We start from the raw sequence: 144,179 nt of genomic DNA, 5'->3' as shown, positions 1-144,179 counted from the left end.
TGAGTGTCATGTCCTTTGCCTCTTCTGGCTTCATTGGAATTTCTTACTCCATCAGGATACTGCTGAAAGCTCTCCAGCCTGATGTTCAATTTCTTGGGGTCAGTTTATCCCATATAAGCTCAAAGGCAACACAGGAAACCTAAAGCTCCAGGCCTTCCTCCTCCTGACCTTGGTTCATTCTCAGGTTGGAATATGACCGCCCACGTGTTTGCTTCCTCAGAAACACAGATGGAGAGTAGAGAGTGAAAGTGAACCTCTCCACTCTTGGTGTTCCTCTCACTTAAAGAATGCTCAGATCTAGGCCAGAGCCACAACCCAGAGAGGGGAAAATGTGGAGAATCCTCTCTCTTTACTCTCTTACTCTTCTCTTCTTCCCATAATTAACCTTCATTTGAAAGTGGTGAATTTTACCCTAGAGAGGGCCTGGCTGTTGTCACAGGTAGAAGGGGTAAGATCTCTCCATCACTGATGAACTGCTAAGCTGAGTCCTACAAGTTTATAAGGCTGTCATCCTATTACATGATCAAATGTGTATGTCAGAAGCAGAATTTTAATTTATTCTATTTGTATTCCTCATATAATAAACTTTAGATTCAGCCTTCACAGATGGAAACTCTCAATACCAAGGTAAAATCATGAATTCAGAAAAGTCAAAAAGAAAATTATATTATTTATTTTTAAAAGTACTCAAAATAGATTTATTATCTAATTTAACCAATCCTCACATCAACCTTCTAAGATTGATACTCTTCTTGATCCTATTTAGAAAAGAGATAACTCATGCTCACCAAGATTATGTAACACAAATTATAAAATGACCTCATTGGGATTTCAACCAATTCTATCTACCAAGGTCAAACTAAAATTCCTTTTCTTGAAATTTTTGTGGGTTAATCCTTGCAAAGAGAAGAAAATGAAAGAATTAAAGTTAAGGATTCCAACACAATATGTAATACAGATGCATGCTTAGTACATGCTTAGTCACGTCAGTGGTGTCTGACTTTCTGCGACCCTATGGACCATGGCCTGCCAGGCTCCTCTATCTGTGGGATTCTCCAGGCAAGAATACTGGAGTGGGTTTCCATTTCCTTATCCAGGGGTCTTCCTGATGTGTAATACAGATGAGTACAGATCAACTCAAAATCTAAGTTGATTAGATTTAGAGGCCCTGAAAAGAGCCCCAAAGGTAAATAATCTGAAATGGATTGAAGTCATGTATTGGTTAGGAATGATGTAAGAGAGCAGAAAATATTTGCTGAAAGCTGAAATCATCTGGGCATGTGCTCAAAGGTGATGATAAACCCCGAAATCTGAGTTAAACACAGGTTTATTTTTTATCCACACTACATCTCCCATATGAGTTGGCTGACTTTCTGTGCCACACGATCATTCAGAGACACAAGCCAGAGGAGCTGCCGCCCTTCTGTAGCTGCTCCAGCTTGAGCATGCAAATTCCTCAGGTGTTCTGTTAGGGGAGAAGGGAAATAAGCCACTTGCAAAGGCATTTCAAATAATACATTTACATCAATTAGTATTTTGCTGGTCAGAACTAGTTCTTTGGACTCAACTACCCAAAGTGACCAAATAGGAAAAGGAGTCCGTCAAGGCTGTATATTGTCACCCTGCTTATTTAACTTATATGCCGAGTACATCATGAGAAACACTGGACTGGAAGAACACAAGCTGGAATCAAGATTGCCTGGAGAAATGTCAATAACCTCAGATATGCAGATGACACCACCCTTATGGCAGAAAGTGAAGAGGAGCTAAAAAGCCTCTTGAAAGTGAAAGTGGAGAGTGAAAAAGTTGGCTTAAAGCTCAACATTCAGAAAATGAAGATCATGGCACCTGGTCCCGTCACTTCATGGGAAATAGATGGGGAAACAGTGGAAACAGTGTCAGACTTTATTTTTCTGGGCTCCCAAATCACTGCAGATGGTGACTGCAGCCATGAAATTAAAAGACGCTTACTCCTTGGAAGGAAAGTTATGACCAACCTAGATAGCATATTCAAAAGTAGAGACATTACTTTGCCAACTAAGGTCCATCTAATCAAGGCTATGGTTTTTCCAGTGGTCATGTATGGATGTGAGAGCTGGACTGTGAAGAAGGCTGGGCATCGAAGAATTGATGGTTTTGAACTGTGGTGTTGGAGAAGACTCTTGAGAATCCCTTGGACTGCAAGGAGATCCAACCAGTCCATTCTACAGGAGATCAGCCCTGGGATTTCTTTGGAGGGAATGATGCTAAAGCTGAAACTCCAGTACTTTGGCCACCTCATGCGAAGAGTTGACTCATTGGAAAAGACTCTGATGCTGTGAGGGATTGGGGGCAGGAGGAGAAGGGGACTACCGAGAATGAGATGGCTGGATGGCATCACGGACTCGATGGACGTGAGTCTGAGTGAACTCCGGGAGTTGGTCATGGACAGGGAGGCCTGGCATGCTGCGATTCATGGGGTCGCAAAGAGTCAGACACGACTGAGCGACTGAACTGACTGAACTGAACCCAAAGTGACCAGGAAATGCAGGAGAGCAAGTAGATGTGATCTGCTTCCTCCTTTGAGCATAATTCAGATATCCAGCATCCGGCCTCCTCCTAACTTCAGCTCCTTCATTTCCAGAGTTGCCTTTACATTCAGGATTATTACCCTTGTTTTAGAGACTGCTTTACATATTGTGGTCAAGGAAGAATGCTTCAAGATTTTTAGAAGTTTATTAAAGGCTAAGTTATATTCTAAGATCATTGTAGGAAATATCATGTGTGTTTTATAATGAAGCAGTGTTTATGGAAGGAGAAGACATCTGCTCTTACACCTGTCAGGAATAAGGCACCACCCAAGTAGAAGAGTGGAGTCTGCTGGTTGCGTGGATTCTATCCCCACAGCTTGCCCTTAAACTTTGGCCTTACTTCTGGTTGAAATATACAAGAGTGACTTCAAAGTTAAATATCTGAATGTTTAAAGTTAAACCACATTTTCAATGACAACTGGGTTCCATTTACAAAATTTCTTATTTCATTATAAGTCTTGAATAACAAGTTTGGAAATTTGAATATTAACACAGAGAATTGAACCTACTGTAAAAAGTTAATTCAGAAATTGAGTCTTTAGGAAATGTAGGTGGCATCACCTGGTGGGTAAGAATGACAGGAGAATTTGGAGATTTATTTATTAGGAAATGCATAGTTGTGGAAATTTTTTTTAAATTATGATAATTGCTATAGATATATTCAGACTTCCAAATAAAAGCTTCTAAGAGCTTTGAAATTGAGGCCTGAGGAATAAAATCCACTTCTTAGAAAACAGGGACAAATAGAGGGTGTATGACCTTTTTTAAAAACTTTTCACCTTATTATTTCTGATTGATAGCTGCTCACGAGAACCTGAGGAATCTGTGGTAATGATGAGAGGGTAGTTTACAACCAAACTGACACTATTACTATCAAAGAGCCCAGTGTCTTGGTAAGTTTAAAAAATTTGCTGGCCTACGGCCCTAAATACAGGCCCGCAATTCACTTAGTACTTAATAGTAAAGAGTCAGCAGAGGTCCCTTCTTCACATCTATTTGTGGTCAGTATCAGAAACTAATGGTGAGATTTTTTCGACAAAAGAAGAACAACAAATTTGTTTTCAGTTTTCAAATATCTGTGCCCCGTTTATATAGCTGACATTTTCTCACAGCTTGACGATTGCTTTGTTAACCTGAAATAAATTATTTCTGCCAGGTATTTCTTCAGTGAAGATAGGCTTGTTGGGGATCAGTAAGAATACGAATTCAGAGTCTGCAACCAGGTCAAGCCAATAGAGGGGAAAAGGAAGTTGGAAGAGCTCTAGTAAACAGAGTCCATGGCTTTTAATTGTCTGAGTCCATGCCAGGAAACAAGAGGAGTCTTCTTTTACCCAAAGGCTGTGTTATCTCTGCAGGGTGTGAGAGCTCCTTTCTGGTCTCCCAACTCTATTTAATTGATGTTTCTATTTATTAATTTTTTAGCTTCTTGAGAAATAAAGTTTGGAGTCCTAGTTGACCACCTCGTTGATAGGTGAAATTAGTTAAACAGAACAATGTAATGAACCTGTTCTGGAATACCCTACTCTGATGCTTCAATCCCTTCTTTCTCTGTGATGTTCAGTAGCAACAGAACAGTGGTAGACCTGATCTACAGTAAGGGAAGATACAAGAATAGTGAAAGCAAATAGATGTTGAAACTTTATACGACATGTCACACATCCATTTATAATTGAGACTCATGGAGCTAGTTTCCTTGAAGGGACTATTTTCACCTCACTTTCCCACCCCTGTGCATATCAAAACTAAATGTATTTTAAACTATTCAAGTATACAGAGCAAGAAGTTCTAGATAGCAAGTTTTGGGGGGGTCAAGAAATATAGCTTAGACCAGGAGCTGAAAGTTCAAATCTTGAACCAGATTTTTTTTGAAATTTGTTACTCATTAGCTTTACTTTCCCCACCTCACATCTACTTCGCATTACACTCACCCAAAGCAACCACTGATCAACTCTCTATCTCTGCAATTTTGCCTATTTGTGACATTTTATGTGAATGGAATTATATCACATGCAGTCTGTTATTGGCTTCTTTCAATTAGCAAAGTGTTTTCAAAGTATGTCCATCAGTTCATTTCAGTCACTCAGTCATGTCCAACCCTTTGCGACCCCATGGACTGCAGCAAGCCAGGCCCCCCTGTCCATCACCGACTCCCAGAGTTTACTTAAACTCATGTCCTTTGAGTCAGTGATGCCATCCAACCATCTCATCCTCTGTCATCCCCTTCTCCTCCTGCCTTCAATCTTTCCCAACATCAGGGTCTTTTCAAATAAGTCAGTTCTTTGCATCAGGTGGCCAAAGTATTGGAGTTTCAGCTTCAATACCAGTCCTTCCAATAAACACTCAGGGCTATCTCCTTTAGAATGGACTGGTTGGATCTCCTTGAAGTCCAAGGGACTCTCAAGAGTCTTCTCCAGCTTTCTTTATAGTCCAACTCTCGCATCCATACAAGACCACTGGAAAAACCATAGCCTTGACTAGAGATGGACCTTTGTTGACAAAGTAATGTCTCTGCTTTTAAATATGCTGTCTAGGCTTGTCATAACTTTCCTTCCAAGGAGTAAGCGTCTTTTAATTTCATGGCTGCAATCGCCATCTGCGGTGATTTTGGAGCCCAGAAAAATAAAGTCAGCCACTGTTTCCCTATCTTTTGCCATGAAGTGAAGGGACCAGATGCCATGACCTTAGTTTTCTGAATGTTGAGCTTTAAGCCAACTTTTTCACTCTCCTCTTTCACATTCAACAAGAGGCTCTTTAGTTCTTCTTTGCTTTCTTCCATAAGGGTGGTGTCATCTGCATATCTGAGATTATTGATATTTCTCCAGGCAATCTTGATTCCAGCTTGTGCTTCTTCCAGCCCAGTGTTTCTCATGATGTACTCTGCATATAAGTTAAATAAGCAGGGTGACAATATACAGCCTTGACGGACTCCTTTTCCTATTTGGAACTAGTCTGTTGTTTCATGTCCAGTTCTAACTGTTGCTTCTTGACCTGCATACAGGTTTCTCAAGAGGCAGGTCAGGTGGTCTGGTAGTCCCATTTCTTTCAGAATTTTCCACAGTTTATTGTGATTCACACAGTCAAAGGCTTTGGCATAGTCAAAAAGCAGAAATAAATGTTTTTCTGGAACTCTTGCTTTTTCCATGATCCATCGTATGTTAGTAATTTGATCTCTGGTTCCTCTGCCTTTTCTAAAACCAGTTTGAACATCTGAAAGTTCACGGTTCGTGTATTGCTGAAGCCTGGCTTGGAGAATTTTGAGCATTACTTTACTAGCATGTGAGATGAGTGCAACTGTGCGGTAGTTTGAACATTCTTTGGCATTGCCTTTGTCCATATTGTAGTATATATCAGTCCTTTCCTTTTTGCAGTTGAATAATATTTCATTCCTTATATGTAGAAATCACATTTTTTTCTCCATTTGTCCCCCAATGGGCATTTGGTTTTTTTCCACATTTTGGCTGAATAATACTGCCTTGAACTTTTGTATATATATATTTTTTATGTGAACATATGCTCTCATTTGAATTCAAATGAAATTACCGTAACCTAGAAATGGAATTTTAGGTTATAGGATACTTATATTTAATAATGATGACTTGATTTTTAATTCTGCCTCTTTTCTTACCCTGTGTTTTTAAGCAAACTTTTCCTCAGTTACTTTTTGTGTAGAATGGAGCCAACAGTACTTCACATGCTTGTTTCAAAGCAAGTAACTATGTAAAAGGCTTATAACTATAAACATCACACAAGTGTTTTTTAAATCAATTTTAAGTTCTTCTTCTCTAAAGATTTTGTGAGAATCCTAATCCTTTTGTAATAAAAGGAACAGTCTCAGGTTTCATCAGACCGGGACACCTTTTCCAGTACTAATCATTGTTTTTTTTCCAAGAATGTCTAAAGCCGTATTTTTCTGTGCTTAAATTGAGACTTTTCTTTGGTGCCATGGGATTTTTTCAGGCAAGAATATTAAAGTGGGTTGCTGATTCCTTCTCCAACAGGTATTAATAAATAGTGCTTATTCTTTACATTGGCAAAAGATCAAAGTTCACCTAAATATAAACTTTATAGAGGCTTCATTTCCCTGCAACGTAGCTTCCAAACACTTTACTTCCTACCTTATTTGTAAGTTCTGGGGAAGAGTTTTAATGATTTTCTTGGCCCTACACTCTTAACTCTATAGTGTCTTACCCTATATATCTCTGTCACATGGCACTCAAGGAGCCAGTTTTGTTCTGCTCCATTTTTTGGTATGAATTTCTTGCTTGCTGGGGTACAGCATGAAATGGCTCTTACCATGGTGTAATACCATGACTTTCCCTGGTAATTTATTGTACATTCCACTAGTTGTGTTTCTGACTAAGCCAGTTAAGCTGACAACCACATAGACTACATTGATAGTAAGATCCCAAGTCCTGGGGAGCTCTATTTTAACAATATGACCCAGAGGACTTTGGGTCTCAGATTTTATTACTATAAAAGCAGTTTGCTTGGTATAAAGATAAAATATGATTTATAGTCAACTGTCTGGCAAATACATCAAATTGTTCTTAAGCAAAGAAGATAGAAAGGGACTTCTATTTACTGAGATCTTACTGTGTGGAAGATGCTAGTTGCTTGAAGGGATATTTTGGACCAGGTCAAGGTTGAAGCATGATATGAGGTCCTCTATTTGTGCCTAATAGCACAGCTTCTTGTTGCAAAATGTCCCAGGGACTTTGTGACCATCACAGAGTGCTCCTAAGGACTGACATAGACATCTTGACACACATCTTGTTTTGCACGGGTCCAGGATATCTGTAGGTGAGAATTTAAACCTGATCCACATATTGTATTCAGACATCCACAAACAATCGGAGGGGCCTAGGATTCTTTGAAGGAGGCTGGCCTGGAAAAAGGGATCTTAGAAGTTCTGAGAAGATATAGAAGAACAGCTCTAAGCTGGTAGCTTGTCTGAATGTCAAAGAGAGGCATGGATGTGGCAGCAGGAGGCTGCACATGACCTTCCCTGACATTGCTTCTCACCAGGTATGAGTGTGCTACAGCTGGGACCTACCTGCAAATCTGGTTCTAGGGAACTAACTTGAAATATGTCTCATCATGAGACCTGACAGGAAATTTTCTACTGCTCAGAAAGGGAGAGAAACATGAGAACAGCAGCCTGAGGCTAAGAGTAGGGACAGGAGAAAAAATGACCGAAGGCAAACCTCACCCACAGGGCCTCCCAGACACAATTAAATTAGTGGGAAATGCTGTGCTGTGCTTAGTCACTCAATCTTATCCAACTCTTTGCGACCCCATGAACTGTAGCCCACCAGGCTCCTCCGTCCATGGGGATTCTCCAGGCAAGAATACTAGAGTGGGTTGCCATGCCCTCCTCTGTGGATTCCCAACCCAGGCATCAAACCCAGGTCTCCCACGTTGCAGGCAGATTCTTTACCATCTGAGCCACCAGGAAGGGCTGCCATCAAAAACCTGATTTTTTATTGTTGAGGAGATGGTCTCAAAGCCTTGAGAGTTAGAAACATTATTATAAATGTGAAATATAATACATTTATTTATTAGTCAGTTATTTTTTGGCTGTGCTGGGCCTCCATTGCTGCATGGACTTTTCTTTAGTTGCAGCGAGCAAGGGCAGCTCTCTAGTTGTTGTGGGAAGCTTCTCATTGAGATGACTGCTATTGTTGTGGAGCACAGGCTTTAGGGCCTGCGGGCTTCAGTAGTGTGGTGCAAGAGCCTCAGGAGTTATGGTTCCTAAGCACAGACTCAGTAGTTGTGGTGCACAAATTTACCTGCTCCAGAGCATGTGGGATTTTCCAGGGCCAGGGATTGAACCCTTGTCTCCTGCTTCAACAGGTGGATTCTTCATCACTGAGCCACTAGAGAAGCCCTCAATGTGAAATCCTTATGTGTCTTGTCAGCTGAAGCCTAAGGCTGTAGGTTATGTGCATTTAACCAGCACAATTAATTTTACAGAAGAGAAACTGAGGCTGAGTGATATAAGTCACTAACTGCACAAAGATACTAAACAGCAGACTCAGGAGTCAACACCTGATCTGTGTGACTGCAAAAGCCAGGATCATTGCCCCGAACCCTTTGCTTCCCGAGATACAGACGGTTCAATGGGTCATAATCAATGTGCACTTACAGTTTTCCAAGTAACTTGATAAAAAAGAACATATGTTGAGCAATTATTCTATGCTGAGTGATTTGCCTGTGCATCAATGTAATTTATTGATAAATTAATTAATATTTTGATTTTTTTCTATTGTGTTTTCACCAAGGAATAATACCAGGGCCCTACACCTTTATATTGTCACCCTGCTCATTTAACTTATATACAGAGTACATCATGAGAAATGCTGGGCTGGAGGAAGCACAAGCTGGAATCACAAGCCAGGAGAAATATCAATAACCTCAGATATGACATAACATGACACTTATGGCAGAAAGTAAAGAAGAACTAAACAGCCTCTTGATGAAAGTGAAAGAAGAGAGTGAAAAAGTTGGCTTAAAGCTCAACATTCAGAAAACTAAGGTCATGGCATCTGGTCCCATCACTTCATGGGAAATAGATGGAGAAACAGTGGAAACAGTGTCAGACTTTATTATTCTAGGCTCCAAGATTGCTTCAGATGGTGACTGCTGCCATGAAACTAAAAGACGCTTACTCCTTGGAAGGAAAGTTATGACCAGCCTAGATAGTATATTTAAAAGCAGAGACATTACTTTGCCAACAACGGTCCATCTAGTCAAGGCTATTGTTTTTCCAGTGGTCATGTATGGATGTGAGAGTTGGACTATCAAGAAAGTTGCACACTGAAGAATTGATGCTTTTGAACTGTGGTGTTGGAGAAAACTCTTGAGAGTCCCTTGGACTGCAAAGAGATCCAACTAGTCCATTCTAAAGGAGATCAGTACTGGTTGTTCTTTGGAAGGACTGGTATTGAAGCTGAAACTCCAATACTTTGGTCACTTGATTCAAAGAGCTGACTCATTTGAAAAGACCCTGATGCTGGGAAAGATTGAGGGCAGGAGGAGAAGGGAATGGCAGAGGATGAGATGGTGGGATGGCAGAGGATGAGATGGTTGGATGACATCACCGACTCGATGGACATGGGTTTGGGTAGACTCCGGGAGTTGGTGATGGACAGGGAGGCCTGGCGTGTTACAGTTCATGGGATCACAAAGAGGTGGACATGACTGAGCAACTGAATTGAACTGAACACCTTTGAATTTTAGATTTCTTTGACCTCAGAGTGAGTTTCAGGACTCATTTCAAAGCCCACTGCCAATACAGGGAAACTGCATGTTCCCAAAGGGACAAAAATGAAGGCTTTAGAAGAGTGACCCAACCCTGGAGGTTGTTCTCCAATTGAAACATGGGGAAGATTGTAGAATCTTCGAGTGCTTGACTCAGCATTCTGGAGATAACAAGCGCTGGTGGCTTAAACGATGAAGAATTGCCTGCAATGAGGGAGACCTGGATTCTATCCCTGGGTTAGGAAGACCCCTGGAAGAAGACATGGCAACCCACTCCAGTATTCTTGCCTGGAGAATCCCCATGGACAGAAGAGCCTGGGTGGGCTACAGTTCATGGGGTTGCAAAGAGTCAGACATGACTGAGACACTAAGCACAGCACAGCACATATGAGAATGGATGTTTGAATACCTGTGATAATTATCCTTAAATGCTGCATGTTAAGCACCTGGAGTAAACTGTTTTTGACCAAGGAGTTGCTAGATAGAAACACTGCAATTATATATTGGTCAGGCCACCCAAGGAGGCCCTCTCCAGTATGCAGCATAGAAGCAGGGCCCAACTATTGCTGAGAACCAGAGATGGATAGTAGCCATCCCTGTTGACCAAGAGCCAGGCTCTTCTAGATTTTCCTAGGAATATGTAAGCCTCAGGGATTTTGTAAGCTACTGTGAGGGTAACCTCCATTAATCACTTATACTGGACTTCATATATTGACTTTGATAAGGTGTGATAGGGCCTAGAGGAGCTATCCCATGTTGAAAGTCAGGAACGGCAGCAGTAAGGAGATACCCCTCATCCAAGGTAAGGAGCAGCAGCTGTGCTTTGCTGGAGCAGCCATGAAGAGATACCCCACGCCCAAGGTAAGAGAAACCCAAGTAAGATGGTAGGTGTTACAAGAGGGCATCAGAGGGCAGACACACTGAAACCATACTCACAGAAAACTAGTCATTCTAATCACAATAGGACCACAGCCTTGTCTAACTCAGTGAAACCAAGCCATGCCTGCGGGGCAACCCAAGACGAGCGGGTCATGGCGGAGAGGTCTGACAGAATGTGGTCCACTGGAGAAGGGAATGCAAGACACTTCAGTACTCTTGCCTTGAGAACCCCACGAACAGTATGAAAAGGCAAAATGATAGGATACCAAGAGAAGAACCCTTCAGGTCATTAGGTGCCCAATATGCTACTAGAGATCAGTGGAGAAATAACTCAAGGATGAATGAAGGGATGGAGCCAAAGCAAAAACAATACCCAGGTGTGGATGTGACTGGTGATAGAAGCAAGGTCCGATGCTGTAAAGAGCAATATTGCATAGGAACCTGGAGTGTAAGGTCCATGAATCAAGGCAAATTGAAAGTGGTCAAACAAGAGATGGCAAGGGTGAATGTCAACATTCTAGGAATCAGCAAACTAAAATGGACTGGAATGGGTGAATTTAACTCAGATGACCATTATATCTACTACTGCGGGCAGAAATTCCTCAGAAGAAATGGAGTAGCCATCATGGTCAACAAAAGAGTCCGAAATGCAGTACTTGGATGCAGTCTCAAAAATGACAGAATGATCTCTGTTTGTCTCCAAGGCAAACCATTCAATATCACAGTTATCCAAGTCTATGCCCCAACCAGTAATGCTGAAGAAACTGAAGTTGAACAGTTTTATGAAGACCTACAAGACCTTTTAGAACTAACACCCAAAAAAGATGTCCTTTCATTATAGGGGACTAGAATGCAAAAGTAGGAGGTCAAGAAACACCTGGAGTAACAGGCAAATTTGGCCTTGGAATGCAGAATGAGCAAGGGCAAAGACTAATAGAGTTTTGCCAAGAAAACGCACTGGTCATAGCAAACACCCTCTTTCAACAACACAAGAGAAGACACTACACATGGACATCACCAGATGGTCAACACCGAAATCAGATTGATTATATTCTTTGCAGCCAAAGATGGAGAAGCTCTATACAGTCAATAAGAACAAGACCAGTAGCTGACTGTGGCTCAGATCATGAATTCCTTATTATCAAATTCAGACTCAAATTGAAGAAAGTAGGGAAAACCGCTAGACCATTCAGGTATGACCTAAATCAAATCCCTTATGATTATACAGTGGAAGTGAGAAATAGATTTAAGGGCCTAGATCTGATAGATAGAGTGCCTGATGAACTATGGAATGAGGTTCGTGACATTGTACAGGAGACAGGGATCAAGACCATCCCCATGGAAAAGAAATGCAAAAAAGCAAAATGGCTGTCTGGGGAGGCCTTACAAATAGCTGAGAAAAGATGAGAGGTGAAAAACAAAGGAGAAAAGGAAAAATATAGGCATCTGAATGCAGAGTTCCAAAGAATAGCAAGAAGAGATAAGAAAGCCTTCTTCACTGATCAATGCAAAGAAATAGAGGAAAACAACAGAATGGGAAAGACTAGAGATCTCTTCAAGAAAATTAGAGCTACCAAGGGAACATTTCATGCAAAGATGGGCTTGATAAAGGACAGAAATGGTCTGGACCTAACAGAAGCAGAAGATATTAAGAAGAGGTGGCAAGAATACACAGAAGAACTGCACAAAAAAGATCTTCACGACCCAGATAATCATGATGATGTGATCACTAATCTAGAGCCAGACATCTTGGAATGTGAAGTCAAGTGGGCCTTAAAAAGCATCACTACGAACAAAGCTAGTGGAGGTGATGGAATTCCAGTTGAGCTGTTTCACATCCTGAAAGATAACACTGTGAAAGTGCTGCACGCAATATGCCAGCAAATTTGGAAAACTCAGCAGTGGCCACAGGACTGGAAAAGGTCAGTTTTCATTCCAATCCCAAAGAAAGGTAATGCCAAAGAATGCTCAAACTACCACACAATTGCACTCATCTCACACTCTAGTAAAGTAATGCCCAAAATTCTCCAAGCCAGGCTTCAGCAATACGTGAACCGTGAACTCCCTGGTGTTCAAGCTGGTTTTAGAAAAGGCAGAGGAACCAGAGATCAAATTGCCAACATCCGCTGGATCATGGAAAAAGCAAGAGAGTTCCAGAAAAACATCTATTTCTGCTTTATTGCCTATGCCAAATCCTTTGACTGTGAGAATCACAATAAACTGTGGAAAATTCTGAAAGAGATGGGAATACCAGACCACCTAACTTGCCTCTTGACAAATCTGTATGCAGATCAAGAAGCAACAGTTAGAACTCGACACGGAACAACAGAGTGGTTCCAAATAGAAAAAGGAGTACGTCAAGGCTGTCAGTGTCACCCTGCTTATTTAACTTCTATGCAGAGTACATCATGAGAAACGCTGGACTGGAAGAAACACAAGCTGGAATCAAAATTGCCGGAAGAAATATCAATAACCTCAGATATACGGATGACACCACCCTTATGGCAGAAAGTGAATAGGAACTTAAAAGCCTCTTGATGAAAGTGAAAGAGGAAAGCGAAAAAGTTGGCTTAAAGCTCAACATTCAGAACAGGAAGATCATGGCATCCAGTCCCATCACTTCATGGGAAATAGATGGGGAAACAGTGGAAACAGTGTCAGACTTTATTTTTTGGGGCTCCAAAATCACTGCAGATGGTGACTGCAGCCATGAAATTAAAAGACGCTTACTCCTTGGAAGAAAAGTTATGACCAACCTAGATAGTATATTCAAAAGCAGAGACATTACTTTGCCAACTAAGGTCCGTCTAGTCAAGTCTATGGTTTTTCCAGTGGTCATGTATGGATGTGAGTGTTGGACTGTGAAGAAGGCTGAGCGCCGAAGAATTGATGCTTTTGAACTGTGGTGTTGAAAAAGACTCTTGAGAGTCCCTTGGACTGCAAGGAGATCCAACCAGTCCATTCTGAAGGAGATCAGCCCTGGGATTTCTTTGGAAGGAATGATGCTAAAGCTGAAACTCCAGTACTTTGGGCACCACATGCGAAGAGTTGACTCATTGGAAAAGACTCTGATGTTGGAAGGGATTGGAGGCAGGAGGAGAAGGGGACGACCGAGGATGAGATGGCTGGATGGCATCACAGACTCAATGGACATGAGTCTGAGTGAACTCCGGGAGATGGTGATGGACAGGGAGGCCTGGTGTGCTGCGATTCATGGGGTCACAAAGAGTCGGACACGACTGAGCGACTGAACTGAACTGAACTGATATTTAGAAAATAAAGAACCATGACAACTCTTGTACCTTGAGTTATATGGAGCTATTCATACCTATTATACATGTAGTAACACACTTTCAATTCACACAATACATTTCTGAGGTTCTGGTATCATTTTCATTTTTACAAATAAAGAAATCAGTTCTTGGAGAAGCTAAGCAACTTGCCCATGTTCACAGGACTCATAAGCTTTACTTAAAAAAAAAATTTTTTTTTAACTGGAGGATAACTGCTTTACATTATTGTGTTAGTTTCTGCCATATATCAACATGAATCGGCCATAGGTATATGTATGTCTCCTGTCTCATGAACCTCTCCCCCATCTCTCACCCCATTCCACCCCTCCAGGTGTCGCAGAGTGGAGAATTTGGACTTCCCTGGGGGCTCAGTGGTAAAGAATCTGCCTGCAATGCAGGAGATGTGCGTTCATTCCCTTGATCAGGAAGATCCCCTGGAAAATGGCATGGCAACCCACTCCAGTATTCTTGCCTGGAGAATCCATGGACTGAGGAGCCTGGTGGGCTACAGTCCATGAGGTCGCAAAGAGCTGGACACGGCCAAAGCAACTTAGCACAGCACAGTACACAATATGGAGAATTTAGGCTTTTCAGACTTGCTAGCCAAGCGACTTCACTTTCACTTTTTACTTTCATGCATTGGAGAAGGAAATGGCAACCCAGTCCAGTGTTCTTGCCTGGAGAATCCCAGGGATGGGGGAGCCTGATGGGCTGCCGTTTGTGGGGTTGCACAGAGTCGGATACAACTGAAGCGACTTAGCAGCAGCAGCAGCCTTATAAAATCACTGCAACAAGTTTTTTCCACATGCCTTGAAAACTAATCCAAGGAGTCTGTCACCATAAGCTATATAAACAAATTGTTATTTAGCATAAATAGGATTTGTAGCAGAATTCACTCTTATAAAACATTTATTGATATTCAATTATATATAGGACACAACAGAGTTGTCTGTAAAAAAGGTACATCTTCGAATTTAGTTGGAGAGATAGAATTGTCAACAGATTGTTACAGAAAATAAATGTTATAGGAAATTGGATTGGATCACTAGTAGAAAGTGCAATGGAAAGATTAGATGAGTCATAAGACATCAGTTCCATTCTGATACCAACTGTGCCACTTCTAGCTCCTTTAAGATTCTGAATTTCTCTGGGCCTCAGATTTGTCATTTAGAAACTTCTGATAGCCATATGTTCCCTTCTTTCCTCACAGGGTTTTTAACCTTATATGTACAAAAATGTTTGCAAAACTGTGATGAACCACAAACAAAGACTGTTTATCCCTTTCCATTACTGCCATGTTTCATGATTCATGGTAACTATGATGATCACTTTCCTGTGGCAACTTGATTAAGCTATAGTACCCAGTTGTTTCATCAAACATTAGTCTAGATGTTGCTGTGAAAATATATTTTTACATTTTTGACATTATTCTTTAAATCATGTAAAGCATATTATACTTCATAATGCAGATGGGCTTCATCCAAATAGTTGAAGACCTTGAGAGAAGAAATGGAAGTTCCCTGAAGAAAGGAATTCTGTCCCTAGGCTGACTTCAGACTCAAGACTACCACAGCAACTCCTGCTAAAGTATCCAGCTTATCGACCAGCCCTCTCAATATCAGATTTGCCAGCTCCTACAGTCGTATGAGACAACTCTTTAAAATAACAGTCTCTCTAGAATAAATATGAAAGGTATATATAGGTATATATGCATAGACATACATAAAAAGTCAGTCCTTATTATCTATGGAGGTTTGATTGCCGAAGTCCTCATGGATTCCAAAATTCATGGATACTCAAATCCTTTAAATAAAATGATTTAGTACAATGAATACAGTTGGCCCGCCTTATCTGTGGATATGGAGAGCAGACCATCTGTGTATGTACAGATATATGTATATCTGTATACATGTACATGTACACACATATTTACACACATACACATACACACACATTCTATTGGTTCTGCTTCTCGAGAATTCTCTCTAATAAATAGCTCTTCTGAACGAAGAACTTACTTTGACGAGAAAAATGTGAAAAGCAATCAAAGAAAACTCAGAAAGTAGTATTTATTCTTGACATATATTCTCTAGGTCAATTTTGAATATATAGTTTTTATAGAGTATGTTTCATGATAATGTCTTCTATTATTCTAGTGAAAAGTACAGGCTGAATATACCCAAGTAGGAAGACTGATGAAATATGAATGTTTGCTATTGTTTGCAGGAGCAGATTTTCTTGTTGAGGCCTGAGAGTGTGCCTTTGCTCAAGGCACTCCTTGCATTTGGAATACCTTCTCTCCTAGTCATCCTTTGTGTGAATGGTATGCAACCCATTTTCTAAGGCACAGTTCAGTGGCTCTCCTGAGGGGAAATGCCCAGTTCCTCTAGCTGAAAGTTGTCACTACCCCTTTCGACTCTGTTCCTCTTACAGTATTCATCACCTTATGTCCTGAAGTAGTTATTTGCATTTGTGTTGTTCCCACACCTGGAAACAGCAATCCTACATCTGGAAATAACACTGATCAATCAGAGCTGTCATCAGGGCCTGCAGTAGCTCCTTGCCTAAGATATCTTGATAAATACATACTGCATAAATAAACCTTTGTGGGTCATTTTGGTCTTTCGAGTTTAAGTTCTTTTCTCTAATTTGTCTATAACAAGTCCCATAAGGAGTTTCTATCAGAGTGACTGTGATCACTCACATGTGACAGAGCTCCAGTGGTGAATATTTATTAGGTAGTGAAAGAATGAGGAGAGGGCAATGGCAACCCACTCCAGCACTCTTGACTGGAAAATCCCATGGAGGAGCCTGGTAGGTTGCAGTCCATGGGGTTGTGAAGAGTCGGACACAACTGAGCGACTTCACTTTCACTTTTCACTTTCATGCATTGGAGAAGGAAATGGCAACCCACTCCAGTGTTCTTGCCTGGAGAATCCCAGGGATGGGGGAGCCTGTTGGGCTGCCGTCTATGGGGTCGCACAGAGTTGGATACGACTGAAGTGACTTAGCAGTAGCAGAAAAGCAGCAGCATGGGGCTTTAGCTACAAGGTTGAAAGTTGGCTTTAAATTACATTTTAAATGAGGGAATTTTATGAACAGAGGTAGTGAAATCACACAGGCTTTGAAGTGAACTCTGGTGACTTCATAGTAACCAAGGTACTACCTTGTTCTCTCATGAAATGTTCTTGATATTTATCAGTGACATAAATTCACTGCTAAATATGTAACAAAAGCAAAGTACAAGTATCTGTGTACAGCATCAAATATTTCACTTTCAAAGATATTTTTATGCCTTCAATGAACAGTGTGTACTTTTCATCTAAATTCAGAGCACTTTACTAACTTAGCATTTTGTGAATAGACACAGTGGCACAAGAAGATAAAATGATTTTTTCTGGAGTAAAAAACAGAGCTGAAATCTATTTTAGGTCCCAGAATACTTAAAATCCAATTTACATGTTTGACAAGCAATATTCCTTGTATCTCAGAAGGAAAATTCATTGAAATGGTATGGTTGGAGAGCAAAAATATTTTTCTGAGTTCTATTCAACTAGCTTTAATGCACCTAAAAATTCTTAAAGCCAGCATTACTCTGAAAGTAATCTATAACCATCTATAATACACTCAATCCATGGATCCAATATTTATTGATTGATAACATATAATGAAACTATATTGAGTGTTGAGGACCTATCCATGAGGAAAACATAGCTCCCACCCTCAGGAAGACCACTGGTTATTGGGAGAGTGTGGACATACACACTAATTCAACTGCTAAATCTTGATTGGTGCTTAATGTTACTTTTAGTTTTCCCTTCTGTCTATTCACTGTGGTAAAATAGATGATCCCCTTTACTATCTTGCAGCTGAAAAGGTAAGGTCTTTCTCCCTTTATATTGCGATTGCCCCTTCCTTGCTCAAAAACGCAAACAGAATTCTTTAGAAATGAAGTTTAACTTTTCTGGATTCAGGCCCACTGAGGAAGATAATACTGGATTATCACAGAAAGGGCATGGATAGAGGTCTATTATTTGGAATTGAAGAAGGGGGGTGATTGAGACCTAGAGGTGATTTCCTGAGGTGCATGGGGACTTGAATTTTATGCCCACTCAGAATCTCAGTAGGCAGAAGGACCCCTGACAGGGGATGGATGTAGGAGACGACCGACTCAATTTCTATCTCTGTGGTCCTCTGCGTCTCGGAGATTGCTTCTGGGGCTGAGACGATCATGGAGGTAGGGTACTACATAGCAAGAAAGTAGCCTAACTTAAACTAGGTCGCATGGGCTTGACCAACGGGCAGGACAACTAGGCAACTAGAATGAACTCAACTCAAGAATCTTTTCCTCCTTGATGACACAGGATACTATACAATGTCCCCTGGGAATCATGAACCATCTCAAGGAAGAGCTCTCTAGTATCAGTCAGTATGAAACATGCTAGCAAGAGGGTTCGGAGCAAGGTTTATTTTGATTTTTCAACATAAGGCAATATGATTTTTGCTTCATGTGAGTCTCATGGGACAAATTCATATTCCTTACAGTCAGATGGATAGAGAAATACTAAAGAGAGAGTATACTGTGTGCCTGAAATGCTCCTAAGAGATAGCAATTACCCCACTCCCCAGATTTTAAAACTTGTTTGATCACTTTAGTGTTTTGCTATTGGAACATATCTTAAAACTGATACATATATTTAACATTTTATTTGCTTTGCTTTGATTTTCAAAAAAAAAGTTGCTGTTTTAGAATCAAGAAAATATTATAATTCCCTGTAGAGAACTAAGGGGGACAGGAAGGTATAATAGAGGAACTGATTAGTTTTAATGTACTCAAAAGATGAGTAGTGAACAAAGTGGAGTAAAGACAACATATTTGTAGATGGAAATACATGGGAAAAGCATCACAAATGCAAGAAAATCTGAGCATCATTGGCAGGAAAATGGTTTGGCACCTCTTTTAACCAATATACAAAAATACTTGTTGAGGATGTATTCAAAGAGTGTGGAAAATTATAGCAACAAAAAATTTTGCATAAAGCAAATTCCTTTACTGGTTGACTTCCACTGGTCAAAGCATAGTCAATGCTCTGGAAAAAAAAATGTTACCACTTAGTGGCATGCTTATTCATAGATTAAAAATTTTAAATAAAAAGATGAATCATATCCCCATTATGCAGCATTGTGACCTACGCCCTGGACCTTGGCATTTTGGTTATTTGTTACTGCTTATTTGCAAGAAAGTTCAGTATAGAGAGCTAATTCTAGCAAGGAGAGCTTTGTTTTGTATTTTTATATCTGCTCAAAGACTTGCCTCTTTTGGCAGAAGTGGGATAAAAACTTTACATTTTGCTGAGGACAGCAGGTCAAAGCCTCCATCATGTGGCAACATATTTTCAATGTAGTTCAGGGCTGTGCAGTACTATTAGAAGTTGGCACTGGGCTGGGGCTGTCCATGTGGCCCACACCTTAATCTAGCTCTGAGTTCAAGGAACTCAGAGCAGCAAAACTGTGTTTATGGCAGGGATGGAAAATGAGGCAGAATAGTAAATTACTGTTTTAATGAAATACTTTGGCAATACACTATCTCTCTTGATCCCTACATCATTGTGCTACAGGTATCATCACTTCCATTTGAAAGATGATAAAACTGAAACTGAGAAACTTAAACTACCTTAGAGGAGACTAAGCAAACAATAAATAAGTAGAAAACGGAGTACAGGTTCTCTGAAGCTCAATTCATGTCCAGCCCAGTACCCCCCTTTATAGGCACTATGATTCTCTAATCCCAGTGAAAGATTCTTTTGTTTGTTCAAAGAAATCATTGTATTTAATTTTTCAATAATTTTTTTATGCCACAGGTATCAAAGCAAATTAGAGAATGAAATTAGAGAATCACAGCAAATTAAAGAAGACTCTTTAGAGTTCCTTGAACAGCAAGGAGATCAAACCAGTCAATCTTAAAGGATATCAGTCCTGAATACTCACTGGAAGGACTGAAACTGAAGCTCCAATACTTTGGCCTCCTGATGTGAAGAGCCGACTCATTGGAAAAGACCCTGATGCTGGGAAGGACTGAGGGCAGGAGGAGAAGGGGATGACAGAGGATGAGATGGTTGGATGGCATCACCCATTCAATGGACATGAAATTGGGCAAACTCCAGGAGGTGGCGAGAGACAGGGCGTGCTGCAGTCCATGAGGCTGCAAAGAGTCAGATACAACTTGTCAACTGAACAACAACAGAGAATGAAAGTAAATTATCAGACTGGTTTCGATTAGAAGAACACCGTTTCCCTTTTTGACACTCAGTGTAGAGGTGCCTGTGTGCTCAGTCACTTAGTCATGTCAGACTCTTTCAGACGCCATGGACTGTAGCCCACCAGGCTCCTCTGTCCATGGGATTCTCCAGGCAATAGTACTGGAGTGGGTAGCCATGCCCTCTTGCAGAGAATCTTCCCAATCAAGGGGTGGAACCCACATCTGTGTCTTTGGCATTGCAAGAGGATTCTTTAGGCACTGAACCACCTGGGAACCCCTCAGTGTAAGGGGTTGTGCTTCCCTGGTGGCTCAGGTGGTAGAGCGTTTGTCTACAATGCGGGAGACCTGGGTTCAATCCCTGGGTCGGGAAGATGACCTGGAGAAGAAAATGGCAAACCACTCCAGTACTGTTGCCTGGAAAATCTCATGGATAGAGGAGCCTGGTAGGCTAAAGTCCATGGGGTCGCAAAGAGTCGGACACGACTGAGCACATTTCCACTTCCCACACAATTATCAGGCTCCCAGTTGTTAATGGTAGAAGCTGCACCTCATTATGTGACTTCTTCTAAAATGTGAACCATAACAAAAGGGACAGCCACATAATTGGGCGCTGGGACTACCAGGGCCCCTCCCACATCCTGGAAGGCTCCTGTTTTCCAATGGAGTTGGTAGCTGTTGTGAAAACTGGCAAATTCAAACCCAAGCAGTTGTGGTTTGTAAAGTTCTGACAGAGTTAAGGTAAGCAAATTTATTTGTAGCAAAATACATGCAGTGACAGTCCTTTGGGATAAACATTCCTAAATAAGTTGCTGAAACACTGTGGATTTTTAACCACAAAGTAATTCCCTGGTAATCAGTTTTGAATGCTGACAGGCTTGTTTTCTTCCTGGTTTCTTATTTCTGACCTTTTTAATTCCTTTCTTTAGCAACAGTTAGAATATTCCAACATAACTCTTTCCAAGGACTCTTTGTCAGCAGCTGTGAAATCTCTAAACTTCTGTTTCTATTTGGCTAATCGTTAAGTGAGGCCAGTGTGGGGCTGGTGTCACACTTTCTAGTGGAATTAAGCAACTTCTCAACTGTTGGAAAACAAAGATTCTTGATTCCAAACATCCCAGTAGTTTCTAAAACCTACTGTCACACTGCTATTACGGAGCATACTAAAAGTCTGTGCTTAATTTAGAACATGCTGAAACCACTCATCTTATCTTTTTATTGTGTATGTGTGTTTTCAGTTTATCCTTGCCATCTTATTTTAGTAAATAGACTGCAATTAAAAAATTTGAAAAAGATAAAAACTAGAAACACCTTAATATACTAGGATAATTATTTATTATCTAAAAAACATTCAAACTAAATGACATTCAAACTGCTGAATAAAGCCCCCTTTTACATATATACAATGCCATCATATGCCTATGCTTGTGTGTGCGCACATACACACAAGCACACAGCACCAGCAATGGCAGCAACCATGTACCTTCTAGAGGAAGTCCTTGCCAAAATAATAAGATGAGATACAAACACAGTATGATTATTATGTTATTGAAGGGGAGTGACTAAATGCTGTTACACACAGTGGTGATTCAGTATACTGTATTTTTTGGGTAGAGTTTTAACATGCCTATGAAAGTTGCTCTTCAGGATCTTCAAAACAGATGGCTGAATACAGATGAGTACTCAGCCAGGTCATAAAGTCATAGTAATGAGAAGCATAGGTATTTCTCAAGATTTCTTCAAGAGCCTTAAATACTGTTTAAAGAGCCTATATAGGTGGTTCACAATTATCTTCTCAAACTTATATTTGTCCCCAACACACCTAATCTACTCCCATCAGCGTGAGACAAACTTTTCTGGCATTGCTTCTTTGTACAAATAATTCTCTTGCCTGTAAATACTTCTACTCCTTCTGTGTCTGTCAATATTTTAATGTTCTCTTCTCCCACAGAGCAGCCTGCTGGGCTCCATGGATCTCAGAAGAGTCAGACATGACTTAGTGATTAAACAACAACTCACATAGCACCTCCTCAGTGAAGTACTTTTCAATGACCCTGGGGACGGTTGAGCAGTTACCCTCTCTGTTTTGCTAACACTGTTTATACCTGTCTTAAAGCACCTAACATGATAATATGTGGTCTACCACTAAACTTCATAACATTTCCAGAGTTTTAGACAAGAACAAGAAATATAATTAGAAAACAGAACTAACCAACCAAAAGTTGGGGAAAAGTCCCTGCAGAGGAGGCAAATCTATCCGTGTAATTCTATTCAAACTGAAGATAATGATCATGGCCTAATTCTTCTTTAAATTATCAGCACTAGGCCGGGGTTTGATGTATAAAAGGCACACAGTGAATATTTACTTAAGTGAATTAGGATTTCAGTGTTGGATTTCCTGATCATAAATAAAAGACATTTCCTTAAACAAGTATCTGTTCACATCACTGCTACACTTTAGAAAAAAGGTAGAGGTTTATTATATAAATACTTTATATTTATTTACATAGTGATAAAAATAATTGCAACTATTAGTCAAAAATCTGGCCTTGAAAAATTCTAAGTATGGTTAAATCAGTTTTAAGTATGTTCTTGGGATATTAATGCTTCCCAGGTGGTTCAGTGGTAAATAATCCATCTATCAATATAGGAGACTCAGGAGACGTGGGATTGATCCCTGGGTCAGGAAGATTCCCTGGGGGAAGAAATGGCAACCCACTCCTGTATTCTTGCCTGGACATGGACTGAGGAAACTGGTGGGCTACAGTCCACAGAATTTTTGCATAGAATTGGCACAATTCAGCATGCATGCATCTTAGGGAATATGTATTCCAGGAAAGAAGGAATTCCACAATCAAGTAAATTTAGGAAACAATGAGTTAAATGAAATTAAACAAGTTACTTTATTGTATGACTTATCAAATCCCGGTATGTGTTGTAAATTTCTAAAAGGAGGGTGGAGTATGATTCATTTCCCAAACTTATTTCACAAAACAATCTTTTCATCAGAGAAGATCGGGTGGCCATATAGTTTATTGCTCAAACTGGGACACTTTTGAATGCATGAGCGTTAATATTTGTATCAGAACAATAGGTATAAATTGAGATTATGCCAGGAAAACCAGGATGTATGATCACCCTAATTCTACAGGATTAGTTTTCTTTTGGAATACACTTTGAGAAAAGCTAAACTAGCAAGTCAAAGCTGAAAACTATTTGTATATTAATACACATCCAATATTAGTATTTGAGTGGATGGTAACAGCACATGAAAATTTCAAAACTATTAAGCAAATGTTATATTTCAATTTTTCCAGCACAACCATCCTCACCATTTTTACAACTTCTCCTTTGAAAGTCTATAATATGAATGATGGAAGTGATGATAGAATTGGGGAAGAACAGAACACAATGTAATTCCTCACTCAACAGCTAGGATTGGCCATATTGTAAATGATTTTAACTTTCAGGAAGGTAGCAGTATTTCACACTTTTGAACAAGGATACAAAAAGCTCCATAAGCGTGACGCCACTTAGAAGTAACCCAAGTTCCAGACTAGCACTGTCCCCAAAACACAAGAGCCATTATGTAATTTTAAACACTCCAATAGTCACCTTAGAAAATTACTTAAAAATAACAAGTGGAGCTAACTTTAATATTTTTAACTCAACATAGCTATAGTAATTCAAGAATGTGAATGAGATATTTTCTTTTTCACTCTAAATCTTTGAATGTGTGTATTACACATGTGTGTATCACTTACAGCCTAACTCAATTATCAACCACACTTAAGTGCTCAGTAGCCACATGTGGCTAGTGGTTACCATATTGGAGAGCAACTTCTAGAACTTCTGACATATTTTGTATTTGGCTGTCCAGATGATTTCTGGGTGAAAATAAAATACATCATTGTGTTTAATAGTCTTCTGATTTTCCTGTCACTGTTGTCAACACAAATACTTATTGAAGCTAGGTAATGAGAATAATAGTAGTCAGCGTTTCTTATTTTCCTACATGCTAGCCACGTGTATCAAGTGTTTTACATGTATTATCTAATGTAATCCCTGTGCATGTGAGGTAGTTACTATTTAAATTCCTATTTTATGAGAGATAAAACTAAGGCTGAGAGAGAATAAATAACTTGCTCATGGCAGTCACTGATAAGACAAGGCCATGCAGTGGAGGATAAAACCAGGATGCTGATCCAGCTGATCCATGCCCCAGCTTCAAATTTCTACTTAGTCTCTTACCAAATGTGATCATCTGGCAAGTTATTTACAAAACAAAAGTTATTTCTGATTTTGTTGAAAAGATTCAGTGAATATACTAATGTAAAGATTTAGCACAAAACCTGTCACATATTAAGCTCATTTAATGTTGGCCTCATTAGTACGTTATTTCTGTTAGTGTTATGTTATTATAAATATTATAAAGTAGCAGACCCAGGAATCAAACTCAGATCTATCTGATTTTTTGATAATATATACTGTGTTACAGCTAATTCCAAAAATTCAATACTATTGCTTTCCATTGTATGAGCTTTTGATGTGTATTCAATTATCTGTTTTTATTTTGCAAATTTCCCTAACATGTTGCAAAGGTCAAAGAAACAGATAATGAGTGTTCATGTTGTAAAAACCAGTCAAGGTAAATCAGTTTTAACTTTTTAGAAGAAAGGTATTTACATATATCCAAAAAACTGTAACTTATATGCATTAAATTATTATGACATTTCAAACAATTAGGCTTTATTCTTGTCTAAGACTATAACATTAAAATGTTTATGTAGAGATGAAACATTTGAAATAAATTTGAAAATTTTCAAACATACTCAAAATAGAATTTTATAGTGAATCCATAAGTACCAATCACACAGTTTCAACAACTGAAAGCACAATTTCATTTCATCTGTACACTTACCACCACCACCACTGTATTAAAGAAATTTCAGACATCACATTATTTCACCTCTCATTATATTATATACTTCCAAAAGGTAAGAATTTCCTGTAGAAAATCTCAGGCTTATACTGAGTATACCATTGTTCTGTGCTGTTGGAGAAGACTCTTAAGAGCCCCTTGGACTGCAAGGAGATCAAACCAGTCAATCTTAAAAGAAATCAACCTTGAATACTCATTGGAAGACTGATGGTGAACCTCCAATACTTTTGGCCACCTGATATGAAGAGCTGATTCACTGGAAAAGACCCTGATGCCGGGAAAGAGTGAAGGCAGGAGGGGAAGGGGTTGTCAGAGGACAATATGGTTGGATGGCATCACAGACTCAATGGACATGAATTTGAGCAAGCTCCAGGAGATGGTGAAGGACAGGGAAGCCTGGCATGCTGCAGTCCATGGGGTCGTAAAGTGAGTGAACATCAGCCATTGTTCAAAAGATATATTTAATTTAAGAATCTCAGCTTTAATTCTGCCCTCACTGCCACTTTCCTAAGAAATTTCCAGGTTATAGCAGCAGTGTCAGCATTTCATTTGGTCTTGGACAATGGCTCTTAAACTTTTTGTTCTCAAAGCCCCTTTACAGGGACTTCCCTGGCAGTCCAGTGGTTGAGACTTCACCTTCCAGTGCAGGGGGTATGAGTTCAATCCCTGGATGGGAGCTAAGAGTCTACAAGCCTTAAAGCCAAAAAATCAAAACATAAAAAAGAAGCAATATTGTAACAAATTCAATAAGTACTCTAAAAATGTGCTGTGCTCTATCACTTCAGGTGTGTCCAACTCTTTGCGACCCCATGGACTTTAGTCCACCAGGCTCCTCTATCCATTCCATTTCCTTTTCCAGGGGACCTTGCCGACCCAGGGATTGAACCCCGATCCCTGGATTTATGAAGTACACTTCATTAAAAACATACAGTTTTTCAAGCGCAATTGTAACTTTACTGTGGAGAAACCTAGTAGACACCACCTTTATGGAGCTGACATCACCAAAATGGGAAACCAACATCATGTTCTCTTGATGTGAGGCCTGAGGCTATCACAGGATCGCTTTTATTATACATGTTTCAAAATATTCATAATCTGCTTCTAATCACTAGGAAACGCACATCAAAAAACACAGTATAAAACAATTGTCCCAGACTCTTAAAAAATTACTGTCATGAAAGCCCATATGGGAAGAAAAGGGTGGGGAACTTGTTCTAATTTAAAGCACCTGAAAAAGACATGGTAATCACACGCAAAGCATACTCTTGAATTAGACCCTGGATCGGGCAATGATAGGGGGTGGACGGTGGAGATATAACATAAATTGGAGTAAAGAAGTATGTCTGTGTCTCTCTCTCAAATGGTTCATGAAAACATTAATAATATTGATAGATGGCAAAACATAGAATAATAAAGCAAATGTGGCAAATATAAATAATTGATAAATCTGATTGAAGGGTACACAGGAGTTTCTTATGTTATTTATGTATCTTCTATAGGAAAATTATTTCAAAATAAGTAGTTAAAAAGAAATATACTAATTTGGAATTTTAGAAATTCAGCTAAAATTTCTCCCAATTATACTAAGTTATCAAAAGGTTTATAGAAAATAAACAAACACATTGATGAATAAAACTGCTCTAAGACCTTTCTTAACTTGCATTTTAAAAATATAAAGCAAGAAAATGGAAAATGGAAAAAGCTCACAATTGAATTAAAATAATTGTTACTTATTAACACATATTCTGAACTGAATATTTTTTACAATACAAAGGTCTGTTTATACACTTTTCTAGGCCACAGTCTAAAAGTACTTCACAGTTTTATAGAAATAAACAAATAGTCTTATTATATCAATTCAAATTAGCAAGCATGCAGTAAAATCTATTACATGTTATCAGTGGGACAAGTACCTGGAAAAACGAAAAACGGAAACACAGAACTTATCCTTAAGGAGTCTGTAATTTTATTAACCAAAAAATTTTTGCACCCATAATTTAAAAACTCAAATAAATGCCATATGATTTAGGGCTCAAATGTTAATTATCAGTCAGCCTTGTCCAATGGAAATAAAATACAGGTCACTTATGTGTTGATAGTTTTTAATTTTCTAGAGCCATATTTTAAAAAGTAAAAAGAAATGAAGTTAATTTTGAGAATATGCTTTATTCAACCCAACATATCCAAAATATTACTTCTACATACAATCAATATTAAATTTATTAAAATATTAAGATATTTTACATTCTTTTGTTAATATCAAGTCTCAGAAATCAGTATTTTATATTTACAGCACATTTACATTCAGATGAGCCACAATTCAAGTACTCAACAGACCAATATGACCAGTGGCTACAGTTCTGCACACATCAAGAGTGATAGGAGAATTTCTTCTATTAAAAAATAAACAAACAAAAGACACAAAGATCAATGGAACAGGATAGACAGCCCAGAAATAAACTCACCCACTTATGGTTAATTAATCTATGACAAAGGAAGCAAGAATATACAATGGAGAAAAGACAGTCTTGTTAATAAATGGACCTGGGAAAACTGGACAGCTACATGTAAAAGAATGAAATTAGAACATTCTCTAACATCACACACAAAAATAAATTCAAGATGGATTGAAGACCTAAATGTAAGACCAGATACTATGAAATTCCTAGAGGAAAATAAGCAGAACACTCTTTGACATAAATTGAAGTAATATTTTTTTGGGTCCCTTTCCTAAAGTAAAGGAAATAAAAGCAAAAATAAACAAATGAGATCTAATTAAACTGAAAAGGAATAACAAAGGAAACCATGGGCAGAAAGGACAATCTACTGAATGGGAGGAAATATTTACAAATGGTATGACCAATAAGGAATTAATATCCAATATACATAAATAGCTCATACAACTCAACATCAAAGAAACAAACAACCCAACTGAAAAATAGAAGAACTGAATAGACATTTTTTCCAAAGAGGAAATGCGGATGGAAACGGCTACATGAAAAGATGCTCAACATTACGAGTCATCAGGGAAATGCAAATCAAAACCAAAATGAGATTTGATCTCACACTTGGGAGAATGACTATCATCAGTTCAGTTCAGTTCAGTTCAGTTGCTCAGTCGTGTCCAACTCTTTACGACCCCATGAATCGCAGCACGCCAGGCCTCCCTGTCTATTACCAACTACCAGAGTTCACTCAGACTCAGTCCATCGAGTCAGTGATGCCATCCAGCCATCTCATCCTCTGTCGTCCCCTTCTCCTCCTGCCTCCGATCCCTCCCAGCATCAGAGTCTTTTCCAATGAGTCAACTCTTTGCATGAGGTGGCCAAAGTACTGGAGTTTCAGCTTCAGCATCATTCCCTCCAAAGAAATCCCAGGGCTGATCTCCTTTGGAATGGACTCGTTGGATCTCCTTGAAGAACACAAATAACAAATGTTGGGGAAAATATGGAGAAAAGGGAACCTTCACACACAGTTGATGGGAATGTAACATGGGATAGCCACTGTGCAAAACAGTTTGGAGATTTCTCAAAAACTAAGGCTAGAACTACCATTTGCTGTTGTTGTTCAGTCTTCAAGTTGCTGTGCACTACTCTTTGTGACCCCATAGACTGCAGCACAGCAGGCTTTCCTGCCATTCATTATCTGCCAGAGTTTGCTCAAATTCATGTCCATTGAGTCAGTGATGCTATCTCCTTTTGCCTTCAGTCTTTCCCAGCATCGGGGTCTTTTCCAATGAATCAGGTTTTCATATCAGGTTGCCAAACTACTGGAACTTCAGCTTCAGCATCAGTCCTTCCAATGAATATTCAGGGTTGATTTCCTTTAGAATTGACTGGTTTAATCTCCTTGCAGTACAAGGGACTCTCAAGAGTCTTCTCCAACACCACAATTTGAACGCATCAATTCTTCAGCACTCAGCCTTCTTTATGGTCCAAATTTCATATCCATACATGACTACTGGAAAAACCACAGCTTTGACTATATGGATCTTTGTCGGCAAAATGATGTCAAAATGATGTCACTGTCTAGGTTTCTCATAGGGCTTCCCTAGTGACTCAGACAGTAAAAAATCTGCCTGCAATGTGGAAGATTTGGGTTCAATCCCTAGGTTGGGAAGATCTCCTGGAGAAAGAAATGGCAACCCACTCCAGTATTCTTGCTTTGAGAATTCCATGGACAGAGGAGCCTGGAGAGCTACAGTCCATGGGACTGCAGAGTCAGATATGACTGAGTGACTAACACACACACATTAGGTTTGTCATAGATTTCCTTCCAAAGAGCAAGCATCTTTTAATTTCATGGCTGCAATCACCATTCACAGTGATTTTGGAGCTCAAAAAAATAAAATCTGTCACTGTTTCTAGTTTTTCCCCTTCTATTCACCGTGAAGTGATGAGACCAGATGCCATGATCTTAGATTTTGAATGTTGAGTTTTAAGCCAGCTTTTTCGCTCTCCTTTTTCACCCTCATCAAGAGGCTCTTTAGTTCCTCTTTACTTTCTGCCATTAGGGCGGTATCATCTGCATATCTGAAGTTGTTGATATTTCTCCCAGCGATCTTGATTTCAGCTTGTGATTCACCCAGCCACCATTTCACATGATGTACTCTGAATAGAAATTAAATAAGCAGGGTGACAATATGCAGCCTTGTTGTATTTCTTTCCGAATTTTGAACCAGTAAGTTGTTCCATATTTGGTTCTAACTCTTGCTCCTTAACCCACATACAGATTTCTCAAGAGACCCATAAAGTGTTCTGGTACTCCCATCTCTTTAAGAATGTTCCACAGTGTGTTATGATCCACACAGTCAAAGGCTTTAGCGTAGTCAATGAAGCAGAAGTAGATGCTTTTTTCTGGAACTTCCTTGCTTTCTCCATGATACAAAAAATCTTAGCAGTTTGATCTCTGGTTCCTTGGCCTCCTTGAAACACAGTTTATACAATGGGAAGTTCTTCATATACTGTTGAAGCCTGTTGAAGCTTGAAGGATTTTGAGTATAACCTTGCTAGCATCTGAAATAAGAGCAGCTGTACAGTAGCTTTAGCATTCTTTAGGACTGGAATGAAAACTAATCTTTTCCAGTCCTGTGGCCACTGCTGAGTTTTCCAAATTTGCTGACATATTGCATGCAACACTTTAACAGCATCGTCTTTTAGGATTTGAAACAGCTCAGCTGGAATTCCATCTACTACTCAGCTGTAAAAAAGAATGAAATTTTGCCATTTACAGCAACATGCATGGATTTGGAGGACATTATGCTAAGTGAATTAAGTCAAAGAGAGAAAGAAAATACTGTATGATGTCATATATATTATCATGATATAGTTTACAACAGACTAGTGAATAACAGAAAGAAGCAGACTCAAGCCTATAGAGAACAAGCTAGTGCTTACCAGTGGGGAGAGGGAAAAATAAAGGGACAATACAGGGGTAGGGGAATAAGAAGTACAAACTATTATATATACAATACGCTATAATACAGAGAAGATGACCAATAGTGCATAATAACTACGAATGAAATAACTTATAAAAACTGTGAATCACAACATTATACATCTGTAACACATAATACACAGAGGAACTGTACTAGAATAAAAAAGTAAAATAAACAAAAATTTAAAAATAGCCCAATGGCAGTGTATGCCTTAGAAACTGTATTCATATGACCCTTTCGAAAATTTAATCCAAGTTTCCCCTGGTGTCATCATCCTAAGGGATATAAAATAATTTTTATTGATAGCAATTACTCAAATTTGGTGAGCTTATTGTTCTCTGCCTTCCACAGAAGAATTTGTTCAGTTGCTCTTTCCTACCCATGGACTGTAGCCCACCAGGTTCCTCTATCCATGGGATTACCCAAGCAAGAATACTAGTGTGGGTTGCCATTTCCTTCTCCAGGGGATCTTCCTGACCCTGCGATGAAACCCACATCTCTTCCATTGGCAGGTGGATTTTCTACCACTGAGTCACCCAGAAGCCCTTGCATAACAATAGTCTGTTGCAATATTCCTTCATCACGGTATTTTTTTCAGTTTCCAGGGATATATTGCCTATGTTCACAGACAATCACCATGCCTACTTCAGTTGAGAAACGGCCTGAAGGAATGCATCATCACTGTCAAAGGCTGTGTCTCCCAGTGCATTCTAAATCTGCAGTTGAAGGATAAGAAATGGAACCACATTCCATTGTGTTCTAATGGAACCATATTAGTCATAATTTATTGTCTCAGAGAAGCAATGTTGTGTTCCAAAATGTAGAAAATGTCCCTCTCCCAAATCTCATCTTCTGTCATTAAAAGTTCCTTCAGCTTCCCCACCCAAAGCATTTATTCCCAAGAGGCTCTCATTTAATTGATCAGGAAAGAGACATGATGCCCTCCACAGAATTTGTTTCTACTGCCCAGGCATAACTCAATGAACCTATAAGCCTGGTCATTCAGGGCCACACAAATTAGATGAGACATAGAGAAGAGCTCTGATAAAACGTGGTCCACTGGAAGAGAAAACAGCAAGCAACTTCAGTATTGTTACCTAGAGAACCCCAAAGACAGTATGAAAAGTCAAAAAGATATGATACCAGAAGATGAGACCCCCAGGTCAAAAGGTGTCCAATATGGTACTGGAGAAGAGTTGAGGGCAATTACTAAAAGCTCCAGAAAGAATGAAGTGGATGGGCCAAAGGGGAAATGACACTAGGTTGTGGAATGTCTGTTGGTGAAAATGAAGTCATATGCTATAAAGAACAATATTGCATAGGAGCCTGGGATGTTAGGTCCTTGAATCAAGGTAAATGATATGGTCAAGCAAGAGATGACAGGATTGAATATAGATATCTTAGAAATCAGTGAATTAAAATAGATAGGAATGGGTGAATTTAATTCAAATGACCATCATATTTATTATTGTGGGCAAGAATCCTTTAGAAGAAATGGAGTAGCCTTCATAGTCAACAAGAGTCCAAAATGCAGCACTCAGGTGCAGTCTCAAAAATGACAGAATTATCTTGGTTAGTTTCAAACACAAATCATTCAACATCACAATAATCTAAGTTTATGCCCCAACCACTAATGCCAAAGAAGTTGCAGTTGACCAGCTCTATGAAGATTTACAACACCTTCTAGAACTAACACCAAAAAAGGATGTCCTTTTCATCTTTTGGGGACTGGAATGGAAAAGTATGAAATCAAGAGATACCTGGAATAACAGGCAGGTTTGTCCTTGGAGTACAGAATGAAGCATGGCAAAAGCTAAAGAGTTTTGTCAAGAGAACACATTGGTCATAGCAAACACCCTCTTCCAACAACACAAGAGATGACTCTACATATAGACATCACCAGATGGTCAATACTCATCAGATTGATTATGTTCTTTGTAGCCAAAGACAGAGAAACTCTATACAGTCAATAAAAACAAGACCTGAAGCTGAAGGTCGCTCAGATCATGAACTCTTATTGTATAATTCAGGCTTAAATTGAAGAAAATAGGAAAAATCTCTAGGCCATCAGGTATGACCTAAATAAAGCCCCTTATGATTATACAGTGGAGGTGATGAAGAGATTCAAGGGATTAGATCTGGTAGACAGAGTGACTGAAGAACTAGGGATGGATGTTTATAACACTGTTCAGGAGGCAGTGACCAAAACCATCCCAAACAAAAAGAAATGCAAGAAGGTGAATTGGTTGTCTGAGGAGGCTTTATAAATAGCTGAGAAAAGAAGAAAAGTGAAAGACAAGGGAGAAAGGGAAAGATATATACAACTGAATGCAAAGTTTCAGAGAACAGCAAGGAGAGATAAGAAAGCCTCCTTAAATGAATAATGCAAGGAAAATAGAAGAAAACAATAGACTGGGAAAGATTAGAAAGATTAGAATGGGTAAGATTAGAAAGATTCTCTTCAGTGAAATGGGAAATATCAAGGGAACATTTCATGCAAGGATGGGCAAGATAAGTGACTGAAATGGTAAGGAACTAGCAGAAGCAGAAGAAATGAAGAAGAGGTGGCAAGAAAACACAGCAGAACTATGCGAAAAAGTCTTAAAAACTTGGCTAACCACAATACTGTGGTCACTCACCTAGAGTCAGACATCCTGGAGTGTGAAGTCAAGTGGGCCTTAGGAAGCATTACTACAAACAAAGCTAGTGGAAGTGATGGAATTCCAGCTGAGCTATTTAAAATCCTAAAAGACAATTGCTCTTAAAGTGCTCCACTCAATATGTCAGCAGATTCGGAAAATTCAGCAGTGGCCACAGCAGTGGAAAACGTCAATTTTCATTCCAATCCCAAAGAAGAGTAATGCCAAAGAATGTTCAAACTATCGTACAATTTTGCTCATGTCACATGCTAGCAAAGTGAAAGTGAAAGTCACACAGTCATGTCTGACTCTTTGCGACTTCATGGACTATACAGTCCATGGGATTCTCCAGGCCAGAATACTGGAGTGGGTAGCCTTTTTTTTCTCCAAGGGATCTTCCCAGCCCAGGGATCAAACCCAGGTCCCCTGCATTGCAGGTGGATTCTTCACCAACTGAGGACCAGGGAAGTCCAAGAATACTGGAATGGGTAGCCTATCCTTTCTCCAGTGGATCTTCCCAACCTAGGAATCGAACCAGGGTCTCCTGCATTGCAGGTGGATTCTTTACCAGCTGAGCTACCAGGGAAATCTAACAGGTAATGTTCAAAATCTTTCAAGTTAGGCTTCAGCAGTATGTGAACAGAGAAATTCCAGTTGTACAAGCTGGGTTTCAAAGAGGCAGAGGAACCAGAGTTCAAATTGCTAAAATTTGTTGTATCATGAAGAAAGCAAGGAAGTTCCAGGAAAAAAAAAAAAAAAAAAAAAACTACTTCATTGACTATGTCAAAGTCTTTGACTGTGTAGATCCCAACAAACTATGGAATATTCTCAAAGAGATGGGAGTACCAGAACACTTTATGTGTCTCCTGAGAAATCTGTATGAGGGTTAAGAAGCAACAATTAGAACCAGATATGGAACAACTTACTGGTTCAAAATTCAGAAAGGAGTATGACAAGCCTGTATATTGTCACCCTGTTTATTTAACTTCTACATTGTCACCCTGTTTATTTAACTTCTACACAGAGTGTAGCATAGGAAACGCCAGGCTGAAGGAATCATAAGCTAGAATCAAGATTGGCAGGAGAAATATCAACAAACTCAGATATGCAAAGATGATACCATCCTAATGGCAGAAAGTAAGAGGAACAAAAGAGCCTCTTGATGAAGGTGAAAGAGGAGAGTGAAAAACCTGGCCTGAAACTCAACATTCAAAAAACTAAGATCATTGCATCTGGTCCCATCAGTTCATGGCAAATAGAAGGGGAAAAAGTGGAAACAGTGACAGATTTTTATTTTCCAGGGCTCCAAAATCAGTGCAGATGGTGAATGCAGCCATGGAATTAAAAGATACTTGTTCCTAGGGAAGAAAAGCCAAGACAAACCTAGATAGCATATTAAAAAGCAGAGACATCACTTTGCCAGCAAATGTTCATGTATTCAAAGCTATGGTTTTTCCAGTAGTCTTGTTTGGATGTGAGATTTAGACCATAAAGAAAGCTGAGCACCAAAGCATTGATGCTTCTGAACTGCAGTGCTGGAGGAGACTTGAGAGTCCCTTGGACTGCAAGGAGATCAAACCACTCGATCCTAAAAGAAATCGGTCCTGAATAATCATGGAAGGACTGATGCTGAAGCAGAAGCACCAGTATTTTGGCCACTTGATAAGAGCAAGTGAAGAATAAACTCATTGGAAAAGACTCTGATGCTGGGAAAGTTTCAAGGCAAAAATAGACGGGGGCAGCAGAGGACGGGATGGTTAGACAGCACCGCTGACTCAATGAACATGAATTTGAGCAAACTCCGGGAGATAGTGAAGGACACAGGAGCCTGGTGTGCTACAGTCCATGACATTGCAAAGATTCAGATACAACTTATGTGACTAAACAATAACAACTACAGGAAGGAACATGGTGCCCTCCACAGCATTTGTTTCTAGTGAGCAAGTCTCCATGCACTAAACTTCCTCAGACTTTCCGTAGCCCCCAAACAATTCCCTCATGACAATCAACTCATGAAAAGCAGACTCTTTTTAGGTCTGTCCTACCAGTTTTCAAGAAATCCTTAGTCATCCCTAAATCCTGGCAGTGGGCTCAGTCCACTTTGAAGTTGAGATTCCCGTCACGTAAGAATTTACATGCAGTTAAGGTAATTTAAATGCAGAGATCTATAGAAATATACCTTTATTTTATGTAGTAGATGTTTTCCTGCAACTTCTATATCAATTCAAAATTTGTAAATTAATCCCTATTTAAAATTGAATATAGAATAGTAAGTATTGGATTGACCAAAAAATTCATTCTGGTTTTTCTATAACATCTTACGGATAAACGCAAATGAATTTTTTGGCTATCTCAATATTTGGTTTCTCTGGGAAAGCCTCTTCTAATCCAATTCTTTTAATTTTCCAGATGGAAAAAGTGGCCCAACCAGTTTAAGCCTCCATTTGAGAGAAACGTAGTCTGTCCCATTTTTCCTAATTGCTGTCGGTCTTCTACTTCTGGCTCAGTGAGCATTCCATTATAACGGTTGCCTAGAAAGTTTGCTATTTTAAGGATTCATATGGAGAATGATAACAAAAAAGTGTGTGTGTTTGTGGGGGCACTCTTTCTGTGTATTAGTTAATGGGAGGGGGGAAGAAATCCAGAGATTAAAATGAAGAAATCTAAATCTAAGTCCCTGTTGAATCTGGCTGCACCTAGCATTTTATACATGACACAAAGCAAAGTGGTTCTTTTCCTACACTTATTTATTTTTTTCTTATTCCAGATATGGCCAAAAGCTAACAAAGTCGTTGGTTATTTTCTATTTACAATCCTAGTATGGAGTATGGGACAGGGCATATTTTAAGACTTGGAGGGTGTTTTTTTTTAATATTTGAGATAGTTTATGAGTTGTTCTGTTGTTCAATCATTTGTTCATTCAACAAGTACTTTTTTAACACCTGTAATGTAACAACTACTAAGCTAGATTCCAGGTAAAAAGAATGGAAAATACATTTCCCTTGTTTCTTATAAAGACAAGAAGAGACGTAAAAACAAGATAAGGGTATGTAGAACACGATAAGAAGAGAAGAAATTTCAATATGGTCTATGGTAAATGTACCCATAGAAGAGATACCTAAAAAGCGGCACTGGTATCAATTCCACCTCCTTCCCCCCTAAAAAACCTGCAGGATGCTGCAAAGAAGAAGAGTTTATTTGGGGTCTTAAGGCAATTCAGAGACACAGATTCAGGTAACTCTAAAAGAGTATTTCAAGGAAGGCAAAGAATCAGGGGCTTATAAAAGACAAAAAAGCCACAGGTTGTTAAAAGCTGCCTGGTGAGAATTCTGATTAACTCTAACTTGAGTCAGAAAATATTTCTCCTTATGGAATTACAAGTTATTTTAAGGTAGGGGTCTGATGAGTAGATAACCCGTCTTGAGTTATTTTAGGGTAAGGGTTTGATAAGTGTCTTGAATTTCTGGCTGGTGTTCTGGATGATTTCAGGTCAAAAGTCAGATTCCATCCAAGCTGAGATGTGCATTTAAGCCACACTTTCTTAACGTTGTATTGGCTCCATTGTAGAGAGCTCTTTTAGCAATATCAACTCCATTTTTATTCTCCTTTCACACTGGAAGTAGTGATATCAAAGTTGAGACATTAAATATGAATTGGAATTATCCGGGAAAAGGGTGGTGAAGGAGGTGAAAAGATCAAGACTGTGGAGGTGAAGAGTCAAAATGGAAAGCTCTTTAGATGACCCAGAGGTGAGACAGTACATGTTCTAGTTCCTAAAGCATTTCAGGGAGGAAATATCAAGAGATAAGGCAGGTGAGACATACTTGAGTTGGATCAGTAAAAGCCTTGAAGAACGTTCATGATATCAACTTCATTGTAGGAGACTAGGAGATATAGAAGGGCTTATGAGTAGCTGATTTGCTTTTCAGGAAGATCCTATGACTACAGAGTTGAATAAGAAGCAAAGAAAGAGAGATTCATCAGTTGTAGTTTATCCTGATGACAAAACATAGACTTATGTGAAAGTGAAAGTGAAGTCACTCAGTCATGTCCAACTCTTTGCGACCCCATCGACTGTAGCCCACCACGCTTCTCCGTCCATGGGATTTTCCAGGCAAGAGTACTGGAGTGGGTTGCCATGTACTCAAAGACAAAACACAGATTTATGACTGCAGTAACAGAGACAGGTAGGCATACAGACAGAGTTAGTAAGAAAGAGGCAGAATTGACAGGATTTGCTCACTAATTGAAGGGCGCAGGACAGGGGAGCATACCTCACAGGTAAGCAAAGCATAGAAGCAAGACTCCAGCTTATGAAGCAAAGTTCATTCACCCTTGATTCTCCACTGCCTAGCCAGCTGTCATGCAGAACATAGCATGAAGCAAATATATGATGAATGGATGGATAAACATGAATTCACTGATTGACTGACTACATACATTTATTAGTTAAGAAAAGCAGAGAACTTGAGGGGAAAGATTAAAACAAAGAATGAACATTGCTAAAGAAAAAGACAGCTCAATTTGAACAACTCAAAATTTCCCATCTAGGTTGAGACTTCTGTGATATCTTGTGAGATCTGAATCATAAAGCTTAAGGGATTTAAGTAAAGCAAATAGTAAAGATTTGACTCAAACAATGCACTGGTTGATGTAAAGAAAACACACACACACACTAAAGTAAAACTGGGAAAGAAAGCTAACACTATGTGAGAAATGCAGGCTAAGTGAAAACATTCTATGTGATGAACATATAAACACACTGTAGTTATACTTCTCGGTTGCTGCTGCTGCTAAGTTGCTTCAATTGTGTCCGACTCTGTGTGACACCATAGACAGCAGCCCACCAGGCTCCACCGCCCCTGGGATTCTCTAGGCAAGAACACTGGCGTGGGTTCCCATTTCCTTCTCCAATGCATGAAAGTGAAAAGTGAAAGTCTAAACCAGTGTAAAACTGAACTAGTACAATTTAACATAAAATTTAAAAACCAATAAGGTAGTGATCAATTTATATGTATCTTAACTTTACATAGAAAAGAGGGAAACTAAAAAGTACAACAAAACAAACTTTATGTTATTTCTTTATATACTATTCCTAATTAGAATTATTAAATAACTAAAATAGCAAATGTCTAATTTTTTAAAAAAATGTAGAACTAGGCTCAAACCTGATAAACTACAGCTTGTGCAATTCTGTCCCATACAAGGGCACAAACAGAAACTCATACAAGAAGAGCATGTACCAGAACTACTGAATTGACTGCCAAATATGAACAAGGAAACAATCAATCTGAACAAGAATCAAGAAAAAGGTTAAAGACTGCCAGTAGCTTCCCTAGATAACAATAGATTTAAACCATTATAAAAATATTCTACTAAGGGAATAAAGGTTCCAGTGACACAGGAAAAAGAAAATCAAATCAAGACAACCAATAAATCTTAGGAGACATCATATTGTGTCATCAATAGCTGATGCTATGAATCTTTTTTCATGGGTGTGGTACAGCCTGCTAACAAATCTAGTATTCTAACTGGAACATCGATTATTAGCTTCCACTGCCCATCAGTGAAAAGATAGCTCTCTGGGCTCTTTCACTTTTGACTTGAGGCAGAAAGTGCCCGAGTAGGCACTTTCATCAGGTAAAGTTTAATTATTACCTGATTTTTCTCTTTCTGTGACAATTTCTATGACAATTCTATTACCCCGCTTACCACTGGTTTCACTTAACTATTCCATAAGTCAGTCATGATTTCTATACCACGTAGTTGAATTAATGGGACCTCTGTGTTATCCAGAATTCTCAGTTTCTATTCTAATTTCTTGCCTACTTGATCATTCCCACCACTCAGATAAGGGGCCATCTATCTTTTAAAATTGCAGCCTCTGGGTTTGAATTTGTGTACCAGAAACATCATTTTAATGGTTAGAAACACTGTTATTTATACACCAGTGCCTCAGACAGCAATTGCATCTAGATGCCAGAGTATTAAGTGCCTGATGATGCTCTTTCCACCCACTGTAAATTTTGGTGCCCACTTCATTTGAACTGTTACTGAACATGCAGTTACCCATGGATTCTATCCACTAACCACTCACTTCTAGTCTTAGTGACTTCTCTTCAAATCCAAGTAATTGAATCATGTACAAACTACCCATAACAAAAATGCCAAAAATATTATAACTAAAAGGTTCTAAGTTGCAACCAATATACTAGCAGGAAGGTATAATGCTATAGTATAGCTCAACTATAAGAACACATACAGAGGAAAAATACAGAATTACAAACGTATGTGGGTGATGGGCTGAAAACAAGAAAAATTTGGATGGACTGAAATAAAATACAATTTCACATGTAAGTAATGGCCATAGAATTATGTGTGACAGCAGCAACTGACAGATTCCTCTGACATGCACTAGAGGTGGTTTCTGTAATTTGGAGTGCAAATAATTATGAATCCATGAGGTAAAGATACAGAAGCACAAGTAATAAATTCAATAAATTTTATCAGTGACTTTCCTAGTAGCTCAGCTGGTAAAAATCTGCCTGCAGTGCAGGAGACCCTGGTTTGATCCCTGGGTTGGGAAGATCTGCTGGAGAAGGGATAGGCTACCCACTCCAATATTCTTGGGCTTTCCTGGTGTGTCAGCTGGTAAAGAATCTGCCTGCAACGTGGGAGACCTGGGTTCAGTCCCTAGGTTGGGAAGATCCTGTGGAGAAGGGAACGGCTACCCACTCCAGTATTCTGGCCTGGAGAATTCCATGGACTGTATAGTCCATGGGGTTGCAAAGAGTCAGACATAGCTGAGCTACTTTCACTTTCATACAACAAAGGGTAGTCTTAATGTAGATGTAAAAAGGAAGGAAATATTGGTCATGGAGCGGTTATAATACCACCAATAGCATTTTACCATTAATCACAAACCATTAATCATGAGGCTCATTTCTAACTATAAGTGTCATTATATTTGTATATCAATATCTATATACAGTGCACTGGTTCTCAAGTGGGGCAACTTTTCCTCCCCAGTTGAGAAGAGGGAGAATTTGGCAATATCTGGAAACATTTTGGGGCCATTAAAATGAAGAATGCTACTGGCATCTACTGGGTAGAGCCCAATTCAGTTCAGTCACTCAGTCATGTCAGACTCTTGGCAACCCCATGAACTGCAGTATGCCAGGCCTCCCTGTCCATCACCAACTCCCAGAGTCTACCCAAACCCATGTCCATCGAGCCGGTGATTCCATCCAGCCATCTCATCCTCTGTCGTCCCCTTCTTCTCCTGCCCCCAATCCTTCCCAGCATTAAGGTCTTTTCCAATGAGTCAGCTCTTCACATGAGGGGCCAAAGTACTGGAGCTTCAGCTTCAACATCAGTCCTTCCAATGAACACACAGGACTGATCTCCTTTAGGATTGACTGGTTGGATCTTCTTGCAGCCAAAGGGACTCTCAAGAGTCCTCTCCAACACCACAGTTCAAAAGCATCAATTCTTCAGCGCTCAGCTTTCTTTATAGTCCAACTCTCACATCCATACATGACCACTGGAAAAACCATAGCCTTGACTAGACAGGCCTTTGTTGGCAAAGTAATGTCTCTGCTTTTCAATATGCTATCTAGGTTGGTCATAACTTTCCTTCAAGGAGTAAGCGTCTTTTAATTTCATGGCTGCAATCACCATCCCCAGTGATTTTGGAGTGCCCCAAAATAAAGTCTGACACTGTTTCCACTGTTTCCCCATCTATTTCCCATGAAGTGATGGGACCAGTTTTCTGAATGTTGAGCTTTAAGCCAACTTTTTCACTCTCCTCCTTCAGTTTCATCAAGAGGCTTTTTAGTTTCTCTTCACTTTCTGCCATAAGGGTGGTGTTATCTGCATATCTGAGGTTATTGATGTTGGTAGAGCCCAGAGATGTTATTAAGTGTCCTATACTGCACAGACATTGTTAAACATGCCTGCATTTATTTAAACAGCTATCCTTGGAGGTGGGAAAGTGACAAACCGGGAGACTGGGACTAGCGTATACACACTGCTGCTGCTGCTAAGTCGCTTCAGTCGTGTCCGACTCTGTACGACCCCATAGATGGCAGCCCACTAGGCTCTCCCATCCCTGGGATTCTCCAGGCAAGAACACTTGAGTAGGTTACCATTTCCTTCTCCAGCGCATGAAAGTGAAAAATGAAAGTGAAGTAGCTCAGTCGTGTCCGACTCTATGCGACCCCATGGACTGCAGCCTACCAGGCTCCTCTGTCCATGGGATTTTCCAGCAAGAGTACTGGAGTGGGGTGCCATCGCCTTCTCCAGTATACACACTACGATATATAAAATAGATAATAGGGACCTACTGTATAGCACAGGGAACTCTGTTCAGTACTCTGTAATAGCCTATATGGGAAAAGAATCTAAAAAGGAGTATGTGTGTAAATATATATATTTATATAATATATGTATAGCTGATTGCCATATAGCAGAAACTAAACAACACTGTAAATCAAGTATATGCCAACAAAAATTTTTTTTAATAAAACTAAAGATATTTTAAAAACTAAACAAAAAATGAAGGGGCTGTCTTTGACTCTGATATTATGATCAGTCTGTTAGTTTAAAATACCCTCCAAAGCAAAGAATTTTCTAGTTCAAAATATCCATAGTGTTGAGGCACAGCGGCCCTATATATAGTTGTTGAAATCACCCTGACGACCAAATTACCTCCAATAGGCACCACCTCCTGATAGAATCACATTGTGGGGGTTAAGATTCCAATACATAGAAAGATTCTTTAAGAGAATTTCTTTTGGAATTTTTATCTCCTTTCTCCTTATCTCTCAAAAATTCCAATGAGAAAATGTACCAATACTTCTGGAGAGCTTATTCTCTGTAACTAAATTCCAAAAGAAATTTCTCTTAAATTTATGATTTCAATACATAGGAGGAAAGGAGATAAAAACATTTAGTCTATTACAGCTGGTAACCATGCCCCTCTTTTACTTTAGAAACTATCTACCTTAGGATTCTTATATATGGTGTGGACAGAGCTGACCCATCTGCCCCAGGCACATGATGCAAATTTACTAGTCAGAACACTGCAAAACTCCATGCCACAGTGATTAGTTAAGTAACATGATGCTTTTCAGGGTGATGAGAACTAGATGTAAGACTTTTGCTTTAGTTGCAGGAAAAGAGGAGCTTGCTTGTGTGTTTTCCCCTGGAACTATTGCTAAACTGGTAGATGATAAGCCCAGTTGCTGCAGGGAGTTAGCACATTGAGGGAGACTGCCCAAGGATCATGGCTACACCGAACAAAGCTGAAAGGTAGAGAATAAAGGACTGAGACCTACTGACATCAATGAAGATAGATCCAGCTAAGCCTTTAGAGATCTATCTCAAACTTGTCAGTTAATAGACCCAGTTCTCCCTCTCCTTTTTTTCTTTACATAAGCTAGTTGCACTTAGCTTCTGACACCTGCAGGAAAGAGTCCCTTTTAGCAAAGACATTTTGAGGCAACAAAAGGCATACACAATAGAATTATTTAAAAGAAAATCAGAACCAGATATAGGAGGGCAAAATAAGCCAATCCTAAGTTAATACAGTCCAGTATTTTCCAATGTCTGATATATGTACTACTGATAATATGTGAGAAGATTTTAAACATTATACAATTCATTTATTCTGACACCTTAACAATATTTTGAAGTAGATTAAAAATATAGTGAGCATGCCAAATCCAAGTATCCTATTAAAATACATCTCTAAAAGTAAAAACTTGGCTTGATTAAGATTAGAATATAAATTCTTCTGGAGCTATGAGAATATTGCATAAAGGTGTTATGCAAATATCTGAAATTTTGAAAGCATTGACAGAGTTGACATGATAGCATTAAATTTTGCTCTGAATATCTGAGCAGACTGAGGTAAGGCAAGTGGGGTTTGGGGGGGTGGGATGTGGAAAGAAACATTATTTTACAAGTAGCATCAGAAAAGAGAAAATGTACCAATGCTTCTGGAGAACTGATTCTCTGTAAAATCCAAAAGAAATTTCTCTTAGCAATCTTACAGAAAGACTATTAACTTTTATAACTTAAGTAAAATATTCTGGACAATAGTCTTATCATCAACATAAAAGTAAATCCATAATACTTTTTCTTACAACAATCTTCCATTAAAGTCAAGAGTTTTTACGTTATAACTTAGCGCATTTGGTTCTATAGGAGGCTTAAGTTAATGCAGTATAACCATGCAGCCTCCCAGGAATCTAATTTAATGCAAAAATAAAAATTAAGTTACTTAGGGGTTTCAATAGAGAGCACTTCCTTTGAAAACTTTTCAAAATCCCACATTTTTCACTGGGTATTGAGAGTAACTGAATAGCAAAAAATAATGGTTTAATGCTTTCTTAAGTGGTTTTGAAGGACTGGTGTTCTACATTTCTAATTGAGGACAGACTCTGAGGCTTTCAAAATCAAGAGAACAAAAGACAACTATTATTGATGGCAAAAAAGAAAAGGCTTGTTTGTAATTCAAAGACTTTTTTATCAACTACAATTAGGAACCTTCTCATAATAGGTAAGATATCAACATAATGTCCCATAGGAGAGATTATGTTATTAGAAATTCATTTTTAGCAGATCTTTTCAGTTAGGAACTACAGGAATACAAATTGAAGAGTGGGAAACCTAACAATTTATTGAAGAAAGAAAAATAAGGAACAATTATAATGGAATGAGTAGTCATTCCCTTCTCCAGGGGATCTTCCTGAGGTAAGAATAAAACCTGGATCTCCAGCATTGCAGGCAGATTCTTTAACATCTGCACCACCAGGGAAGCCCAATGGAACAACAACAATAAGCAAATGAGAGAAACATCAGGAATTGATGTTGGAAAGCATACTTTGGGAAACAAATGAAACAGGAAAAGCAAAGTGTTAAAAAATAAAACCTGATCTAACAGAAGCGTGATAGAACATACCCAAAGAATAAAGCTCCTTGAGACATTGCTTTGAACTTGGGACAATGCTTTGCTATACTTAGAAAGCAAAAAGAGTACACTGTTTTCTATTTTATGTATGAAACAATTTTAATCATAGCCTTGGTTTAAACAAATATGAAAACTAGTCATCGTTCAGTCATGTCCGACTCTTTGCAACACCATGGACTATAGCCTGCTAGGCTCCTCTATTGATGGAATTCTCCAGGCAAGAATACTGGAGTGGGTAGCCATTCCCTCTCCAGGGAATCTTCCTGACCTAGGAATCGAACCCAGGTCTCTAGCACTGAAGACAGATTCTTTACTGTCTGAGACACCAGAAGGTAAGACAAAGACCTGAACTGTTTTTGTAGTGAATTAGTTGAAGAAATGCAGACTCTAGAAAGATGTACTACAAAAGCACTTATTCCTTTAAACCTTCATTTCTGATAATTTAAAGATTTGTTACTTTTCTTTTACTTGCATACATATTTGCAAGAAAAACTGCCTTATTAGCATATATTACTTCTTAGAAATTTATGGAAATTAAGAAGGGAATTAAAGGTAAAATATTAAATATTAGAGTAAAAGATCTTAAGTTTCCGTCTCACCATATTTCCCATAGAATTAACAGATAACCAATATTGTCTTTAGAGCAGTGATTTTTCCACTAATGATTACACTTCAAACAATTAACTTGCAAAAATCCATAACATATTATAACCCAAACAACTGTATACTGTCAATCTCTCTCTTCATTTATACTGACATGACATCCCTCTTTGCTGCTGCTTCTGCTGCTAAGTCACTTCAGTCGTGTCCAACTCTGTGCAACCTCATAGACGGCAGCCCACCAGGCTCCCCCGTCCCTGGGATTCTCCAGGCAAGAACACTGGAGTGGGTTGCCTTTTCCTTCTCCAATGCATGAAAGTGAAAAGTGAAAGTGAAGTCACTCAGTCGTGTCAGACCCTCAGCAACCCTAGGGACTGCAGCCTTCCAGGCTCCTCTGTCCATGGGATTTTCCAGGCAAGAGTACTGGAGTGGGGTGCCATAGCCTTCTCCGCCCTCTTTTCTACTCCTGCCTAACTTGCTTAGAAAAAAAGAAGGTTATTCCATACAGGCAACATCACCACTTGATTATCACCTTTCTTCACTCTCAATGTGACAATTCATTATCTTTACTTATCACTTGTAGTTTTGTTAATTCAAAAGAAATAAAAGACAAGAGCTTCCAGAAAGATGTTCATTTTTCTATGAGAAATTGACAAGCTTTTTGATTAATATATACTTTGAATAGTGAATAAAATGCTCAAAATAATAAGTTCTAAACCCTTACTATTGCATTTTTACAGCAGAAAGATATTCAGACAGATTACTTAAATATAATACATAATTCCTGGGCAATCCATCACTACTCTTGAATGTATTTTATCATTCAGATTCATTACCACATTCAAAACAAATGTTTGGTTTCTTCGTTTATGAGATGTTATATATATCAAGAGTGTCAGAGAAAAGTAAATAAGATTAGAGAGGAAGTTGGTACATGGCAGAAGATTTTCCAATGAAAATAGGAGAATTTTGAAGGAACTTAGCTGGCTGCAGAGGGTAGTTACTGCATTTACATCCTGATGAGTGAGAACAGAAGTTTCAGCCATGGTTCAGAAATTTTGCATTGGGAGAGCCAAGATTATTTAGAAGAAAAGGAGATTGAGACATACAAAGATCTGAAGTAGTTTCTTAGAACTCTGAACAGTCCTCCTTAGTTGTTCCCTCTCTTTCTTTCCTTCCTCCCTTCCCTTTTATGTTTCTACAATTCTTAGTCAACAAATATTTATCGAGAATCTGTGCTAGGCAGCAGGGGATCAGGTACCTGAAAAATACAAATATATGGGATTGCATGCACATAAAAATACAAGGTCTATCACCTTAGAGTCAAGTGAGGAAACATAAATATAAATAAGTTTGATTTGCTTTAAGCTGTAGTGGAATTACATGCAAGATTCCATGTGGGCACAGAGGAGAAAGGAGCATCTTACCTGGGAAATTCAGAAAAGGCTTCACAAAAGTGATAAATACTTGAACTGATTGTTGAAGTACAAACTTGCCACAGAGACAACCTTAAGGAAACAGGAGAGAAGACATTCCAAGCAGAGGGAATAAGGTGTGAAAAATGTGGCCTGTTGAGGCAACTCCAAGACTGATGGAGTGTGAAGACTGAGGGGTTGGGTGCAGGGGGCGGAGTTACCAGAGCAAGAGGTTGAATAAGTTGGTAGGGACAGATATCGAAAGGCTGTTTTGAGGCATGGGCAGAAGAGATGAAAAATAGGTGATGGTAGATAGTGAATAGGAGGTACAATTAATAAGCTATAGTAGCTGGAGATGAGAGGACAGAGGTAGTGTAAGGGATAGGAGGATAGGATGGTTATGAGGTTTTTGACTGGAAAAGAGTACATATCAGTGTTATTCACTAAGACAAGATCAAGCACCTGAAGAAGAAAGATTTGTAACAGAGATCACGCGTTTGAACTTGTGCATGATGGCTTTATGGAGCTTCCCAGTTGGAGCTGTAGATCTAGAGTAAATCCAATGGTGCTTGGAGAGCCTGAGGAACATAACACTGAGATGCGTATGAACTTGCATCAAAACAGGAAACCATGATAGGAGGACACATTCCCCTCATGTGTGTCAGACCTTATAATGTGGGTGCACATAGACGCTGGGTTCCCCAGGTGGCTCAATTGTAAAGAATCTGCCTGCCAAGTAGGAAATGTGGGTTCAGTCACTGGGTCAGGAAGATCCCCTGAAGAAGGAAATGGCAATTCACTCCAGTATTCTTGCCTGGGGAATTCCATGGACAGAGGAGCCTGGCAGGCTACAGCGCATGAGGCAGACACGACTTACTGGCTAAATAGCAACAACATAGATGCCATTATTACGTAGGAGTTGAGTCATCACATCAAGTCAGTTTTCCTGCTTATTACAGTTTTCCTCTTTCATCGATTCAGACCCTTAGTCTAACTGAATATAAAGTAAACATACAAGATTCAGTGCCAAGGGTGTCCAGGTGATAAAAGAAGTACCAGTATTCCACTGTGTTTATCTTCCTAACGCTCTTAAAGGCAGAAAGATGGAAATGTGAGAAAAAAAAATGTAACTTCAGTTTTTCAAATTAAAGTAGTATCTTAGTCAAGGATCTGTAGAACTGGTCATCAACCTAAGTCTCTTTGACTGTAACGTCTGCAGTATTTTCATTATATTATACTGCCTCTCAATAAAACTTTTAGACACATTTAACTGACAGCTGTGGCTAAATAATAAACCAAAGATATGCAGTGTATACTCTTATACTTTTTTGCTTTTTCCATTTTTAAGCATTAGTGAATGAAGAGTTTGAACTAATAATTGCTAAGGTCCCTTGACACCAAAACAAAGAAGGAACTTATTCAAACATGACCACTGATGCTGGCTAAATTATTTGAGCGTTCAAATACTTAAGTACTTTAAAAAAATGACAGTAACTTCCAGCAAAGGGGAATTGAGAGGCATGACTGATTTAAAATTATCAAGTAGTATAGAATATATGGTTGTTTTTTTTTTAGCCATGCCAAGAAGCATGTGCAATCTTAGTTCCTGAACCAGGGATGAACCCATGTCCATCTCACTGAAGGGTGGAGTCTCAAAAACTAGACAACTAGAGAAGTATCTACAATCTAGTTTTGAATATGAATTATACATATTAGAGCAATAAGTCCATGAATCATAGTCACCAGTTACCTATTATATTCTACTGAGGTAATTAAAAGTAGGAATTTTATGCTCATAGGATTATAATTCTTATCGTGCCCCTCTAAGATGCAGGGGCACAATGCAGACTAATAAACAGGCTTAAATATTCATTTTTAAGCCAGAACAGATTATTTGTAATAATGAAAAGAATAATATAGGTTTATCTCCTTTTTTGCACTATCTTACTGTTGTTGTTCAGTTGCTAAGTTGTGAATAACTGTGACCTCATGAATTTAGCATGCCAGGCTTCCCTGATCTTCACTATATCCTGGAGTTCAATCAAACTCATATCCATTAAGTTGATGATGCCATCCAACCATCTTTTCCTATGTTGCCCTCTCCTAACAATCTTTTCAAGCATCAGGGTCTTTTCCAGTGAGTTGGCTCTTGGCATCAAGTAGCCAAAGTATTGGAGCAATGGTCCTTTCATTGAATATTCAGTGTTGATTAGGGTTGGCTGGTTTAATGTCCTTGCTGTCCAAGGGACTCACAAAAGTCTTTTCCAGCACCACAGTTCGAAAGCACCAATTATTTGGTACTCAGCTTTCTTTATGGTCAAAATCTCATATCAGTATACGACTACTGGAAAAACCATAGCTTTGAATATATGGACCTTTGTTGGCAAAGTGATATTTCTGCTTTTTAATATGGAGTATAGGTTTGTCATAGTTTTCCTAAGGAGCAAGCATCTTTTAATTTCATGACTGCAATCACCATCTGCAGTGATTTTGGAGTCCAAGACAATAAAATTTGTCACTGTTTCCACTTTTGCCAAGTCTCTTTCCCCATCTATTCGCATTCTAGCCAGACATCCTGGAATGAAAAGTCAAGTGGGCCTTAGGAAGCATCACTACGAACAAAGCTAGTGGAGGTGATGGAATTACAGTTGAGCTAACTCAAATCCTAAAAGATGATGCTGTGAAAGTGCTGCACTCAATATACCAGCAAATTTGGAAAACTCAGCAGTGGCCACAGGACTGGAAAAGGTCAGTTTTCATTCCAATCCCAAAGAAAGGCAATGCCAAAGAATGCTCAAACTACTGCACAACTGTACTCATCTCACATGCTAGCAAAGTAATGTTCAAAATTCTCCAAGCTAGGCTTCAACAGTACATGAACCGAGAACTTCCCAGATGTTCAAGCTGGATTTAGATAAGGCAGAGGAACCAGAGATCAAATTGCCAACATCCATTGGATCATCAAAAAAGCAAGAGTTCCAGAAAAACATCTAAATCTGGTTTATTGACTACACCAAAGCCTTTGACTGTGTGGATCACAACAAACTGTGGAAAATTCTGAAAGAGATGGGAATACCAGACCACCTGACCTGCCTCCTAAGAAATCTGTATGCAGGTCAAGAAGCAAGTTAGAACTGGACATGGAACAACAGACTGGTTCCAAATAGGGAAAGGAGTACATCAAGGATGTATATTGTCACCTTGCTTATTTAACTAAAATGCAAAGTACATCATGCAAAATGTCGGGCTGGATGAAGCACAAGTTGGAATCAAGATTGCCAGGAGAAATATCAATAACCTCAGATATGCAGATGATACCACCCTTATGGCAGAAAGTGAAGAAGAACTAAAGAACCTCTTGATGAAAGTGAAAGAAGAGAGTAAAAAAGCTGGTTTAAACCTCAACATTCAGAAAGCTAAGATTGCGGCATCTGGTCCCATCACTTCATGGCAAACAGATGGGGAAGCATTGAAAACAGTGACAGACTTTATTTTGGGAGGGGGGCACTCCATATCACTGCAGATGGTGACTGCAACCATGAAATTGAAAGACACCTGCTGCTTGGAAGAGAATCTATGAGGAGAAGGGGACAATGGAGGATGAGATGTTTGGATGGCATGACCGACTCAATGGACATGAGTTTTCATAAACTCCGGTAGTTGGTGATGGACAGGGATGCCTGGAGTGCTGCAGTCCATGGCGTCGCAGAGTCCGACGTGACTGAGCAACTAAACTGAACTGAACTGAACCTAGACAGCATATTAAAAAGCAGAGACATTACTTTGCCAAGAAAGGCCCATCTAGTCAAAGCTATGGGTTTTCTAGTAGTCACATACGGATGTGAGAGTTGGACTGTAAAGGAAGCTGAGCACCAAAGAATTGGTGCTTTTGAACTGTGGTGTTGGAGAAGACTCTTGAGAGTCCCTTGGACTGAAAGGAGTTCAATCCAGTCCATCCTAAAGGATATCAGTCCTGAATATTCATTGGAAAGACTGATGCTGAAGCTGAAACTCTGATACTTCGGCCACCTGATTTGAAGAACTGACTCATTAGAAAAGACCCTGACACTGGGAAAGACTGAAGGTGGGAGGAGACAGGGATGACAGAGGATGAGATAGTTGGATGGCATCACTGACTCAATGGACATGAGTTTGAGCAGGAGTTGGTGATGAATAGGGAAGCCTGGTGTGCTTAAGTGCACGGGGTCTCAAAGAGCTGGACATGACTGAGTAACTGAACTTAACTGATTTGCCAAGAAGTGATGAGACCAGATGCCCTGATTTTAGTTTTTTGAATGTTGAGTTTTACAGTGGCTTTTTCACTTTGCTCTGTCACCTTCATCAAGAGGCTCTTTATTTCCTCTTTACTTTCTGCCATTAGAGTGGTATTATCTGTATATCTGAGGTTGTTGATATTACTCTCAGCAATCTTGATTCCAGCTTGTGATTCATCCAGCCTGGCATTTCTCATTATGTACTCTGCAAGGAAGTTAAATAAGCAGGATAACAATATACAGCCTTGATGTACTCCTTGCTCAATTTTGAACCAGTGTGTCGTTCCATATTTGGTTCTAACTGTTGCTTCTTGACCTACATACAAGTTTCTCAGAAGACAGGTAAGGTGGTCTGGTATACTCATCTCTTTAAGAATGTTCCAGTTTGTTGTGATCCACACAATCAAAAGCTTTTGTGTAATCCATGACGCAGTTGTTTTTCTGGAACTCCCTTGCTTTTTCTATAATATGACAGTTGTTGGTAATTTGATCTCTGGTTCCTCTACTTTTTATAAACCCTCCAGCTTATAAATCTCTGTTCATTTATTGCTAAATCTTAGCTTGAAGGATTTTGAGAAGTAGTTTGCTAGCATGAGAAAACAGCACAATGGTACAGTAGTTTGAACATTCTTCGGTATTTCCCTTCTTGAAGATTGAAATGAAAACTGACCTTTTCCAGTCCTGTGGCCACTGCTGAGTTTTCCAAATTTGTTGACATATTGAGTGCAGCACATTAACAGCATCTTTTAGGATTTTAAATATCTCAACTGGAACTCCATCACCTTCACTGCCTTTGTTCCTAGTAATGCTTCCTAAGGCCCACTTGATGTCACACTCCAGGATGTCTGGCTCTAAGTAAGTGACCACACCGTCATGGTTATCTGGGTCAGTAAGACCTTTTTGTTTAGTGCTTTTGTGCATTCTTGCCACCTCTTCTTAATCTCCTCTGGTTCTGTTAGATACTTGCTGTTTCTATCCTTTATCATCCTCATCTTTGCATGAAATGTTCCCCTGGCTTCTCCAATTTTAAGAGATCTCTAATCTTTCCTATTCTATAGTTTTCTTCTATTTCTTTGCATTGTTCACTTAAGAAGGCTTTCTAATCTTTCCTTGCTATTCTCTGGAACTCTGCATTCAGTTGGGTACATCTTTCCCTTTTCTCCCTTGCCTTTCACTTCTCTTCTTTTCTCAACTATTTGTAAAGACTCCTCAGCTTTGCCTTTTTGCATTTCCTCTTGGGAATGGTTTTGGTCACTGCCTCATGTATAATGTTATGGACCTCTGTCCATAGTTTGAGGGACTCTATCAGATCTAATCCCTTGAATCTATTCATCAGTTTCACTGTATAATCATAAGGGGTTTGATTTAGGTCATACCTGAATGGCCTAGTGGTTTCCCCTACTTTCTTAAAGCCTGAATTTTGCAATAAGGAGCTGAGAATCTGAGCCACAGTCAGCGCCAGGTCTTCTTTTTACTGACTGCTAGAGCTTATCCATCTAGGGCTGCAAAGTATATAATCAATCTGATTTCAGTATTGACCATCTGCTGATGTCCATGTGTAGAATTTTCTCTTGTGTTGCTGGAAGAGGGTGTTTGCTATGACCAGTGTGTTCTCTTGACAAAACTCTTTAGCTTTTGCCCTGCTTCATTTTGTACACCAAGGCCAAACCTGCCTGTTATTCCAGATATCTCCTGACTTCCTACTTTTGTATTCCAATCCCCTATGATGAAAAGGACATCTTTTTTTTGGTGTAAGTCCTAGAAGGTCTTGTAGGTCTTCATATAACTGTTCAGCTTCCTTAGCATTAGTGGTTGGCACATAGACTTGGATTACTGTGATGTTGAATGGTTTGCCTTGGACACAAATAGAGATCATTTTGTCATTTTTGAAGGTGCACCCAAGTAATGCACTTCAGATTCTTTTTTTAACTATGAGGGCTACTCCATTTCTTCTAGTCTCAGTAAAGTTACTCAACTTCTCTGTGCTTCCGTTTACTTCTCTGTGAAATGAAAGGAATTGATTAACGATTGCTAAAGAGGAGAAGGCAGTGGCAACCCACTCCAGTACACTTGCCTGGAGAATCCCATGGACGGAGGAGCCTGGTAGGCTGCAGTCCATGGGGTTGTGAAGAATCAGACACGACTGAACGACTTCATTTTCACTTTTCACTTTCATGCATTGGAGAAGGAAATGGCAACCCAATCCAGTGTTCTTGCCTGGAGAATCCCAGGGACGGCAGAACCTGGTGGGCTGTTGTCTATGGAGTCACACAGAGTCAGACACAACTGAAGCGACTTGGCAAAGTCCTTTTCATCTTAAAATTGTATAATAAGTTCCATGGGGAAGACATTCAGCTTTTTTAAAAGAAATGGACTGTGCCCTTGTGGCACAGTGATAAAGAATCTGCCTGCAACTAGGAGACCTGAGTTCAATCCCTGGGTCCCCTGAAGAAGGAAATAGCAACCAACTCCTGTGTTCTATGTTGGGAGAGGAGGAGGTGGTTGTTGGTGGAGGTAAATTTAATCCTCTGGATACCTCATGAAGGTCCACACATCATAATCACCAGGATGGTTCTTTTTAAACAGACTGATGAGGCCTACCCTCAGCATTTGATTCAGTTTCTGATTCAACGTGGTGCTTGAGGTTTTACAGTTCTAACAAGTTCCCAAGTGAGGTTACCAGGAGGGGAAAACACATTTTGAGAACTACTGGTCTATCTCCTTAAGTCCCTAGAGATGGCCAGTGTATTGTATGTTGTTCTGGTTCTTGTTCTCACTACAGTATTTCATTCCAAAGTTGCTTTCCAGACCAAGTCAACCTTGGTTTACTGTTCTGGCAACTGAATCGAGCTAAAAATGATTATTCCCAGAAGCCCCTAACAATATGCTCTGTATTTCTCCTCTCAGACGGGGCCCCTGGATACCTAAGACTGCTCAGGAAAACAAAAAACAAAAATGAAAACACAGCATTTCATACACTGGACGTGCATTAGTTTGCTGGGCAACTAAGGTTGAGGCCATTCCTGTTCATTGTTGTTAGCCACAACCCCCCTCCCTGCTCCCATTAGGTTGTGTGCGGATTTCTGCAGATTGTATTTTCTCTCCAAGGGCTCTTGGAATATCACATGCTTAGTAGTGTATGGCAGAGTTTGGAGAAGATGTGAAGTTTTCTTGACTTGATTTCAGAGCCTGTATAGCTATTTTGTAACTCATGAAAAATACTCAAATGTTGTGCTGTGGATCAAAAATGATCATTTGATTTACATTATTATTATTATTATTAATATTATATAGGTTCAATATTATACAATATAATATACAATATTAAATGTATACTTGTAAATCAATTAGAGCTTCCCAGGTGGTTCATCAGTAAAGACTCTGCCTGCAATGCAGGAGATGCAGGAGACACTGAGTTTGATCTCTGGGTCAGGAAGATGCCCTGGAAGAGGAAATGGCAACCCACTCCAGTATTCTTGCTGGGAAAATCCATGGACAGAGGAGCCTAGTAGGCCACAGTCCATAGGGTCACAAAAAGTTGGACAAAACTGAAGTGACTGTAATGACAATGCATGCAGGTTCAATATAAAGAATTAAAAAGATATTGTATCAAGATGAGTAAGTCATGGTCTGAGCTCTGAGAGAGACTTAAGACTAATAATGGAGGAGATAGACATTTAAAAAGTAATGATATACAATGGAAAGTTACTCAGCCATAGAAAGGAACAAAACTGAGTCATTTGTAGAGAACTGGATGGACCCAGAGTTTATCATAGAGTGAAGTAAGCCAGAAAGAGAAAAACAAATATATTAATGCATATGTATAGAATCTAGAAAAAGTGTACAGATAAACCTATTTGAAGGGCAGGAATAGAGACACAGATGTAGAGAATGGGCACAGGGACACTGGGCGGGGGGAATGGGATATGATAAATTGAGAGATTGGGACTGACATATATACACTACCATGTGTAAAACAGATAGCTAGTGGGAACCTGCTGTATAGCGCAGGGAGCTCAGCTCAGTGCTCTGTGCTGACATAGATGGGTGAGACTAGGGTGAGGGATGATATGGAGGTCCAGGATGGAGGGGCTATATGTATACATATAGCTGATTCACTTCATTGTATTGCAGAAACTAACACTGTAAAACAACCATACTCGTTTAAAAAAAAAAAAGTAATGATAATTTCCAAATAGAAAAGCTATATATCACTGGCTTTGACAACATAGTATACTATTATATATATTATATATTATAATGTTGTTTAATGGATTAGCTAAATAGCTATTCATAGATGACATCAAGATATATTATCTTATGGTTCCAATCCATTCAACCATTACTAACTTTCCAAGGGCAGTTCAGTTCAGTTGCTCAGTTGTGTTTGACCCTTTTTGACCTCATGCACTGCAGCATGCCAGGCATCCCTGTCCATCACCAACTCCTGGAGCTTACTCAAACTAATGTCCATCAAGTCAGTGATGCCATCCAACCATCTCATCCTCTGTCATCTCCTTCTCCTCCTGCCTTCAATCATTCCAAGCTTCAGTGTCTTTTCAAATGAGTCAGTTCTTCGCATCAGGTGACCAGAGTATTGGAGTTTCAGCTCCAGCATCAGTCCTTCCGATGAATATTCAGGACTGGTTTCCTTTAGGATGGACTGGTTGATCTCCTTGCAGTCTTAGGAGTCTTCTCCAACACCACAGTTCAAAAGGATCAATTCTTCAGTACTCAGCTTTCTTTATACCATATTTTTGACTAGATGGACCTTTGTTGGTAAAGTAATATCTCTGCTTTTTAATATGTTGTCTAGGTTGGTCATAACTTTTCTTCCAAGGAGTAAGCATCTTTTAATTTCATGGCTGCAGTCACCATCTGCAGTGATTTTGAAGTCCCCCCAAAATAAAGTCTGTTACTGTTTTGTTTCCCCATCTATTTGCCATGAAGTAATGGAACCGGATGCCATGATCTTAGTTTTCTGAATGTTGAGTTTTAAGCCAACTTTTTCACTCTCTTCTTTCACATTCAACAAGAGGCTCTTAAGTTCTTCTTCACTTTCTTCCATAAGGGTGGTGTCATCTGCATATCTGAGGTTATTGATATTTCACCCAGCAATCTTGATTCCAGCTTATCCTTCATTCAGCACGGCATTTAGCACGATGTATTCTGCATATAAGTTAAATAAGCAGGATAACAATATACAGCCTTTACATACTCCTTTCCTGATTTGGAACCATTCTGTTTTGCCCTGTCTGGTTCTAACTGTTGCTTCTTGACCTGCATACAGATTTCTCAGGAGGCAGGTCAGCTGGTCTGGTATCCCCATTTCTTTCAGAATTTCCCACAGTTTGTTGTGATCCACACAGTCAAAGACTTTGGCATAGTCAATAAAGCAGAAATAGATGTTTTTCTGAACTCTCTTGCTTTTTCCATGATCCAGTGGATGTTGGCAATTTGATCTCTGGTTCCTCTGCCTTATCTAAATCCAGCATGAATATCTGGAAGTTCATGGTTCATGTACTATTGAAGCCTGGCTTGGAGAATTTTGAGCATTACTTTACTAGCGTGTGAGATGAGCGCAATTGTGCAGTAGTTTGAGCATTCTTTGGCATTGCCTTTCTTTGGGATTGGAATGAAAACTGACCTTTTCCAGTCCTGCGGCCACTGCTGAGTTTTCCAAATTTGCTGGCATATTGAGTGCAGCACTTTCACAGCATCCTCTTTCAGGATTTGAAATAGTTCAACTGGAATTCCATCACCTCCACTAGCTTTGTTTGTAGTGATGCTTCCTAAGGCCCACTTGACTTCACATTCCAGGATGTCTGGCTCTAGGTGAGTGATCACATCATTGTGATTATCCGGGTCATGAAGATCTTTTTTGTACAGCTCTTCTGTGTATTCTTGCCACCTCTTCTTAATATCTTCTGTTAGGGTCATACCATTTCTGTCCTTTATTGTGCCCATCTTTGCATGAAATGTTCCCTCGGTAGCTCTAATTTTCTTGATGAGATCTCTAGACTTCCCCATTCTATTGTTTTCCTCTATTTCTTTGCACTGATCACTGAGGAAGGCTTTCTTATCTTTGCTTGCTCTTCTTTAGAACTCTGCATTCAAATGGGTGTATTTTTCCTTTTCTCTTTTGCTTCTCTTCTTTTCACAGTTATTTGTCAGGCCTCCTCAGAGAGCCATTTTGCTTTTTTGCATTTCTTTTTCTTGAGGATAGTCTTGATCCCTGTTTCCTATACAATGTCCCAAACCTCTGTCCATAGTTCTTCAGGCACTCTGTCTATCAGATCTAATCCCTTGAATCTAAGAGAGATAAATCCTCAGCAAATATAATATAAAGTTGATAAATAATTCTTTCAGTTGATCAATCAATATATAGTAGCTTAGATATTATTTAGAAATACATATATAAGTGCCAAAAGAAACAGTTCAGACTGGATGACTCTTGGGGGAGCAAAGGGGATAGCAAATGAAGCACAGAGTTTCTGGGTTTCCCTGTTGTTATAACCTTTGCAGTATCATTTTATTTTTTAATTCATATGAATGTACCACTTTTAATAAAGCTAAAAATTGATTTTCTAAAAGCTATATGTATTTTTAGTATGTACATACATTGAATTGTATTGCATAACTGAAACTGTTTTATGTTAATTATATCTCAATTAAAATAAATACAATAAACTTAGATTTCAGCTCTGAAATGGAAAATGAGCTACTAATAAACCCAAAGCATGAAAAGAGTAATAAAAAATGAACCCCAAAATTACTGAAATAGAAACTACAAACTTCATCAATATAACACCAAGAAAGTTATATGATAGATGAGTTCATATATTTTATTTTGATAGTTTCAGTGAGGTATTCATGGGAATGCATGGTATCTTCAAATCATCAATATTATCCAAACTGCTTACTCATCCATATGTAGATTGACTGTGAGTATATTATAATAAAGAGGTCAATGTTTTCCCCTTTTATTTGGAATAATTCAACTGAGACACTGAATATTCATTAAAGTAAAAGAGCAGTGGGGGAAAAAAAGAACAGTAAGTAGCATATTGGGGACTATACCATACATAGGTCTTGAAATCATTTCTTGAATAAAGGTTATGTTTTAGGTATCTGGAGACCAGCGGTAGTAACTATCACCAATAATTTATTAGCACAATTTAGAATTCAGTTTTCCACAAAGATCAATAAAAAATCTGAATGAGTTGTATATAAGCTATTTCTTAAAAAGTAAGCCCCAGAAAGGCTTGTACTCAAAATGAATTTAAAAAGGAAGGGAGAGGAAAATCATTTGCCAGCTTACTTATCAAGATTTTAGTTGAGGAAAAATGAAACATTTAACTTGGGAGAACAAGAACAAATTCTCTTAAACACTGCTATATGCAACATTCACATAAATGTGCAGAGATACTTTATGTGAAATCCTAAAGCCATGGCACTTGGAGGTTGCATGGGGGAAATGATATTCATCACCTCTGCAGTATTCAAGTTTACTGCTATTCTGTCACTATAACTGGGACTCTGCCATAGGAAAGCAGAACCCTCGACTGGTAATTAAGACCACAATGGCTGCTGAATGCCACAGATCCCTGTGTGCAGCTACCTGGACAGTCCTTTACAAGGAAGGGTGTCACTACATCTTTAAATAATTAACATTAGCAAAGGGAACAGGGTGTTTCAGAAGACTTGTAACAGTACATCAACAATGACATTTATAAAGAAGAGGATTAACAGAGCAGCAGGACAGGAGAAACTGGCAAAGTATAAAGATAATGAAATGGAAAAAATGCCCTCATTTTCATAAGTAAGCTACCCTAACGTTTTCTGTTAAAATGAAGAGTTAATCTTAAAGGATCTTAGCAAGGCAAGCTGAAAATAAAATTTAAAATAGATACTAATTGAGTCAATGAGAGCCAAATAGGAAATGTTAAACAAAACTGCCTATTCTTAGTGATATTCATCGACATTTTAAGAGAGCTTATGCATTTTATACATACAAGAAGATAAAATCCCCAGTCTTCTTAACCTAGCTTACAAACTTCAAGACACTTAGTTGAAGGGAAATAGAATCCTTATTTCCTGGATCAAATCCAGTCTCTCAAACTGGGTAAAAAGAATCTGAGATAAGAAAATAACTTGCCAAATAAAACAGAGAGAAAGGTGTTTTGTGTTCTGCCAAAAAGAGGATACATTATCAAGAATGAAAAAAAGGGGACTTGCTAAAACTGTTGAAACAAATATAGCTGGTACTGCTTGGTCTGAGGGTGAACAGGGAAAAACAGAATCCTTGTATGCATGCTAAAGGAGGAAAATTCAAATATTGCTTGTTCACCTGTTCATGAGAATAAGGAAGTCCTATTTCCAATGCAGTGTTCACCCTTATGTATCTCACATTTTAAGAACAAAGAGTTGGAAAAAGCCTAGAGGCAAGCAAAAATAACAATGCAAGGGTAGAAAATACTTAAATCGCAATTTTGTTGACAAAACATACTTATAATTAGGAAGAAAAGCTAAAGAAATGTTTTGGGCTTGAGACAAAAGCCTATGGTCATTATAATTTACCATTCTCATTTCTAAGGAAAAAAAGAAGGGCAAATAGAAAATTAATTTAGAAATAAGATGTCAAAAATTTTCTGAAAGGAAAAAAACCAAACAATTAAAACATGAATAGTCTAGGGTAAGGAGACTGAAAAGATCAGAGCCCACAGTTCTCACCATGGGATAGATTCCACAACTCACAGCTACTGTGGAATCATTTATTCTCTCCTGTCTATCTTCTCTTTTCACAGTCCTTTTCCACATCTTTCTCCTGTATTCAAAAGGTTGATAATCTACAAGTTTTAGAAGCTGGTAGGCAGGCATAAAAATTTCTATCCTTCAGTTTTTATTATTTAGAAACTAATATGATCCTGTCTCTTGATTTATCGTTTTTTACAGTTTTATAATTTCAGCTGATTGGGACATATATAACCTATGTGGCACAATATATAGCCTAACCAGAAATTCTGCTAACAAAGAAATTACGTCCCAAATTCACCACTATGTATTTGCAGAATTACACAGAGTTCCAAATATGAAGGGCAGTTTTCCAAGCATTAGGCCTAGCTACAACAAAGGTAAAAATATACACTTCAACTCAGTGCTAGTTCTCTTAAGCTAAGGGAAGGCAGAGCAGACCACAGGCAACGATGATCAATGAGAGGACAAATAGTATTCGACTAACCACTCTGTATCAGGTTCTTTACACATGCTATGTTGGTAAATTTTATCACTCTGAAATAAGTTTAATTATGTTTATCCTACACCTTTATTAAATAAAAATTATTTTCACTTTATGGATGAGGAAACAAACTCAGGATAGCAACTTGGCCAAAGTCCGTAAAGCTGTAATGGCTGCACAAGAACTCCAATTTAGGACTATCTGAAGCCTATACTTTTGTTACTATCCTGGTTCATAGGTCTGAAAATATTAGGGCTCTACTCTCTACTTCTCAGTAATTTATCCTGCTTTCCACCGTCACTGTGGCTTTAATTTATAGGAATCTCACTTTTGATACGAGACAAACTGATTCAGCTTCTAAGTTTGTTAGTTAAGTTCAACGGCAACTCCTTGTTTATATTTTTACTGACTTTCCAAACCTAATTATTTTACAAAAAGTCTGCCTGCTTTCTCAAAATCACTTTTTTTCCTAACACTGTAAACCAAGGTAACTTTGACGTATCCATATTTTATGCGAGGACTCATAGAACTATGATTACATTTTCCTTTTAGATTTATTTCCACTCAGTTAATTTCGTTAAGGCAGCCTTCATTTTTTAATAATTTTTTAAAAGAGTATTGATAATGGCTTAACAGTCTGTTTAGTACACCCAAGATTTGTACTGGGAGCTTTCAGAAATATTAAAATCAAATAGTTTTACCAGCTTTCATTTGTCAAAGGATAGATGTTTTGAGTTTAACATGTTTTTTGTTTAAAAATAAGCAAACACGATGGTAAGTAACGATTATACAATAAATGCTAATTTGTTTACAGTGGAGATGCTTATTCTATAATTCAGAGCAGTGTGTATTATTTATCATCTCCATATTACCAAACTTCGTTTTAAGCCAGCTGTCTAGTGTTTAACCTACTGAGCAAAGGGAGTTACTCGTTTCCAATATTGAATATAAATTTTAAAAAGATTCCTGAGATCTCGGATTAAGTTAGATGTATTTTTCTGAGTGACATCTCTAAATGGGTACATTCATTTTGGATAAAAAGAAAACAAGGCCTTTGGTGTTTGAGAAGAAGAAAAACACGAGGAGGGGAAAAAGAAATATTTTTCAATTCATAAAACATCAGGGAAATGTGTGGAGGACCCATAGAGAAACGAACCCAAACTGCAATATTACAAATACATGTATCCTTTTGAGAAATACCAGCGGGCAGTAGAAACCTTTTCTAAGTGCCTTTGCTTTTTAGGAACGTCCATCAGCAAGGTCTCTTCCACAATCCTGGCAGAGGCCTGTTCATCCATTTCCACTGTTGAAGTTGGGACAAAGTCTAAGAAACCGCAGGCACCTGCGGCTCTGAGCGAACTGGCGAGGAACACAGGGAAGGACATCCCTTCTCTCATTTTCCGTCTCCAGCTTCCAGAATTTTCTGACAGGAGCTCGAAAATCTTTTTTCTCGTGTCTCAGAAAAAAGCTATTTCGGGGACGGAGACCTGGGTCTGCACTGACGCTCCACAAAGGTGTGCGTCTCAGAAGAGGGGATGACAGCTCGCTGGCGGAGACGAGCCACCTCCTCTGTTCAAGCCTCTGTAGAGGACGACTATCCGAGGAACCAGTTCGGACGCCAAAGGCTGCGACGGACCTACAACCCCGCGTCAGACCGCAGAGCGCCCGTAGCCCGCGCCTCAGCCGGAAGTGGGCGTGGTCTCGGGCCGGCTAGGCGAAGCCAGGCGCGGCGTGGGGAGGTGGGGTTCCTCCCGGGCCCGGCCCGCAGCCGCGCGTTTCCGGCGCGCTCCCCCGCGTCTCGCGTCCTGTGGTCTCGCCCGTACCCCGCTGCCATGTTGGATTGTGAGGCCGTTGCCGCCGCCGCCGCCACTGCCGCCGAAGGAAGGTTGGGGGAGGAGTTGGGAGTTTAGCGCAGTCGCCGGAGTGCGAGGACAACGACCATCCGGCCAGAGCCTACCCCGGCGGGAACGGGGAGCTTCCCTTTCTCACAGCGGCCCGCCGTCGGCTCCTCCTTCCGTGGCCTCCTCCCTGCGCCGGAGGAGCTGCGAGATGCTACGCCTCTGATTCCCTTCCTCCCGCCCCTGTCACCCAGAAGGGGAACGAGCGCTCGCCCACTCGCCGGAGGAGACGGCCCTGGCCTCCCTACCCCGCCGGCGAAACCATGAGCTCCGGCCAGCAGCAGCCGCCGCCGCCGCGGAGGGTCACCAACGTGGGGTCCCTGCTGCTCACCCCGCAGGAGAACGAGTCCCTCTTCACCTTCCTCGGCAAGAAATGTGTGGTCAGTGGCTGAGACCCGCATCGCCGCCCCCGACCTTAGCCTCCCGGGCCCGGGAGGGAGCGCCGGGAGGTGGGAGTGGAGAAGGAGGCGGGAGCGGCGCGGGGAGAATCGGACTGCTGGCCAGGCCTTTCTCTGACCCGGCTCCCTGGGTGCGGGCAGTGTGGGCCGGAGGCCGCCTCTCGGACCTGCCCGGGGAGCAGGGAAGTGTCAGGTCCCCAGGCCTGTCCTGGAGCCCTGCTCGCTTGGACCCGGGTCCGTGCCTCTGCTGCTGGTTCAGACTTTACTGTCAGGCCTTGCGGGGATCTTTTTATAGGAGCTGCTTGATCGTAGTAACTGGGCTCCTGGACTGGCTCTCGCTTCTCCTCCTACGACCCCGATGTGGGGGTACTTTCCTTCACAATGCCATTGGTTTCAGGAGTGGGTGTGGGTCGGGGACCGAAACTCAGATATGAATGAATCGGGCCGTAAGGTCGTCTTTTATTCTCCCTTGAGGATCTCAGGAAGGAATGAAGTCGAGTCCATCGGTTTAGAACGGGGAGCAGGTAATGCTGCTGGCTCCCCACTGCAGAGAAACGAGGTTTTATTTCTCCAGCAGTCTCGCTCAGGCCTGGTTTCTCTCCTCTCCACTGTTTTTGTTGTTGTTTGTTTGCATTGGTCGGAGATGCTGCTCTCCCAGAACCAAGCTCAGGGGAACCGCGATCTCCAGCAGTTCTTGGCCTTTTGGGATCTGAGAATGGGTCTTAGGTCGGTGCTGTGCGGCCTGTTCCAACTCCAGATGGCTGGTTGGAGCCAGCAGCTCTGCTGTGGGAAGGGGAATGTGTTGTTGACGGAAGCATTCATTACATTGGCTGCTGGCGCTTCTGGGGGTGGGGAGGTTGTGCTCTGTGGGGTAGGCCTTGTCAGCCTGCATCTTACTGGGGTGGCCGAGTTGAGCTGTGGTTGAGATTGTTGAAACGCTGTTCAGTTCGCTTTCTCCCCACTTTACTGGTTAACACCTGCAGAGTCTGTGCCACTGGCACCCCGGAACCACGGAGGGAAATGTCAACAGAGCTGTACCTTTTACAGCTTTCCTTCTAATGTTAAATGTGTCACCCAGACTGCACCTGCTTGTTTAAGAAGTTAGGATTAGACAAGTTCTGGGAAGTTACTAGATTAATTGTTAACTTTCTAGGAGTTTACCCTTTGTATCCTGTTCCACCTGGTAGGAGATTGAATCATTACGTTACGTGCAGATGTGTTTCATATTTCAAAAGTTAGACCTGATTAGAATAAAAAAGGTGCCTTAGAATCAGGATTTGGGAAAACAGCTTTGAAGACAATCAAGCCCCCTCTTCACTCTCCCCACACACTTTTTAAACAAACAAGATAACTGAGCCGGTGAGCCCTCTGTCTCACAGCAATTTAGTAATGTAACCGGAACTAGAAAAGCAGGACTCCTGATGCCTGTTGTGTTGTACTTTCCACTACATCATGTTGTTTTAAAAGTTTTTTTCTCACTTGTTATTTATTTAAAAGTAGTGTTAAAGAAATAATCACTTTTTTTTTTTTCACCAGAAGCTGATACAATTAAGGTGTAAGATTCTTAAAGCAGCCCTAATTTGTGCATATTTTCAATTTAGGAAAATCTCCAGCCATTTGAATGTGACATTATCTGCAAATGAAAAGTTTTTTAAAAAAATTTTCTGGTACACTACTTATGTTATATAATCTGTCTCAGAAAAGGAAGTAGTTGTACTATGTGTTACATACCAGACACATTAGGCAGGGAGGGACATTACATTTATACACAAGCATACTGACTAATTGCTCTGCATTTCCTATAATGTTTACTGGTGTCAAAGAAATGACAGACATGTAAGAATACAGCGATAGATAAAGAATGGATTTCTGTCATTTAGAACCACACTGTTGGACTTACCTGCTCTTGTTGTATGAAATGGTTGCAAAGATTAATATTTGAAGTCTCCAATTATTAGACAGTAAAGAATGAGATCTTAATTTCTGGAACAGTTCCCCCCCCCCCCCCCCCCCTTGCTGACCATGCAGTATTTTGTACATTATTGAAATATTTTATCTCATTAAAAAAAAAAATCATGCAATGAGATTTACAGATCAGACCAAATTTGTTAAGCAAGAAGTGCATTCAGAGCTCTAAGAATTATCAAGAAAATGAAGCTGGAGTAGTTATAGTCGTAGCTCTCAAGGAGTTTCATTCCTTCTTCCACTCAGCAAATTAGTATTGAGTAGCAAAGAGTCGGACACAACTGGGCGACTTCACTTCCTTTCTCTAGTTCCTTTTGGAGAAGGAAATGGCAACCCACTCCAGTGTTCTTGCCTAGAGAGCCCTATGGACAGAGGGGCCTGGTGGCTACAGTCTATGGGGTTGCAAAGAGTCAGACACGACTAAGCAACTATCACACACACACAGCTAATTGTCGAGGTCAAAATCAGAGTTGATGTGTCCCCTCAGCTTACTGAATCTAGAGAAAGAAACTAATGTGTAAACTGCTAAGTATATCAGTACTTCACAGTTACTGGTAAGACACTGCATGTTACAATGGAAAATATCCTGGGTTTGTAATCAGCAGTCCGGGGTTTAAATTCGTAGTGTCAATTTGGATAAGTTTCTTAAGCCCCCTGTCCTAGAATTGGTTTTCTCATTTCTAGAATAGGGGTACATCTCATTGGGCGGTTGTGTGTATCAGAAGGACTGTGCGTAAATGTGTGGATGTTGTTATTTTTATAAAGGTTTAGGAGATCACAAGAGAGGATGAGTAAAAGCATTTTAGAATGGTCAGTACTTGAATATTTAAGACTAGAAAGTATAGTCGTCATTGAATGCTCAAGTCCCTGTCAGTCAGTCCTTCATATCTAGCAATTTGGAGGGTCAGCTGCTCCCCCCAGTTTGTGAGAAGTATGAAACAGCTTGGGAAGTCAGGGGACCTACTGATAGTATGTTATGGAGCAAGAAGGGTTCTCAGGTTTACATATGTGTTGGAATCATTGGGAGATTATTACAAATGTGTATGGCTAGGTCAGATTCCTAAATAATATTCAGATTCATTGGTCTGAGGTGGAACTTGGGCATTTCTGTTTTTAGCAAGCTTAATAGAGACTAAGTTACATCACAGTTTGAGAATCACTGCTGAAATTCACAGTTTTCTGATAGGGTGATCCTGAAGCACGTTGGAAATGTTAATAGGTTTTCCCTCAATTTTTGGCCCATATTCTCTGAGTTATGATTAAATTAAGTTGAGCTCTTTCAGGATGTCATTTCTCTATCCCCTTAAAATAACAATGCATATTTCATAGATGTGGATGTAAGAGAGATGCAGTTGAGGAAGTATTGCACTGATTAGTGGTATACCACAAGATCAGATTTGACTTTTAAAGTTCGAGGAGGAAGGTGGAGTCACTATAGAAGGATTGGAGGCAAAGGAGGTCAGATACATGTTTACAGTAAGCTCCATGAAATATGATGAGGGTATGAATTAAACCAGTGCTGGTGGGGTCAAGGACAAAAAGACTCCCAATAGAATTTCATCCCCCTTAGAGGGCATGAGAGGAGGAAACTGGGGAAGAGGCACGTATGAAACAATCAGCAGAAAAAGTATGTAGAAACATGCGTATGTCACTGTGTAAATATGCCTAGATGTTAGTGAAACTCTTAAGTCGGTGATTGTTTTCATGGAGGATGTGACTCTTCAGTAAATCTGTAGTTTTACCACAGTTTTTAAAAATAGATTTTGAGAAAGCTGAGGTTTCATTTAAAGCCATGTGTAAATATATAAATATATGTTAATATACTTTTACATAAAGTTAATAGTTCTGGTGCAGTTCATAGCTGTTAGTATTTTCTTAGAACAATTAAGAAGGGTTAAACACAAGATCATTAGGTCTTGTTTTGTTAGTTCTTTTGCCTTTCATGTCATGTGATTCATTATTTTCTATAAAGAGTATAGCCATCTTGCCAAGAAGAGGTAAATATGTATATATGTTCCTTATTCAAGGACGATATTAAGAATTGGGGAAAAAACAAAACCTATACTATCTCTCAGCAACCATCTCCCATTTGGATTGGGGTTAGAAATGTTATTGACTGCTCCCATTCCCTCCATATTCACTTGGTTTGTTTTCAAGGTTTAGTGATATTTAAGAAATTTTAATTAACTAATTTTAATGTTTATTTATGTATTTATTTTTAGTTCCTTAGCACTTGCTTTAACTTGCTTATTATAGTCTTTTAATTTTTGTGTATTTTTTTCTCACCCTGTATGTAATTCTGTGAGATTAGACTTTACATCTACAGTCTTACATAATTTTGATAATAACCAGCATATAGATCACTGCATACTTCTTGATTGCAAAATTAAAATAGTTAGCTTGTATACTCCTTAGTTCATTCAGTATTTCTCATTGCTTGATCAGGTTGTTAAAACCTTCAGTTTCTAATGCGCATGGTATCTGGACTTTGGTCTTCATTTATTAGGAGAATAAAGCAGTTTAATTCTTCTGCTTAACTAGTATGGTTGGTAGCAGTAGCTGTCCAACAGTTAACTTTGTTTCTGTTCTAAATTCGTAAATAGGTTTAGAGGGAGAGGTGCCTAGAGAGATCATTGTCTTGATGAAGGCCTAAATTGAGGCAGTCCCGGAGGGAAGTTAGTTCTGGGACTATATTTCACCTTGAGTTTTTTGTTAGGAGGGAAAAGGTTAAAATTCATGGGATTTGGATTTGGAAGAGACAAAGACAGGAAGACAACCTAAGCTAATGAAGAGGAAAAAAGGTGAATACAAAAGTGAATTTCATACAGGATAGGCTGTAAGCACAGGAGATTTAGAAGAATCCAGCAGATCTGGGTTTATCTTAGCTCTGTAGTATAGGCAGACTTCTTCACAAATATAAGCCTTGGTGTCTATATTTGTAAAATGAACTTAGCCAACGATTATCAGAGATTTCAATGATGTGTGTAAAGCAGTTAGAATGCATGCCACTTATAAAGTGTTTTGGGAGTTTAGAGAAGCATGTGAAAGAATGTTGTCATTAATACAGTTGACTACTTGATTTAGATTTCTTGTTACTGGCAGGGTGGTTTTAAAGTAAAATCTTGAACTGTATATTACTTTTGTTTTGATTTAGGTAAGTTAATACTAACATTTTGGCTGAAAGTCAGTACATTATAGAGTATGTAAATAAGAGTTAAGCAGCAGCTGGAACAAATCTATTTGGCGAATTTCTGGGTAACCTTAGCCCTCCTGGTTGCTGACGGGAAAGGGAAGAGGGGATACTTGTATAAGAGGAGTTCCTGGGTTTTAGTCCACACTCTGCCACTGATTAGTTATGAATGTGAACAAGAATCTCCATCTTCCTAACTTTTCTGACCACTTTCCTGATCTGAAACTGAGTGGTTGGACAGAACACACCACAGTCTTTCCACCTTTAATGTTCTACCACTCTAAATATTCTAGTTGCCAGGGACTCTAGCAGAGAAAGATCAGCCCTTCTGTTAACCTTGGCATATTTCTGTTTTGCACAGTGGAGACAAAGATAATATATATCTAAGTGCAAGGTAGATTATCTAAGTGCAAGGTAGATCATCCATTTCATTGCAGATTCCCATTTCTAACTCACTTTTCCTTTAGCATCACAATTTAATAGGCATTTTACCTCAGAAAGACCAGGGTTAACAGAATTAATCAGCATTAGTAATGGAATAATCAGCTCTTAACTTTGAATTATTATTATTTATTTTAAGTGCAAGGCATTTTTATATTAGTATAAGTATGCCTTTTAATTAAGATGGAGTTACCAATTCCAATATTTTGTCAACCAATTCCATCTAGAACCTTATTACTTATATGACACTGTATTAGTGATATGTTAGTTTGATATTACCCTTTATTGCTTATTATCTAAGGTTAAAAATAATTTGCTTTTTTTTCCTTTCAGTTTTTAGTTTTTAAGTGTTAGATGCAATAGTTATAGTGAACTGACTTGATTATTTTAGGGAGACTAAAAGTTGAGGTTTATAAGAGCAGGTAAGAGTTCAGTTTCATTGTAAATATTCTGAGAGTCATAGCTTTGATCTAACAGATTAGAACTCAGCATTATTAATATCACTGTAAAGATTCTAGAAGCAAAACAAGTTCATACAGTCTTGTCCAGACTAATATATATTGCTAACATAAATAAAATTCTTACTGCCATGTGACTGAATGATCTGCTATTTTTTAAGTGTTAAATGTTGTTTACTAATTAGAAAATGTTTGGAGTATTTGACTATATTCATAAACCTAGTGTAACAAAAATGTATTCTGTTTTTATTTATTGTATCTACATCAGTCTCTTGGAAGTAATAGAGGGTTACATCGTTCTAGTGTTAATAGAGTAAAATTATTAGAAAACACCAGTTTCACTTTATGATGTGTTATAAAGGAATTTATGACTTTTTTTTTCTTTAAGAGACCAAATAACTGGTGTAATGTGGAGGAGGTGGATCTAAAAAAGTTCTCTTTAGAAAATAGAATCCAATGAAAGTTTTGGAGTAACTTCATATTTCAGTATGGTATGACTGTCTGTTATAATAGTTTAATTGTTTTCAGTGTCCTTGGCTCCTCAGTTTGTCTGCCATGGTGATTTTGCTTTTTAACTTATTTTTTACTTGACCTGAAGATTGCTATAGAAATCTATCTCTGTAAAAGGAGTACTCATTAAAGACCAGGTAAATTGAAACAAAGAGAAATACAGAAGACATCTGGAAAAATAAAATGCCTTAAAAAAATTATCATCAAACAGATATACAGTAACTTTAGGACAATGAAGTGTTTTAAAGTTAAAACTTTTATGTTAAACTTGGAGAAGCTAAAAGTATCTAGTATTTTTAAGTGTTAAAGTAGAAGCGAGGTTGTTTATCATTTGTTTGGTTCCAAAATAAATTTAAGTTAAATTCTCTCTCTGTACTGAAATACCTCAGAAATTTCATAGTAGTAAAGGAGCTGATTGATTCATATGCAGTGCATGAAGCTAATCAAATGATTTCCTCTATTTTTATTAATAAAATAGCATCATGATCAAGAATCAAGGACTTGCCTCAGTACTTGGAATACATGAAAAGGGTAAGGAAGATGTAGTCCTTACCTCTTAGTTCTTTACTAAGTAGTCAGGGAAGACAAAAATTATGCACATAAAGATAGTTTTGCAAGCCAGTGTAAAGTTTTGAATATTAGAAGAAGTAGGTATATCACTGTGAGTTTTAATACATCATTATGGGGCTTGAGCATGATGTCTTGAGTGGCCTGTAGAATTTATGTCAGTACTGGAAGCCACTCAGTTCAAGTGTAGGGAAATGTGAGCAACTATGGAGTAGAAAATTTGCAGGGAGTATTTGAAAATACTGAATAGACTGGCTTGGCTAGAATTGAGAATGGTATTTGCTTGAGGAGATACTGAGTGATAAGTTTGAAGGATAGATTGCAGCCAGATTTTAGAGAAGACCTTGAATGTCAGACCTAGGGATTGAGTTTTAGTCCCTAAGTAGGGAGAAGTCATGCTCCCCAGGTGGCACAGTCCCAACGAATCCTCCTGCCAGTGCAGGAGACGGAAGAGATGTGGGATTGATCCTTGGGTCGGGAAGGTCCCCTGGAGGAGGAAATGGCAACTTGCTCCAGTATTCTTGCCTGGGATGTTCCATGGACAGAGGAGCCTGGAGGGCTACAGTCCATGGGGCCACAAAGAGTCGGACATGACTGAGCGACTGAACACATAACTGAGCATATGAAGGAAGAAGTCATAAAGATTTTGACTCAATGTCAAGAAAGGAAGTATCTCGAAATGGGAAAAACTGGAAATTCTTATTCGTACTAAGAATACTTGAGTAATACTTTCTGGTTGTGATTTAGTCGCTAAGTCTTGTCTGACTCTTGCGATCCCATGGATTGTAGCCTGCCGGGCTCCTATATCCTTGGGATCTCACAGGAAAGAATAGTGGAGTGAGTTGCCATTTCCTTCTCCAGGGGATCTTCCCAACCCAGGCATCAAACCCGTGTCTCTTACATTGCAGGTGTATTCTTTACTGCTTAGCCACCAGGGAAGTTCCTGAGCGTTAACGTTTACTAAATATTTTCTTATTCATTATCTCAGCAGACCAGACCTGGCCTGGCTAAGGAACCTGAATTGTAGTGACATCTAGAACAGAAAAAGGATGAGTGAATACTTGGCCTTAGTTCTCATGGCGGATACCACCTATCACTCACAGTGATTTTTCCTACTTTGTCACAATGGGGTTTCTGATTCCAAAGCTTTGGGATGGAACTAGATTTCATGGACAGTGATCCTGGACTGACTGATAGTGGCTGCATGTAGGAATACACTGAGTGAATCAGAAAGTGAATTCAAGATGACAACGGAACCTCCTTGTGGAAATGGCTCGATAGTAGAAATTGTAGGATTAGAGCTGTTGGAATCCTTTGTGTAATGTTTATTATCGAGGCCTTAGGAGTGGAAGTAGAGCTGTGAAGGTGTCAGTGCCTGTGAAGATAAAGAGGTATGCAGTCTGGCCCATATTTGACTTGACCAGCATTTGATGAATTTCAGTAAGGAGTTTAAAGGGAAGAAAGATGCTTTCTTTATAAATTACCAGAAAATGGTATTCTGCAGGTTAACTTTTTCACTTACATTTTGTATTTTTCAGATATTGCCATGCTCATTTATATTGGCTACACCCTTTTAATTGCTGCATCATATATTTCATGTATTCCTTATAGCTTACTAACCTCTGTGACAGTTTTCTAGGGCTTGTGTAACAGGATACCACAAACTGTGTGGCTTAAAAAACAAATTTAATCTCTCACATTTTTAGAGGCTAGAAGTCCAAAGTCAAGGTGTTGGCAGGACTGGTTCCTTTTGGCAGCCCTGAGAGAGGATCTGTCCCATCCATCTCCTAGCTTCCGGCATCTGCTGACCACTCTTTATAGTCTTTGGCTTATACTTTGATCACTCCAGTCTCTACCTGTGTAATCATCAGAGGATTCTCTTTTTGTTCTCTACTTGTCTGTTTCTCTGTCTTCTTTTTGTGTAAGGAAACCAGTTATTGGACTAGTGTCAGCCCTGAAAAATCTCTTTTGATATATGGTCATGTTCACAGATAAACAGGGGTTAGGGTTAGTATATCAGTGTATTTTTTTAGGGAGACACACAGTTCAACTCAAAACCATGGGTATTTTTACTTTCCAAGCTTCTGCCTTTGAAAACAGTGTTGTAATGAAGATTCAAATATTATTTCTGTGTATCCTTTCCAGGTATTTCTATAGAGTAAACTCTAAGAAATGAAGTCAGAGAGCATGAGCATTAAAAAATAGTAACGGATACTGCTGAATTGTCTTCCAAAACAGTTACTATGAAACTATCTAGTCACATCAACATTAGAGTTTAAAGTATTTTTTGCATTTGACCATTTCACTGGTGAAAAAAAACCCGCATTGTTTGATTTGTGGTTTCTGAAGAAGTTGTCTTTTTGAGTCTGTTGGTCATTTATATTTCTTCTGTAATTAGCTGTTATTGTCTTTAGACCGTTTTTCTATTGAATTATTTGGTTTTTTTAGTGACCTGAGAACTATTTAGGAATAGTAATTTTATAGTACAATATTTTTCAGCAGTCATCATTTTATTTTTTGACAGAAATATTTTTGGTCATCGCATAGGTTTTTAATATTGTGTAGTTAAATGTGATAGTCTTTCAAGTGTATCAAGTTTTTATTTAATACTGGCTTAGTTCAGTATTACAAAAATATATACTCACATTTTCCTAGTACATCTATTGTTTTATTTTATACCTATTATCTTTGATCTTTCTGGAAGTGACTTTGGAAAACAAGAGTTGTAGAAATCTAGTATTAGATTTTTATAATACAAATGGCCACAATGCTACTTATTGAGCGTTCATTTTTCCATACCTATTTGAAATGCTATCCCAGTAATTTACCACATTATCAGATGTACTTAGCTCCATTTCTGCATCCTTTTTTTTTTTTTTAATTTTCTTGTCAGTGCATAGAATTTTTAGTTAGTATAGCTTTATAACGATGATACAGTTTGATTAGTTTTAAGTCCCTCATTGGGCTTCACTGGTGACGCAGATGGTAAAGAATCTGCCTGTATTGTGGGAGACCTGGGTTTGATCCCTGGATTGGAAGATCCCCTGGAGAAGGGCATGGCAACCCACTCCAGTATTCTTGCCTGGACAGTCTCCATGGAGAGAGGAGCCTGGTGGCTACAGTCCATGGGTCACTCAAAGAGTTAGATACAACTAAGCGACTAAGCACAGCATACAAGTCCCTCGTTACTCTCCTTGTCAATATTTTCTAGCTGTTTTATGTGCCTATGTTGTTCTTCAGTCACTAAGTCATTTCTGATTCTTTGCAGCCCCATGAACTGTAACACAACACGCTTCCCTGTCCTTTACTGTCTCCCTGAGTTTGCTCAGATTCATATCCCGAGTCAGTGATGCTATCTTAACTGTCTCATTCTCTGCCATCCTCTACTCTTCCTGCACTCAATCTTTCCCAAGCATTAGGGTCTTTTCCAGTGAGTCAGGTCTTTGCATCAGGTGGCCAATGTATTGGAGCTTCAGTTTCAGCATCAGTCCTTCCAGTGAATATTCAGGACTGATTTCCTTTAGGATTGACTGGTTTGATCTCCTTTCAGTCCAAAGAACTCTCAAGAGTCTTCTCCAGCACTACAGTTTGAAAGCATCTGTGCTTTGGCTTTCAGCCTTCTTTATTGTCCAACTCTCACATCTGTATGTGACCACTGGAAAAATCATAGCTTTGACTGGATGGACCTTTGTTGGTAAAGTAATGTCTCTGCTTTTTAATATGGTGTTTAGATTTGTCATAGCTTTCCTTCCGAGAAGCAAGCGTCTTAATTTCATGGTTACAGTTATCGTCTGCAGTGATTTTGGAGCCCAAGAAAATAAAATCTGTCACTGCTTCCACTTTTCTATTTGCTATGAAGTGATGTGACCAGATGCCATGATCTTAGATTCATGAATGTTGAGTTTCAGGCCAGCTTTTTCACTTTCTTTCACCTTCATCAAGAAGCTCTTTAGTTCCTCTTTACATTCTGCCGTTAGAGTAGAATTATCTGCTGTATGAGGTTGTTGATGTTTCTCTTGGCAATCTGGATTCCAGCTTGTTATTCATCCAGAATTTCCTATGATGTACGCTGCATAGACGTTAAATAAGCAGGGTGACATATACAGCCTTCACATATACAGTTCAGTCGCTCAGTTGTGTCCGACTCTTTGCGACCCCATGAACCACAGCATGCCAGACCTCCCTGTCCATCACCAACTCCTGAAGTTTACCCAGACTCATGTCTATTGAATCAGTGATGCCATCTCACCATCTCATACTCTGTCGTCCCCTTCTCTTCCTGCCCTAATCTTTCTCAGCATCAAGGTCTTTTCAGATGAGTCAGCTCTTTGCCTCAGGTGGCCAAAGTATTGGAGTTTCAGCTTCAACATCAGTCCTTCCAATGAACACCTAGGACTGATCTCCTTTAGAATAGAGTGGTTGGATCTCCTTGCAGTCCAGGGGACTCTCAAGAGTCTTCTCCAACACCACAGTTCAAAAGCATCAATTCTTCGGCACTCAGCTTTCTTTATAGTCCAACTGTCGCATCCATACATGACTATTGGAAAAACCATAGCCTTGACCAGATGACCTTTGTTGACAAAGTAATGTCTGTTTTTTCATATGCTGTATAGGTTGGTCATTTGAAAAGACCCTGATGCTGGGAAAGATTGAGGGCAGGAGGAAAAGGGGACTACAGAGGATGAGATGATTGGATGGCATCACTGACTCAATGGACATGGGTTCGAGTGAACTCTGGGAGTTGGTGATGGACCAGGAGGCCTGGTGTGCTGTGGTTCATGGGGTTGCAAAGAATCAGACATGACTGAGCAACTGAACTGAACTAGGTTGATCATAACTTTCTTCCAAGGAGTAAGTGTCTTTTAATTTCATGGCTGCAATCACCATCTGCAGTGATTTTGGAGCCCAAAAAATAAAGCCACTGTTTCCCCATCTATTTCCCATGAAGTGCTGGGGCCAGATGCCATGATCTTTGTTTTCTGAATGTTGAGCTTTAAGCCAACTTTTTCACTCGCCTCTTTCACTTTCATCAGAGGCTCTTTAGTTCTTCTTCACTTTCTGCCATAAGGGTGGTGTCATCTGCCTATCTGAGGTTATTGATATTTCTCCCGGCAATCTTGATTCCAGCTTGTGCTTCTTCCAGCCCAGTGTTTCTCATGATGTACTCTGCATATAAATTAAGTAAGCAGGGTGTCAGTATACAGCCTTGACATACTTCTTTTCCTATTTGGAACCAGTCTGTTGTTCCATGTCCAGTTCTAACTGTTGCTTCCTGACCTGCATACAGGTTTTTCAAGAGACAGGTCAGGTGGTCTGGTATTCCCATCTCTTTCAGAATTTTCCACAGTTTATTGTGATCCACACAGTCAAAGGCTTTGGCATAGTCAGTAAAGGAGAAATAAATGTTTTTCTGGAACTCTTTTGCTTTTTTGATGATCCAGCAAATGTTGGCAATTTGATCTCTGGTTCCTCTGCCTTTTCTAAAACCAGCTTGAACATCAGGGAGTTCACGGTTCACGTATTGCTGAAGCCTGGCTTGGAGAATTTTGAGCATTACTTTACTAGCGTGTGAGATGAGTGCAATTGTGCGGTAGTTTGAGCATTCTTTGGCATCGCTTTTCTTTGGGATTGGAATGAAAACTGACCTTTTCCAGTCCTGTGGCCACTGCTGAGTTTTCCAAATTTGCTGGCATATTGAGTGCAGCACTTTCACAGCGTCATCCTTTACAATTTGAAATAGCTCCACTGGAATTCCATCACCTTCACTAGCTTTGTTCATAGTGATACTTCCTAAGGCCCACTTGACTTCACATTCCAGGATGTCTGGCTCTAGGTGAGTGATCACACCATCGTGATTATCAGAGTCATGAAGATCTTTTTTGTACAGTTCTTCTGTGTATTCTTGCTCCCTCTTCTTAATATCTTCTGCTTCTGTTAGGTCCATACCATTTCTATCCTTTATTGAGCCCATGTTTGCATGAAATGTTCCCTTAGTATCTCTAATTTTCTTGAAGAGAACTCTAGTCTTCCCTATTCTATTGTTTTCCTCTATTTCTTTGCATTGCTTGCTGAGGAAGGCTTTCTTATCTCTCCTTGGTATTCTTTGGAACTCTGCATTCAAATGGGTATATCTTTCCTTTTCTCCTTTGCTTTTTGCTTCTCTTCTTTTCACAGTTATTTGTAAGTCCTCCCCAGACAGCCATTTTGCTTTTTTGCATTTCTTTTGATATATACAGCCTTTCCTAATTTTGAACCAGTCAGTTGTTCCATATCTGGTTCTAACTATTGCTTCTTGACCTGCATACAGGTTTCTCAGGAGGTAGGCGGTCTGGTATTCCCATCTGTTTAAGAATTTTTCAGTTTGTTGTGATCCACAGTCAAAGACTTTAGCGTAGTCAATGAAGCAGAAGTAGATGTTTTTTCTGGAATTCCCTTGACTTTTCTGTGATGCAGTGAATGTTGGCAATTTGATCTCTGGTTCCTCTGCGTTTTCTAAACCCAGCTTGTCCATCTGGAAGTTCTTGGTTCATGTACTCCTGAAGCCTAGCTTGAAGGTTTTTTGCATACCCTTACTAGCATTCAAAGTGATTATGTGCGTGTAATTGGTACTTTTTTCACGACTTTACCTCCCACCCCATCTCCCATCAAAAAATATTTGCTTTAAAATAGCTTTGGATTCGTCAGTTAATTTAGGAAAAATCGGCTTAGTGAGGATTTCCATTAGAAAGCAAGTCTTTTTTTAAAAAATTTCCTTATTTCCTTCCATAGTTATATAATTTTCATATTGTGTGTATGTGCACGTTCAGGTGCGTCTGACTTTTTTTGACTCCATGAACTGTAAGCCCACGAGGCTTCTTTGCCCATGGGGATTTTCCAGGCAAAAATACTGGAGTGGGTCACCATTTCTTCCTTCAGGGGATCTGCCTGACGCAGGTCAAACCTGTGTTCCCTGCGGCCCCTAAGTTGGTAGGCAGATTCTTTACCACTGAGCCACCTGGAAAGCCCCCACATCAAGTGTACTAGCCATCAAATTTTTTTTTCAATTTTAGGTACAAAAATGATCCCAGTTATACTCATTGTTAAAAAATACACACGCACACAATGACTATATGGAATTAAAAGGTAAAATAGCCTTTGTATACTTCTCATCTCCTAATATAATTAGTCTCCATCGAAAGCTCTCAAGGATTTGACATGTCTCTTTCCTTTCCCTTTTATTTGTAGGTATGTGTATGAATGCGTGTTTGCACTTTACCTGTAAAGAGTCTGTTATTACATGAGATACATATAAATTTACCTCTTGCCCCTTGTTTTAACCATCTTTATTACAGAAACTTTTAGACATATGCAAATTATAAAATAGGATAATGGGTATCAACTCATGCTAGTCTTGTTTGCTTTATATCTCCAGTCACTTTTCTCTTTCCTGTGTTATTTGGAAATAAATAGACATTATATAATTTTCTTTTTCTTAATTAGCCTGGCTAGAGGTATGTTAATTTTATTGATTTTCTTAACAAAACAGGTTTTAGTTTAACTGATTTCTGCTGTTTTTCTTGTTTTTTATTGATTTCTGTTCTGATTTTTTTTTGTTTTCATTGAATTTAAATTGCCTTTCTTTTGTAAGGTGATAACTACTCAGGTTATTGATTTGAGACCTTTTTCTAACTTGGATATTTAGTACTGTACATTTTCTTTTACATACTGCTTTACTGGCATCTCGTGTATTGTATATGTTGTATTTTCATTTAATTTAAATTACTTTCTAATTTTCCTTTTCATTTCTTTGATCCACACATTTCTTGCTGTTTTCTAGAAGCATGCAATTTAGTGTTCAAGTTTTAGGGATTTTCCAGATATCCTTTTGCTGTTGCTAAGTCGCTTCAGTTGTGTCTGTGCGACCCCATAGACAGCAGCCCACCAGGCTCCCCTGTCCCTGGGATTCTCCAGGCAAGAACACTGGAGTGGGTTGCCATTTCCTTTTCCAGTGCATGAAAGTGAAAAGTGAAAATGAAGTCGCCCAGTCGTGTCTGACTTTTAGTGACCCCATGGACTGCAGCCTACCAGGCTCCTCCTTCCATGGGATTTTCCAGACAAGGGTACTGGAGTGGGGTGCCATTGCCTTCTCCAGTCCTTCTGCTACTCTTTTCTAACTTAATTCCATTATGTTAGAAAATATTATGGATCCTTTTTATGTGTAAGAATATGGTTTAAATTGATGTTCCACATGCACTTGAAAATAACATGTATTTCACTGTTGTAGGTGCTGTGTTGCGTGCATGCTAAGTTGCTTTAGTTGTGTCTGACTCTGCAACCCTAGGGACTGTAGCCCACAAGGCTCCTCTCTCTCTCCATGGAATTCTCTAAGCAAGAATACTGGAGTGGGTTGCTGTGCCCTTCCCCAGGGAATCTTCCCTGCCCAGGGATTGAACCTGTGTCTTAGCTTCTCCAGCATTGGCAGGTGGGTTCTTTACCACTAGCACCATGGTGGAGTGTTCAGCAAATGTTAATTATATCAAGTTGATCAGTAGCATAGTTTAAGTCTTCTTTATCCTCACTGATTTTCTGTCTACTTGCTCTATCAATTTTGAGAGAAAGCTGTTAAATTCTTCCATTATTGTTATGAATTTCTCCTTGCAGTTATATCAGTTTCTCTTCATTTGTTTTGAGCCTGTTTATCATGAGGGTAAACATTACAACAGGTATGTCCTATTGAAGAATTGGCCATCATCATGAAATGACCTCCATTGTTTCTGACATATTTTCTTCTGAAATCAACTGTTATTGAAGCTTTCTTTTAGTTGGTGTTATAATCTTTTTTGGCATTATTTTTAATATTCTTGTGTCTATGTACTTAAAATAGGCTTCATATATGTGGCACATAGTTAGGTTTTTCTTTTGAAGACCAGTCTGGTAATACTTACTTTGGATGTTTAGACCATTTACATTTAAATCATTATTGATATGATTGGATTTAAAATCTACCATCTTACTGCTTGCTTTCTATTTGTCTCACATCATCTTTGTTCATTTTCTCTTTTTTCTGCCTTTTTTTAGATTGAGTTAGTAGTTTTTAAGTTTTCTTTTAATCTCGTTTTTTGGTTTATTGTAACTTTTGTTTTTGTAGTTGCTTTAGGGCTTACAGTGTATGTCTTTAACTTACTGTGGTCTGTGTTCAAAGGATATTTTATCACTTTTGAAAGAACTTTATATAATTGCACAGTTCCATTTCTTCCCTTCAGGACATTGTGCTATATTGTTGCCATACATTTTACCTTTCAGTTCCATGATACATTGTTATTTTGCTCTAATGATTTAAATATTTTTAAAGGTGATTTGAAAGTAAGGGGGGGAAAGTCTTGTATTTATCCACTTGTTATCATTTCTGTAATCTTTAATTGCTTTGTATAGATTCAGATTTCTTTCTGCTGTCAGTTTTCTTAAGTCCAAATATTTTTTCCCTCTCACTCTCCTTCCCTCCCTCCCTGTCTCCCCTACTTTCCCCCCCGACCGCCCGCCCGAACATCTCTTATTGTACAGGTCTGCTGCTAATAAATTCTTACAGCTTTGTGCCTCTGAAAAAAATCTATATTTTTAAATTTAATTTTATTTAGTATTTTCTTTCTTTCTTTCTTTAACTTCCGGTTGTGCTGTTTGTTTCTGTGCCCAGGCTTTCTGTGGTTGCAGAGAGTGGGGGCCGCTCTCTAGTTGTGGTCGGGATTCTCATTGCAGGCTTCTCTTGTTGCAGAGCACAGGCTCTAGGTTAACCGGCTTCAGTAGCTGCAGCTCACTGCCTCTAGGGTGTGCGGGCTTCAGTAGTTGCGGTGCGTGGGTTTAGCTGCTCCAGGCATGTGGAGTCTTCCTAGACCAGGGATCAAACACTTGCATTGGCAACTGGGTTCCTATCCTTCATACCACCAGGGAAGTGAAAAACATCTAGTCTATATTTTGCCCTGAATCTTGAAAGATGTTTTCGCTGGATACATAATTCTACATTTGTAGGTTTTTTTAATTTCTATAAAATGTCTGCTGATTTGCAGTTATTGCTGACAGGAATTCTACTGTTGTCATTTTCTTTAATCTTCTGTACACAGTATGTCTTTTCTTTCCTCTGATTACTTTTAAGATTTTTCTCTTTATTACTGGTTTTAAGGACTCTGATTATAATGTGCTTTTGCTGTAGTTTTCTTATAATGTTGGGATTTCTTAAACTTCTTGGATATGTGAATTTATAATAAATTGACATCAAGTTTAGAAACTTTTCAGGCTTTTTTCCCCCCAATATCCACTCCCCCTGCCAAAGAAAAGCTAAACTTCAAAAAAACTAGACACTTGTAAACTGCTTGAAGTTGCTGTAGACCTCAGTATTGTAGAGCTCATTTTTCTTTCTTTCTGTCTCATTCTCACTGTTCCTTTGAGTTAGTAGCCAGTGCTATGTGAAGTCAGTGGTCTCTTGTCTACAGTGTCTAATCTGCCATTAATACCATTTAATGTTGGCTTTTTCTTCTCAGATATTGTAGTTTTCATTTCCAGAGTTTTAATTTGGATTTTTAAAAGTATATTCTATGTTTCTAAGTACTTAACATGTTCTGTCTTTGCTCTAGCTAATGTACAGAATACAGTTATGATAACTGTTTTAATGTCCTTGTCTATAATTTCTAACATCTGTATCAGTTTTTCATGATTTATCCTTATCTTCACTGTGAATCACATTTTTCTGCTTTTTCACATGCTTGGTAGTTTTTTTTTTTTTTGTATACCAGATACTGTGACATTTGTCTTTGAATTTTAATCGTAAGGTGTTATTTATTAATTTTCCATCAATATACTCTGTATGTGTTAGTTGGTGGTTCTTCTGCCTTTTCTAAAACCAGCTTGAACATCAGGGAGTTCATGGTTCACGTATTGCTGAAGCCTGGCTTGGAGATTTTGAGCATTACTTTACTAGCATGTGAGATGAGTGCAGTGGTGCAGTAGTTTGAACATTCTTTGGCATTGCCTTTCTTTGGGATTGGAATGAAAACTGACCTTTCCCAGTCCTGTGGCCACTGCTGAGTTTTCCAAATTTGCTGGCATATTGAGTGCAGCACTTTCACAGCATCATCTTTCAGGATTTGAAAGAGCTCAACTGGAATTCCATCACCTCCACTAGCTTTGTTCGTAGTGATGCTTTCTAAGGCCCACTTGACTTCACATTCCAAGATGTCTGGCTCTAGATTAGTGATCACATCATCATGCCATCTCTTGTTTGACCACTTCCAATTTGCCTTGATTCATGGACCTTACACTCCAGGTTCCTATGCAATATTGCTCTTTACAGCATCGGATCTTGCTTCTATCACCAGTCACATCCACGGCTGGGTATTGTTTTTGCTTTGGCTCCATCCCTTCATTCTTTCTGGAGTTATTTCTCCACTGACCTCCAGTAACATATTGGGCACCTACTGACCTGGGGAGTTCCTCTTTCAGTATCCTATCATTTTGCCTTTTCATACTGTTCATGGGGTTCTCAAGGCAAGAGTACTGAAGTGGCTTGCCATTCCCTTCTCCAGTGGACAACATTCTGTCAGACCTCTCCACCATGACCCACCCATCTTGGGTTGCCCCGCAGGCGTGGCTTGGTTTCATTGAGTTAGACAAGGCTGTGGTCCTAGTGTGATTAGATTGACTAGTTTTCTGTGAGTATGGTTTCAGTGTGTCTGCCCTCTGATGCCCTCTTGCAACACCTACCATCTTACTTGGGTTTCTCTTACCTTGGGCGTGGGGTATCTCTTCACGGCTGCTCCAGCAAAGCACAGCTGCTGCTCCTTATCTTGGATGAGGGGTATTTCCTTACCGCCACTGTTCCTGACGTTCAACGTGGGATAGCTCCTCTAGGCCCTCCTGTGTCTAAGACAGAGGAACCAGAGATCAAATTGCCAACATCCTCTGGATCATGGAAAAAGCACGAAAGTTCCAGGAAAACATCTATTTCTGCTTTATTGACTATGCCAAAGCCTTTGACTGTGTGGATCACAATAAACTGTGGAAAATTCTGAAAGAGATGGGAATACCAGACCACCTAACCTGCCTCTTGAGAAATCTGTATGCAGGTCAGGAAGCAACAGTTAGAACTGGACATGGAACAACAGACTGGTTCCAAATAGGAAAAGGAGTACGTCAAGGCTGTATAGTGTCACCCTGCTTATTTACTTCTATGTAGAGTACATCATGAGAAACGCTGGACTGGAAGAAACAACAAGCTGGAATCAAGATTCCCGGGAGAAATATCAATAACCTCAGATATGCAGATGATACCACCCTTATGGCAGAAAGTGAAGAGGAGCTAAAAAGCCTCTAAAAGTGAAAGAGGGGAGTGAAAAAGTTGGCTTAAAGCTCAACATTCAGAACAGGAAGATCATGGCATCTGGTCCCATCACTTCATGGGAAATAGATGGGGAAACAGTGGAAACAGTGTCAGACTTTATTTTTTGGCCTCCAAAATCACTGCAGATGGTGATTGCAGCCATGAAATTAAAAGACACTTACTCCTTGGAAGAAAAGTTATGACCAACCTAGATAGTATATTCAAAAGCAGAGACATTACTTTGCCAACTAAGGTCCGTCTAATCAAGGCTATGGTTTTTCCTGTGGTCATGTATGGATGTGAGAGTTGGACTGTGAAGAAGGCTGAGCGCCGAAGAATTGATGCTTTTGAACTGTGGTGTTGAAGAAGACTCTTGAGAGTCCCTAGGACTGCAAGGAGATCCAACCAGTCCATTCTGAAGGAGATCAGCCCTGGGATTTCTTTGGAAGGAATGATGCTAAAGCTGAAGCTCCAGTACTTTGGCCACCTCATGCGAAGAGTTGACTCATTGGAAAAGACTCTGATTCTGGGAGGGATTGGGGGCAGGAGGAAAAGGGGACGACAGAGGATGAGATGGCTGGATGGCATCACGGACTTGATGGACGTGAGTCTGAGTGAACTCCGGGAGATGGTGATGGACAGGGAGGCCTGGCGTGCTGCGATTCTTGGAGTCGCAAAGAGTCACGATTGAGCGACTGAACTGAACTGTTAGTTGCTGCATTTTAAGAACATACCCCCTTTTGCAATAATGACTAATTAAATATTTCTGAAGATACTAATTTTTTTATTCTTATCATTGAAAAAAATTTTCAATTAATATTCATGTAGTTCCTCTCTTTGTTCCTGTTTCCTCAACTATGATTATTCTTGGTAGTGGTCCAAATTCTTTTTGAAAGACCACTTACTAATAGATAATTAGCTTCTTTGTTTTTTTAAATTAATAGACTTTGTTTTTTTTCCCAGCAGTTTTAGATTTACGGAAAAATTGTTTGGAAAGTCTGAAGGATTTACATATACCCTGTCTTCCTTTCCCCACCCCAGTTTGTCCTGTAATGAATGGCTTGCATTAGTATGATACATTTGTTAAAACTGATGAGCCAATATTGATGCATTATTATTAGTTCACGTCTGTAGTTCAGGGAGATTTAAATCTGTACAGATCTATAGATTTTGGTTTTCACAAATGCTTGTTATATCCCCACCATTGTGATACCACATAGAATGGTATGCCCCCAAAATACCAAAAGCTCCACTGTGTATCCCTCCTTTTGAAACTCTAAGATTCATTGATTTTTTTTTTTTTTCTACTTTGTAGTTTTGCCTTTTCCACAATGTCATGTAATTGGAACCATGCAATAGGTAGTATTTACAGACTGGTTTCTTTCATTTAGCATTTAAAATTCCTCCATGCCTTTTTATGACTCAATAGCTTGTTACTTTTTAATGATTAAAAATATTTCACTTTAGTTTGGATGTATCACAGTTTATTTATTCATTTCACCTACTAAAGGAAATCTCAATTGCTTCAGTTTTTGGTAGTTGTGAGTAAAACTGCTGTAAACATCCATGCTGGTTTGTGTGTGGATGTACATATACAGTTGACTTGGGTAAATATCTGGAAACACGATGGCCGTGTCATGTGGGAAACCTGTGTTTAGCTTTATAAGAAACTGCCAAACTGTCTTCCAAAGCTGTTGCATTTTGTATTCTTACTGGGGATAAGTGAGTTTCTGTTGTTACATGTTCTCCCCAGTATTTGATGTGAGCAGTGTTTTGGATTTTAGTTAATACTAATAGGTTTATCAGAGAAGGCAATGGCAACCCACTCCAGTACTCTTGCCTGGAAGATCCCATGGATGGAGGAGCCTGGTGGGCTGCAGTCCATGAGGTTGCTAAGAGTTGGACACGACTGAATGACTTCACTTTCACTTTTCACTTTCATGCATTAGAGAAGGAAATGGCAACCCACTCCAGTGTTCTTGCCTGGAGAATCCCAGGGATGGGGGAGCCTGGTGGGCTGCTATCTATGGGGTAGCACAGAGTCGGACAGGAGGGAAGCGACTTAGCAGTAATAGGTTTATAGTCATGTCTCATTGTTTTAATTAGCCATTTCTAATGCTGTATGATACTGAGTATCTTTTTGTATGCTTATTTGCTTTCTGTGTATCTTCTTTGCTGAGGTATCTGTTTAGTCTTTTTGCCCAAGTTTTAGTTGGATAGTTTGTTTCTTATATACATATTTTCACTGAGTCTGTGGCTTTTCATTTATCAGTTTCTTTTGCAGAGCAGAAGTTTTTTTTAATGAAGTCCAGTATATCATTGTTCTCTTTTGTAGGTAGTGCTTTCGCTCTTGTTTCTAAAATGTCATCATGAAACCCAGGGTCATGTACATTTTTTCCTGTGTTATCTTTCAGAAGGTTTTACAGCTTCACATTTGGCAATTAACTCTATGATCAATTTAAAATTAACTTTTGTGAAGTGTGTAAGAGCAGTATCTAGATTGATTTTGTTGTTTTTGTAAGTGGTTGTCCATATTTCAGGATTATCCTTTTTCTATTGGGTTGTCTTTGCTCCTTAATCAAAGATCAGTTGCATGTGTTTATGTGGATCTTCTTCTGGGCGCTCATGTTATTAATTTGTGTCTTAGCTCTTTTTTTCTTATTTAATCTTGATAAAAATATATTAATTTTATTGATCTTTTAATTTCTTTATTCCCATTTTCAATTGCATTGATTTCTGATGCAAATTTTATTTTTCTTCTTTTCTTTTGCTTTGGATTTAATTTGCTCTTCTTTTTAGTTTCCCAAAGCATATACTTATGTTATCGATTTTAGATTTTTTTTTCTTTTCTCATACATTGATTTAGTGCTATAAATTTTCCACTAAGCACTGCTTTTGCTGCATTCCACAAAGTTTGATAAGTCATGTTTTCATTTTCATTTAGTTCAAAATATTTTAAGATTTCTCTTGAGGTTTCATTGATCCATCTGTTATTTAGAAGTATGTCTCATCTCCAAATGTTTTGAAAATCTTCAACTGTCTTTGTTATATTGATTTCTACATTGTTGTCTGAGAACATACTTTGTATGATTTCCTTTTTGTTGTGTTTTATGGACCAGAACATGGTCTGTCTTGGTGATTATTACAGGTAAGTTTGAAAAGAATGTATATTCTACTTTGACGTGTTCTATAAATGTGAACTGGATCTAGATGGATGGGACTGAGTATACTCTAAAAAATTAGCACTGTCTATTTTTTAGGTTCACTTAAAAACCACTAAATAGTTTGTTTATTTAGCTCAGCATACTGGAAATTGTTTCCTGCTTCTGTGCTCATCTTACTGGCCTTGACGTGCTTTGAAAATTAGTGGGGAAAGTGCATTCTTCTTTTTCAAAGTATATTTTGACTTTGGTATGCTTTTCTGTGGGTGGAAGTATGATCTCCTTTTCTGTGGGTAGAGATTGTGGTGGAAGCAGATTCCTGTGTTTTGTGGCAGTTTAAATATTAGGAATGGCATTGCATTGACTGAAGGTTTTCACCATGTCGTATAGATGTTTATGGTTAATTTAGATGCCAAGAAGAGAATTGCTGTCATTCTTCTAAAAATAATTTAAATACCACAGATTAGCAGTTGCTACTTTTCTAAAAAAATTTTAAAATAATTTTGATAATGTAGCAATAATTAATATGATTCTAAGACTCCTTTCACTTTCCATCCTTTTTATTTCATTCAGTGAATGAGTGCACACTGCATATGAAATACTGTGCTAGGGGTGAGGGTACATACATGGCCTTTGTCTTCAGTAGATAAACAGTGTTTATTGGTGAAGCAGACCTCACATAGCGACCTATAACAAATCATTCAGTGATAAATGCTTCATTGGATGTGTCAAGGAAATGTTACAGCTAATGTTAAAGGAAAAGGAATGTGTTGGCTACCAGAGGATCCCATGGACTCCAGAACAGAATTGAACAATAAAATTTCAGGAACAGTAGGAGGCTGGGAGGCTCTGAGAATAGTGACAGGAGTCAGTGGACCATCTCTCAACTCCAGTTATCTCCCTGAACTCCTTAGTCTTGTGACTCCGTTTAGAAAACTAAATTTCCAGGAGAGATTGTAAACTGACAGAGCTGTAGCCTCTGTGCTTGTCCCTGGAGAGAGGCAACAGGTCACTAACAATTAGAAGTATTGGGGGTTGGGAACAAGCAGCACCTGCAGCAGTGTTGGTTTATTATATATTGATAAAAGCTAGTGAATATCCAGCCAAGATACAGTCCAGGATGGTTTGATCTCTCACTGACCTAAAACTTCTTTAGGCATCATTATTAAAAATTGTTTACTCTTTACTGCAGTTCAGTTCAGTTGCTCAGTTGTGTCCAGCTCTTTGGGACCCCGTGAACTGCAGCACGTCAGGCTTCCCAAATCATCACCAACTCCCAGAGCTTGCTCAGACTCATGTCCATCAAGTCAGTGATGCCATCCAACCATCTCCTCCTCTGTCATCCCCTTTTCCTGCCTTTAATCTTTCCCAGCTTCCAGGTCTTTTCTAGTGAGTCCTTTCTTTGCATCAGGTAGCCAAAGTATTGGAGTTTCAGTTTTTTAGTTACAACTTTGATCCTATATTTGCAGATGGTAAAGGTGTGAAGAGTGTCTTGTGTGTGTTTGGAAGCTTGGTTTTTGTGTTTGTTTGTTTGTTTTCTGGTTCTCTTTATTTTCATTGACCCACTTGCTGAAAACCGAGGAATACTGAAACTTTTCTTACTATGTAAAAATCCTCATATTCTCCCCTGTCTCCTGCCCCTGCTACCCACAAGTTCTTGATCTATTAAATGGTAAAGTTTTTTTAAAAGGAAAACTAATATGGTATACCTTTTAATACCTTACTGCTTTGTAGGGATTGAAGTCTAATATCTAGTTATGCATGGTCATTCAATTTCAGTAATAATAACCAGAGTTAGACATACTGGCTCACACATTTTGAATAAAAATTGCCTTTTGAAACTAACAACATTGAGTTTTCTGAGGATAAAACCTGGTTTATTGAGTAAATTTATTTTTCTGATTACTGACTAGATCATTATTAATGTTTTACATTACATTTTTAAGTCTTTTAAGAAGTTGTAATTAAGTATGTTCTGTGCTTAGTCACTCAGTCATGTCTGACTCTTTGCAACCCCATGGATTGTAGCCCACCAGGCTCTTCTGTCCATGGGATTCTCCAGGCAAGAATACTGGAGTGGGTTGCCATGCCCTCCTCCAGGGGAATTTCCCAACCCAGGAATTGAATCTAGCTCTCCTACATTGCACACAGTTTCTTCACCATCTGAGCCACCAGTGAAGCTGTAATAATAAAGTATAAATCTTAAAAACAACTTTGGAAAGGTCTTGCCTATCCTTCCCTCTTTTTTTGCTTATCTGATTCTTATGTATAATGTATGAGACTCTCAAATGTTGTACATTAATTCCTTAAGTTAGCATGTATGTTGAATTTAAATTGTTCCTTACTCTTAGTTAAAGCTTCTCCCAGCTTGATTGTACATATGAAAGTCAAGCAAATTAAATCTGCTTATATATAAAATATGTATGCACATTCCTATGATTGCATTTAAAAGCTTGGATAATTATGAATTGCTGCATATATTATAACAAATATGGGGGATAGTCGATTGAATTTTAAACTTGCTTATCTTGATTAATCATGTTTAAGAGTTCAGAAGACTCAAAGAGAAAGTCTGTGAAAGAAATCATAGACTTTACCTTCATTACAGACACAGACTATCTCCCCGTACTAGCCAAAGTTTGCTTTTCTCTTTATAGCTTTAGACACTCTAATATGTTCTGTTCAGCAATGTTCACTTTTAATTTTTTTTTTTTTTAAGGGGAAAGACTTTTGAAAACTACTAGAAATTCTTTCTTGGTTATAGTTTCTAAACCGGAAAGATTATCTTTTTTATTTTTCTCAGACTTGTACCATGATATGACTTGAATAGGTCTTTTGTGTTTTTTTGGTGTGAATATATTTTTCAAATCAATATTTAATTATTTGAAAAGCTAAAATATTTACATAGTTTAAAATTAAATGTATGAGAAGAAATATTTTTGTCCTATCCTATCCTGCATTTGCCTGGTAAAACCCATGCACACACACAAAACCCCTAAACAACTGGCAACTGTTACTAGTTTTTTCTGTCTTTTTCTTTTGGAGAAGGAAATGGCAACCCACTCCAGTTGGCAACCCACTCTTCTTGCCTGGAGAATCCCATGAACAGAGGAGCCTGGCAGGCTACAGTCCATGGGGTGGCAAGAGTTGGACATGACTTAGAGACTAAACCACCAACCACCATGTCTTTTTCCAGATTGTTTTATGCATATTTAAGCAATGAAAATTATTTATTCTTGCTTCCACTATTGCACACAAATACTGTACTATACTCTTCATTTTATATTTTGCTTTTTTCTCACGTAATGGTGTTATTTAGACTTAAAGAGCCTCTTCATTTCTTTTTTAGGCAGCTGTTTAGTATCCCATTAATAGCTGAACTGTGGCTTAGTTAATGAATTGAGTAGGTATTTTTAACTGATCTAGAAAATTCCAGTTGCCTGAGTAATTTTGGGTAGTTTTAAAGTTCTGAAGGTTTGTTTTAATAAATGTAAGATTTAAATTATTTTAGTAGTTTTGATGGAAGTCTTTCTAAAATGAGTTACTCCATTACTCTAATTTAAATACATCAAACTGAACTTATTTTAATTTCTATATGATAAGCTAAATTATCTATGAACATTTTGGGTACCATATATTTTACTGTGTTGTATTTCCTTGTGTTAGATGCAAACTATCTTACCTTATGAATTTATTCATCTTGACCATGGTAAGACTTTTTAGGGTTATTGCCAGTCAATTATAGCTCTTCTTTTACACTGTATATTATCTTTGATTATACATTTCTCATCCCTTCTGATTACTAAAAATTTTTCTCTGTGTTTTATAAATTTATTACTGTTCCACATAAGCAAGTTTGAGTAATGCCTGCCTCTGTTGCCTGCCTCTATTTTCTGAGTGCATGGGCTGTACCGTAGGGGATTTATGGCAATTCTTTTGTTAAGGAAGCACTCCATTAGGCTTCCTTCCAGCAGAACTGTTCTTATTATCTATGAGTACTGATGGTGAAACCCCTGTACTAGCTACATCAGCGCTCATAATTTTTCCTGTTCAGGGCTTTTTGTTTCTTTCAAATGAACTTTAAATTTCTCAGCATGTTTGCTTCTTGTTGGCTTTTTAATTCTATATTCCATTTTATTCTTTAGTATTTCCTATCCAAATACTGTTTTGGATAGTATTTCCTATCCAAAAAATGTTTAACCCAATCATTTGTTCATTTGTGTAGTTTGAAAGTGAAAGTGTTAGCCACTCAGTCCTGTCCTGCTCTTTGTGACCCCATGGACTGGAGTCCGCCAGGTTCCACTGTCCATGGTATTCTCCAGGCCAGAATACTGGAGTGGATTGCCATTCCCTTCCTGACCCAAGGATCAAACCCAGGTCTCCTGCATTGCAGGCAGATTGTTTCCCTCTGAGGCACCAGGGAAGCCCTAAGGACCTTAATTACTTAAACAGTTGATTGACTTCTTAAAAGAAAATCTTCTTTGTAAAACCTAGTGAAAAGAGGAACTGCTTCCTCCCCCTTATTTTTGATGACTGAATCTGACCAAAGTTTTGTTAGGCAAGATCATGTTGCTTATCCTCATAAATAGTAAGCTATAATAGTAGGTTAAGTGGAGTCCATAGGTGACCTCTGAACTGAGATTTGAAAGATGAGCAGAGTTAGCCAGGTAAAAGGAGGTGAGATACAGGGTGTGTTCGCATTTGAGAGCATGGAATTGAAATGGAAGATAAGGATATGAGAAAGGGTAATGAGTTAGACAAAAACAAACTCGCGTGTCTTCAACATACAGTGTGTGATAGATGAGAATGAAGCTATACATGCTTTCCTTTTTGTGATTGGGAATAAATTATTTCCCCCATCATTTTGCTAATATCCTGCATTGATGAGACCACATCTAAATATCATCTGCTTCATTTTACCAGACTAATAAGGGCAGCCAGACTGGTAAGGAATCCATAAGTGAGATCAGATGATGATGATCAAAATAAATTTTAGTTGAAAAGGAGATGACCTGAGAAATAGGGTTGTGAGGGCATGTCTCTATTGGAAGTGAAAGAGTTCTTGGCGTTGTACAGAACTAAGTATGCTGTAATTAGTGAGGACAGTACACATCTCCAGTTTTATATTGTAGCTATGCACCTAGCACCATACCAACTGCATAGCAAACACGCAACGAGTATTTAAATGAATAAAGGTTAAAATACCTACAAGTGGCAGTTGATAGAAAACCAGGTTTAAGTTAAGTATTAAGAATTTTCTAACTGAGTTGCTTAGTGATGAGATAGTTTTTACCTTAAGTGGTGAGCTTCCCTATTACAGCCAGCATTCAAGCAGATGCTATTTAATCATCTATTAGGAATGTTATGGGACTTGCCTGGTGGTCCAGTGGCTAAGACTCCCAAGTTCCCAATGCAGGGGTCCTGGATTTGATCCTGAGTCAAATACTTTAGCCACCTGATGTGAAGAGCTGACTCTGAAAAAGACCCTGATGCTGGGAAAGATTGAAGGTCAAAAGAGAAGGGGGCAGCAAAGGATGAGATGATTAGATAGCATCACCCACCCAGTGGACATGAATTTGAGCAAACTTGAGATTTTGGAGGACAGAAGAGCCTGATGTGCAGCAATCCATGAGGTCACAAAGAGTTGGGCATGACTTAGTGACTGAACAACAGCAAAGAATGTTATATGAAAAACTGATTATAAAGGAGCCCCCTCCCTCCTGACCCTGCTCCCCTCACCAAACACATAACCATTGGCCTTTTCAATCTGTTTCATTCAGTAGTATTTTGGAAGTTGCTCAGTCACAGTTTTCTTTGTGGGTAAGATCATTGTATGTAAAAAATAACTGTTAAGTTTGGTTTGGCGAAAGGAATATATTAGCTTAGATAGTTCATTTTTTTGGATTCAGAATTTTGTTGCTCTAACCAGTGCATCATTTTCTCACCCCAAGTAAGGCTGATCCAGGTCTTGGGGCCTGAAGCTTGTACAGTTTGGAGATGCTGTCTTTAAAAAAAGGGTCTAAAATCTAAAAACAGAAGTAGAGAAGAATCACAACAAATGAGAAAGACCATAAAGATCACAAAATCCAGAAAAATAGATTCTTACTATTGTAATTTCTGCTATTACTGAGTGATACACCTCCTTAATATTTTTTATCTACAGTTTTTAACCACATATTGTCAATCACCTATGTACATGACAACAATTTCATATTTTCTGTGGAGAGAAACATTCCTCTGTCCAAGGCTTGGCAAGCTATGGCCTTTATTAAAAAATCCAGCCTACTTGAATTTGTAAATAAAGTTCTGTTGGAACACAAGCACCTCCAAATTACCTGTAGCTGGGTTTGCACACTACAGTGTTAAGTTGAAAGAGACCGAATGGCCCACAAAGCCTAGAATATTAACTGCCTGGTAACTTTACAGAAAAAGACTCCTGCTTATTATGTAATACATTTGATGAGAATTTATTGTTTCCTATTATTGATAGGTGTAAAGCTGAAAGGAATTTTTTGAAAACAGTTACTGGTAATAGCACATCTCTACTTTTCTTCACTTTGCTTAGAGGGTGCTTCTTGCCTTGTAAAAACACCTCTCTGATCTCAGGTGGCAGGACCACTGACCCCTCCCGCAGAAATGTCCATGAAGTTTGGTCATAGTATTCCACCCCTAGGAGGAAGCTAGACAGCATTTATTCAGATCCTTTTGCTCAGAGTTTAAGATTGGGTCTGGGTGGATCATGTGGTCCAGAAGGGACTGGTCATTTCTGGGGCTGGACAGACATTGAGATAAGGCATCCTTGGGTTAAATATACCAAGATCACCTTCAAGGAGTAGCTGGAGAAGACCCCCTAGGAATGAGAGTGGTGTTGCTGCTACTTCCTGTGTCTTGCAGAGGGAAATAAGCCACGCCTTGTAAGGGGCTTCTCGAAATAAAGGACCTGAAACTTAAACTTAACTGACTTCCTGGTAAATCTGCCTGACTCCTTAGAGCATAGAACATGTATCTGGTTGAATTTTCTCTTTTCATAAAAATTCTTTTCTCTCATGCACTAGTAATCTTCTGTTTTCCACTACCTTCACCGCCTCCATCCTCTCCCTTCCCTCCCCAAGAATAACGTAAAAATTTTAAACCAAATGGATCCGTAGAGGAATAAAGTTATATTAAGGGTATATGTTTCTTACAGAATCATTTAGATGGGATAAGGTAAAAATATGACAGTATAGGAACTGGGATAAATCCATGGGTATCATGTATAGTGAACAGACAATAAATGTATCCAGAGCTGACCAATATATGACCTTTGGCAAAACAAGGTGACCTCATCTATAAAATGAGAGGGTTGGATTATATGCTTGATAAATTTATGGTGAAATGGTATCAGACAATAATTTGGCTTTAAGATTCAGGAATACCCAAATCCTATCAGTGACCAAAATACCTACCTTTCTACCCTCTCATTCAGAACTGTTATTCGCAAAGGAAAGTGGTAGTAGAAACTGTACACACGCATACACCTATTAGTTTGTTTGTCATTAAGGTGCTTGGGTTTCAGCTGGTAATGTTAAACTTTGGTTAACAGAGGTGAGCATCCCACCTTCGTTCCCTGAAAACCCAAACCTGAACTTCAAGTTTTACCGTAATCCAACTGACCTGGCAAGAGAGAAGCAGACAAAGAGAAAAGGTGTCAGAAGAGGAAAAAGAACAACGTTTAAGGAAGTCCACATAAGCTGCAAGAAAGGGAGAGGCAGAAGAGAGCAAGCCATACCTATGTGCTGACACTTTTTAACAGTCCTTACCTACCAGTGTGTATGAGATGACCCAGTCTGTAATGAGATCAGTATTCCTCTCAGAGCTTTTATCTGTAATTATCTTTGAAGTATAAAATTAAGAGTACAGCAGGCGTTGTCGTTTGTAATTCTAGCGTCTATAATTTTGATTGTTTGCAGGTAATGCTGAAGATCTGTGCCATACAGTTTACAGTGTATGTATGAGTTTAAATCACAGGCACCATGTGACGATGTGTGGCTGTGAGTGGTTTAGTGAGTGAGCTTCCTTTGGTGTACAGCCTGTATCTTTTAGTAAGGCTTTTGTTTATAAAGTGATTTTTTAAATAGTTTCAAAAAACAATGTACTGGTAATGAGAATGAGCACTAAAACCTTTATAATTTATAGATAGTTTTTGATAATTTTACTGATAATTTTAAATGCAGGTTCAATATAAATGAAATGGAGAAAGGAGCTAAGTTACCTATTTATTATATGTCAATGTGCTTAGTCACTCAGTCGTGTCTGACTCTTTGTGACTCCATGAACAGTAGCCCACCAGGCTTAGGATTGTGGGATTCTCCAGGCAAGAATACTGGAGTGGGTTGCCATTTCCTTCTCCAGGATTACACGTCATGCTTTTTAGTGTTAATACACGTCATGCTTTTTAGTGTTAATATCTTAAAAAAGTACCCTGCATCTCATAGCTGTTGCTGCAAATACCACTAAGGTTTTTGTGATTTAAAGAGATATCAGGGCTTCCCTGTTGGCTCAGTGGTGCAGAATCCACCTGCCAGTGCAGGAAACATGAGTTTGATCCCTGGTCTGGAAAGAGCCCACATGCCGCAGAGCAGCTAAGCCTATGTGCCACAACTATGGAACCTGTGCTTTAGAGCCCCTGAACCACTGAAAAAACCATAGCTTTGACTAGATGAACCTTTGTTGCAACCAATAAATAAGTAAATAAAGCAAGTCACATGACACTCCCCTAGGGTCAGTGGGGGAAGGAGAGTGTGTATATTGATAAAAGAACTTGGACCCTGAGGGGGCATCCAGGGCCGATAGAGGAACGATTAACCCACTGTACCATATCTACAAACTGTATATCTCTGAAGATATCTCTCTCAACCAGAGAGAGGGATGTTTGATGTTGTTTTGATATGGTCTGTAACTTCTTGCCACACCACTCTCTTATCTCCCACCCTGCGCAGCTTCTAAAACTCCGCTAGCACTTCCCATGGTAGGGTCTTTGTTGCTTTGTCTGCCTGGGGTGCTGCTTCCTTTCCACTTAACCGCAAACTGTTTGCTTACCTGACTCATCCCTTTTCACCCTTCAAGTACAGTGTCACTTCAGGGAAACCTTTTCATGCTGGGTAGCTGTTACACTTTCCTTGCATACTGGATTGTCCCTTTATAGCATTTGTAATAGTTACTAATATCTGCCTGCCCATTAGAACTTAGGTTTCATGAGTACGTGTGTAATTCATTTTTGTGTTCAACACCTCTTTTATTCCCACCCCACCCCCATTTATCACAAGCCTGTGTTCATATTAGATTGGTGTGATTTTTTTTCATTGTTGCAATTTGCCTTTGGTATTGGAATACATTCTTAAATGTGGTTATATTAGACATCATTTTAATGTACATTTCTCACTATGTTTTTTTGCTAATGACTTATTATTTGCAGTTTATTTTAGACTATGGAAATGATGTTAGATAAAAAGCAGATTCTAGCAATTTTCTTATTCAAGTTCAAAATGGGTCATAAAGCAGTGGAGACAACTCACAATATCAGCAATACATTTGTCCCAGGAACTGCTAACAAACATATAGTGTGGTGGTAGTTCAAGACATTTTGCAAGGGGATGAGAGCCTTGAAGATGAGCATAATGGCTGGCCATCAGAAGTTGACAGTGACCACTTGAAAACAATCATCGAAGCTGTTCCTCTTGAAACTCCTATGAGGAGTTGCTGAAGAACTCAGTGTCAACCATTCTATGGTTATTTGACATTTGAAGCAAATTGGAAAGGTTAAAAAGCTTAATAAGTGGATACCTTATGTTCAGTTCAGTCGCTCAGTTGTGTCCTACTCTTTGCGACCCCATGAACCGCAGCATATCAGGCCTCCCTTTCCATCACCAACTCCCAGAGTCTACCCAAACCCATGTCCATTGAGTCGATGATGCCATCCAACTAGCTTATCCTCTGTCGTCCCCTCCTCCCCTCAATCTTTCCCAGCATCAGGGGCTTTTCCAATGAGTTAGCTCTTCGCATCAGGTGGCCAAAGTATCGGAGTTTCAGCTTCAGCATTGGTTCTTCCAATGAATATTCAGGACTGATCTCCTTTAGGATGGACTGGTTGGATCTTCTTGGAGTCCAAGGGACTCTCAAGAGTCTTCTCCATCACCACAGTTCAAAAGCATCAATTCTTCCGCGTTCAGATTTCTTTATAGTCCAGCTCTCACATCCATACATGACCACTGGAAAAACCATAGCCTTTATTAGATGGACCTTTGTTGGCAAAGTAATGTCTCTGCTCTTCAGTATGCTGTCTAGGTTGGTCATAATTTTCCTTCCAAGGACTAAGCATCTTTTAATGTCATGGCTGCAAAGCTGACCAGAAATCAAAAAAATTGTCATTTTGAAGCATCATCATTTTATATACAGCAACACTGAACCATCTCTCAATGGGATTGTGACATGCATTGAAAAATGGATTTATACAACAACTGACAAAGACCAGCTCAGTGATTGGACTGAGAAAAAGCTGCAAAGCACTTCTCAAAGCCAAACTTACACCAGAAAAAGGTCATGGTCCCTGGTGGCCTGCTCCCAGTCTGATCTACTACAGCTTTCTGAATGCTCTCGAAACCATTACATCTGAGAAGTATGCTCAGCAGATCAATGAGATGCATAGAAATCTGCAAGGCCTGCAGTTGGCATTGGTTAACAGAAAGAGCCAAATTCTTCTCCAGGACAGTGCCTGACTGCGTGTCGCACAACCAGTGCTTCAAAAGTTGAACAGATTGGGCCACGAAGTTCGTCCTCATGCACCATGTTCATCTGAGTGAGTGAGTGAAAGCTGCTCGGTTGTGTCCAACTCTTTGGGACCCCATGGACTAGACAGTCCTTGGAATGTTCCAGGCCTGAGTACTGGAGTGGGTAGCCTATCCCTTCTTCAGCGAATCTTCCCAATCCAGGAATCGAACTGGGTCTCCTGCATTGTAGGTGGATTCTTTACCAGCTGAGCCACAGGGAAGCCCCATGTTCATCTAACCTCTCACTTAACAGATCACACTTCTTCCAGCATCTCAACAACTTTTTCACAGGGAAAGTGCTTCCACAACCAGCAGGATGCAGAAAATGCTTTGCAAGAGTTCAGTGAATCCTAATGCATGGGTTTTTATGCACAGGAGTAAATAAACTTATTTCCCATTGGTGAAAATGTGTTGATTGTAATGGTTGCTATTGTGATTAATAAATATGTGAGCCTAGTTATAATCCTTGGAAGGAAAGTTATGACCAACCTAGACAGCATAATCAAAAGCAGAGACATTACTTTGTCAACAAAGATCTGTCTAGTCAAGGCTATGGTTTTTCCAGTGGTCATGTATGGATGTGAGAGCTGGACTATAAAGAAAGCTGAGACCAGAGAATTGATGCTTTTGAACTGTGGTGTTAGAGGAGACTCTTGAGAGTCCCTTGGACTGCAAGGAGATCCAACCAGTTCATCCTAAAGGAGATCAGTCCTGGGTGTTCATTGGAAGGACTGATGTTGAAGCTGAAACTCCAATACTTTTGGCCACCTGATGCGAAGAGCTGACTCATTTGAAAAGCCCCTGATGCTGGGAAAGATTGAGGGCAGGAGAGGGGGACGACAGAGGATGAGATGGTTGGATGGCATCACCGACTCGATGGACATGGGTTTGGTGAACTCCGGAAGTTGGTGATAGTGATGGACAGGGAGGCCTGGTGTGCTGCGGTTCATGGGGTCCCAAAGAGTCAGTCACAACTGAGCAACTGAACTGGATAATGATTTAAAATTCACGGTCCAAAACTGCTATTATCTTTGCACCAACCTAATAGGTGCTCAGATTGATTTTATTCTTTGCAGCCAAAGATGGAGAAGTTCTATACAGTCAGCAAAAACAAGACCGGGAGCTGACTGTGGCTCAGATCCTGAACTCCTGTTGCCATATTCAGACTGAAATTGAAGAAAGTAGAGAAAACCACTAGACCATTTGGGTATGACCTAAATCAAATCCCTTATGACTATACAGTGGAACTGAGAAATAGATTTAAGGGACTAGATCTGATAGAGTGCCTGATGAACTATGGATGGAGGTTCGTGGCATTGTACAGGAGACAGGAAGCAAGACCATCCCCAAGAAAAAGAAATGCAAAAAAGCAAAATGGCTGTGTGAGGAAGCCTTACAAATAGCTTTGAAAAGACAGAAAGCAAAACACAAAGGAGAAAAGGAAAGATATAAGCATCCGAATGCAGAGTTCCAAAGAATAGCAAGGAGAGATAAGAAAGCCTTACTTAGCGATCAATGCAAAGAAATAGAGGAAAACAATAGAATGGGAGAGGCTAGAGATCTTGTCAAGAAAATTAAGAGATATGAAGGGACCATTTCATGCAAAGATGGGCTCAATAAAGGACAAAAATGGTATGGACCTAACAGAAGAAGACATTAAGAAGAGGTGGCAAAAATACACAGAACTATACAAAAAAGATCTTGATGACCCAGATAATCATGATTGTGTGATCACTCACCTACAGCCAGATATCCTGGAATGTGAAGTCAAGTGGGCCTTAAGAAGCATCACTACGAACAAAGCTAGTGGAGGCGATGGAATTCAGTTGAGCTGTTTCAAATCCTGAAAGATGACGCTGTGAGAGTGCTGCACTCAGTATGCCAGCAAATTTGGAAAACTCAGCAGTGGCCACAGGACTGGAAAAGGTCAGTTTTCATTCCAGTCGCAAAGAAAGTTCAAACTACTGCACAGTTGCACTCATTTCACACGCTAGTAAAGCAATGCTCAAAATTCTCCAAACCAGGCTTCAGCAATACATGAACCTTGAACTTCCAGATGTTCAGGCTGGTTTTCGAAAAGGCAGAGGAACCAGAGATCAAATTGCCAACGGTTGTTGGCTCATCGAAAAAGCAAAAGAGTTCCAGAAAAACATCCGCTTTATTGACTATGCCAAACCCTTTGACTGTATGGGTCACAATAAACTGTGGAAAATTCTGAAAGGGATGGGAATACCAGACCACCTGACCTGCCTCTTGAAAAACCTGTATGCAGGTCAGGAAGCAACAGTTAGAAGTGGACATGGAACAACAGACTGATTCCAAATAGGAAAAGGAGTACGTTAAGGCTGTATATTGTCACCCTGCTTATTTAACTTATATGCAGAGTATAATCATGAGAAATGCTGGGATGGAGGAAGCACAAGCTGGAATCAAGATTGCCGGGAGAAATATCAATAACCTCAGATATGCAGATGACACCACCCGTATGGCAGAAAGTGAAGAAGAAGTAAACAAGCTCTTGATGAAAGTGAAAGAGGAGAGTGAAAAAGTTGGCTTAAAGCTCAACATTCAGAAAACTAAGATCATGGCATCCGGTCCCATCACTTCATGGCAAATAGATGGAGAAACAGTGGCTGACTTTATTTTGGGGGGCTCCAAAATTACTGCTGGATAGCATCACCAACTCGATGGACGTGAGTTTGAGTGAACTCCTGGAGTTGGTGAAGAACAGGGAGGCCTGGCGTACTGTGATTCATGGGGTCGCAAAGAGTCCGACACGGCTGAGTAACTGAACTGAACTCAAAATTACTGCAGATGGTGATTGCAGCCATGAAATTAAAAGACATTTACTCCTTGGAAGGAAAGTTGTGACCAACCTAGACAGCATATTCAAAAGCAAAGACATTACTTTGTCTACAAAGGTCCATCTAGCCAAGGCTATGGTTTTTCCAGTGGTCATATATGGATGTGAGAGTTGGACTATAAAGAAAGCTGAGCACCTGATGCTTTTGAACTGTTGTTGGAGAAGACTCTTGGGAGCCCCTTGGACTGTAAGGAAATCCAACCAGTCCATCCTAAAGGAGATCAGACCTGGGTGTTCATCGGAAGGACTCATGTTGAGACGGAAACTCCAATACTTGACCACCTGATGTGAATAGCTGACTCACTGGAAAAGCCCCTGATGCTGGGAAAGATTGAGGGGAGGAGGAGCAGGGGACGACAGAGGATGAGATAGTTGAATGGCATCATCGACTCGATGGACCTGGGTTTGGGTGGACTTTGGGAGTTGGCGATGGACAGGGAGGCCTGGCGTGCTGCAGTTCATGATGCCGTAGAGTTGGACAGGACTGAGCAACTGAACTGAACTGAATAAGTGCTCAATAAACATGTGATGAATGAATACATCCAGCACCAGTTTTCTTAAATAGCTAGTAAGACCTTAAAGACTTCTTGTGCCTCTTCTAAGGCAATAGCTGTTTTTAGTCTTGCTCCATTTTTCTTCACTGTTGCAATTCTGTTTGTTACTGCTTTTATATTCCTCCTTATCTAGTCCTCAGTGTTGTTTGTTGTTGTTTCTTTAAATACTATTCTTTGTGGAGCCTTCTGTCTTTGATGTATGCTTTTTAAATCTCTACCCTTCTCTTTTTTTCTTCTTTTTCTGATTATTTCTCATTGTGGAAATTACCAGGTGATAAAAAATCTCTTCTTTCCGGAATGAATTATTTGTGCTTTCTTTTTCTAGATGATTTTTACTGGTATTTACCACTTACTAATCTTGTTGCTATTTTTCAAATGGTGGTTTCCGTATTAGTTTGTTAGGTTCAGTTCAGTTCAGTCTTTCAGTTGTGTCCGACTCTGCGACCCCATGAATCGCAGCACGCCAGGCCTCCCTGTTCATCACCAACTCCCGGAGTTCACTCAGACTCACGTCCATCGTGTCAGTGATGTCATCCAGCCATCTCATCCTCTGTCGTCCCCTTCTCCTGCCCCCAATCCCTCCCAGCATTAGAGTCTTTTCCAATGAGTCAACTCTTCGCATGAGGTGGCCAAAGTACTGGAGTTTCAGTTTCAGCATCATTCCTTCCAAAGAAATCCCAGGGCTGATCTCCTTCAGAACGGACTGGTTGGATCTCCTTGCAGTCCAAGGGACTCTCAAGAAAGAGTCTTCTCCAACACCGCAGTTCAAAAGCATCAATTCTTGGGCGCTCAGCTTTCTTCTACCATGGAACAAAAGTGTTGTTATAAGTTAATTATTTAGGAAATTGCTCTTTGAGATCACTGTATAATTAATTATAAAAATTCAAATTTTTATAGTTAAATTTTTTAATGGAGAAACAACCAAACTCCTTATCTTTCTTAACTTTTAAAATTCCATTTATGTATCATATTAAAATTTCATGTTCAGGACAATAATGGGGCATTTCATATAAATACGTCATCACAGTAAGAATATATTTAAAACAGTTTTTATGTAATAAGAAAACAGGATTGATTTTTCGCAAGTTAGATTTTAGAAACTTGGGGCTACAAATGCACATTAAAAAAAGCTGAAATGCTTTGACTAGTAATCTGGGCCATTGTGATTGCAGAAAAGACTTATTTATTCAGTCAAATGATTTCTTTTTTTCACAGTTTATTCTTAATATTCATTGGAAATGTCTGAATTTAACACCATTGTATTTTTTTCATTAATAAAACAATAATCATTGTAGACAATTATTAAGTATTACATCTTAGTACTTGTTGTAGACAGTTGATTGTCAAGCAAGGATCTGTAAGTCCTGATATCTTTCAGTCTATTCCCTGTCAGCTGATTCTACAATAAAGAAATGTCTGTTTTCTTTGCTCAAAATTCTTATTCTGACCTGTTATATATAATGTGGTTGTTCTGATAGTGTGATTTGAGTCTTATTCAAGATGAAACCCCTTTTAATAAAGTGTTAATATAGAGGTACTCAGAAGTGGCAGTTTCCTTAGTCTTGGGTCGCCGAAGTTGCTAGTATGTGTGGGGAGGTAGCATTGACTCTGAAAAGAGAGCCTGCTTCCTAAGACTGTCCTGACTGTGGAAGGGGATGAACAATCCCCCCCTTGTTACGAATCATTTGTGCTTTAAACTTTTTCTATTTCAAGATAATTTTGTACTTATGGAAAAGTTGTAAATGCAGTACAAAGAATTCCTGTATACCCTTCAAACATGTTTGTCAAGTGTTTATAACATTTTACCATGGTTTTCTCTATGTGTATGTATATGCGTATATTATTTTCTGAATCACTGGAGAATAAGTTGCTGATATGATGCCCCAAATATTTGAGGATGTGTATCCTTAAAAAAAGGTCAATCTCTTTGCATTATCATAGTATCATTATCAAAATCATATATGCAATTTTTAATTTAACGTGTTTGCTCACTTGGGGCAAAGTACAGGTGAAGTAGAATATAGGCTTATAAAACTTTTAGGTACTGAAGGGAATTACAGTCTACTAATAATTTAGAAAATTATTCTACTTTAGAATAAGATGTGTGATGTGACAAGATTTTTATAGGATACTGTGTTTCTAGAAACATGAAGGAAAAGTCATTTAAACCTAGAGAATCAGGGAAATGCGTCTTGGCTGTTGCAGTCATCCCCAGAGAGGTGGAAGTGCCCTGCTGAAGGACAGTGGTAGGGATTCACATCCCAGAATTCATCCTCCATTTTATTTCTGTCCTTGACAGTGAAAGTCCTGAGGACTGATGAACTGTTGGAATAACTCAGCACTCAAATGTCAGCAATGAGTGAGATAGGTCAGACTCTGTTTCTACGAAAGTTGATTTAGTACTTTTTTTTTCTTTTAATTATTAACAAATTTTCACCCTAACATTATTGAGCTTAAGAAACAGACTGATTTCCTTTCCTGTGCACTTGTCCTTAGGTTGTTTTTCAAGAATACCTTCTTGATTATGAAAGACAAGAAGTAGTTGAGTTGATTAGCTATAATTATTTTAAAGGAATGGAAGGAATGTTTTTAAAAACTTAATTAAGCCACTGTCAATCTAGAGTTTTAGGGATAGTCACTGTTTTTATTATTTCTGGCATTTGTGTGTTGAATGTTATGCTAGTCTTTATAATTATTCTGAATTAATCAGAAAAGGCTTTTATAAGGTGCTGTAATATATCGTTTTCAGACTTTGACAGTTTAAGAAGGAATGAAATAGGCACACTTAGACTGACAGTAACATTGTACCAAATTTTAAAAATTGTATTACTGAAAATTGCTAATTAGTTGTGTCCTTTAGTATTAAAATTTTGTAAATTGTTTTAGACTAAGGTTTATAATGCCAACCATACTTGTATAGAGAATTATAAAATTGTTTCCCAGATCTTTATATCTTAAAAACTGATGTTTTAAGATTTTGTTTTACATTTATGTAAATATTTAAATGAGATTTGGGGGTATTTGTGATTAAGTCCATATATACATCCAGACAGTGTTTTACACTGTTAATGTTTGTTCCTTTGACAAGGAAATTTCCATAATGGAATTTCAAACTCTTTAATAATATATATATATTTTTTTCTTTTGCAAGCTGTAACTTCTTGTTTTCTAGTTAAAAAATAAAGTCAGAAGCCTCTTAGGACTTTTTCTTGGTATTTAAATTCCTAATTGTTTTTCTTTTTAGAAATAACCACATTTTTATAGCACCATATTAAAAGAGCTGTAATTTATATGAATTTTCCTTGGTAAACAAGTTTTCTCATCTGATTTTTAAAGTTTTCAACTTGATTTTTAACATCTTCGGTTAATAGATACAAAATCTATTTTTCTGATATTTTCAATGCTAGGGGTTTAGGGTCAAGATGCCTGTGGAGGTGTCATGTTAAGACTGTACACTTACAGCTCACTGGTATGTTCTAAACAGGCCAAGGGCACACCCACATTCTTCAATCTACTTTTTTAAAACCCAGTGTCCTAGTTTCTGAGCTGTCTTCATAATTTTTCAGCTGGCGCTTGTGGAATTTTTCCTGCTGCTTTGTGTCCTGTTCATGGCTGTCTATGAAATATAAAGATGAGATTGGTCTGCAAAAGTTAAAAACATCATCAATCACTGTTACCTGGGAAAGTCTGAAATTTTGGTCTCTAGCAGAACACTGATTTCTGAGTTTATTAATTGGTCTTTGGAATTCTCTTATCAAGAGAAGGCATTCCCCAGGCCTAGTTAAGTAAACCAAAACAGTTTCATCTCTAAATCTTAATGTAGTCTGTCTTTTTTTCACAATGCCCAGTATTCATTGAACTGATATACCAAATCATAATTGTCTCCTATTTGTGGTTATTTAAATGTCTTCTGTTTTTAAAACATAATTAATTTATATTTATATAAATATTTTGTTTTTATTTATATTAAAAATACAATTTTTAGTTTTATATTATTTCTTTAATTTCTAGTTTAGGAGTAAGATTTCTGGATCAGAAAAAATTATTGTTTTCAGAGGATTTATAAGTGCTGACCTGTAAATGGGTGTATTACTCTTACAAAAATTGGGATTGAATAGTTCCATGTTAGATTGTAGTATATAGGAAACTTAATTTAGAATTAAATGAAAGTTTTGATTGTCTCATGATATCATCATGAGGGAGGTGGCAGCTACAAAACCCTAATGCATGTTCTAAGGTATCCATTACACACAATGAATTAACTCCTTCCCTGTGCATCTAAAAGGGTAATGGGAGAATTGGGACAGTAGTCACTCAGATCATTTCCATATCTTCATTATAGCTTTCAAGCAGTATGGCCAGGTGCAGTTCACTTAAAATCTTTTTTTCCCTCAGTTTTAACCATCTTTAAAAAAGGATATGTTAGAATTCATCTTTCAATATATGTTCAAAGTTACCAGCACTGTAATTAATAAGCATAAATCTTGCTTTCAGATTTGACTTAGTACCTATACTTAAGGGCTTAACTGTTTTATGGAAGTCAGACTTTACCAATAGCTACTATTTTGTTGCTCAGATGGCCATTTTATGGGCTTCCCTGGTGGCTCGGCTGGTGGAGAATCCGTCTGCAGTTGCAGGAGGTCTGGGTTTGATCCCTGGGTTGGGCAGATCCCCTGAAGAAGGGAAAGATTACCCACTCCAGTATTCTGGCCTGGAGAATTCCATGGATTGTATAGTCCGTGGGGTTGCAAAGAGTTGGGCACGACTGAGCAACTTTGAATTTCACTTCATTTTATTGGAAAACAGTATATAGTACTGGGAGTAAGAATACAGGATCTGAAGTTAAAAATTGCCTGGATTAGAATTTGAGTTCTGCTACTCAACTGTGTGATATTGGGCAAAGTATCCTCTGTAACTTTGGGTTTCTTAAGCATAAAATGAAGCTTTAATAGTAATAAAAATTGAGTTATATTTAAAAGTGCTTATTAGCACATTCCTTATACATGTTAAGCCTCAATGCATATTTCAGTAATTATTTTTAGTATAGTTATTGTATTAGTTATGTATTACTACATAAGAAATTAGTTCAAAACATAGCTTAAAATAATGATAAATGTTTATTACGTTTTTGTTTCTTCGAGTCCAGAATTTAGGAGCAGGTTGGCAGGGGGTTCTGGTTCAGTGTCTCTTGTGAGATTGCATTCAAGGTGTTAGTAGGGGCTCGGTTATCATAGCGAATTTTAAATCTAATGGCTATAAATTTGATGTTTTGCAGACCATGTCTTCAGCAGTGGTACAGTTGTATGCAGCAGATCGGAACTGTATGTGGTCAAAGAAGTGCAGTGGTGTTGCTTGTCTTGTTAAGGACAATCCACAGAGATCTTATTTTTTAAGAATATTTGATATCAAGGTGAGTTTTGTTTTGCCTTCACTTAAAGTGTAGATGATTAGGTTTTCTACCTCAACTGTAATTTAGTATAGATTTGTTTATCCTTTATGTAATATTTAAATTATACTTAATATTAGAAGAGTGAAGCTTGATTCAAGATATTGAAGCATGGGCATTGTGATCAAATTGGCAGTAAACCCTAAGCCAAATGTGAATAGTTCCCCATATTATCTATCCACACATTAAAGGTTTTGCTGGTTTGTCTGTTTTTTTTCTTTTGGATCTGGACTTTTCCCACATTCTCTTATTTTCTAATGATACTCTTTTTATTGCATCCTGTCCATCACAGACTAGCATATATAGTTCTTTCAGGGAACTACGAAAGTGTATCTTAGCTTGGTGTGTTATTATTTACTGCAGCCTGGATTTAAAGTATTATACAATATCTATAGTAATGTATTTGCTGCCTATTTTATGTTGTTTCTCAGCATAGGTATATTCAGATTTTCCCAGCTTTGTATCCCTCTGTCTCAGGTGTAAATCCACCTTGTCTTAGATTGGATGCCCTTTGTCAGGAACTCATCTCTGATAGTCACTGTAGAAATCATCTTTTTGCAGAGATGAAGTCTCTGTTTATCTTTTAAAATATTTTCTGTGGGTAAGCCTCCTTACTTAATATTTATGTGTGGCAATAAGTATAATAGGGTTGTAGTTACAAAAAAATAAAATGAACTTTGAACTTCTGGACAGTACTTACGATTAAACAGGGTGTAATCAAACTGCTTTACTTTTCTGGGCTTCGGCTTATTTATTTGTAAAGTGCACTGACCTTCTGGGTCTGTTGCAGAGTATTTCCCTGAGAGTAAGTAAGTTTAAGTCACTGCCCTTTGTAAATTAGTAATTTGTAACACGCATTTCACATACTTCAAGACAACTGAGAGATGTGGTGTACTCCCGTTACTAACAGGAGTTCAACCATGGCAGCGATTCTAGAGGGTAGGGAACAGATGCATAGTTTAAAAGACACTCCTAAGTCCTTTTCTCATCAGCAAGGAAAAGCACTATTTAGAAAGCAGATATACATAGAACTCCAAGGAGAAGAAGGAGATTCCATTATAAAGGTCATAATATGTGTGGTGGTGGTTGAGTCGTTAAATCACGTCCAACTCTATGCGACCCCATGGACTGCAGACCATTAGGCCCCTCTGTCCATGGAATTATCCAGGCAGGAATACTGGAGTGGGTTGCCATTTCTTTCTCCAGGAGATCTTCCTGACCCAAGAATTGAACCCAGGTCTCCTGTATTGCAGACAGATTCTTTACCGACTGAGCTATGAGGGAAGCCCCATTACGTGTGTACAGCATTTTAAAATATTTTTGAATTGGTGGTCTAGGTGGAACCTTGCATTTCAGAATAGGGTTGTGATTATATTTCCCTAACCAGTCATCTCCAATTATAGATAACCATTGCTAAATATTACAATTAGCCACATTTGGTATTAAGGTTAATTATATTTCTTGTACTAGGGCTATTGATATGACAGTCACTCATGGATCCCTTAACCATAGTTTAACCTTGTACACTTTAATCATCATTCTCTTTCTGCTCATGATTGATAGTACTTCTCCCAGTGTTTAATCAGGAGTTCAGTTAAGTCCCTCAGTCGTGTCTGAATCTTTGTGACCCCATGGACTGCAGCACGTCAGGCTTTTCTGTCCATCACCAACTCCCAGAGCTTGCCCAAACTCATGTCCATTAAGTCGGTGTTGCCACCCAACCATCTCATCCTTTGTTGTCCCCTTCTCCTGCCTTCAATCTTTCGCAGCATCGAGGTCTTTTCCAGTGAGTCAGTTCTTCTCATTAGGTGGCCAGAGTATTGGAGCTTCAGCATCAGTCTTTCCAGTGAATATTCAGGACTGATTTCCTTTAGGATTGACTGGTTTGTTCTCCTTGCAGTCCGTGGGACTCTCAAGAGTCTTCTCTAACACCACAGTTCAAAAGCATCAATTCTTTTGGAGAATTAATTGATCAGAATTAATTTTAGAGAATTAATGATAATTAATTAGGAGACCACTCTGCAAAAGTTAGAAATTCAAAGATTGTTAATGAACAGTACAGAGAAGACGTAGTTAACCCTCTCAACGTCTACAGAATTTAGGAAAAGAGAATGAAATCGAGTAATATTTGATAGTGTACACTCTAAATACTGCTGATAGAACTATGCTTTGATAATCAGTGCATGTACAAAAGAATCTTACCACTTTTAACATTGATGATCTAGTAATTGTTCTAGATATATATTTGACCAAGTATATATTTGGAAATGCTTGGCTAACAAGATTATATCTTAGCATACTGAGTTCAACTCACTTGGTATGTAATTTTTATGAAAGAAACATTATCCAATATTTACTGTTTTGTTGCTACTTATTAAATTATGTGATATGTTTTTTATGTGTGTATTATTTATGTTATTTATGTGTCATTTATGTGTACATATATGTGCTCTGTGTGTAAAGGCTGTTAATATAAACAGTGCCCTAATATGAGTCATCTCCTTTATTTTTGTTCCTTTCTTTTTTATTCCTAGAGGTTTTCTTATTGGTAACTCTTACTTCAACTTTTGTTTTTTTCTAGGATGGGAAACTATTGTGGGAACAAGAGCTATACAATAACTTTGTATATAATAGTCCTAGAGGATATTTTCATACCTTTGCTGGAGATGTAAGTCATATTTCCTTTATTTCCCTGTTTAGTGTAATTTTGTTTACATTTGTCTTTGGAAAGTATGTGCTTTTTGTGTAAATCCATTGTACAAAATGTAAGGAATTATTTTACTTTTAAAAGCCTAGTCACAGATATTACGGCTTAATAGGAAGCAACGGCTAAGATTTAAAGGGAAAAAAAAAAGGTTTCCGAGAGGAATGTAAATATAATTTGGCATGTGGAAAAGAGGTTTCTTTTTAATCTTCTCTGTCTTTGGGCATATAGTTTTAACCTGTCTGTGTGATTTTGGACAAATAGTTTAACTCTCTGAATTTTAGTTTTCCTGTCCATAAAAATGAAACCCCTAATCCATGGCAACTTTTAAATATTGAAGATTATATTGCCATGCAAATTACTTCGTGAAAGAATAGTTCATGACCTAGAAGAGTACTAAAATACAGTAATGTTAGCTGTTCACTTCTCTCCAACTCTTCACAACCCCGTGGACAGTAGCCCACCAGGCTTCTCTTTCCATGGATTCTCCAGGAAAGAAAGGGAGTGGGTAGCCATTCCCTTCTCCAGGGGATCTTCCTGACTCAGGGATCGAATCCAGTTCTCCCGCATTGCAGTCAGATTCTTTACTGTCTGAGTCACCAGGGAAAGTGAGACAGGGGAAACAGAATTTTAAAAATTTATTGCCTGTACCTGGAACAGGGCTTCTTTGGTAGGTCAGGGGTAAAGAATCCACCTGTACTGCAGGAGATGCGGGTTCAACCCCTGGGTTGGGCAGATCCCCCGGAGAAGGAAATAGCAACCCACTCCAGTATTCTTGTTTGGGAAATTCCATGGGCAGAAGAGCCTGGAGGGCTGCAGCCCATGGGGTCACAAAAGAGATGGACACAACTTAGCAACTAAACAATGGCAACAACAGCAACATACTGGGGGACAGTGTTAGAATGATTTTTGTACTGTATACTCACAGGAGTTGTTTGAGGGAGGACTAGATGATGAGTGACTTTAATATTCTTTGTTTTCATATTTCTATTTCCTAGATTTTGTACAATAAAAGGTTGGATTAGATGATATATCTGTCTTTTCAAAATGTATTTTCTTCTTTCTTTGTTATTTTTCACATTTTTCTTCATTGTATGTAAATATATGTACATATATAAAAGTGACTAAATGCCATAATAATGTCAGTGTGTTCTCACACTTTTAATAATGTATGTGAATACCTATAATTAAGCTGCAAAATAAAATCATAAAAAAGAAAGAGTTGATCTGCATTTGATCAATGTTTCTAGTGTTTGCCTTTTCAAATCCAAATGTTTACAGAGATCTATTGAAGGATCAAATTCTGTTCACCTTTTTTTATTGAAGATGAAGTATCAGTTTAACATTTGCGTGTCTACTGTAACATAATAGTAGTCTTTTACTCTACCTTCTCCATGCTTTTTGCCTTCTTAAATTATTCAAGTGATAGAGTAAGTTCTTGTGTGCTAGTAAAGTGAAGCTTGATTTCTTCAGAAATGTGCTTTTGTTGGTTATTAACTTAAATAAAGCTAAATTTATGGGTTTTGTTGTTTACCTTTTCTGTTGAAAATATTTCAGACCTGTCAAGTTGCTCTTAATTTTGCCAATGAAGAAGAAGCAAAAAAATTCCGAAAAGCAGTTACAGACTTGTTGGGACGACGACAAAGGAAATCTGGTAAGCATTTTTTAAAAATTTCTTTAAACGGGAGCTGGCTATGGCTTACGGGACAGATCTGTTCTGCCATCTATTTTTGTAAACAAAGTTTTATTAAAAACAACTCTGCTCGTTGGTTTACATACTGTCCTTGACTATATTTTCTCCCACAACATAGTTGGATAGTTATGACAAAGACTCTGTGAAGCACAAAGCCTAAAGTAATTACTATCTGGCCCTTTACACAAAACAGGTCACTAATTTTTCTTTTAAAAAACTACTATTTTTATTGTTTGTTTTTTTTATAAGATATTTTTAGAGAACTCCAATAATCTTTTTTGTTGATAATATTTAACATACACTGACTCTTAATGTTTTGCATTTTTATTCCATTATTTGTAACTCACATTTTAAAAAGTATTTTATATTTTGTGAACAAAGACTTTAGACAAGCCTAGAAGCAGATATGCAAAGTTGCAAACAAGATCTGTAAACATTGCTTTTTCTGTGTTTTATACCTAATGTTGTATGTTATAAAATCATAAGGAACTTAGTTTAATGCATGAGACTCTAATATATATAAGACATTAGCAAATGATGCAGGATAATATAGAGCTTTAAATTCATTGATGTAGAACTAACTACTCAACAGTAGTCAAATACCAGGCATCCCTGTTGTAAAGTGGGAGAAAGGTGATTAGGAAAAGTGAACCTCTCCAGAATCATCTTCTTAAGCAGATCACTTATAGGACAAATAGCTTATGGGAGATGCAACAAGCAAATAGATCCCCTTGAAACTAGCTATGCTCATATATTCCTTGAAAAGTCTTTTTGTACGTCCAAGTATACGTTACCCCAGTTTGAAAATCACTGTATTCAAGGATCTGCTTTACCAGTAAGAGGGAATAAGTCATGAAAAAGCACAGGAATGTAAAGGCATGTGTTACATTTTATACATGTTAACTTATTTTAATGGGTTTCCAAGAAGGAGGTAATGTGCAAAATGAAAATAAAATGAACTGAGTTGTTGCCTCACTGTCATCTTATTATATCCTCTTTGTAATGAGTGAATAGAATTATTAGGCACCTATTGTTTTTTACTTCTTTTTGGAGCTAGGTTTGTTTACCGCTTGATTCCATGCTGTGGAAGAATTTAATTCTGTGGAAGAATTTGAGGTTCAGTTCCTATTTCAGTGACGTGTTGTGGTGCTAGGCCAGAGGCTCCCTGGAACTCCTTTTAGTCAAACTATGTGACATTTTCAATATAAAAAAGTTTAAAACACTTCTTACCATATGGAATAATTGACTTTGAAATAGATAGGTCACCTAAAGGTGTCTTTCGCCTGGTGCAGGAATTCTGTTTATACAGTTCCTAAGCTTTTAGTCATAGTGTTTCAGAAGCAGAAAGATGGAAACCCACGTGGGAGACAGCTGATTCATCACTGGGCATCCTGTCATGCTAAGTCAGCCTTCAGCCTCGCCTCTCTTTAACTTAGATGCATGGGGACCACCTTTTGGAGCAACAGATAATCAGCCAGTTTTAATTTGAAAGCAGTCTACCTACTGTGCCCTCCTTAGGCCTTCACTTGTTTAGCTTAACCACTTCCATTTTGTTACTCCTCACATGATACGATTTATAGACGCACTGTCTGTATATTGTGTTCTGAATGCACTGTAGATTTTTATATCTTCTTCAAATGATCTACATTTAGAAAATGGTCCTGCTTCAAATATGATGTCCAGGTTTGAACATAGTACTCCAACCATGGTATGACTAGTACTGTGATATTAAAAACTTCCCCTGATACGATTAAACACTCTTCTGCTAACATTTCTAGCGAACACTTCACACCATTCGCTCTCATTTTTAGTTCAACCAAAGGTTCTTTTTTTCTTAACATGGTTCTCAAGCCAGGATAGTGTTATATTTCTAAGTAATTGCTTTTTAGAACTTATACTCTGAACTTCACATTATCTCAGCATATTTCCATGTTTGTGTCACCACCACTTTAAGAAGTATTCCCTCTCTGGATGCAGATGTAACCACCTTGGAAACTAGAGATTTGACATTCATGGACACAGGATGTGCTTATATCAAATGTTACAGAAAATTACTTCATCAGACCACCAGATGGAAGTAATCCATTCGTATTTCCCATTGCCAGGATTTTCAAATTGCCCCTCAGTTAAATCCTATTAATTTTAGGATTGTGACTGTTTAGAAACTAAATATTTTATTATATTTTTATTTATGGTATTTGGAAAATTTGGAATATTTTGGAAATATGATTTTGGAAAATTTTGTATTACAAAAATCTGTGGAAATTGGGTTTGCTGGAAATTCTTCAACCACTTTTGAACTTCCATGAAATGAAAATTGTGTCAAAGCTAGTATGAATGCAAGAGTACAAGTATGAATGCAACAGGTTAATAGCGGTTCTCTTGGTGTTACTCCTACTTAGTTGGCTGTAGTTTTCCAGTGTTATTTCTGTCTGCCCCCGTGCTTACACATCTATAGGTGTTTTCATTAGCTTTATGCTTTCATTCAGTCCCATAGCTTTAAATACTATTTGCTGCTGACTCCCAAAATTATATCTACCCCCTTTGACCTCACTCCTGACCTTCAGACTTGTGTGTTCCAGTTGTGTGTCAGAATAGCCTTCAAACTTATATGTATGAACAGAGCACTTAATCTAGGCTCCCCAACCTGATTTAGACCTGGTCCTACTCTCCTGGTCTTCCCTGTCCCAGTAAAAGGCATTGGCTCCACCTTGTCACTCTGGCTCACAATGGTTCTTCATAAACCCTATCAGTGAGTCCCATTGTCTCTACCTTCAAAAACACGTCTTGAATCTGTTTCTCACCACCTCTGTTGCTTCCACCCTAATGCAAGCCACCGTCGTTTGTCATCTGGACTACCTAACACTCTCACTTGTCCCTCTGCTGTCACTGTACTCTCTCTTTTCCACATAGTAACCAGGCAGAACTTTTAAAAACAGATTAGATCATGCCAATTCCCCTGTTCAAAACCTTGTAAGAGCTTCCTGTCATATATGAAATACAGTCAGTATTCCATAACCCATGTCTTGCAGGATCCTACATGCTCAGTTCCCTGGTTTCCCTTCTGACTCTCTCCTTCCACTCTTCCTTTGGTTCACTGCAGTCCAGTATTATGGTTTTGCCTTTATGCTGTTCTCTCCTGAGGGCCTTTAAATATGTTCCCTCTCTTGCTTTATTCAAATGTTGCCCGAATGTCAGTTCCTCAGAGAAACTCTTATTAACCACTTATAAGAATAAGACAGAGTTTAGATGAGTTAATTTTGTATGTTGGTTTTTGTATTACATATGTCTAATAATATTCTTTCAATTTATTTCCCAACAGAGAAAAGACGAGACCCCCCAAATGGTAAGTTCTTCAATAATTATTGATCAAACAAAGTTTAGATTGTAATTTAATCCTTGTAGAAACAAGTATCATAGACATTGTGCTCAGTTGCTTTAGTCATGCCCGACTCTGTGCAACGCTATGGACCGTAGGCCGCCAGGCTCCTCTGTCCATGGGATTTTCCCACAAGAAAACTGGAGTGGATTGCCATTTCCTTCTCCAGGAGATCTTCCGACCGAGGGATTGAACCCAAGTCTCTAACATCTCGGGCATTGGCAGCCAGGTTCTTTACCACTAGCGCCACCTGGGAAGCCCCATCATACACATTAATACCTACTATTTAATATGTATGGTTAAATATTGTAGTTTATTGTGTTCTTATTTTAAAGTAAATAATAGGTGGGGACTTAGAAATGTACTATTCTTTGGCTTTTTTCTAGGATGAGGGAAGACAACAAAGGGTGCCGTTCACTGTTAATTACATCTTAATTCCTTATGTACAGTTGATTTAAGTTCAAAAATTATACAAACTGGTCTTAATGTCTTCCTTAAAAAAACAGTAAATTTTATCTATCATATTTCTTCATTTCCTACTTTCATGTTTCTTTTTTTTTTCTTATTTCAAAAGATTATTTTGCAATGTGAATAAGAAACTAGCCCCTTTCAGAATGAACACTTAACTATTCTGGTGTGTTTAAATAAATAGTAGCTGTGCTTACTGTGCTGATGTGTTTAGAACACATAGTAGCTGTACATAATCCTCTTTAATTTGATAATGAAGTAATGTGGATTGAAGTATTAGTAACTGAAATAATGTAGATTGATTTATTTAAAATATATGTAGTTATACTAAAGAATAAAAACAGGATACTAAGATAGAAAGGACAAGGTCCTAGATCTTTTGTGCAGAGTTTCATCCTGGGTCCCATAAACCCTAGCTAAAGTTTTGTGCTAAATATTGTATATATGAGAAGGAAATGACAACCCACTCCAGTATTCTTGGCTGGAGAACCCCATGGATGGAGGAGCCTGGTGGGCTACAGTCCATGGGGTCGCAGAGTCGGACACGACTGAGCGACTTCACTTCACTTTCACTTTCTTTTCTCTGGGGGGAGAGGATCCATGGCTTTCATCACATTGAAATGGGATCCCTGATCCTATGATAGTAAAGATACTTTGTTCCAGGAGCTTTTGTTATAGTGGGAAATATAGCTGCTGCTTTTTCAAAGGCATCTCAATTCTCTCATCAGAATGTAGGATGATTATTCAGGGAAACACTTAATATAATACAGAGTTCTTAATATATGACAACTATTGGTGGTTGTTGGTTTTTGTTTCTTTTAAACCAACATATTACTTTCTGATTTTGTCCTTAAATTTGTTTTTGTGATAGAATAACATGAACCAGACATTGCTGTATTAGATTTTGGATTATTTACCTTATTAGAATTTTTATAAAAACTTGACTACTTAATATGTGCCAAACATTGTATACTTCGACTTTCTCTTTTGATTAGAAATTTTTAATACTTAGGTTACAGGACTGCTTGGGGATAAATAAAGTAATCAAAGTGTTTAGCATGGTGCTTAATACTAGTTACCACGATGAAGACAGTGACAGTGATCATACTTACAGCTACCCTTTAATGGTCATTTCCTACCTGCCAGGCATTGTCCAGAAACCACATAAAGTAGCAGCTATTATCCCTGATGTAGGTGAGAAGACTGGCACAGATAGGTGACTTGCTCGAGAAACTGAGACCTAGAGAGGCTACATAACATGCCTTGAGGTGTGCAGCTAGTATGTCACAGAAACAAGGGAAGCAGAGCAGCTGAGCCAGAAATCTTTCATCTGTGAACCTTTAATGTAGCATTAGAAGTTTTTCCACTTGTTGTGTGCTCAATATTTTAATCTCCTCTTTTAATTTATTAAACTATTTGGCCTTCTCTGAGCATATATTAAGTACTAGTGTGGAAGGCTTCCTAGTGTTAGCATCTTTAGGGGAAGTAATCTGAGATTATAAAGTGTAGATGTTGTATAAATAACATAATTAAAGTTAAGGATGTAAGTACTCTTTGATTTTGTAATTTAATCAATACATATAAAATGTATTTTTGAAGAAGCACCTAATCCACAATGATTTGAATTTGGGTATTCTTTATGTGACAGTGATGTCTTACAATTTTATTACCCCTAGTAAGAAATACTCATAATTGAAAGAACCATTATGGTTCTTGGTTGTAAATCTTAAGATACAAAGTTTTAACCTTTCGGTACAGTGGTCCCAAACTTTTTTTCATTAAATAGAAAATTTAAAAATGGTATTGTTAAAAAATTATACAGCATGTGTTGCCAATATTTGCATACTTATTTATTTGTAAGATACACATACAATTATTAATAGAAATTTTCATATTTTTCCCTGAGGTCTCAGAAAGATGACCTGTTGCTTTTCTGCATTTGCTGCGCTGCCACTAGGTGGCGGTGGATGCTTTTAACCACCTTGCAGAGTCCATGCAGGGGCTTTGTTCCAGTCCTCATTTCGATCAGTCTAGCCGACCTTTTCAAATTGTAACTGTACAAAAGACACTTTATTTAGAAGTTACATGTATTCCTGCCGTAAAGTACAATTAGGACAAGTGTTTTCCTCATTAACTCCTAATCCATACACTTTTCTTTTTTTTCTTTATTGATCAACCTCACCTTTTAACTTAGACGCTTTCCAGTGATTTGTTCTCAGCTTCATGACTGCTTGACATCAGAGGTCACTAGGCCACCTGTTTCTCAACTATTTTACCTTGGTGAGAACTCTCTGCTTTTTATGTAATTAAGCGGAAGAGTTTAGTTCTTTTAGTTTTAAATTTAACTAGAAATGCTGTTGAGTGAGAATATTTAAAAAACCTTTTCTCTAATAGTTGTTGTTCATCAGAAGAAGGTAATTTGTCATAACTGCTTTTTGAAAAAGAAGGGAAACAGCACCCCTTCATTATGTATTTACAGAATACATGTTCTTAGGATGAGTGCAATTTCAGAAATGGAATAAATAAAGTTTACTAGAAATGATTTATTTCTGTTACCATATCTTTCATAAACTTTATTTTAAAAATGATTCTGTACTTTATACAAGTTATTAATTTTTTAGTCTGTCACTTTTAACTATTTAATTAGGTTTTAGAACATTATTTTAAATTTATTTCCTAACATCTTCAAACTGTAAAGTAAATGCTGCCAACTAAAATAGCCAAATACTTAGCCTCTTGAATGTGTAAAAAGCCCTTTTTTCTAAATTTTGAAACTCATAACCATTTCTTGTAACAGTTGGACCACAAACTAAAAGAACTGATAAACTGGTAAAGACATAAAATATACTTATTGTAAAGTTAGCGCTATTGATCAGTCTTGTCATTTAACTGTTGTGTAGAAGGTACAGTAGTTAATAGAAAGAGTAGTGGACTAGAAACCAAGATAGCAGAGTTTACCTTTTGCTTTGTCACTGACTGTGTGACTTTAGACAGGTCACCTGCCTCTTCCTATCCTTAATTGTTGTTTTTTGTTTGTTTTGGTTTTTATTATAGAAAGAACACAGCTGAGTATCATTCTGTTGATGATGACGCTGTCCTTAGTTTTTGTCTAAAATGAAAGATTTCAAAAAACTAGCTAATTTCCCAGCTTATACCAGTTTTTTTAATAGGTCTCTAAAATCTGAATTTTTCTATATAGACTTAATTAAATAGTGTTTTTTAACCAATACTGATGAAGTTTGTGTGAAATAACACTAAGTAGCTAATGGCACAGCTTGGTAGATGTATAACAATATATCCACACCTGATTTTGGAGGACAGTGAGGAGGGGAAACTTTGGTATTCATTCTGAATATCACTTATGTTTCATTCCTGTCCTCTTCATCCTTGACTTTCTTCAGGATGGCTGAGTTATTTTCTCTAGTGACTTGTAAATCAGGCTTACAAGAATCTTAACTTTATTATTTCCCAGAAAAGAATTTACTGGCTTGAATAATTTAAACTGTTAACTTTACTAACTTTATACCATTTAGGACATTCTTAGGATAATAGGTTACTTTTATATAAAGTAACATCAAAATATTTTTACTGTTCCTTTTTCCTAAAATTAATTACAACTGTTAAACTTTTGTTTTGTTTTTCTGGCTGCACCACACAACTTGTGGGATCTTAGTTGCCCAACCAGGATTGAACCCAGTCCTCATGCAGTAGAAGTGCAGAGTCCACTGAAACACCAGGGAATTCCCAAATTTCTGTTGTTTTATAATGGAGAATCTGGTTATTCCTTTATTATTGCTATTTGGACACACCTATTTCAGGAAGGATGACATGCATAAAGAGAGTATCTAACTCTGATATACCTCAAACTGACTTCAGTACAGTTCAGTCCCTCAGTTGTGTCCAACTCTTAGCGACCCCATGGACCTCAGCAAGGCAGGCCTCCCTGTCCAAAAACAACTCCCGGAGTTTACCCAGACTCATATCCTTTGAGTCGGTGATGCCATGCAACCATCTCATCCTCTGTTGTCCCCTTCTTCTCCTTCCCTCTATCTTTCCTAGCATCATGGTCTTTACAAATGAGTCAGCTCTTCACGTCAGGTGGCCAAGTATTGGAATTTCAGCTTCAACGTCAGTCCTTCCAATGAACACCCAGGACTGATCTTCTTTAGGATGGACTGCTTGGATCTCCTTGCAGTCCTAGGGACTCTCAAGAGTCTTCTCCAACATCACAGTTCAAAAGCATCAATTCTCTGGCACTCAACTTTCTTTATAGTCCAACTCTCACATCCATACATGACTACTGGAAAAAACCATAGTCTTGACTAGATGGACCTTTGTTGGCAAAGTAATGTCTCTGCTTTTTAATATGCTCTCTAGGTTGGTCATAACTTTCCTTCCAAGGAGTAAGCATCTTTTAATTTCATGGCTGCAGTCACCATCTGCAGTGATTTTGGAGCCCAAAAAATAAAGTCAGCCACTGGATTTTGGAGCCCAAAAAATAAAGTCAGCCACTGTTTCCCCATCTATTTGCCATGAAGTGATGGGACCGGATGCCATGATCTTAGTTTTCTGAATGTTGAGCTTTAAGCCAACGTTTTCACTCTGTTCTTTCACTTTCATCAAGAGGCCCTTTAGTTCTTCCCTTTCTGCCATAGGGTGGTGTCATCTACATATCTGAGGTTAGATATTTCTCCCAGTAATCATGATTCCAACTGTACTTCTTCCAGCCTAGCATATCTCATGATGTACTCTGCATATGAGTTAAATAAGCAGGGTGACAATATACAGCCTTGACGTACTGCTTTTCCTATTTGGAACCAGTCTGTTGTTCCATGTCTAGTTCTAACTGTTGCTTCCCGACCTGCATACAGGTTTCTCAAGAGGCAGGTCAGGTGGTCTGGTATTCCCATCTGTTGAAGAATTTTCCACAGTTTATTGTGATTCAGACAGTCAAAGGCTTTGGCATAGTCGATAAAGCAGAAATCGATGTTTTTCTGAAACTCTCTTGCTTTTTCGATGATCCAGCAGATGTTAGCAATTTGATCTCTGGTTCCTCTGCCTTTGCTAAAACCAGCTTGAACATCTGGAAGTGCACGGTTCCCGTATTGCTGAAGCCTGACTTGTAGAATTTTGAGTATTTCTGTACTAGCATGTGAGATAAGTGCAATTGTGCAGTAGTTTGAGCATTCTTTGGCGTTGTCTTTCTTTGGGATTGGAATGAAAACTGACCTTTCCCAGTCCTGTGGCCACTGCTGAGTTTTCCAAATTTGCTGACATATTGAGTGCAGCACTTTCACAGCATCATCATTTAGGATTTGATTTAGCTCAACTAGAATTTCATCACCTCCACTGGCTTTGTTTGTAGTGATTGCTTCCTAAGGCCCAGTTGACTTCACTTTGCAGGATGTCTGGCTCTAGGTAAGTGATCACACCATCGTGATTATCTGGGTTATGAAGATAGTTCTTTTTTTTGTATAGTTCTTTTTGTATAGTTCTGTGTATTCTTGCCACCTCTTCTTAATATCATCTTCTGTTAGGTCCATACCATTTCTGTCCTTTATTGAGCCCATCTTTGCATGAAATATTCCCTTGTATCTCTAATTTTCTTGAAAAGATCTCTAGTCTTTCCCATTCTATTTTTTCCTCTATCTTTGCACTGATCATTGAGGAAAGCTTTCTTATCTCTTCTTGCTATTCTTTGGAACTCCACATAAAAATGGGTATATCTTATCTTTTCTCTTTTCTTTTAGTGTCTCTTCTTTTCACAGCTCTCTGTAAGGCCTCCTCAAACAGCCATTTTGCTTTTTCATTTCTTTTTCTTAAGGATGGTCTTGATCCCTGTCTCCTGTAATGTCTCAAACCTCTGTCCATAGTTCATCAGGCACTCTGTCTATCAGATCTAGTTCCTTAAATCTATTTCTGACTTCCACTGTATAATCATAAGGGATTTGATTTAGGTCATACCTGAATGGTCTAGTGGTTTTCCCCACTTTCTTCAGTTTTTCTGAATTTGGCAATAAGGAGTTCATGATCTGAGCCACAGTCAGCTCCCGGTCTTGTTTTTGCTGACTGTATAGAGCTTCTCCATCTTTGACTGCAAAGAATATAATCAGTCTGATTTGGGTGTTGGCCATTGGTGATGTCCACGTGTAGAGTCTTCTCTTGTGTTGTTGGAAGAGAATGTTTGCCATGACCAGTGTGTTCTCTTGGCAAAACTCTATGAGCCTTTGCCCTGCTTCATTCTGTACTCAAAGGCTAAATTTGCCTGTTACTCCAGGTGTTTCTTGACTTCCTACTTTTGCATTCCAGTCCCCTATAATGAAATGATTAAGGGGGTTCTTAAATGTTATTAAGTATAAAGATAGGAGAGTGATAATTTGCAACATCTTCTTTGGACAGTGTTGCTGATAATGATGAGTAATGATAAATTGTAAGAGGAGAGAAAACAGAATGAGAAGTAAAAAAATGAGCACTAGATAAGTCTATGAAGATACTAGTATGATCCCAATTCAACCCTTTAACACTTGAATTCTCGTTATTTTTAATAAGTCCCTTTTTTTGAAACTACAGTGAACTCAAATCTTGAATGTGAACAAATTTGAAAATCTAGTTCTTTATCTCCTATTTAATAAACTTCTATATTGCTTAACTAACCTTTAATTTTTGTCCAATTATTGTCAGATTATTCCTTGATGCTAAATCAGCTTTTAATGGTTTTATCCATATTGTTCACTAGCTTCCATTTTTTTCCAAGAAGAATTTTTACTTCTTGCCAATATGAGCAATTTCCCACAGAATTTTGTATGAAACTATAAATAGAACTTTTAGACATTTACATACTATACTTAATGACTTTGAATATTAAGGGAAAATAGCTGAATTGTGTATATCTTTTAGTTGTGTACAAATTATTTGTTTGATAAATTGGCAGATGGCATTTATAATTTTATTTTTACTGTATTTCATCTTCAATAGTAGAGTTGAGGGAGAAAAAATTAGTTATATGTAATTTCCTATGGAGATAAATGTTTTATTTCAGACAGTGTTTATGAATAGGTTGCCTTTGAGGTTTTCAGAATAATTGAAGAGTTATTGTCAAGCCGGGATTTAGTGATCACTCATCAGACACGATTGAGCGACTTCATTTTCACTTTTCACTTTCATGCATTGGAGAAGGAAATGGCAACCCACTCCAGTGTTCTTGCCTGCAGAATCCCAGGGATAGGGGAGCCTGGTGGGCTGCCGTCTATGGGGTCACACAGAGTTGGACACGACTAAAGTGAATTAACAGCAGCAGCAGTATACATTAGCCTATGATTTCTTAGGGTTTCTATCTGCCATTCTATGATTGTGTTGGAGATTCCATACACCACCCCTCCAGTTGGTGCTTCGCTAGAAGGACTCACAAGACTGAGCATATAGTAAAGATTTCTTACAGTGAAAAGATACAAAGCAAAAACTAAAAAAAGGGAAAGACACGTGGGATTAAGTCTGGGGGGAACCACACACAAGCTTCCAAGAATATTCTGTCATTGGTCTCAGGAAATGTGCTTAATTTCTCCAGCAATGAGTTGTTGCAACACACATGAAATGTGTTAAGGAGAAACTCAGTGCCTGGGGTTTATTGGGGGCTAGTCATGTGGGCATCTTATGTCTAGTACATGCCAAGATTCTAGACTCACAGAAGGAAAGCAGGTATCAGCATAGAACACACTGATAGCACTAATAGTTGAGACACAATGAGCCCATCTTATCGGGGAATAAGAACCCTCTTAAAATCCTAGATCCTTAGATGCCAGCTAAGGGCTAGCCCTGCAAGCAGGCCTTTCTAAAGATAGCAATCTTAGGCCTACTGTGTTAACTCTCTCTCTGCATAATAGTGATTATATTTTATACAACGTTTTTAAAATTGTCATTACTAATGGCACCCCACTCCAGTACTCTTGCCTGGAAAATCCCATGGACAGAGGAGCCTGGTAGGCTGCAGTCCATGGGGTTGCTAAGAGTCGGACACGACTGAGTCGGACACTTTGACTTTTCACTTTCATGCATTGGAGAAGGAAATGGCAACCCACTCCAGTATTCTTGCCTAGAGAATCCCAGGGATGGGGAAGCCTGGTGGGCTGCCGTCTATGGGGTCACACAGAGTCGGACACTACTGAAGCGACTTAGCATGATCATCTCAGAGGAGTTTGGTTTAATAGGAAGTTTTGTCAAAGAATCATACATTTAAATGGAATCGCTGAGGAACATGTGTTGCCCTTGAGTTTAATTTTTAAAGGAACTTCTAAGATGAATTTGTTTCATTTGCTCTTTCATACCTTTAAGAACAAGAGTGCTTTTATGAATTATAAAGCAAAATTTTCTGTGCTACATTAGTGTCACTCCTGGAGATGCTGTTAATAATACCTGAAAATGCCTGAGGTCTTTTTACTGTTGATCCTTGTGGAAGATAAAATGTTTTAAGAATTTCTGTGTCTTAAATTTTGGAGCTATATACTTCTGATAGCCAAAGTATATGTATAGTAATGAGGAGGATGCTACTAGACTTAAATATTACCATTTTGGAAAAAATGATAATAATAATTATATAAGCATTTTTTTTCCTCATAGACTAATAATGTTGAAATAAAGAAATAAATCTAGATTTCTGTACTAGATTTAAAACAAAGATGCTTCTTTTCTTTTACTCTTCTTATGTAATGTATGCCACTTGATTAATGAGTAATATGTTGGATGTGAAGCTTGTAATAGTCAAAATTTAATGGATCAGATAAATTTAAATTCTTGTTTAAAATTCATGTACTTTATGAGATTTAGTATTATAAAAGTAGAAGTTTTCTTTGAAATAATGTATCTATGCTAATTTAAGAATTTGTTATAGACTTTTGCAATTTAAGAATTTTTGAAATTTATTATTTATAAAAATTAACATGTGGTTTTAAAACAAATAATTTATAGTATTGAAGTGGTCCTGCTTCAGAAAAAGGTATTTAAATTATAAATTATGATTGTGATAATTCTTAAATCTCTTTCATATTATTTTGACTATATTTGCAGGTCCTAATCTACCCATGGCAACAGTTGACATAAAAAATCCAGAAATTACCACAAATAGATTTTATGGTCCACAAATCAACAATATCTCCCATACCAAAGAAAAGAAAAAAGGAAAAGCTAAAAAGAAGAGGTTAACTAAGGCAGATATTGGAACACCGAGCAATTTCCAGTAAGGCAGTTCTTTTATTATTCTTTACTTTTGATTTATTCATTTCTACTCTTTTTTAAAATTGTTAGAAAGTTCTGTTTTCTTTTTGGGAGACCCCTTCCATTTATTGCTTGCATACCTTCAGCTATAATTTTGTTGTTAGAGTTTTTAAAGGCTATTGATCAATAGACTTTTTATGAATCTTAGTTAATTTACTTTTCCACCTATCAGAAAAGAAAAATTAGAGTTGCTTTTTCAACTAATTGTTGGGCATGAAAATGAAATCTCACTTTTCCCTATAGGTGATATTTGGAAATTACCTAAAGGCATTGTCCTATTCTGTTTGGGCTGCTATCAGAATACTATAAACTGGATAGCTGATAAAGAACAGAAATTTATTTCTCACAGTTCTGGAGGATGTAAAGAGGCAGGCAAGATTTATTTAGTGTCTTGTAAAATCCCACTTCTTAGTTCATTGCCGTCTTCTCATTGTGTCCTCACATGTTGGAAGAAGGCGAGAGAGCTCTCCAGGCCTCTTTCTTAATGGCACCAATCCTATTCTTGGGGAATCCACCTTCATGACCTGATTACCTCCCCAAATCCTCATCTCCAGGAATTATAACATTGGGATTCGATCTCAAGATAGGAGTTTTTGGAAAACATACAGTCTATTGTAGGCATCAAACCTTTGATATTCATTTGATGTATTTCAAGCATTCTCATATGCATTACTTCTTTTCTTCATTACAGAATTCCTGTCCTCTTACACATGTAATGCTTGTATTCTTATGCTAGTTTGACAGTTAAGGAAATGGATGCTCAGAAAGATCGTGCAAAAATGTTAGGACTCAGTTAGTAGTGGAGCTGGGGCTAGAATCCTGGTCTCTTGACTACTTACAGTTTTTTTCCCTGAAAATGATTATGTCTATGAGAACCATTAGTTCAGGCCAAAAATTCACTGGTTGGGTTGGATTTCATGTATATTATGTTTTTATTGTCACTTAACGCATTTTTTTTTTTTCTGTTTTTTTTCTGTCTGCTACTTTAGACACATTGGACATGTGGGTTGGGATCCGAATACTGGCTTTGATGTAAGTTATTTTCAAGCCATAAATGTTATAACTCTAAATATGTGGGAATGTCATGTCCTACTTTTAGACTTTTATTCTTATACATTTTTGTGAGTTCTAGTGTTTGGTTGAATGTGCTTACATTTATGTTCATATTCCACTGAGGTTTGAAATCATGTATTGTTCTATCATTGATGGCTAAGTCTCTTTAGAAACTAAGACTCTTTAGAGAATCTCTTTAGAGAGTTTTTTTTTTTTTTTTAACTCTTTGGCTTTATCTACTATAATATGAAATCTCTATGTTTTGAAAGCCAAAGAGGAGAAAATTGTTTCTTCAAAGTGATCATTTGAGGGTAATATAAGCCAAATTACTTGAAAGTACTAAGGTCACATTCTGAATATCCAAAGATTGTCTAGATCTTTTTATTCTATTATGCTTTTTGGTGATTTCAACATTCATTCATTTATAGCATTTGAGCAAAATAATTGAAAATTGGCTACCTAAGTTTACGTATTTAACATTTGACTGATAATCACGGTTTGGAAAAATTATGTCGAAAAGAAATATTATTTGTGATTAGAATCAAAAATTATTTTGGTTACTTTTTTATTAATAGAACTACAGTGGTAGCACCACAATATTTAAAATTTAAAAAAAATTTTATTTTTTCTATTAGGGTATAGCCAATTAACAAACAATGTTTTGATAGTCTGAGGTGAACAGTGACGGGACTCAGCCATACATATACATATACCCACTCTCCCCCAGGGGCTTTCTGGGTGGTTCTAGTGGTAAAGAACCACCAATGCAGGAGACATAGGAAACGTGAGTTCAATACCTGGGTTGAGAAGATCCCTGGAGGAGGGCATGGCAGCCCACTCCAGTATTCTTGCTTGGAGAATCACGTGGACAGAGGCGCTTACCAGGCTACAGTCCATAGAATCACAAAGAGTCGTACACGACAGAAGCAACTTGGCATGCACATTCTCTCCCAAACTCCCTTCATCCAGGCTGCCACATGACATCAAGCAGAGTCCCATGGGCTGTAGAGTAGGTCCTTGTTAGTTAAGCATTTTAAATATAGCAGTGTATACATTTCCATTTGGCAACCATAATTCCTTCTCTAAGGCTGTAAGTCTTCTGCTTTTTTGTAAGTAAGTTCAGTTGTATTGTTTCTTTTTAGATTCCACATATAAGGGATGCCATATGATATTTCTCTATTTGATCTGCTTCATTCAGTCAGTATGACACTCTCCAGGTCCATCTGTGCTGCTGCAAACGGCATTCTTTCATTTTCAGTGGCTGAGTAATACTCCATTGTGTATATGTACCACATCTTTATCCATTCCTGTCAGCTGACTTTGAGGTTGCTTCCATGTCTTATAAACAGCACCACAGTATTTTTGAATGCCTCTTTGTGTTGGGCATTTTACAGGGTTACTTGGGTTATGAAGAGGTACTTGACCTCAAAGTTTTGAATAGATTTAATAATACTTTTTGTAGTTATTAGTGATTATATCTAAATTTTATTTAGGATAAGATAGAATAGATGAACTTTAGAGATGTATCAGTCATGAAGGGATTGGTAAAAATCTAAATAAGATGCTTTCTTTACAAAGGTAGGAAACAAAAAGAAAACATAGAATATAAAGCCTATTTGTTCTTATCTTTTTCTGTTTTTTATAAGATATTTACTTAGCATATAAATATTCTAACTATATTAAAAATTTATAAACATAAAATAATTTCATAAAAGGCACAGATATGAGAATAAAATTTTAACTTGCTATTGTGAAAAATTGGGGATAGATTTTATAGTTAGCAGTTATTTTCTCTGTTGTAGCTGAATAATTTGGATCCAGAATTGAAGAATCTTTTTGATATGTGTGGAATCTCAGAGGCACAACTTAAAGACAGAGAAACATCAAAAGTTATATATGACTTCATTGAAAAAACAGGAGGTGTTGAAGCTGTTAAAAATGAACTACGAAGGCAAGGTAACTTTTATTTCTATTTAGGCATTCTGACTATTTTTCCTTTGAATCTTTTGAGGTCAGTTGCATGGATGACAGCTACATATGTTCATGTGAACCTTCCTTAAGCAGAATGTTGTAATTTATGGGATAACTTGCTTAGCCCAGTGTACTATATTTTACATGATTTCAGTATAACTAAAAAACTTCTCAAGGCTTTTCTAACTATTTAAAAGTCTTATATTCATGAAAAAAGTCTTCTGACTGTTTGGTTTTAGAATAAAAAAGTGTAGTTGCATATTTCACTTGGTAAATGTTAGAGACCACTATCAAAGTTGCATTTATTACAATTAGAAGTAGTAATTTAAATGTCATTATGAATTCTATAATGTATAATAAGCATTTTTAGAATATAAATAATGTAAAATCTGTTTATTTTGAAATAAATTTTTTTCTTAGCTAAAATATAAAACTCGCCGTTTGGTACCGGAAAACACAGACAACTTGCACCTTTTTAAGATTTGATATTTTATTTAAGTCACCATATTTTTTGGTCATATCTTAATAATTGTCACAATTAAATGTAAATACAGTTAACTCTGAGTTTTCCAATATGACTGTTACCTCTTCGCCAGTTTATTCATTGGGGGCTACTTTTCTTTCTCCTTTTTGCATACTCATGATAAGACAGTGTAGCAAAACAAAAGCTCCAGATAATCAAAGCATTCTTTTGAAGAATTTAACTGACATTTTATTTTTTTTATTTATTTATTTTAATTTTTATTTTTACTTTATTTTACTTTACAATACTGTATTGGTTTTGCCATACAGTGACATGAAACCACCACGGGTGTACATGTGTTCCCAAACATGACCCCCCTCCCACCTCCCTCCCCATAACATCTCTCTGGGTCATCCCCGTGCAGTGACATTTTAAATTAGGTATTTGACCTACCTGTATCTTTTTCACTGCTGATGTTCATTCATTCATTCATTCATTCATTCATATACTCAGTAAACATTATTGTGTTAGCACTAGTCTCTACTCAGGATATTTAGATACAAAGATATGGTTTCTGCCCTCAGAGATCTTACTATCTATTGTGACAACAGATAATGTAAACAATCATACAGTCATAATTGCTGTTGTGGAAACACAATGCTAATTCCACTGAAAACAGTATGATGATGATTTATCTTATTTTGTTGAAAAAAATCACATTTCCAAATTGTGTGGATTTTTAATAAAAACATCTGGGCAACATTGTTTTTAAATGCTGCCAAAATAAGTCATGGTTATAATTAGTGTGCAAATGATGGAGGTCTGGAAGACCTAGTTTGTTCCTTGACTCTCTTTTTCTCCACTGTTATCACTCACCTTCATCTTATACCAGATGATGCTCCAGGGTCTCTCTGAACTGTCTGAATTTATAAGTTTATAAATACTCTTGGCATTTATTAGACAGTCCATATTGCTGGCCTCTCAGCTGAATATCTGTAACTGAGAGTGGTTTGTATTAACTTGACTGAGTTTGTTTTTTAAACTTTCTTATTACTGCTTTTTATTCTAGCTGCTTTTAAAATATCAAATTAGGCAAAGTCCTCAGTTGAATTACCTAAAGCAAAGGAAAAATTTCATAGGCATTACCAAAAATATACTTCGGGAACTTAATACTCAAGAATCTTAACTCCCAGTGTGGAACTTTTTAGACACCCAAGAATGATTTTATAGAAGATACATTTTTTAAGAGGAAGAATAAAAAGACAGATAATGATTTATTATGGAAATGTTTCCTAGGCAAAGCATATAGCATGTTCAAAAGTATGATACAAATGGGGAGAATTTATGAAGTTGCCATAAAAATAGGTTTTGTAAGACCTGACTCAAATTTCTTAAAATTATTTTGTAAAATCATGTCATCAGGCTTGTAAAAAGTGGTAAACATTATCATTTCCAGTATATCTTTTTGTGTATCTGTGCAGTTGTTTGAAGTCCATTAATTTATAATAAATAATCTGCTCTTTAGGTCCGCCACAATGGAGTGGTATGTATGGGGGATGTTATTTGACCCAGTGCCCTAAATTATGCATGTGTTTATTTTCAAAGAAGCTATAACTCATTTATCCTGCCTCCAAAACTAATCCAGTAAGGTTTTCTTCCCTTTATTCAAACTAATGTTTGGGGTATATAGACGCTAAAGTAAGAAAGGAAATTTATTTCTATGAGTCAGAGTTCATTTTTGTCTGTAATTTAATTTTTTTAAAATTCTGTGGGTTACCTCTTACAGCACTGCTTTTTTTTATTATTACTTACTATACTTATTTTTAGTGATAGGTTTTTACACTTGGCATTATTTCAATAACCTACATAAAATATACTTAATATTTTTACATTAATTTGGGGCAGTTCAGTTCACTCACTCAGTCGTGTCCGATTCTTTGTGACCCCATGAACTGCAACACGCCAGGCTTCCCTGTCCATCACCAACTCCCGGAGTCTACCCAAACCCACGTCCATTGAGTCGGTGATGCCATCCAACCATCTCATCTTCTGTCGTCCCCTTCTCCTCCTGCCCTCAGTCTTTCCCAGCATCAGGGTCTTTTCAAATGAGTCAGCTGTCCGCATCAGGTAGCCAAAGTTTTGGAGTTTCAGCTTTAGCATCAGTCCTTCCAAAGAAATCCCAGGGCTGATCTCCTTTTCTGAAGGAAAAAAGGAGACTGGTTGGATCTCCTTGCAGTCCAAGAGACCCTCAAGAGTCTTCTCCAACACCACAGTTCAAAAGCATCAGTTCTTCGGCGCTCAGCTTTCATCACAGTTCAACTCTCACATCCATACATGACCACTGGAAAAACCATAGCTTTGACTAGATGGACCTTTGTTGGCAAAGTAATGTCTCTGCTTTTTAATACGCTTTCTGGGTTGGTCATTACTTTCCTTCCAAGGAGTAAGGATCTTTTAATTTCATGGCTGCAGTCACCATCTGCACTGATTTTGGAGCCCAGAAAAATAAAGTCAGCCACTGTGTCCACTGTTTCCCCATCTGTTTGCCATGAAGTGATGAGACCAGATGCCAAGATCTTAGTTTTCTGAATGTTGAGCTTTAAGTGGGGAGGACTAAACATAAACATGCAGTTGGGTAAAGGACAACTCAGGGAGTTGTCAGTATTTCCATAGATTTAGATCTGTGTTGAATAATATATGCCTGGTTTGCTTAATCCGGATGAAGAGTGCATGAGAGCAGTTCTTCAAAGTGTTTCCTGAATTCTGTAACACATTTCTTTTAAATATTAATTTATTTATATTGTTTATAATTTCTGCTTATAATTCCCTTAAATATCAAATATCTAGAGTTATCTACTGGTTACTCTTAACTTGATCTGAAATAATTGTTTTTAAGTATATCAGCTTTTCATTTTAGTGTACCATAAAGTGTAACTGTACATTACAGTGTACCAAAAAACTACCAAGATGAAGTTTTTTTCTGAAAGCTTCAGTCTTTCTTCCTTTCTCACTAAGCTTTGATAGTATGAGCAGTTTGATTTGTTGTAACTTTTGTGTCATGCTTTTTATTTACTAATTAAATATCTAAGAACTATCATTGTCATTCTGAATCTGGTGTTTGTGGTGACTGAGTTTTGAAAACCTGTAGGCCTTCAGACTTTCTCATAGTGGTGTGTGGTGTCTGCCCAGTAGACATTTTTGTGCATGTGAACCTAGCTAATGTGCCATCTCTCCTATCTTCTCCTGTTTTAATTCCTTCATATTTTTACCTTGGGATATGGCATATCTTCGGCATACTTTCCTTTTTATGTAGTCATAGTACAGATTATAAAAATAGAAAGGTGGTAATAGATGTTTTCCTCACGAAAATGATAGAGATATTTCCAGTCACTTTTCAGAGAATAGAAATGCTGAACTTGTGCTGTACCCAAATTTGGTATAGCTGATAATTTATTCACTATAAATTAATGCTCTCCCCTTGCCTGAGCAGTAATTTAGTGTCTCGGAGAAGGAAATGGCAACCCACTCCAGTATTCTTGCCTGGAGAATCCCATGGACGGAGGAGCCTGGTAGGCTACAGTCCACGGGGTTGCAGAGTCGGACACGACTGAGCGACTTCACCTTCACCTTGAATGATTTATTAGCTGAATCCCAAATTATTCCAATCAGTGTGCCTACTCCCAGTTCAAAAGAACTTTATTCTCTCTACTGAAGAGATTCTTCACTGTACATAGAAGATTATGGTTCCAGAGTCCTTAGCAAAACCACAGGAAATGATTGACTAACAATACAGTTTTTGTAGTAGAATAGAGTGAGTCCTTTTCCTCTTGATTAGCAAACAATTAAATCATAAAAAATACTAGTTCAGGTAAATATCATTGCTTTTTGAAATGCAAGCCTTAAATTGATTAAAATGAAATCTTTGTATCTGCTTGGAGGATTTGACGTACTCTCTTATTCAGGGGGTGTACGTAACGTACATAGACCATGTCCTCTTGGTTTTACTGTTACTACAAACTATGTTGGAAAAAGACTGGTCTTAGCAAGTTTGTCTTCTTGCTTTGGATCTGGTGAGAAAATTGGGTGAACCTTAGCTGCAGCAGCAGCATGCCTTGAGTGTAAATCATGGGCACTTCCCTCAGGGGCGGCTTATATCCAAGTAGGATGACTCTCCTGTTTGCTGCTCCATGTTTCCAGTTTTAAAAGTCTCTGTATCAGGGGACAATACCCTTGTGAGCCTTGCCTTACTATCTTTTTCATCTCATATTTATGACTATATTTGATATCATATTTTATAGCATATTTCCCATGATTGTCTCAAATGAAATCAGAAAATAATGTTTGGCTTTCCTTTGAAGTGAGGGTTGTTTCTTTTTTTTTCCCTCTTGGTATCATTGCATTTTTGAGCATCTAACCCTGTTATTTGAAATTAAGGTGGGTATTTGTATAGACTATAGAACTATCCATCAGGAATGTATTGGTTTGTACCAGTAAATATAAATAGCTTTATTCCTTAAAAAAAGAAAGTTATTGTTTTCCTACTCACTCTTTAATGAAAAAATAATGAAGTTTATTATTCTGTAAATTTGTGTACGCTCTTGGTAAAATCATGCCTCTGGAAATGGAATAAATTTATACTTTGAATTTCTCTGTTTTAACTTACACTTTACCTTTAGCAAAATAAGAAGGTATATATTATTACTACCAGAGTAATGTTAATATTTTACTAACTTGAATTTTACAGTGTTTAGAAATTTTCAGTAAATTTGTTAATGTCTCCTGAATAAGTAGTTGAACATTTCAGCTGAGTTTAGCTCAGATTAACTTGAATAAATTTTAATAGATTATACTACATTAGCTATTTAATTTTGAATGTAAATTAACTGCATAGAACAGCTAACTAACTATACTTGATTCTTTAAAGAGGAAAAGTAACCATTATTTTTATTAAAATGTAAAATGATGCTTATTGACCAAAATGTTTAATTTCTTTGTTATAGTTTTATTATTATTATATAAAAACGTGTTTATTCCCTTACCTTGAGAAGTGGTGCTGATTTCTAACAACTAAGTTCTACTACTTTAGCGAATACTTTTTCAAGATGAGGAAAGTGATCTTTAGGCTGAGAATTCCCAAATTATTGGGAATTATAAGATATCATAAGAATTATAAGATAGCATCTTTGCTCAGATAGCTTTGTAAAATAAAATACAAAGATGAGGCCTTTCCTCATACTGTTTTAATGCATGTTGAAATATGTTGCTTTTTCAGTGTAATGTTTGTGGGGGAGAAAAGCATGCTTTCTTTTTTCTGTTTGTATTTCAGCACCACCACCTCCACCACCATCAAGGGGAGGGCCGCCCCCTCCTCCCCCGCCTCCACATAGCTCGGGCCCTCCTCCCCCTCCTGCCAGGGGAAGAGGGGCTCCTCCTCCACCACCTTCAAGAGCTCCCACAGCTGCACCGCCACCACCGCCTCCATCCAGGCCGGGTGTAGGAGTCCCTCCACCACCGCCAAACAGGATGTACCCTCCTCCACTTCCAGCTCTTCCCTCCTCAGCACCTTCAGGGCCTCCACCACCACCTCCACCTCTGTCAGTGAGCGGGTCAGTGGCACCGCCGCCTCCGCCTCCGCCTCCGCCTCCACCAGGGCCACCACCGCCCCCTGGCCTCCCTTCTGATGGTGACCACCAAGTTCCAACTCCTGCAGGAAGCAAAGCAGCTCTTTTAGATCAAATTAGAGAGGGTGCTCAGCTAAAAAAAGTGGAACAGAACAGTCGGCCGGTGTCCTGCTCTGGAAGGGATGCACTTTTAGACCAGATACGACAGGGTATTCAACTGAAATCTGTAAGTAATCCATTCTTTTCAATCTAGACTACCTGTCTTCATGAAATTTTTAAAATATTAGATGACGTCTTTGGAAAGAAATCTTTTTTTTCACTTTTTCTCTTGGTATTTTTTTTAACCCTATGAATTTCTTATATTTTTAATACCATAAAATGCACACATTTATACCTTTACCTGTGTAACCTATATTGCTGTATCAAAATACCACCCCAGAAAGTTCCCTCAGGCCTCTCTCCCTTCTCAAAAAGAATCACTGATCTTATTTGTGTCACCATAGTTTTAGTTTGCCTATTATAGAACTTCATAAAGAGAATATTGCACTGTGTTCAAAATTCATCATTCTAGACTTTTAAATAAAATTTAATTGTGAGAAAAATCTTTATTAAACTACACAGAAGTAAAAGTAGCCATATTGAAACCAATGGTAATCATTTTGGTAAAGTCAGACCATTAACTTTATGAAAACTAAACTATATTTTAAAGTTTCTGTATCTGAAATTTAGATTAGTAGGGAATCATACTCCACAGAGAATTGAAAGAGTTTCTGTAGTGATGGCAGATAATTTTGGATTCTCTGAGTTGGATGAGATCATCATTTCACCTTCTAGAGCAGGGCTTCCCTGGTGGCTCAGACGGTAAACCATCTGCCTGCAGTGTGAGAGACCCAGGTTCGATCCCTGGGTCGGGAAGATCCTCTGGAGAAGGAAATGGCAACCCACTCCAGGACCCTTGCCTTAAAAATCCCGTGGACAGAGAAGCCTGGTATGTTGCAGTCCATGGGGTCACAAAGAATCAGACACGACTGAGCGACTTCATTTTCACTTAGAGCAAAGGTTACCAAACTTTTTTCTTTAAAGGACTAGACAGTAAACATTTTAGGCTTGCAAACCCATATAGTATGTTACAGCTGCTCAGCTCTGCTGTTGTACGACAGGTGCAACAGCCGTACATGTTCTGTGAAAGCAGCCGTAGACAGCACATAAATGAATGGACATGGTTACGTTCTATAAAGCTGTATTTATGGACACTGAAATTTGAATTTCAGATAATTTGCACATATCACAAATAGTCTTTCATTTTTATTTTCTTTCAACTATTTAAAAGTGTAGAAATCATTCTTAGCTTTAATAGTTATACAAAAAGACGAGGCAGACTAGATTTGGCCCATGCAGTAGTTTCCTGACCCCTGACCTAAAGCCTAAGCTACCTAACATTCATATCCTCCAGACCTTTATACGTGGTCTCACAGTTCTTGGAGGAACACTTTTCTGCAGGACTTCAGACAGTTACAAATGATAGCTTTTTCTATGAAGTAAATGGAACTAAAAGAAGGAAATTTTTAATGGAAAATTATTTTGCAGTATGTAGAGAATTATAAATTCCTAAATCCTAGAAACTGTCTAGGAAGGAAATGACAGATAGGAAACACAACTAATTGAATGAAGGCATTTAAACATCAGCATAGCCCAGATTTAAGAAACTTTCTGGTCTTTAAAATGTGTTTAGTTAGATCTTTTCTTAACATGTATCCAGAATGATACTTAGATCAGCCTCTGAATAATCAACTGTTCCCTCTTCCCATTTACTTCTGACTAAAGGATTCTAGGAACTTTGAATAGTTGTTAGTGGGCAGAATTATTGTCAGAATGACCACAGCCCAGATGAAGAGCAGATTTTCATGGGGCCATACCCTTTAGAATTTCAGGTACATAAGTTGACCCTTGGATAGCATGGGAGTTATATGTACCAGCCCCCTGAGCAGTCAGATGTGTGTATAACTTTTGACTCCCCCAAAACTTAATTACTAATGGCCTGTTGTTATCTGTTGTTATTGAAGCCTTACAATAACATAAAAATTAATATATTTTGTATGTTTTATATATATTATACTGTATACTATATCCTTATAACTAAGTAAGCTAGAGAAGAGAAATGTTAAGAAAATCATAAGAGAAAATACATTTACAGTACTGAATTGGATTTATTGATACTATAACTTTACATCATCTGCTCAAAGATGAATAGTCTGTTGGTACCTATGTCATTATTGGTCAATATTCTTTTATATATATATATTCTTTATATAATGCTAGATGTTATATGTAATATACTAGACATTGAAAATGAAAATATGAGAAATTTATAGTTATTTACAGGTATAACAATTCATACATTGATAATGATTGCTTTATGGTAGCGTAGTATATTCAATATTATAAAATAAATTCATTATAAAATTTTTATGGCCTATATTACTACAGTCATATTCTTAATACTGTATTGGAAACGTTGTTTCTTTCAAAACCACTTACCTGTGATGATAGGCAGCTACACAGTTCCTCCAGTTATGAGAGGCACCGCATGGTGATATAATTCAGTCTTGTACACTGTGTCTTACATGATGAATACTTGGGCAATGTTGATACAAAAATATTTCATACAGTTCTCATCATGTCATTAGATTTTTACAAAAAGGCACACTTAAACAACAGATAAGTTTATTTTATTAACAACAGGCCATTAGTAATTAAGTTTTGGGGAATCAAAAGTTATACACACATCTGACTGCTCAGGGGGCTGGTACCTATAACTCCCATGCTATCCAAGGGTCAACTTATGTACCTGAAATTCTAAAGAGTATGGCCCCATGACATGATCAGTTCAGTTCAGTCACTCAGTCCAACTCTTTGTGACCCCATGGAGAGCAGCACGCCAGGCTTCCTGTCCATCACCAACTCCCGGAGCTTGCTCAACTCATGTCCATTGAGTTCGTGATGCCATCCAACCATCTCATCCTCTGTCATCCCCTTCTCCTGTCTTCAATCTTTCCCTGCATCAGGGTCTTTTCCAATGAGTCAGTTCTTCACATCAGGTGGTCAAACTATTGAAGTTTCAGCTTCAGCATCAGTCTTTCCAATGAATATTCAGGACTGAATTCCTTTAGGATTGATTGGTTTGATCTCCTTGCTGTCCAATGGACCCTCAGTAGTCTTCCCCAACACCATGGTTCAAAGCATCAATTCTTCTGCGCTCAGCTTTCTTTATAGTCCAACTCTCACATCCATACATGACCACTGGAAAAACCATAGCTTTGACTTGACAGACCTTTTTTGACAGGGTAATGTCTGTGCTTTTTAATATGCTGTCTAGGTTGGTCATAGCTTTTCTTCCAAGGAGCAGGCGTTAATTTCGTGGCTGCAATCACTATCTGCAGTGATTTTGGAGCCCCCCAAAATAAAATCTGTCACTGTTTCCATTGTTTCCACATATATTTGCCGTGAAATGATAGAACCAGATGCCATGATCTTCGTTTTTTGAATGTTGAGTTTTAAGCCGACTTTTTCACTCTCCTCTTTCACTTTCATCAAGAGGCTCTTTAGTTCTTCTTCCCTTTCTGCCATAAGGGCGGTGTCATATACATATCTGAGATTATTGATATTTCTCCTGGCAGTCTTGATTCCAGCTTGTGCTTCATCCAGCCCTGCATTTTGGATGATGTACTCTGCATATAAGTTAAATAAGCAGGGTGACAATGTACAGCTTTGACTACTCCTTTCCTGATTTGCAGCCAGTCTGTTGTTCCTTGTCTGGTTCTAACAGTTGCTGCTTGATCTGCATACAGATTTCTCAAGAGGCAGGTCAGGTGATCTGGTATTCCTATCTCTTTAAGAATTTTCCACAGTTTGTTGTGATCCACACAGTCAATGGCTTTAGCGTAGTCAATAAAGCAGAAGTAGATGTTTTCTGGGACTCTCTTGCTTTTTCAGTGATCCATCAGATGTTGGCAATTTGATCTCTGGTTCATCTGCATTTTCTAAATCCTGCTTGAACATCTGGAAGTTCACGGTTCACGTACTGTTGAAGCCTAGCTTTGAGAATTTTGAGCATTACTTTGCTAGTATGTGAGATGAGTGCAACTGTGCAGTAGTTTAAGCATTCTTTGACATTGCCTCTGTTTAGGATTGGAATGAAAACTGACCTTTTATAGTCCTGTGGCCACTGCTGAGTTTTCCAAATTTGTTGGCATATTAAGTGCAGTACTTTCACAGCATCATCTCTTAGGATTTGAAATAGCTCAACTGGAATTCCATCACCTCCACTAGCTTTGTTCGTAGTGATGCTTCCTAAGGCCCACTTGACTTCGCATTCCAGGATGTCTGGCTCTAAGTGAGTGATCACACCATTGTGGTTATCTGGGTCATTAAGATCTTTTTTGTATAGTTCTTCTGTGTATTTTTGCCACCTCTTCATAATATCTTCTGTTTCTGTTAGGTCCATACCATTTCTGTCCATGATTGTGCCCATCTTTGCATGAAAAGCTCCCTTGATATCTCTTATTGGAGAGATCTCTAGTCTTTTCCATTCTGTTGTTTTCCTCTATTTCTTTGCATTGATCACTGAGGAAGGTTTCTTATCTCTCCTTGCTGTTCTTTGGAACTCTGCATGATGATGGCCTGATGATTACTTCCACCTCTTAAATGGAAGTGGATCATCACAAAGGTATTCATCACTGTTGTCTTCACACTGAGTAGGCTGAGGAGGAGGAGGAGGAGGAAAAGGAGGGGTTGGTCTCCTACACCGAACTGCAGTGATAGCTTCATGAATTTCTTGTTCTTTTTTCATTATGATCCTTAATGCTCGATTCATTTATCCTTAAATGGTGGGCAGCTGCAAACCTCTGTAGGTTTTATATGTTCTATAGAACATATCACACAATTCAGCTTTTTCTTGTAATGTCATGACTTTTCTCCACTCTTTGGAGCACTTCCAGCATCACTAGTTGGCACTTCATATGGGTCCCATGGTTGTATTCAAGGATTGCAATATTGCACTCAATCCAATGAAAAATACATGAGAACTGCAAGAGATCACTTTTTACTGTGATGCACAATTTACTGGGGAGACAAACTGCTCACACTAGTGGAATCACAAGGAGTTTCAAGTAGATACTCATGCTTGGCCCACTGAATTAGCGACAGAAGGTATCTGCAAGATTAGGGCAGTAGTACAGTGTGCTCTGCAATTAATCTTAGGCAGTTATGATTTAAAACTGCATCTTTACATTTGTTTACAATTCTGTTAACAGGGAATGGTGCCATGTATGTAGCGTTTCCCAAAGTCCCTGTGTGTGCATAAGCTTTAATAAATTCTAACTTCTTACAATAGATTTGTGTATACTTTATGGTAGTAAATGGTAAAGTAGACCTGTATCTACATGTTTTATGTATTCATGACATGTCTAACTTTTTCTTAATTTTTTCATGTATTTGGACAATGTGATTCATCTGTTAAGTTTTTTCAGATGTAGAAGATCTTTTAAAAATGTCCCAACATATTTATTGAAAAAAATTTGCATATAAGTGGACCCATGCAATTCAAACTCATGTTTATTCAAGGGTAGCTATGTGTATGTGTAATTATTTAGTATAGCTATGCTATTTCATTTTTGATTATACCAGTAACATACTTTTCTGTGGATACTGTCAGGAACAAAATTAACGAACTGTGAGTATTTTGTATAAATGACTACTCATTTTAATCACAGTGCCCATAGAGCAGTACTTTCTAAATTGCTTTCCCACCCCCCCACCCTTAGTTTCTACAGATTTCCTGTAGGCTCTTTTTTAATGGGGCTTCCCAGCTGGTAAAGAAATCCTGCAATGCGAAAGACCTGGGTTTAATCCCTGGGTTGGGAAGATGCCCTGGAGAAGGAAAAGGCTACCCACTCCAGTATTCTGGCCTGGAGAATTCCATGGACTGTACAGTCCGTGGGGTTGAAAAGAGTCGGGAGTGTTGAAATCAGGGATTATTTTATATAGAAATTAGATTGTAAAATGAGACCCTTTATTGATAGGGTATTTTTTTAAAAAAGAAAACTTTTTATTTTGTTTTGGGGTATAGTCGATTAACAATGTTGTAGTAGTTTCAGATGAACAAGGAAGGGACTCAGACATGCTTGTACATGTATCCATTCTCCCCCAAGCCCCATCCATGTGCTATATAATAGATTATCCATTTTAAATATAGCAGTGTGTACGTGACCTTCCCAAAGTCCCGAACTGTCACGCATGCATAAGTTCATTCTCTTAAGTCTGGGAGTCTCTTTGATGAGTCCCTTTAATATTGATTTTTTTCTCCAAATGTAGTTTATATTAGATAAAGTAAACAGTACTTTAGTTGGGGAAAGTTAGTTGCCTTGTGAGGTACATTTTGAAGGCTACCCATCTGATCTCCTGTAAGTTTCACATACATGAGAAAGAAGGTTCATTTTGAATTACAGTATATATATTGTCTACTATACATATTTATATTATAACTTTATATTAAATATAATATTTAAAATTATAAAGCTTATTAGCAAAGCTGATTTTTTTCAGGAAAATATGTCTCTTTAAATGCTCTTAAATATCTTAAAATATGCTTCTCACCTAGTAACTCTAGGAATCTAAATATGTCCTCAGTTTTATAAAACAATATCCTTTGATAACTGTTTTAAAGTTGCTTATCAGCCAGTTTCTTATCAGTTTCTTATCATTGTGTATTAGAATGAACAGAAGTAACCCAACTTCAAGGGCAAGTAGCAAAAAGTTTGATTTTTAATCTAAATTTGGGAATATATTGATGGCCTATACATTAAGAATGGGAAATATATCTTGCATAAGTCTTTTAAAGCAGCAATTTTGTTTTTTTGGTTTTTTTCTTAATTCAGTTAATCCTATCCTGGGCTTGATTGTTTGCTTTCTTGGTTTTATTTTGTTTTAAAATAATAAAGTGATTGTAAGAGAGAAAGATTTTCTGGAGAGAGAGACTTTTTGCTAAGGATGCATTACTCAGTTTTGCTAACTTTCCTTTCCAAGGTAACTGATGCCCCAGAGTCTACACCACCAGCACCTGCACCCACTTCAGGAATTGTAGGTGCATTAATGGAAGTGATGCAGAAGAGGAGCAAAGCCATTCATTCTTCAGGTATATTTGCATCTGTATATGTATAGCTAATAAATTTGAATATTTGAAGTTCTGTTTCTCTTTTTATTCTATGACACAATCTTTTCTAGATTTTCTTCCTGCTATTGGATAACTTATTGATTTAGGTTCTCAGACATATTTTAAGAAGTTGTGACTGTGACTAGTCTGTTTGAAGCTTAATGGATGCTATGTCATAACCATAAATTAGAAGAACGGTTTGGCAAAAATGGCAGTTTTGTTTCCCAAACTAGAAGTATTAATAGAATGCCTGGCAAACAGCTTCTTAAAAAAGACTTGACATTGCTGTATCTCATTCCTGAGACATTCTTGTGACTTAAGAAATTTAGGTTTCCCTGATTTGTAAGAATTGGGACTGAGAAATGAGATAAATTATATTGTTTCCGGGGTTTACTAAAGAACCCTAGTTTTTTGTTTTTTTCCCAAAACATTATTTGAATAAAATAGTTTGTACTTGTGGTTATTAAACATATGCACACCACCATTAAATGAGTATCATTTTTGAAAGAGAGAAAGAATATGGGTTTTGCTGTGGTAATGGCTGAGATTTACTGAAGAGCATGATGTACTAGAAGCAGATCTTTGTTCTTATTAAATCTATTATTTATTCTCTGTGGTGGACCTCAGTTCTCCAGTTTGTTACATGGAGAGAATTCATACATCAGATGATTGATATGAACAGCAAATTATTATGCAAATAACCAGCAGGTTGCTGAGCACATAGTAGGTGCTCAATAAATGTTGTTTTCTTTCTGTTGATTTCCCCTTAAGGATGTGGATGTCTATGATCCTTTAGCAATATTTGTTTTCCTTAAATAGGCATTTTTATTTCTATACTGTGCTAAAAAGATAGAATAGGCTAATTCAGTCCACAAGTATTTATTTTGAGATAATAAGAGAAAAAGAAAAATCCCTGCCTTTATGGAGCGTGCATTCCAGTGAAAAGAGAGAGACAATAAATAAAACAAATTAGAAAATATGCACTTTAAATAGTGATATGTACTAAGGACAGAAAGTAAGCAGAAAAGGGAAAAGACTAACAGACTGTGAGAGAGAATTTCATTTATCATAGGATAATGAGGCTTACCTAAGATATCATTTGAGAAAAGACTCAAAGGAGTTCAGGGAGTAAACCATGTAGAAAACAGAAAAGTATGTACAGCCAGTACAAACTCCCTGAGGTCAGTACGGGTGGAACAAGAAGAATAAAGAAGAAAGAGAAAGAAGAATGAGGAAGAAAAAAGGAAGCAATATGAGAGGTGGCAGGAAGCCAAGAGTAAGGCTTTGGAGGCCATGAATGTGGTGGGAGGCCACTGGAAGGTTCTTAGCAGAGTAATGAGTGGCAGTGATCCAAGCAGGAGATGGTGCAGGTTTGAATCAGATTGGTAGCTCCTGAGAAGTGGTTGGATACTAGTTATACTTTGAATGTGGATAACATTGGGTTTGTTGATGGATTGAAAACAAGGTTTGGGGAAAAAAAGAGTGATGGATGGGTCGGAGGTTTTTGACCTGAGCAGCTGAAAGAGTGAAGTTTTCATTAATGGAATGGAGAAAGATTTGAGCAAGTTTGAAAGGAAAGATAGGAATTTGATTCTGTACATATTAAATTTGAGATATTTACTAAAAATTTAAAAGTAGATGTTGAGTAGGCATTTGGTTATGAGTCAGATTCAGGGGAGAGATGTGAACTGTTAATATAAATCTGCATGTCATTAAGTACATGGTATTTAAAGGTACAGAACTGGATGAGATCATCAAAGAAGTGGGTATAAACAGAGAAGAGAAAGTCTAATAGAGTTTGGAGGACTGGCGAATGTGATATCTTAGAAGTCAGGGGAAAAGTTTGAAGGAGGGTGTGGTGATCATCTGGGTCAGATGGGTGTGATGGGTCACAAAACTGAGAACAGAGAATTGAGCTTTAGCTTTAGGAGAAGGAAAAGGCTACCCACTCCAGTATTCTGACCTGGAGAATTCCATGGACTGTATAGTCCATGGGGTCGCAAAGAGTCGGACATGACTGAGCGACTTTCGTGTTCAAGTTTACTTTTAGTGATAGTAGGTCCTTGGTGACTGAGAAAGAGCAGTGCCAGTGGGTTCAAGAGAGAATCGGGTAGAAAAAGAGATTGGGTATTGGGGTGCCTACTCTGTTTTCTTTAGTGCTGATGCAGTTCCTACCTGTCACTGGAATTATAACTGAAATCAGCTAAACAATGTGCAAGTATATATATATTTTTTATAGCTTTTCTTGTGATATGTGTGTTGATTCAGAGAAAGTGAAGTTTTAGTTGCCCAGTCTGATTCTTTGCAACCCCATGGACTGTAACCCACCAGGCTCCTCCCTGCATGGAATTCTCCAGGAAAGAATAGTGGAATGGGTAACCATTTACTTCTCCAGGGGATCTTCCCAACCCAGGGATTGAACCGGGTCTCCTGCATTATGGGCAGATTGTTTACCATCTGAGCCACCAGGGAAGCCCTGCTGATTCAGAGAGATCAACTCATGTGATTTTACACATAAGGAAGCACAGGTTGAAACTGGTTCCATAGAGATTAAGGAACTAGAATCCAAGTCTTCTTACCCCTAATCTTCAGCTCACAATCAAATACTCTTTAGATGTATTTTATTGATTCATTTTAAACCATTTTAGTAACTGGATTCCTCCAGGTTATATTTTAGAAGTTGAATAGCAAGAATTATGTAATGTCATTTTATGTCAATACATAATGTCAATTATGTAATGTGTATGTTTTAATTGTCTTACTGATTCTCTTCTAGATGAAGATGAGGATGAAGATGATGATGAAGATTTTGAGGATGATGATGAATGGGAAGACTGATCTATATATTATATATATATATTTTTAAGGTGAAATACTAAACACTACTTTCTGTCTATGGATTCTGTAAAATTATCATGTAAATGTTCTACCAATTTGCTGTATATTTTTGTTGCCTTTTTGCTTTTTTTTTATTAATCTGTGCAATACCTCATTTAATCTGTAAGGGTTTGTCATAATCCTCTGCAAAGCTACTCCCTGTGACTGTGTGCACGTTTACACCAGGATGCTCACTTGATTTGTGAGTGTTTTTCATTCCATCAACAAGGGAGTTTAAATATTATATGTGAGACTGACAAAAACCTTAATGTAATTTAGTTACAATGCCAGAAGGAAAACACTATTTTCATACCCTACTTTTTCTGTACCTAAATTTTCTTATTAAAATCTAGTATAGCACTACATTGTTTTTTAAGTGATGCAGACCTTAGTTTATTTAGCCTCTTCTTTTTGAACACATGCCACATGAATGTTGAAACTGATACATTGCACAGTTCTCTAGACATCACTACACTGATGCAGGTTCTCAAATTTTAGCAACATGCTCTACATAAAATCACTACAGAGATGCTAGTTGGGAAAAGGAGTAACCCACCTCTTACAGCAATATTGCCTATTGTTGTACAGATTTGGTATTTGGAGGCTGGAATCATAAGGAGCCCTTGCATACCTAATACTTGACTGAGGTTATTTTTGTGTTATAGTAAATGTGGCAGGCTCTTTTTGGCAAAAAATTTTAAAAAAGTATTTTTGGTATTATTCTGAAAGAAAAGTTAAGATGTTAAAGTTTAGGGGATCTTAGAGATAATTCCATACTACATGAACTGAAGGAGGCTATACATTGTGGTATTTGATTAATTCACTATAAAATTCAGAAAAGTATAAAAATGAGGTAGGATTAAGTATTTATATTTTGCAGTCTGTATGGATTGAGATATTCAGAAATACCAACCATAGAAATCTTACCTAGTTGGCAAAGGTTTACCCTATAATGGTGAAACTATAATATGCTGGGTGTTTTTTTTTTTTTTTTAATTTTGATAATTTCTCAAGGTTTTTGTCAAATGTTAGGTGAAGGGTTACCTTTTTCTTAAAAGAATGGTGGTCCCAATGTCAAGTTTCTTGGAACGCAAAACCAAATGATAGATTTTTAAAAAGAAAATTAAAACTTTACAACCTTCATATTTGTTTTATATGCTACATGATGTGTTAAAATTAGGGTTTCCTTGCCTCTCTGCAGTACACTAGTCTGCCTAAAGGTGATTGTTTCATATATATAGCATTAATTATCATACCTGCCTACTTTAAATTTTAGGTAGAAAAATTATCTGATTTAAATACAGACACCTATTTTTCTCACATTGAGTCATATACAGAATGTAGTTCCAAATGTATTTCATTACTATAGTCACAATATCTGACTAAAAATTAAGCTCTCTATAATTGTACCGACCAAAATCTAGTTATTGGCATGATCTTGACAGGCTGGACCTGCAAGATGTGGCTTGAATTTTAACCAGTTATCACATAATCTCTAGTGATCATGCATCTAGTTATCATGAGAAATAATTTAAAAGGTTTTGTTGCTGAAAGCAGTAAGTGGTGCAGTACAATAGTTAAGTTATTCAGAGAATGTTACCTACCTTGCAGGAATAATTTAAGCTCATGGGAAAGATTCTAGACTTTCTGTTTCTTGCAAAAAACAGTGCCCTCTGCTGCTAAAAACCTTTTTCTGCTTACTTTTTTTTTTTTTTTTTAATTGTGGCTTAATCTCTGTGGGTCTGGTGTGGATGAGGCTGGACAACAACTAACCAATAAAATTAGAAATTTGTGCAAATGGTAAATAGAACGTTTTAATTATTTTAAGTAATATTGATCATTTTCCTTCTTATTTCTTTCTTTTAGACATTATATAAATTTTTTACAATATCTTGGAAATGTCTTTAATGCCAACTTAAGATATCTGTTCACTTTGGGGCAAGGAATGCAGGGTTTTCTAGCTAACTTTGTTATGATAAAGATTTATCAGGAGCTGCTCTGAGCAGAGGATATCAAATCTTCGAATTGGAAACACAATTCTAAACATGTAAGATGGGTATAAAATTTGCCAATGGTAATTGAGTTTATTCTTTCTTCTTAAAGGAAAAAAAAAAATAAGACTTTTGTTGTTGCACAAAGTCTAAATTAATATTGGTTGAAACAGCAGCTGTGGGATTCAGTCCAGGCATGAAGACTAAATCCACTTTAGTGTAAAGGTTGCATGTTTTCAGTCCTCCACCACCTCGCACCGTGGACAGCACTATACCTGTGCATCGTCTGAGAGCTTCCCACATGCACTCCAGCTAAACGATTGTCTGATAGCCTTCGCTTTTAACAAACTAGCATGAGGCTTTTTATATCTAAACGCTATGTGATAGACAATTTCAGCTAGCCACATATTGTATGTATGAGATTCATAAAGACTTTCAATCATTCATTTCCATTTATCAACTGAAATTTTGTTTAGTATGTGAATTTTTTTTTGAAATGTATAGTGAATAGGATGTTGCACTGGTGGCAATTCATCATGGAGCATAATAAAATTAATTTGACCCAAATAGTATAAAATAGTGTGTTTTTGTTTGTTTATTGTTAAGAGATTAAAATGGGTAAAAAAAAAAAATTCAAACTGTTTAGTAATGGATTCACAGCAGTGAATGGAAATGGTTGAAGTTTTCAGCCAACTGCATGCCCTGAGAGTTGGAGTGTGCCATTAAATAAACTTGGTGAGCAAAAGAATGTTACACCCTGTTCTGCCGGGAAACGTGACAGCTGCTCAGCTGTTCCCCTGGGAGCCACTGCTGTGGTATACAGAGTGTTCACATTGCAAGGTCACATTGGAACTCATGCACACTGAAAATGTTGTCCTTTCCTAAATCAGAGTGATAGTGGAGTTTACTGGTAGTTTCAGTAAAAGCCAAATACAGTAATTCGTGTGGAAGGAACTTAAAGAGCTTGCTATCAAAGGTGGTGCTTACTTTTAAACAGGTAATTCAGTTTCTGATAAATAGAACTGACCCTGGCACAAGTGGGTGTCTGAAGATTAAGCTGAGTTGTGGAATCTGTTGTGTAGGATGCTACAAAATGCCTTCT

The 144,179-nt window shown here is 38.1% G+C and overlaps 1 protein-coding gene across 1 annotated transcript; it reads left to right on the top strand.

Moving 5' to 3' along the window:
• Positions 1-61,685: 61,685 nt before the first annotated feature.
• Positions 61,686-143,626, top strand: WASL (WASP like actin nucleation promoting factor). The gene is made up of 11 exons (XM_068972586.1): positions 61,686-62,056; positions 104,210-104,344; positions 106,962-107,048; positions 108,642-108,738; positions 112,100-112,123; positions 121,685-121,853; positions 122,881-122,923; positions 124,747-124,900; positions 130,705-131,225; positions 138,083-138,191; positions 140,986-143,626. The coding sequence occupies exons 1-11, from the start codon at positions 61,940-61,942 to the stop codon at positions 141,045-141,047; spliced, it is 1,518 nt and encodes a 505-aa protein (XP_068828687.1). The 5' UTR covers positions 61,686-61,939; the 3' UTR covers positions 141,048-143,626.
• Positions 143,627-144,179: the final 553 nt, after the last annotated feature.

The sequence above is a fragment of the Capricornis sumatraensis genome, chromosome 5 (genome assembly GCF_032405125.1).
Source record: "Capricornis sumatraensis isolate serow.1 chromosome 5, serow.2, whole genome shotgun sequence".
Taxonomy (NCBI): Eukaryota; Metazoa; Chordata; class Mammalia; order Artiodactyla; family Bovidae; genus Capricornis; species Capricornis sumatraensis.
Note: the sequence above shows the minus strand (reverse complement) of the source record. Positions and strands in the feature narration are given on the sequence as shown.

What these genes read in the sequence shown, in the direction of transcription:
- WASL (XM_068972586.1), top strand. Translation starts at nt 61,940, where the DNA reads ATGAGCTCCGGCCAGCAGCAGCCGCCGCCGCCGCGGAGGGTCACCAAC. An exon ending in AAGACGAGACCCCCCAAATG is followed by an intron (nt 112,124 to 121,684) that starts GTAAGTTCTTCA and finishes CTATATTTGCAG; the next exon opens with GTCCTAATCTACCCATGGCA. An exon ending in AAATGAACTACGAAGGCAAG is followed by an intron (nt 124,901 to 130,704) that starts GTAACTTTTATT and finishes TTTGTATTTCAG; the next exon opens with CACCACCACCTCCACCACCA.